Below are 124035 nucleotides of genomic sequence, written 5' to 3' on the forward strand. Positions count from 1 at the left end.
GGGAGGTAGAGGATGTCAAATGACGCCTTGCCTCCCTTCCAGGTACACTCCAAGGATGGTGCTGTCTACTACCAGTGAAGAGCCAATTAACCTCTTCAGTGTCCAGGCTGAGTGGCGTCTTGTCTCCTGCCCCAGTCCTCTGGGAGGATCTGTTCCATTAGCCATTGCAAGCTCACCGCGGCATCTTGGCTGAACGACTCCTTGGGGGACTCTTCAGATGCTATGCAGGGATGTTGAAAATGCAAATTTATCATAAGCAAAGGGAAAGTGATCCAGTGATGTCCACTGACCTTGGATGCAGCATCTCTCCGCAGGCAGTCATGGAGAAAGGTCTCTCCTCACCTCTCCTCACATCTTGTCCCAGTTCCATCTCTTGGCCCATGTGGGATCATTTCAGCGTGGGTACCATGTGGAGCCTTTCACAGCAGTCTCTCCGAGTTGCCATGGTAACCTGGTGTCTGTTCTAGTTTGGGGTTCTGTTGCTGTGATAAACATCATGACCGAAACCAACCTGGTAGAGGAGTTTATCCTGTTTACAGGTTGAAGCCCATCACTGAAGGAATCCAAGGCAGGAACGGGCGCAGAGACGACATTGCTTACTGGCTTGTTCGGTTACCTTTTCTTCTCAGCCCAGGCCAACCAGGGGTTCGCATCATCTGTCTGGGGTGGGACCTCCTACATCAATGGGCAATGAAGAAAATACCCCATAGATATGCCCGCAGGCAAATTGAGAGAGACGATTCCTCGGGTGAGGTTCCTCTTCCCCAGGTGCATGAAGTTGGCAACCAAGGCTAGCCATTATAGAGTCTATCATTCTGTATCATAGACAGACAGATTGTCCCTTCTTGTGGGTGAATCTTCCCTCCTGTTTTACCTCTCTGTGACCACACTGTGTTCAAAGCCTGCATGGGGCTGTCTACGGGCTGGTCCAGTTCTCAGGCCCATCATGAGCAAGGCTCCTATGGCTTCTCTCATGGATTTCTTAGAGTCCTGTTGATAACTGTGAGGAAAAATACCCAGGAGGCCTCTAGGGTGAGTGGGGCTATTCCAGTATTCTAGAAAGTCAGGATAAGTGGATGAGTCTGTCAGCCAGCCAGCCTTACTGTCCCTCCTGGGCTCGAAATGGGCTCAGAGAAGCCAAACACGTTTCGTCCGAGCCAGGCCTACTCTTGGGTGCTGTCTATAGAAGCTTCAATCTCATCCTGGTCCCTGGCCTATTAGGGAAAGGAAGTGCCCCAGGCTTAACCCAGACCATGTCAGGTCAAGGCCATGTTTTGTGGACTGAGTATCCATCCCAGAGTCCCAGTTTTTCACTAGAGCAATGTCTTCTTAAACCCAAGTGCAGGGAGCTGTGGACTGGGACACACGGCTCTCGGGAACAGTACCTGTATGTGTGCAGCCCCAGGGTACTCCCCACCACCACATGCAGAGCTGAGCCTACCTAGAGGGAAAACTGTGGAGCATAGGAAACCCAAGAGACCCTCACTGCAGGGCCTGTCTCTTCGTGGGTGGCTGTCTGGTGACTTTGACTAAGGACTTGGGATAGTTCATCCCTTTTGTGCCTGTGCCTTCCCAGCTCCACATGCTGTTAGCCTCTCTGACCTCAGTGTCCCCTGAGTGAGCCTGATGCTCTGCAACAGTTCAGCTTGACTGAAGCCCTTGTACTCAGGCTGAGGTGTGGCCTCCAGTGCCGAAGTTCTTCCTACCTTTGTGGACTCTGTAGCTAAGTGACTAAGGGATTCATCCAAGGTCACTTAGTAAACAGTGGAGGTGACAAGTTCGCAATTCCATTACAGGTGCCTCAGGCTTTGTCAGGAGTTCAAGGTCAGGGAACCCATACACCAACTCACGGGAAGCTAACGACATAAAGGAGTGGGTCCTGGAAGGATGTCCCAGCAGCCCTAGCCAGACTTGACTGTTAGTTACAGAGGAGTGGCCTTAGGAATGCTGAGTATCCATGCCATTCACTCAAGGGCTCACAGCCTTTAGGAGCCAGACCACGTCTTTCTCCAAGCTGAAACCAGCCTTGGCCCCTGCCCCTGCAGCAGCCCCTGACACCTGACCCAGAGCCACAGAATTGTCTCCTGTGTTCTGAGATACCTAGACAACTTTGCCTGGGCACACTTCTGATCCCTGGCCTTTGTGGTATCTGGTATCTTCAGACAGAGATGAGAAGTTGTGGCCCAGCGTCCATTGGCAGGGATGGCAGGTGTGCGGATGGCCTCCATAGCTGGACACAGCCTGTCAGGAGGCAGGTATCGTCTCATGGCAGCTAATTGCACTTCAGGATAAACAGAGCCTTTTCTATCCCAGCTTGGTGAAGCTCTGGTCTCAGAGCTTTGGGTTGTTGGAAGCTGTTTGAATTGTAGGGTAATCCCAGGCACCCCCAATGAACTGTCCAAATGATTAGGGGGAGGGTTGGTATTGAGGGTGGAGGTTAGAGTTTGGGAGTTCTGTCTGCCAGCACTTCAAGACCTAAGCAAAACTGGCTGTGAGTGTGGGAGATGAAAGTGTTAAGGGTCAAAGATAAGATGTCATACCAGACACCCAGGAAGTGTTAGGAGGGTGTGTTGGGAAGTGTTATATAGGCCAGATGAGGGGCTTTTACTCAGTGGGTAGATAACCCTCTTCTGGTGCTGGGAGAGCTGGGGGTGTAAGGATTCCTGAGCTCTGTGGGCATCCTTTCTGGCCAAGTTCTACACTGTACCTAGTCTTCAGTAGGTAGCATGAAAGTCCCTCTGACCCCACTCTGGGTCAGGGACAAGTGGAGGTGGATCTGTGGAGCTGCCCAGGAGCTGTGGTTGTGTTTCATGCTTGGGTCTTAGAGTTGGGTAGGTATTGGGCTGAGAAGGAGATTCTGGGAAAAGATCAGATTTGGATCAGATGAGGGAACAGGAAGCAAAAGGAGTACTTCCTGTGTGGAGGACTCCAGGTCAAGTGCTTCATGCTGAAAGTGTTTCATGCTTCCTCCCTCTCCCTCCCAGTCCATGAGGCCCCAGACAAGGTTGTACCCAGTTTTTTCACACTCAGGCTTTATTGAAGCAGCAGGCACTAACAGATAAGTTACAGATGTGTAGTCTCAGGTATTCTCCACTATGGCTCACCTACAGTCTCGTCTCCCAGCCCAGCACCAGACTCCCATCCCTTCTCTACCCATTGCAAATAATTTCTGAGACCCCTCCAAGCCCATTTTCTTCAGCTCCAACCCCAGGAAAAGATGGAGCCCCAGAAGTTGCCCTTGGTCTTCTGACATGATTTCCATCCTTCTATGGAGATGACAACTCTTCTTTTTTTTTTTCTTTTTTCTTTTTTTGTTTTGTTTTTCAAGACAGGGTTTCTCTGTGTAGCTTTGTGCCTGTCCTAGAACTCACTCTATAGCCCAGGCTGCCTTGAACTCATAGAGATCCGCCTGGCTCTGCCTCCAGAGTGCTGGGATTAAAGGCGTGTGCCACCACCAACCACCACCACCACCACCACCACCACCTGGCTGACAACTCTTCTTAAGGCTTCCTTGAACTTTGAGAAATCACTTTGCTCAGTAGTACAGTCCTCTGGTGGATCTGAAGGCTGGAGAAACACATGATTAAAATCATCTTCACAGGGGAAAAAAAAAAAACAAAGGAAACTTGCCTTCCCAGCCACGGGGAAGTAACTCAGGGAGACACACACACACACACACACACACACACACACACACACACACACACACACACACACGCTCCCTCTGTCTGAGCAAGCGTAGGGAACCACCTATGACACTGAGATCTAGAGTCTGAGGACCAGAGCTGTGGGAAGGAAGCAAAGAATGTGATGCAGATCCCACGTGCTATCCCAAATAAGGTCACGAGGGTGAGCAAACAGGGATCTGTGGGACCATGCAAGCAAAGGGCAAAGAGAGCACAGCTCAGTCATGTCTCTACATGTTCCCCCACACTGCAGTCTCCTCACGGCTCCCCAAGGGGCTCTTCAGCCCAGAAGAGGCCTCAGGGTGTAGCAACCTGGAACGGGCTTGGTTTTCCTTTGTCCAGCTGAGTTATTGACCAACCTATTTGACCTGTCTCAGACCTGTCCCACATGGATCCTGGGTAGGACACAGGCAGAGGCCCCCCAGAAGTATCCTTGAATTGACCCCCTCCCCCAACTCCATACAGTTTTCCACTCACTCTTCAACCTGTCAATGAGGAGATTTCTTTTGGCTTTGAGATGATCCCAAAGGATACCTGTATGGCTTGACTCCCCCACCTTGGAAGAGGCAAGTAGTGTTCAAAGACCTCTGTCTCTCTGGATCCCGCGCTGTTGTGCAAGCAAACGGAGTCTTGGGTTCCCCTAAAAGCAAGCAGCAACTTCCAGCTTTATGCAGATTTCTGTGTGGAGTTTCATGTCCTTGCAAATTTTTGTTGAGTGTGGGTCCTGCTTGTCATATCTATCAGACAGCTCCTTCAGGGCAGAGGTAAAGTCCTTTGTAAACTTTCCATAGCAAAGCTCCCGAAACAGGTAGGGGCCCTGGGGTGGTGGGTCTGCACCGAAGAATACTAGCAGACACCCTCCTCACCCACCCCTGCTCACCCTGGACCAAAGACCTTACAGGAGACTTGTGGATCCTGCAGGCTGTGCAGTGGAGGCAATGGATACCTTCATCTTCCCTTGGAATGGCTATGTTGGGATGGTGTCTGGAGAGCCTGGCAAAGTTCAGCACTTGACACTGACTTGTCTATTGACCAAGCCAAAGGTTCTGTTCTCCAGTCCTCAGCATTTCTCATTTTTATCTCCACCCTGTTTGCTGATCAAGGCAATCCCTCTCTCCCCATTCAGCTGTGGTCATAAAGGTCAAAGGCATTAGATGCTTCTTACCTTACTGGTGTTCTGGGGTCTACTGAAGTAGCCCCACAAATAAGAGAAGTTGGTTGTGAAGGGTCACAGGCGTGAGTGTGTGGTGATAGATGGAAAGTCAGACCTACGTGGTAAGTCTTCTAGTCCTCAGGCAGTTCTTGCTCAATATCAGCACAGAGAGTCATGTGATTTTTCTGGAGAGCCAATGGCAGTTGCTCTGGAGAGCAATACCTTCTCGTTGGGGCACAATGGCTTTCTGACCCCCAAAGTACAAAAGTCAGGAACACACAGAGATGCATAGTCTCAGAGGTGACTCGCTGCCAACCTTTCAGTGGAAGGGCACCTTCAAATGCGCATATGAGTCTAAGGAAATGTAGATGCCACTTATCAGTTATCCATGGCTTCTGAAGAAGACAGAGGGGACCTTATTGCTCCATGGATTCTTCTCTTTGCTGAGATTTGGGATTGCTCTAAGGATTTTTATTTGCATTGCAAATGGTGCCATGGTCTTTTTGCCTGAAGCAGATGTCTGGCTGGAACGGAGCCATCATGCTGTATAGGCTGGAGCACAGGGATCGGTGGGTGATCACTGCATCCTAGCACCTGCAGGTCCCACTGCCCAATCCCCAGCTTTGGGCACACACTCACTTCCTGGTGGTCCTTAGAAGAAACACAGGGTAACAAATTGGGGATAAGATCTTCAGCCTGGTTGTCAAGCCAAGATAAGATAACTACATTTTTTTTTAGCCCCAAGGCTGTGGATTTTAGTAGGAAATACCAGTGAGAGGCAAAATTTAATGGCAAAATAAAAACCTATTAAGAAAAGTGTCACCTTATAGCTATGCCCCAACATACACCAAACTGACATTCTGACTGCTAAAGATTAAGATCACCCATTTGGGGGAAAGTTGGGTGAATATGCTGAGCTCTGACCCCTGTGGTTTGGTTTCTTTTCTCTGAACAGTTAGTCTATTTGCTGATTTACTTTAAGTGGTTGAGGCCCCAAGTGTGAGGACAGAATAGGGACACAGAGTCCATGGTCTCAAAGGGAGACAGTAGTTTTGCTGGATGCTAGGGTTGACTTGTTTAGATAGTGACCACCAGCCCCAGAAGCCCCTTATTTCCTAGAAAGGATGACACCCCTTCTCTGGGCCAGGTCTGTGAACCGGTTACTTCGACTTCCTGGTGAACCCTAAGTCCTTTCTCTGGAGCAGAAACTCTTGAGCACCCTAGAAGTTCTACCAAGGCATATGAGTACTGTTCCCAGGCCTTGATCTTACCTCCCTCTGACCATGACAGCATTGGCCCTCATCAATTCCCTACCTCAGGAGCCACCCTACCACCCCCTACCGCCCCAATTCCTCCCCTCTTAAAAATAAACCAGATAACCACACAAACACAAGTTTGAATAATTTATTATTAGGGTAATAGACATCCTGAATAAATACAGTTGTGAGCTTAAATAAATAAATAAATAAATATTTTTTTTAAAAAACGTATAAATATATAAATAAATATTACTGGTCCCTATCAATAGAAAATATCCCTCATTTGTCCCTGGCTGCTGTGACAGAGTCAGCATTTTCAGAGAAGGTCTGTACTGCCCCCCGATGTCGCTGTGGCCCGTCCTTGGTCCCTTCGAGGCAGAACTCCTGCTTTCCTGGCTCATGTTACAGGAGCAAAAGCTGCAATCTGAGAGGTTGGATCCGAGCTGCCCTGGGCCGCCTCATTTCTGGACTGGCTTCCAGCAGTCAAAGGGAATGGTGGCCAGAAAGTCTTTGAGGTTGTCTACGAAGTCGTCATATGTGGTGATGTGTGTCTTACAGTCACTTCTCTGAAGGGAATAAGGAAGAAGAAAAAAACAAAAGCACTTGAGTCCAGGTGAGTGGATGACACAGGAAGTAGCTGTGTAGTTCTTTGTACCACTGAGAACTCAGAGGATCAGGTGACTATACTGCTGCCTGGGGCATGCACAGATCTGCCAATGGCATCCAGGGACTGTGCCCTGACAGAAGGCCTGCCCCGTCTGTAGATTCATGGGGCGGCCTCTTTGGTTCCAGGTGAGAGGCAGGCGGCCAGCTGGAGGCATCTCCTTGCCTCTTAAGAAAGCACAGGACTTACTCTTCCATGAGGAAAAGAAAAGGGGAATATTTGGGGTGTCTGCCCATTCTAGGAGCCCCATCCCTGTATCCATGGAATATGGGCACCCCACAGGAAAGCCCTGTCAGGAAGTGGTGCCTAGGTGCTAGCTCTTCTGGGCTTGGACAGGCTCTGAGTTTCCTCGGGCTTGCCTCACCTCTGACCTCACGACTGATAATGACATGTATGACAAGGGCGGGTGGTTCCTGCTCCTGCCGGGAGCAGCAGGCTCTGCTGATCCTCCGCTTCGCCTCTGGGGATGAACGGGAGCCATGGCCTGTTCTTGAGGGGCTCCTGTGACCTGTCCAATGACACTTGTCAGGATCCCTCCTCACTGGCCTCACCCTCCCAGACTGAAACAGTCCTGCTTTGGGACCCTAATGCTGTGTACTCACCAGGATTGTGGAGCAGTTCTGGTAGTGGCTGGCTATCATTTTCAAGGTGCCCTTGAGTTTGGTGAGGTTGCCCCGTAGGCCCTTCTCATATAACTGCAGGCGTTCCTGCACACATTTCTGCGAGAAGTATCCATTCATTGATAAGCAAAGGCCAAGTGCTCACAGAATACAGGCTACTTTCTCTGCACTCCTTTATGTTCCCACCGAGTGGTACAGGGTCTAGTCATAACACTGACCACTGCCCTTCTCCCTGCCTGGCCCAGGCTACTCTCAGCTGTCCCAGCCACATTCTACAGCCTGTTACCTCAAGAGATTCCCAGTTCCAAGCCCCCTAACTTTGCAAGCGAAGGCTGCTTGATACTATTCTAGGAGAAGGGGCTGGACAGAGTGGGGAAATCCCCCAAGCCTCTTTGTGGGCAAGCCTTGTTCCACAAACCCCTCTGTACCCCTCTGTCGTCAATATCCTCTCTCCATGGCCAAAAGGCACAGTGAAGACTTCAAGGTAAACAAGACCATCTCATAAAGTGACTCTCACTTTCCCATCATCCCCTGCAGGTCCCCTGACCTTTGAATGTTAGTTCTGCCCAAACTTATTGCTCAGTTGATAAAAGACTGCACATGACTGCCCGCCACAGGGGCATGGCTATGGATGATAAAAGCGTGCACATGACTGCCGCAGAGGAATGGCTATGGACATCTTGACTACCCAGACTCTGCCCCCTCCGCCCAGCAGTCAGCTGATGGGAGTTAAGACAACCTTGCAAAGGGCTATTTAAAACAGCTCTGCAGGGACCCTGGGAAGCTCCATCAGAGAGAAGCAGCTTACCTGGACAGAGAACTCTTCAGAGACAATTTCTACATCTTCGTCCTGTAAAAGGAAAGTGCCATGTTACCAAGCTGACAGGCGGGGGCCAGCAGGTGGTCTGGGAACAGCCAAACTCTCTCTCCCTCACTCACCTCCATGTCAGGCGTGTTATCCAGGAGGACCAGGGCTTCTTGGATGGCATTGACATGATTCCAGGGCTGGGTGACAGGGGCGGGTGAGCGAGTGGGAGCAGAAAAGCTACAGACCACAATGCCAAGGAAAAGTAAGATCTTCAGCCACATCCTCCCCAGGACCTTAGCCTTTCTCTCTGAGTACTGGGCTCACTGCAGAAGAGCTCTTATATACACAGTTAGAGGAAATGATTAATGGTGACCACAGAACTCCAGGGGGGCGGGGGAACTACCTGAGTTGTGGAATCTCCTGGCCCTTATCAGCTACACATGGGGCCAGTGAGCCTTCCCTCAGGTTGTCAGGCTTGGGGGTTTTCATTAATGAACCCTTCCAAGAACTGGCAACCCACCTGCCGGCTTCCTTGGGGGGCTCTCCCACCCTGCCTGGGCAGTCTGACCCAGCCTCTGGCTAGCCTCTCCTTCTGAGAGGCCTCCAGGCAAATTTGGACTTCCTGGCCTGGAGTGCCTGGGGTGGGGCTTGGGAGACACGGAGTGGGGCTCCTGCTTGCACCCGCCTGCTCTCCCTGGAGGCCTCAAGGCAAGCCGTACCTTCGCTGGTAGCTCATTCCAGCCCCAGCCCTGTCCCATTCTCTCCCCAGCCTTCTTCTGAGATTTGGACCTCTCACAAGCCCATCCCATTATCTAATTAGATAAAGTCTAGCCAAATGGCACAGTTCTATGATGGTCTCCACAGACTCTCATTGAGGACACAGAGTCACGGGCCCAGCCGAGCCTCCCCGCCACCCCCAATCGCCCTGACCTTGAGAGCAGAGGGAATGGCATCGAAGGGTGTAGAAGCCAGCCCCCGACTACAGCACGTTCTCTCATGGTGCCATCCCAACCGACTTCTTACAATCCCAGTTTACAAAGGTATGTTCAATCCTAAAGGTTCACAGCGTGGCTGGAGCTCCTGGCTGGGGCAGGCCAGGCCCCCCAATCTGACCACTGATTCTGGCCCTCTGAGTTATGTGAGCCTCTTTTCCCTCTTCAGGTCAGCCTGCCCCTTCAAAGAGGGCATACCACTGCTATCGGTCCCACCTGGAGCCTCTGAGGCTGATTGCAAGATGGTAGCTGCCGGGTATCGGGCACAGGGGGCTCTGGCTTCTCCAGCAAGTTCTCCCGGGCTTAGTAGTTTCCTGAACAGCCCCTTGCTCCAGCCCACCTCCCCCTCAGGAGGCCTTTCTGTGGAAGCAGGAACTGCTTCTGGAAAAGCGGCAGGCTCTTGAGGGGCTAACAAGTGTTTGATTTTCACAATGGGTTCTGGAGAAGACAGCACGTGTTTCTGTTTGCACAAGGGATCCGGCCCACACCTCCCGTGCAGGAAGCCGGAGGGCATGGCGCTGCATAGGTCTCTCTGGGTTTGCTGGTGGGGCTAGATGTGCATGCACTCACAGGAACGTGTCAAGATAGAGGAGGTGCTACATAAGGGTGCCTCTAATGTGAGCCCCACTTATTTTGCCTGCTTTGTGAGAGCCTTTGGGTTTCTGGCAGTACCCTTTTGATAGGAGAGGAGGCCTCTGGGCTAAGCAATGTGTTTTCGGGCCCAAGAAGCTGATTCAGTGGACTGTTGAAATTGGACACAAGTGAGGACTTTCATGGCTCAGATAACAGGTGGAACTCAGGACAAGGCCACCAGAGTCATTCAGGAAGAAAGACCGAGCGAGGGTCAGAACGGCTGCTGAAGACATGTTCCCCCGGACCCAACACGTGGCAGGGTAGTGGCCAAAAGCCTTGGGGAATAGCAGAAAGGGAGAAAAGCCAAAGTCAGTGCATACGGGCAGAGCTCCAAGGGTTTGGGGATGCAGTTTGTGGGCAGATACGTATCTTTCTCCTAGAAAGATGACATCAGGGTGGAGGCGGTAACACGGGCAGGGATTCCTAGATTGCATGCGTGGAAAGAAGCGGCAATAACATCAGACAGCCTTGCTGACTCAAGGGCCTCGGTGGGGCCGTGGCGGGGCGGAGGTGGGGACCAGATGGGTGGAGTGACCCACAAGGCCAGGAGAGAACCCTCTGAAAGGAGTTTCCTGGGAGTGTCCCTTGACATGGGCCCTGGGGGAACCAGAATCAGTGGCTGCCCCGGGATCCTTATCACAAGAGGAAGTCTTCACTGGGGGAAGGAAATGGGCCCCAAAGTCCCTCACATCCCACAGGACAGATACATGAGCGTCTAAGATGGTCTGGCTCATCCTTGCAATGGACACTCCTTAGGGAGGTCTTTGTCCTCAATGGGGTCTGAGGTCCAGGAGACCACTTTCAGCTCGGTCCACAGGCAAGGCTGTCAGCAGAGCCAGGACCTGAACTCATGCTTATTCCTGCACCCCGATGCTTTCTACTACCCTGGGGTGGGGGTGGGGGGTAACTCAGGAAATTCTGGTCACCTGCCTGGTCCAGAAAATCATGGGCCTAGCACACTTGTCCATCAGAGAAGCTCTAAAGGGACACTTCTACACTGGCAAGAAGGCATGAGTAGCCTGTGACTGTCCCAAGGACATCTTGGAGCTGAAGGAGAATTTTCCCAGCAGATTCTGCCATCTATCTAGACATTGCTATGCCCCAGGCTTGGACTCTTGTCTCTCTACTCAGCCACCGTGAATTCTGGAATATCCCAGGAAAGTACCGCTCCCTGACTTCCATTGCATCATCCACTTGATGGATGCTGTGTCTGCCGCTGGAAAGTTTATAGGAAGACTTTCCTGGGTGGTGGTGTGGGGGGGGGGCAGCATTCTGATACCTTCCCCATCCTGGGGAAGTCCTAACCTGGCAGAAGACCCAGAATTTCTGGCATGTTCGAGGATTGTTGGGCCTTGTCCTGTCCTGGTCCCCAGGAGCATCTTTCTGGACAGATGTGGTGAAGGTGGTAGGGAGATGGCCTCCATCCAGGTCAAAGCTTATGAAGTTTTTGCCCTACTCTGAGACTGTGATACAACATCCTGGATGGCTTGTGCTTCCCTGGGAAGGTGGTCTTATCCCTCACTGCCACACCAGACACATAGACACCATAGAGCCACAACTCCAGCCTTTGGTGTCTCTGTTCCAAGATGACCCCTCCCACATTCTCTGACCCCTGCCTCCCCAAATACATTTTAAAAGGCCAAATTTCCCTCTAGTTCTGTCCCAGCTACCTGGGTATCCTCAGGCCCCTGACGCTGATGAATCCTGACAAATCCATTCAGCCAAGCCTCCAGGAGGGTGTACAATATGCTCTTGGCTCTCAGAGAGCTTGTGTCTGTGTCCCTATGGGACAGAGGACAGGGACCACCAGGCCTCGATTCACAGGCACGTGGCTGTGACTGCACAAAAATCAAACAGCCATGAAGAAAGCCGTGGTGGGAGTGATTGGGGCAGTCGGCGAAGGAGGTGTCTCTGAAGCTCAGGGTCCAGGTCGGCCAGCTGAGTTAGGGATCATTTGCTTCAGTGGGGTAATACAAACTAACAGTAAGGTTTGGGATGCCAGCCAGACTGGGCTGGATGCGACAAGGGGAAAGCCAATAATGTCCCAAAACACTTGGTCAATATTTTGGTCCAGCGCTTAAGGCCTAACCCTGGAAGGGCACTGGGGTGTCCCAGTGGGCTGCTGGCTTTTGAGGCTGAATCAAGGGTAAATAAGACCTCCTTATTGGTTTCATTTCTTGCTCTTAGGGCTCCTTGCTGCCTCCCCAGGACCTAGCAACTATGCCAGCCCCACACCGGCAGGTAAGTCCTGTGGGCACACAACCCATGAAAGCACCAGGTCTGCCTCCCACAATGCCCTGCCCTTTCGTGGCCTTCTCTTTACCCAGGATTCTCCCTCCAGGGTTAGGATCGTGCCTCACCCCTGAATCTCTACCCCAAGCCTTATCGCCAACTGAGAGATCAATGGGCACCTAGAGGGGACACTACCTTTATTTGCCCTCCTTGAAAGAATCACTGAGAATACATGTTAGAAAAAAAAAAAATAAAGGAGGAGAAATGAGGCTAGAAGCCGTTACAGCATCCCGGAGAGCTGAGGGCCCTTCTTCCCGCTCTAGGTGCAGCGGGAGTCACAGACCCTGGATTGGCTCTGGCACTTGCCAGCTTCAGGAACTGAGGGGTCACAACCGAAGCGGCAATTGCTGCTTTATTTTCAGCAGGACAGGGTCCCGGAAGGAGCCACTCATAGGAGTGTTTGGGTCTTCCAGGCTCCCTCACTCTCCCCAAGCCCCTGTCTGGTCCAGCATGTCAATCGCCTCTCAGGATTTCAGGTCCCAGAAGGCTCTGACCTTTTGTTCACAGGGTCCTTGTTTCTGGGTACCCACCCCCATCCCAGCTGCTGTCAATGTCCCTTCAGCAACCCCCCCTCCCCGAGTCTCTATGGTCCCTCACATGGGCAAGGCCCAGCTGAAGGCCGACAGAGGTCATCAAAGGTAACCATAAATTGGGAGTGCCTGCTGGAGGCAGGAAGGCGTCCTTGGGGACCTCCCATCCCTAGGGCCACAGCTTCCTAACTACTCCCCTCTAAACACACACCGGTTCCCACACTCCTAGACGATGTGTGTCCTGGGAGGGGGGTGCCAAGTCCCTGATGCACCCCCTAGCAAGCAGCAGTCTGGACAGCCATGGATGCAGAGCTGCAGGTGTAGACCTTCCTTCAGCCCAGCCACTGTGCTTCCGAACCACTGTCCTTCTCTGGGCCCACTCTTCATCTTCACAGGGGGATGGAGACCTCTGCAGGCCACTGCGGAGATGCCTGCAGATTGGCACCAAAGGTACTTCCTAAATGTTGCCAAGAGCTTAGTGGATGAAGATTTTTCTGATTAGGTTTTCTGTTTGGGCTAGTTGGCAGGACTCCATTCCAGCCTCCGTTCCCCAGACTGTCAAAGAGAGGAAATCATCACCGGGATCTGGGCAGGTCGGCATTCTGCATGAAGGACAAATAGATTAAATTGTCCCCGATGGAGAAATATAATCCCCATGCAGCCTGCTCTAAGATGTCCCCATGCATACCCTCAAGAGGCCAAGGCAGCCTGTGCAGTGCTGTGCAGGAATCTGGGCAGGCTGCAAAGTGGCTGGGCTGCACCCATTTTCCTGTAAAGAGCCAATTAGGAAACAAGACCGTCTCCCCTATTCCTCTCCCCTATCCTGGCTAGGAGGAGGCGGTTTTAGGCGATCAGACACTCAGGGTCATGCCCTGTAGGAATAAGCAGCCTAACTCTGTTTGCTTGAGGAGGGCAGGGATATCAAACTTAGCGATATTGCTCGACCCAGGTGCCTGTCCGCCCCTCTGTATTTGAAGCACATAGTCCTGCCGAAGGCTAGCAGTGGCTGTCTATTTATTAATTTTTTCCAATAGTCACTTATTTATTGGTGTGGTGCATGCATGCCATGGCTTGTGTGTAGGGATCAGAGGACAGCTCTCTCCTTCCGCCATGAGTGCCCAGGATAGACCTCAGGTCATCAGGTGTGGTAGCAAGTGCTTTTCCCCACTGTTTCGAGTCCTGGAGATCAAACTCGGATGGCAGGTGCCACCAAGCCATCTCATTTGGCTGAGCTGTTCAATATTTTTATTACCGCACTCACCCCAGCACATGGGGACAGGACACAAAGTACGTCACAGCGTATGCTCCTAGAAGAAGAAAAGAAGGGAGACCCATGTCCTGCTGCCAGACATGAACCCCTAGCATCCAGCCTTTTCTCTAACATGTCCCGAGCTCCCTGCTCATAGAGGCACCCTGTCTCCACATCAGCCATCTGTGCTGCCCAGACTAGTCTCCAGGACAGCCCTGGGCACTCCTAGCAAGGTTCAACCGGAGAATCTACTAAAGGAAGTCCCAAGAGCCAAGGTTGAAGCCTCCCATCTGAGGGGGACAGTAAGAAGTCCCGAGACTAGAACTCTACACACCCTGGGGATCATGGAGTGCCCAGGGAGGTGGAAATGTCGGCATGACCCAGGTTGGAAGTGGAAGGTGACCCTGGGGTCTTCAGAGGCCGTGAGAAATAGAGGAAGCCATGACCACCAGTGACAGTGGGGACTGCGAGGAGCTAATGAACATTGTCTCTCTGAGGCGCGAAGCGGGATTTGAGGACACAGAGGCAGTCACAGAGGGATCTCAACTCTGGTGGTGTAAGGGGAGGCAGGGAACTAGAAAAAGGGGATCAAAAACCACGTTAAAGTGTATATGGGGGTTGTTCGGCAAATGCAGACAGAGCTGAGTGACAGGTGCACACTCAGGCTGCATCTTGGAGAATTGATACATCACAAGCTATCAGTGGAAGCCCATGTCCAGACAGGGGGAGACCCCAGGAGGGCCCTGGGTCAGGTGAAAGGCTCTTATTATATTCTTATACCAGCAGACACACTGTGGCTTAGGGCTTCAGCAGCCTGTGAGTCCCATTGTCTGAATTACATCCTGCCTCGGTCTCTCCACCATGATAGTAGGGGTGATCCTAGACTTCTTCAGTCCTTGTGGGGATTGTCTGCATCCCTTTTCACTCCAGGAAGACAGCATCTTTGCCCAGTACACATCCACATCCACCAGCCCAACTTCAAGGTTTCAAAGGAGAAAGGTCACCCTATTCACCCCATGAGAACTCCATCCCCTCAGCCCACATGTCGCTTTCTGCCATGTGCCCTCATCATCGCAGGAAGACCTCCCCCTCCCTTCTGCAGGACTGGTCTCTGCTTCTGCCTGCAGCTCCCTTCCTCTGCCCTGGCTCTTTCCTGTTGGTGTGAGCTCAGTATCTTCAAGGTCCCATCCTAACTCTCTGCACCTCTACACCTACCACACCCCAGGCCTTAGTCATCCGGTTTTCTCCTCTCCATGGTTGTCATGCTGGCTGGACCATCCTGGGAGTGGGGAAGCATGAATGAGGTGAAGGGACCAGTTGAGGCCAAAAGGGGTTCGACCTCCACCTTGGTCACCTGGTACTCAGTCACACTGAATGGTCCAGTGTGATTAGACGCCCCCTGTGCCTAATTCATCCTACGCTGTTAGATGCCCATGCCTGTGATGCTCAGTGCCATCTGCCTGACTCCTCCCTACAGCTTGCCCATCCTCTCGTGCCTGGTGGAGTCCTGCCGCTTGGGTGAGCTCCTGGACATCCCTTCCAGTGGGAAGCACCTGAGATCAGCATCCATCCATCCCTTTTGTCCTGCACTGACCCCCGTCCCTGGATCATGCCGGCTGACTGGAGGCCCCCAAAGGTTCTAGCCTGTATCTCATTAACCCCGTCTCCGCTTGGGGAAGCCTCAGCAACTGATTCAAGTGGGAATTCAAAGCCAGGGAGGGAAGAACTTTTCCTAGTCTAGGAGGGTTCGAATTGTGGGGTGAGTTTAACCAGGTTCTCTATTTCTGCCTTCCTTAGATACTTGCCTTTCTGGAAATTTCCCTTTGATTCATTTTTCTGGGTTCCCATATTTTTTTTCGGTGAAGAAAAGATATGCTTTCCATCTGGTTCCCCCCCCCCCCCAGTGAAAAGCTGTACTTGTAAAGTTAAGATGAAAGTGAAACTCGTGATTAGCTGGTGTGACTTACTCCCCAGAAGGGGCACCTCAGATACAGGAAGGTGGCCCGCTCTAGGATTTGTCATGGACTGTTGCTGCCCTCTGCTGTCCTTTGGACTTATTGACCTAGCACAGAGAACAGTCTGGGTACCATGACAGCTGCAGAGAGGATGCAAGGCAGCCCTGCCTCCTGTTGGATCAGGGGGTCAGCACCTTTCTTGCCAGTGGCTGGGCATGACAAAGGCCTGTCTGTCTAGGCCTTATAAAGGATTGGCACAACAGGGATTTTTCTTTTTCTTTTCTTTTCTTGTCTTGTCTTCCTCCCTCCTTCCCTCCCTCCCTCCCTCCCTCCCTCCTTCTCTCTCTCTTTCTTCTTTCTTTCTTTCTTTCTCTCTCTCTCTCTCTCTCTCTCTCTCTCTCTCTCTCTCTCTCTCTCTCTTTCTTTCTTCTTTCTTCCTTTCATAGCTCTGGAGGCTGGAAAGTCCACAGAGTAGGAACTAACAGCTCTGTGCTCTTTAGCCTGCCTCCAGGTTCACAGGCAGCTGTCACACTGTCATCACATGAAAGGGGGGACTTGAGGAACTTCCAGGGGTACTTTTTCAAGATTTGTTTTTAATTATGTGGGGGGGAGGGGGGTTCTGTGCATATTACCTCAGGGTGCAAGTACCCTCAGGGGCCAGAAGAAGGCGCTAGATTCCTTGGAGCTGGCATCACGGGCAGTTGTGAGCCACCCGACATAGGAGTTAGGACATGAACTCCACAAGAGCAGTCCATACTCCTAACTGCTGAGGCGTCTCTCTAGCCCAGACATCCTTTATTTAAGACATCATTCCCACTATGTAAGACGTAATTCCCATTACGAGCCCCTATGCACTTGATCTCTTTCTCAAAACCCCACTAGCAAATACCGTTACACTAGTACTTAGGAGTACACATTCAATCTAAATCCAAAGCATATAGACACTCCCCAAATCCTACCAAGAACCGACCACAACTTGATTCTGGACTCCAACCCAGGGCTATGTTTGGGTCAGGCTGTGCTGTCCCCAGATAGGGTCTGAGGTTTGCGGCCAAAGGTAAACTTAAGTGAGACATCGAGTCATTCCTGACTCAAGGCTGCAGACTGGACAATTCCAGAAGGACATTAATGTGTCCACAGGATGTCTGCGAAGGCTCATTCCCACTTCAGGAACATCACCTCCATCTGCCACTCCATGCCTGCAGTGGGCCTTGTGCTTCTGACCTCTCTCCTCACACCTGCGCATCCTCCTGCGCTGGGTCTGTGTCTGACCTAGCCACTAACTTCTGCTCATTAGTTTCCTCAGCAATACAGACATGGAGCACCCCAGTGCCCAGCCCAGAACTGGGGACAGAAGCAGAGAGGCTGGGGGGATGGCAGACATCCCAGGCCCTTCTGCACATTGTGGTACCAGGGTGTTCCCTCTGCCCATAGCTCCCCCCGCCCCATAGTCACACAGCTGGCACATTCTTGTCACTCAGGTCTCCACTTATATGCCAGCTTCCTCACAGAGACTTTCACAAACCAATCTAAAGTAATCCCCCAGAGGTCCCTCTATTTAGTTCACTGACAGGTCCACAAGGCTAGAACAGAGCCTCCCACACGGGTGCTTAGCCAGCGTGCACCATGAACTGCAAGGCACTGTGGGAACATAGTGCCCTTCAGCTGGAGAGAATTCACAGCCATGGGACAGGAGCTTCACAAAGTGGGTCCTTCAGTGAGATACTGGGCAAGAGTAAAATGATGGATGGACTGCTGCCCCACTCTCAGTGAGGGAGGCTCTGGCAGCTGGCAAAAGGGAAGCAGAATTCCAGGAAGGAGTCTCTGGGAAGGTGTGCTAATTAGCTTTTTGTCAAGTTGACAGTCACCTGGGAAAAGGAAACCTCAGTTGAAGAAATGCCTCCATCAGATTGGCTGTGGGCGGGTCTGAGGGGGAGTTCCTTGATTAATGATTGATGTGGGAGGACCCAGCCCACTGTAGGTGGGCAGATGGCCACGGTCCTATAAGAAGGCAGATGGTCAGTGTCCTATAAGAAGGCAGACTGAGCGAGCCGGTAAGCATCATTCCTTCTTGGTCTCTGCTTCAGTTCCTGCCTCCAGGTTTCTGCCTCAAGTTCCTGCTTGGGCTTGCTTGGTGACAGCTGGATGAAGAGACCCTTTCCTCCTCCGCAAGTTGCTTTTGGTCAGTGTGTTACCACAGCAGAGAAGTAAACTAATACAGGAAACCTTTCCCAGTCCGCACGGTTGTAGATTCTATCACTGAGACTAATGGCTGTCATGCGACAGATCACTGATTGTTGTCTGGCAATTATGTCTTTTTTAGAGGTTAAAAAATTAACACACAAGGTAGTGGATTTCATTATGCGATTTCAAGCACACTTTCTTTGAAACCCCATCCCCGCCCTCAGCCTCCCCCATGCTGCTCCTGTTGGTCCCCTTCCCTTCCCCGATTCTGCTTTGGAAGTTATTCTATTACCCACTGTCCCCTCTCACCTCTCGGAAGACCTCTGTGTCCCTCATATGGTCCCCTTTCTAGTTTCATGACCTATAACCACACCTACATATAGACACGTGTATAAAGATTAAAATACAGGTCTTTCATTAGGGAGAAAATAAGTGATATTTGTCTTTCTAAGTCTCGATTACTTCTCTTAATATAGTAATTTCCAATTCTATGCTTTTGCCCCCCTGGAGATCTCATGATTTCATTTTTCTTTATGGCTGCACAAAACTCCACTATGTAAACCACATCTGCTTTGTCTACTCCTCTGTTGATGGACATCTAGGCCTGCTCCATTTCCTGGCTAATGTAAATAACAAGGATGTGCAAGTGTCTCTGCGGTAGGACTTAGAGTCTTTTAGATATGGACATGGTCACATGGTAGTTCCACTTTTTTTTTTGGTTTTTTTTTTTTTTTTTTTTTTTGAAAGGCTTCCATATCGTCAATTTCCATAGTGGCTGTGCCAATTTTTACTCCCAATAAGTAAGAGTTTCTCTTTCTCCACATACAGACCTGTGTGTGTGTGTGTGTGTGTGTGTGTGGTGTGTGTGTGTGTGTGTGTGTGTGTTTGTGTGTGTGTGTGTGCTATTCTGACTGGAGTGAGATGGAATCTCAAAGTAGTTTTGAGTAGCCTTGATGGCTAAGAACTTTTCCAAAAATTTATTGACCTTTTGTTTCTTTTCTTGAGATCTGTCTATTCAACTCAGCATTCCATTTATTGCTTGGAAGATGTGGAGGTTTGTTGTTTAATTTTTGCAGTTCTTTGTATATGGTAGATATTAACCCTCTGTCAGTTGTATGGCTAGTTAAAGTGTTCTGTCTCTTCACTTTGCTGGTAGTTTCTTTGGCTGTGTAGAAACTTCATTTCACTGATACTATTGTCAGTTCCTAGGGTGAGTTCCTCTGCTGCTGGAGTCCTTCTAAGGGTTTTTGCTCATGTCTGTGCTTTGAGTGTTTTCTCTCCAGCAGTTTTAGGGCTTTCTATTCAGGTCTTAGATTAGTTTTTAATTGACATTTATGCTGTGTGGGAGATAGAGGCCTACTTTCACTATTCTGCATGTGGATAGCCAGTTTCCCGAGCACCAGTTTGAAGAGGCTGCCTTTTGTTTTCCAAGTGTGTGTTTTAATGCCTTTGTCAAATATTAGGTGACTATAGCTGTGTTCTGTCCCATTGGTGTATCTGTTCTCTCTGTGCTTGTCACTATGGCTTTGTAGTATAATTTGAGGTTAGATGTCACGGTAATTCTAGCATTATTCTTTCTGCCTAGGATTCTCTCAGCTACTTGGGGTAGAACAATTTCAGAATTTTTTTTCTGGTTCTATAAAAAATGTCACTGGGATTTTAATGAAAATCACATTGAAATCATGGACTATTTTTTGATAATGTAGCCATTTTCACAATATTTATTCTGACCATAATTTCTATTTTCAGTGTCTTAAAGTTTTTATTGTGGATTTCTGTCATCTCATTGGCTAGGTTTAATATCCTCCTGTCTAGGTATTTTAAATTTTGGAGCTATTGTGAATGATGTGGTTTTTTTTAGTTTCTTTCTCAGAAAATTTTTTATTAATATATAGAAAAGGTACTGATTTTTTGTATGTAGATTTTGTGTTCTGAAACTTTGCTGTGAATATTTGTCAAACCTAAGGATTTTCTGTTGGAAACTCTATTTTTTTTTTTGTTTTTGTTTTTTTTGTTGTTGTTGTTGTTTTTTTGAGACAGGGTTTCTCTGTGTAGCTTTGCACCTTTCCTGGAACTCACTTGGTAGTCCAGGCTGGCCTCGAACTCACAGAGATCTGCCTGGCTCTGCCTCCCGAGTGCTGGGATTAAAGGCGTGCGCCACCACCGCCCGGAAACTCTAAATAAGGTCTTTTAAGCATATTCATGCTATCTGCAGATAAGGCTAATTTGATTTCTTTATTCTCTATTTATAGCTGTTTTTATTTTTTTCCTTTGCCTATTGGCTAGGACTTTAATAATATTATTATGTTTATTATGCTTTATATATATTATAATTGTATATTATATATTTTATTCAGTATAATAATTAATAAAAATAATAAACAGTGTAATAATTATTATACTGAATAAGAGTGGAGAAAGTGGACATGCTTATCCTGTTCTAGGTTTTGAAAAAAATGCTCTCAGTTTTGTAGTTCATTGTTGACTACAGGTTTGCTACACGTAATATTTGTTATGTTGAGGTATGCTCCTTCTGAATGACTTTGGAACTTTCATCATGAAGACATGTTGAACTCTGTCAAACACCTTTTCTGGACCTATAGAGATGATAGTATTATTTCTGTCTTTAAGTCTATTTGTGTGGTGTACTGTACGTATTGATTTGTGTATGTTGACCCAAACTTGAATCTTTGATGTGAAACCAATCTGGTCATGGTATATGATCTTCTTAATGTGTTCTTGAATTCAGTTTGCAAATACTTTATTGGAAATTGTGTGTGTGTGTGTGTGTGTGTGTGTGTGTGTGTGTGTGTGTGTGTGTTCACTAGGGAAACTGGCCAGTGAACTGTTTGTTGTATCCTTATCTGGCTTTGATGTCAGGGCAATCCTGGGTTTGTAGTGAATTTCGTAGTGCTGTTATTCTCTGTTAACTGTTCCTTTCTGTTTTATGGACAGTTTGTAGGAGATTGGAGTTAGCGCTTCTTCAAGGGTCTGGGAGAATTTGACAGTGAGCCCTTGAAGTTCGGGACTTTCTTTCCTGGGAGAGTTTTTACTGCCCCTTCAGTCTTTGCTCTCTTGAATGTATACCTGAGTTCTGGGAAGTTTGGGCCATGTCTTCTCATGTCATCTTTATGTATATCTGCATGTGTTATCATGACCTGTTCTCTCTCCCTGAAATTCATTCTTCAGCTTGTTCTTGTCCACTCTGATTTTTAAAGTGTGTGTGTGTGTGTGTGTGTGTGTGTGTGTGTGTGTGTGTGTGTGTGTGAATGCAGCCGCATGTGTGCCACAGTGCAAGTGTGGAGGTCAGAGAACAACTCTTGGGAGTTGGATCTCTCCTGTCACCTTGTGGGTGGGTTCCAGGGATCAAACCTGGGTTCTTAGACCCTCACACAAGCACCTCTGTCCACTGAGCCATCTCGCCACCCCATCCACTGTCTTTTTAATTTGATTTATTGATTCTTTCGTTTCTAAACTTTTCTGTTTGGTTCTTTTTCAGTCTTGCAATGTCCTTGCTGGATTTTTGTTTCTCCATGGTTTTGAGTTTCTCCTCCAAGTTACTGATCATTTTGTTTCAGTCCTGCATTGATTTCTTCACTGCTTTGGGCGGTGGGAGCCGGGGAGAGCTTTATGTAGTTATTTATCCGAGGTGAGGTTGGACTCTGTGATCTTCTAGCATTTCAGCTGTTTCATTTTCTTCAGACAGAGGAGTTGTGAGCTAGCGACTGTGCTGGAACGGGTGTAGTCTCATCGTTTGGGTGATTCTTGGTTGTCTTTTATGCGTCTGCCAGGATAGATATGTCCTTCAGTTTTTACCTTCCCCTACTCCTCTTGTTCCTGGTTTTATTTAATGAGAGTCTTCCTGGTGAGCTGGCGACACCTGCTGTTATTAAGAAGGGAGGCAACATTGGTAACATACATGAGTTAACAGCTGTCCTGGTGTTGGCATGCAGAAGACATTTGTGCACTTGAGGGTGGGGGGGTGTCCCTAATAAATTTTGGATACCACATTCCCAGGCACCGGCTGGGGAAAGTGTGTTTTATCATTTCTTTTATTGCTAAGGGGATCAAGGTGTAACTGGTGAAATGGGGAAGAAATGGAGAAAGGAGAAAAGAGATAGTGAGAGGTAGGAATGAGAAGGAGAGCCTCAGGCTTGAGTTGTGAGGAGCAGAGAAACTCCTGCAGAAAAAGGACTGTGGGTGTATCGGTCTCCACAAGTGGGGAGGGGCTGCTAGTCTCAACAAGTCAAGTCAGTGTGTCCTTCCAAGTGAGGAAGATCTCAGCCACTAAAATCCACCCTCTGCCGGCATCCCCTGCTCTGAGGCCTGCTGCTTGCAAGCTCCAATCTTGCTTCTGGTGTGTTTTAAGGCCCCGGGGCTTTGGGTGGCAGGTTCCAGAGGGTGTGAGGCCTGCACACATGAACTTACCTTTGTGTGCCATCAAGGTCCCACAGCACTCTCATAGTCCAGTGCAGCTCACAGGCAGTGGTGGGGGAGGGGATGTTGTCTCTTCCGGTGGACATCTCCTGGTCTCAGCCTCTGGTCTCTGAGTTGTACCAGCCACAATCTACGCATGCTTTATCCAACCTCTGGTTATGTTTCCAGAGCCTGGGCCCCCTCTCTCTAGCTCTTGGGGTTTCCACCTACCCTCAATTTGCAGCTGGCCAGCAGGAGCGGAGTTATGGCTGACGTGGCTCCTTCTTTGTGAAGAAACTCCTAGTCAGCTTATTTCTGTTTTCTTTAGCTCCTTTTCATATGTGAATAGATCTATTGTGGTTTTATCTAGTTTTCATCTCTGCACACACATGCTGCTTCTAATCTACCACCTTACCCTGAAGTTCTAGAATTTCCTTTTTAAACATTTAACACTTGGCTCCATGAGCCAGTATGAGCTGGTCTCAGATCACCACTGACTCTGGCCCTGTGGACTAGTTATGGGAGAAACAGCAGGTAGCAGACCACAGAGGAAAGCAAGCTATGACTCATCAGAGGGACATGGAGGGGAGCACAGATACCATCTCAGGTTGAAAATAGAACCAGACCCCCTCCCCCCCAAAAAAAATCTGTGAGTGAAGGCAAGTGTGTAAAAGTGGACACTCAGGAGGATTGGGGAATCCGGTCTAGATTCCAAGTTAACTGGACGCCTCCGACCCCATCTTCCCCATAGTTCTTAGGTGCACCCTAAGACTAGGGGCATATCTCCACCTAGTGGTCATTTCAAGAACTGCAGTAATGTCTCTTCTCTGCCCTCTGAGCACTGGAGTATGTCAGGATGAGGAGGAGGGAGGGAGAAGAGGTTTATTTCTTTGGGAATTTAAAAGTGTACTTGGGAGGAGGGATGTAGAAGAATACATTTCTGAGCTGGTAGCAGATAAATTGCCCACATCCTCATACATCTTCAAGCAACTGGGCTATTCCTCACTTGGAACTTAAGGAGATAAAGATAGAAAAGAAAAATAAAATAAAGCGGAATGAGCTCCAGAGTCTGGTGTCAGTCCCCAAAGCTGCCTTTAGGGGACTCTTCAGGAATCAGGGAGGCTACTACTTCCTAGTAAGGTGACAGAGGAGGAAGGCTTATCTGGCCTCTTGTCCTGTTGCCCTCCTCCCGCCCCCATCCCAGCCCATTTCCTAGGCTTGAGGATTCACCAGGCAGGGTTCAGGGAGCCAGACAGGGAGATACACAGGACCAAAAAGTCAGGCGGCAGACTGAATCCCAAGTCTCCACCATCCAGGCTGGTTTCTGGAACCGGATATCATAAGCTGTCTGCCCTTCCCTTTCAGAGAAGAGCCCCTCACGAGTCAACTTGGACAATTCAGAAGTTGCAGTGTTGGTCCTACAGTAGGACTGAGCTAAGGTGGGTGAGGGGTTTGAGGTAGGGGGAAGGTCTGGGAAGCCACATTTGTTGGCGCTCCCAAGAGGTTCATAAACATGGGGAAGTATAAGAGATGAAGGAGGGTCGTACCTGACAGACTTAGGATACAGACTGGTGGACAAGCCCATGAAGGCCCCAAAGATTTGGGGTTAATGGTTAAAGATGCATTTTAAAAGCTCAGTCTGGCTCAATAGGCCATGTATCCCAGGGTCAGTCTGGAGTCAGGCACGGAGGTAGGAAAACTAAATCAGCCAAGAGAAGCCGGAAGCCCAGGTAGGCATGGAAACTTCTGGAAAGAGTACAGTTTATGAGTCTGAGTCAGAGGGCACCACCATGTGGGAAATTCAGAGACTGGTACCAGGTTTCCATTAGGGAAGGAGTTGCGGGTACTGTTGCAGTTTTAAACGTGACCACTAGGGGTGGCATTCCATGGGATTTCAGTCCTCAGCATAATGATCCAGAGGAGCCAAGCCTGAGTCCTAGAGTTGGGGCGCTTCTTAGAAGCTGTGTTTACTGGGCCATTGCTTTGCCACACTGGACTTCAGTATTCCCATAAAACAGAAATCGCACACTCTGGTTTAGGAGGAGGGAAGTATTCAATAGCACAGGTTAAATGTCCAGACCAAGATCTGGCACACGTTGCATGCTGTGTGGCTGCTTGTGATGTGGGAGTTGAGGTCATTCCTCTGTGCAGGGGATGGCAGGAATGTGATAGGAGAAGGAGCTCAGGGGGCAGGCTCTATCCTGCACCCAAAGATCATGACCCACAAGTCTCACCCAGACTGTCACAGAGACGAAGCCAAACTAAGACACTGGACCAAAAAAAGCTCATTTGTTCAAAATTATTTATTATAATTTATTATTTATATAATAATTTATTATTCATTTCCACAAGTGTTTAAAAGCCTGTTAAAACACAAGGAACAAAGGGACATGTCCCCATCTCCCTTGGAGTCATTTTTTTCTTTCAAAACATGGAGAAACCACTCCTTGGCTAAAATAGATATACTTCACATTGCAGAAGGTAATAAATAAATAAATACATAAATACATAAATAAATAGCCTCGATGGAATAAACTGGGAACATAATTCAGAGAGTAGATAAGTTGATCATACATCTGATGCTATGGGGCAAAATGAAATCTCCCTCCTGGCATGGACCAAGAGGGACATTCAGATTCCAGTCGATCTGTTGTTTTATCATTCCTTGGACTCGGGGCAGAAAGCAGAGTCAGATGTTGGACGAGGTGTTAGCTGCAGATTCTTAAGTTGGCTCACATAGTACTTTAGTTTCGTCTGGAAGTCATCCGGATTATTTTCAAGGAAGATGCCTGTCTTCTGTGAAGGACCGGAGAAAATGGCATTAGAGGTAAACAGGCTGCTGAGGGCCATAGCAAGCTATAAGTCTGGTTATGGGTAAAGACACTAGCTACAGGGTATGTAGAGAGAAGAGCAGCTTACGTTGGAGGTATTCACAACCGGCAGGCAACGCTCAAGGTTCTGTGGAGAGACACCAAGACACAGTCAGATCCCTCAAAAAAGGATCAGGCCATGCTTCCCTCCGCACCAAATGCTGGGAAGAATGAAGGCAGGGATCCCCTAAGACCTTAGCAGTTCCACACACCTCAAGATTGGTCTTGATATCCTTTATATTCAATTGATTTCTCATTTTCAGGAATTCGCACAGGTTTGCTCTCTGCGAGTCGTTATTCTGAGAGGGCAAAGAATCCTCCATGTAAGAGCTGCGGGGGCGGGCTGGGGAGGTAAAAGCTGGGGAATGTGAGAGCTAAGGAGTGTGAGAGCTAGGGAGCGGAGCCTGCTGTTAGAGGTTTCTTTGAACAGCCTCATTCCTGGTCCCTTCTTGGGACCCAAGAGCAAGTGCATGTCCCAGGCAAGGACCTGCCCCTCCCAAGCACCAAGTCCTAACCCCTGGCTGTCTGTGGGCTGTGTGAAGGGCCTGGGCAGATTTGTCTGTACTTGAGGAAAACACACCTCCCCAGACAAGCTCTGGAATAGGCAGAGAATTGGCCAGGGGAAATACTTATGCCGAAGATGCCAGATGCCACGGTTAACGCTTCAACCCAAACAAGAATTTCTAGACACCTAGAAGAAAACCCTTGTGGACCCTAGCATGCCCCCAAGGAGGGGACAGGTAGACATCCAGCAGGCTTGGAAAGGACTTCATGTTAGGTCCAAGCAAACGAAGACAAGCCAGAGCCATTGCATCTGGCTGGAACTGGGAACATAACGTCTGGAGCTGGTGGAAGTGGAAAACACGAACAGCTTTAAGGAGGGCGAAGGACACAAGACGCGGTCACAGAGGACAGCCCATTTGCCAGTCCATGGCTTCCCACTGAACGTGGAGCCAGAGGCCTGTGACAGGTTCACCCATAGCTGTCATTTCATCGTATATCCTAAAATACAACTTTCCTTTTTCCAGCCAAGACTGTGGCATGTTCTGAACCCCAGCTAAGTAAGGGTAAGGCCTAGAGAGTCATTTGGTGGTTCCCTTGACAGCCCCACTGAGACAGATGCAAACACTGAACAAGGCAGAGTGGAGTGTGACATGGCTGAAGTCACCCAGGCAGGAGATGGATGCGACCCAAGTATGCCCCAAAGCCGGGCCAAGCTCTTACCCTGAGTTGATCTCTGGCGTCCACGTCATCGAGTCGGGATGCCTGTGGAGACACAGAGAGAAAGAAACAAGGAGCTTGTGGACCTGAGGCACCCGTCGGAGGCAGCCTTCACCAGGCCAACCTCAGCCAGATACTCACGTTGAGCTTCTTCATAATCTCCTTGGCAATTGAGGAGCAACTCATTGTGCTGGCTGTGCCCGAGGGAGCTGAGGGACTGACTGGAATCTGGAGTGCCCCGTGGAACAGCATCGTGAGCAGGAGCAGCATGGAGAGGACTCTGGTGGTGGTGGAGCTGGCAAGAACCATTGTGTCTCGTTCGGGTCCTTCAAGCGGATTCTGAAGAAGCCACAGTGGCCTCCACCTTATATGCGCTTACAACTTGTAGGGGCGGGGCGGTGGGGGGAGGGGGTAGGCATCGGAAGGAACTTTATCTGACATGGAACCTCCATAGCAAACCACAGACTTATTCATCACTTTCTAGTACTCGAGATCATCGACATGGGAAGCAAGACTGCTTATTCAAAGGCCATCGTCTTCCTTTGTCATGGAGATGGATGGAGTGGAAAAGAGTGGTGGCAGTGGCCTGGCTCCGAGCCAGCTCGGGCCCTCTGTGCAGTGGGACCTCACCCTACCATCCCTTGTACAAACCCGATCCTTACTGAATTCCACCTGGTGGAGGTGGTGGCCACCGGAGTCACTGCAGAAGACTTGAGCTTGGTGGGTGTTCTGACCCACAGTCAAGCACTCGGGCAGGTGGTAGCTAGAGCTAGTTAGGTCTTTAGGCAGCTTCTCCCTTGACCCTTATTCCTGGCAGGTGGCAGATGGAGCTCAGCCTTCTCTTAAATTAATCTAATGTCGGGACAGTGCAGTGGGACAATATGCTGAGGCCCATGTCTAGAGGAGAAAGCCCTTGATGGAGATATGGCTACAAGTCCTGGGTCTTCTTTCTAATAGCACACATAATTGGGCTTGGAGACTTAAGGACGAAGGTGGCCCTCGGGAACAATGTCACTGGGAGTTGGAGGAAGCATGGTGCTGGAAGGCTGAGCAGGTGGCGTTGACAAGTTTGAGCGAGGAGGGTACATGGAGAGAGGAGAGAGGAGAGAGGAGAGAGGAGAGAGGAGAGCAGCTCCCTGAAGGAAAGCTCTAGTGAGGGGTTTACATTCCAGTCCACCCTGGAGCATGAATGCAGAGGTGCTGGCCTGCAGAGGTGGGAAGCGAACAGGGACGGTTATGGGGGAGTCCGCAAAGGACCTGAGAAACCACATCCAGAAAGAAAGTGGGAAAGCCAGCAGGGTAGAGAGCCAGGGGACAGTCCCTGAAGGATGAGGTGGCTCCCTTGCCCATGAGGCATGTCAACAGGCCATGACACATGGGGAGCTGGAGTTTTGCTAAGAAGATGTATGTGATGGAGCTAGAAAAATGTTTCTTCAAGATAACCGGGCTGGGCTACGGGGAATCCGGTGGAGAAACGAGGCCTCGGGTTGGGATGTGGTATGATGTGATCAGCATGGGGAGATGAAGATGAAGACTAGCACGTTGTGCTGAGGCAGGGGAAATTGAGTGCTTCTGTCTTCAGAGCAGAAGCAACTATGGTGAAAGATAAGCGTGTAGCGGCAAGGGAAGTAAAGGCTTCGATTGAGGGGACGAGTGTCTATGGCCCGTGAACTCCCGGCCCAGCCAAGCAGAGCTTGTGCTAGGGGCCTTGACTCCCGGATGCGGATAAGAGCATGCTCCATAACTAAGGGAAATCTCAGTAGGCAGCATGGGGGAGTCTTGGGACTAGTCTGAGAGCCCAGGAGGCATTACCCAGCCAAATGACTTGCAACTGCTGTGTGCAGGCGCCCTAGATAAAACAGACCCCAGCCTTGAGGAAAGGTGGACTAACGCCTCATTCCTCTTTCCGGGGTCCTCAGGACTGCAATGTCAGCATGGCACCTTCGGCTTTCAGAACCAAAGGTTTTCATTCTGGTGAGACCCTGGGTGGCATTTGAGGAGCTCTGATTCACACCTACCAGTGACTTTAACTCAGACGAGGTCCCCAGCGCTCCAGGGCCGGGCTTTGTTCCCTGAGTTCCCTATCATTGCTTGCTCTTACTTTTGGTATAAGCGCTTTGGAGACTGGAGCATGCAGAGCGTGATTCCTCACTGAGGAAAACCTCTGTTTTTATGTAAGTAAGATTTTTTTTTTTTTGAGAGAATTCAAAACAAAAACAATGAACTTTTTTTGTGGTTTTTCAAGACAGGGTTTCTCTGTTTAGTCTTGGCTGTCCTGGAACTCACTCTGTAGACCAGACTGGCCTTGAACTCACAGAGATCTGCCTGCCTCCGCCTCCTGAGTGTTGGGATTAAAGGCATGCACCACCATGCCCAGCTCCAAAACTAAGAGTTTTAAAGCTGTGGTGGCAAAGCATTCTTCCGTCTGTTGTTTGCCTGCTTAAAAGTCCTGGTTTTGTGTTGTAGCGATGAAGACCTGCCAGCAGCACTGGTGGACGTGTAGAGACGGTGGGGGCGGTAGGGTACGAGCAAGGTTTATGAAAATGCCATAATGAGACCTTCCCTTTTGTACAACGAATCCGCACTGGTGTTTAGAAAAAAAAAATGGCAGGGACCAGGAAGATGCCTAGCGCGTAAGAGCACTTGAATCTCCAACGCCCACATAAAAAGCCAGGCACAGCCACGTGTGCCACCAGGCATAGCCAGCCATGTGTGCCTGTAATCCAAGCACGGCAAACCACAGACAGGATTGCAGGGCTTGCTGGCTGCCAGCCCAGCTCCAGGTATAGTGGGAGATATCCTCTTAAGGTGGAGAGGAGAGAGCAGGGCACCAGAGGTCTTCCTCTGGCCTCACGTGTGTGTACTGGCATAGGTACCCTCTGCACACACGTACGCAGTTGCACAGGCACACATATGCACACACACAGGTGCACACACATGCATGTACACACATATGCATGCACCACTTAGGTTCACATACAATACACGTCATACACATATACACATGCATATATACATGTACACATCTAGCGTACACACACAAAGAAAGAAACCGGGTTTTTTTGTTTTTTGTTTTTAAAGAGAAAAGGGAAAGGAGGGAACGTTGGCATTAGTAGGGTTTATTTCTTGTTGGAAATATGATACTAAGCTGGATATGGTAGCTGACCTGTAGTCCCAGCTGCTCAGAGGCAGGAGGATCATCTGAGCACAGGAGTTTGAAGCCACTTGGGCAATGTGACAAGAAGCTATCTCAAATACTAATAACGACACTTTCAATCAATAAAAGTAATTATAAAGTTTATCGAAAGGGAATGATTCTTCATGCTATAGCATTAAAACATGTTGGTGGCCAGCAAGAGGATACAGTCAAGTGTCCCAGGAAGCCTTGTCTAGTTTGAGATGGCTGAGACATTGGGAAGCAGTCAGAGGAGGGCTCGGGGGATCCCTCTGGGCCTAAAGAGTGGAGAGGCTGGACTCGGTTCTGATAGGGATGGGGAGATCTAGATGGTGCTCAGGGCTGGTGCTCAGGGCTGTCGCAGCTAAGCCTATCAAGCGGCACTGAGGAGGTGTCACGAGCGAAGTCCTTGTCATGGTGAAGTGACAGCGACAGGCCTATCAGGCAGGGCTATCATTACCTCCATTTTACAGATGAGGACACTGAGGTTCAGAGAGTCTGGCCTGAGGTGACATCACCAGGACTGAATGTGAATAGGTCAGTCTGGCCCCAGAGGCCAGGTGTCCCCTCCACAGCACAGAAAGGGGCGGATTTAGGAGATGATTCGGCATGGCTGGAGGGGCCAGTAGCACGAGGAGGACGTGTCTTATTTCGATGAGAAAGTCTTGAAGCTTCTGGAAACAGCCACACTGGGATGCTGGGTGGAAGCCAGTGGCCTTGGGCTGAGGAATGAGCAAGAAAACAGAAGACTCTCCAAATGTGTCCTTTTTAAAATTTGTTCTCACTTTGTATATTTACTCTGTGCATGTGATGTTTTGCCTGCATGTATGGATGCGTGCCATGTGCCTGCCCAGTACCTGCAGAAACCAGAAGAGGGTGTTGGTCCCCCTGGAACTGGAGTTACAGATAGTTGTGAGCCGCCATGTGGGTGTGGAGAACTGAACCCAGGTCCTCTACAAGAGTCTCTGAAGCATGGCAGCAGCTAGCGGAGTCATAGATTTAGAGAAGGACCTTTCCAGACAGGGACAAACCGGCTGGTGGTGTACAAGATACGCCTGTTCACCTGGGTGCCGGGTGAACACATGCCTCATGGGACTTACACAGGAAGGGCCCCCTCACCAGAGGTCACAGCATCCCCTCGACAGAGACCTTAGGACAAGGCTGCCTGTGAGGGTCCCACCTGTCTGGTGCAGAAGGTATAGCGTGTTGGGGTCCCAGGTTTAATGTGAAGAGGGGAAAAATGGCTTCTGTGTCCTCTCTGAGATAGGTCAGACCCTGAAGGAGATGGGGTCAGAGGTGGAGGAACAGTAGGGTTGAGTGGCCCGGAGTTTGTTTTCTGGGGTGACCTTGAGGGGTTTTGACAGCCTAGTGTCAGAGAGTGAGTTAGATGGGAAGACCCACACCTCTGATGGTCAGAGGAATGGGACACCCCTGAGGCAGGGGCCTGGGCCCAAGAGAGCAGGCCACCAAAGCTTGAAAGAAGTAAAAGGCCTGATCAAAGGAGGCAGATGTGGTCCCAGGAGAGACCCTTTGTATGCAACTTGATACCTGCTGCTGCCCAGGGAACCAGGGACAATGAAAAATCCCAGTCCTATACATCCAACGTGATTGTCAGGGGGCCACCTAGCTACCCCCACTGCAGGTAACTGGGTACTTGTCACCTCTATGATGTCATTTTAGCAAGAAGAGGAACTTGTGCCTCCCTAGGAGTCTTCTTTGAGGTCTTAATCTACAGAAACAGCTTTGGTAAAATCACAGAAACCCACTTCCTCCCTTCCCCTGGGCCTTGCTGGTGTCTAACCCCTGGAAGACAGTGATTATTCCACCCCTGATACTTGCGTCAGCCCAACCGGGAAGCCTTTTCCACAGGCGGGCTGATTAATATCTCCCAGAGGCTGCAGTTTCTCGCGCTTTCTCTCTCAGCTAAGGCATGCCTGACAGACTGCCTGGCTAGGCTAAGGCCAGCAATGTGGCACAGAGGCCCTGGAGGTTTTGTGGTCTCTGGGCCTCATCTGAACGATCTACTCTGGCCTCACTGGGTCCATTATGAGGTACGGGGTCAGGGTAATCACCCTAGGGGCCCATGGTGGCTAGAGAGTCACACCTGCTTCTTGTCATCCCCCGCCCCCATAGCCCAGTGGAATTTTCTGAGGTATCCACCGCTGGCAGGGACTCACAGGCCTCAGTGGCTATGACAAGCTCCCCTGCCACTCTCTCCATGGCATCACATGACAGATATTGTCTGCCCATGACCTCAGTTGTGCTTCCGTTGGTGGCCCTGACCACATAGCCTGGTTTTGTCTCTACAGTAGGCAGCTTGGGGCCCCTGGATGGCTCAGCGGTGTTATCAGGTAGGTATCCTGTGCCCACTTGAGTGAGAGGCTCAGGAAACGGCCCATTGGGTGGTCCAGACAGGAAGGCCTAGATTGCTGCCCCACAAGGCTCTGCAGCCTTCCCCCAGAGACTTCCCCCATCTTCCCTCGGCTTTCCATCCCATGCTCTAGAGACACAGGCTTCACAGGCCCCAGGTTAATCCTAGTACTTGACCACTGGTAGTGAAGACAGGTACATAATCTCTATTTGGAATGATGCGCTTAGACAACTTGACTTACACCCAGGCCAGGGCATAGCTGAGTTCTTCTCTGGCCCTACAGAAAGTGGAGTCTAAGAACAAAAGCCTCTCTGGCAGGAGAGCCCAAAATTCTAATACTGGGGCTCAGCGCCTTCCTGCTGGCCACTGTCGTTGTGTCTCAAGTATGGAGCAGAGCCTCGACTGTTAAGAGGACAGGTAGAAGAGACCACTGACCCCCGAAGGATGGCTGGAGCAAGGCAGAGGACATGCTCCCTAGCAGAGGTGGGGTTAGGGCTGCAGGTGTTTCTAAGATTTGGGTAACTGGGAGTGGCCACCTTGTTCCTATTGTCCGTAATGACCGATGGACCTGACACTCTCTTGACAGTGACTGTCATTCTCTTGGTGCCTACCTGGGATATGAACATTGGGAACATGCGTTCTGTTTGGGTTTGTCATATTTATCTTGCACAAAACCAAGAGCTGAGGAAGGAGCAAAGATGCAGAGTCCTCAGCTCTGTGTTCTCCAATCTCAAAGGGTGAAAAAGTTGAGGCTTACAAGCTAATGACTCATAATTTCAGGCCCTCAGCAAATGCTCGTCCAGGTAGCTGTGTAGATGACGTTGCCAGGCAAACTTCTTTCTGCCTCTCGGGCAGAGACGGAAGAAGCAGCTTGCGGGTCAAGATGGCAGAACCAGAACTTGGCTGAGTCTGGGCAAAGACAGGCCTGTGTGAACATAGACACTGGCTGCCCTTCACCAGTGCCCACTCTCCCTGGAAATAGCCAGCTCTCCCTTTCCTTGGTGAGGAAACCTTTCCAAACACCTTTTCAAATTTTACCCATGGAGAGACTGTTTCACAGCAGACTTCTCCTGTGCTGGCTCTTACAGACTTTCCATCTGCCTTCCGTGATGTTCCCTGAGCCACAGATACGGGAGCTGTGGCGTGAATGTATCCTTTTGGGGCCGGGCTACCCACAATCTCCGCATTGTGCCCAGTTGTGGTTTTTCTATGATGACCTCTATTTTCTGTAAAGAGCAGTTTCCTTGATGAGGGCTCATGGCTACACTTTTCTGTAGGGTTAAGGATACGATTTAGAATATAGTAAGGAGAGAGGCTTGTCTAGCCAAGTGACCATGGTAGATTCTTTTCTAAGGTCCAAGACCTCACTAGCCCTGCAAAGCTGCCTCGGTTTCCAGTGGCCGCACAAACAAGGCTGGAAAAACTGGAGTATCACTGGGCATGAGAATGTGAAAGGGGGGAAATTTTGTGGGGTTCAACTCTAGACAAGGATCTATAGGCAACTGATGACTTCTAGGAGAAGAATTAACCTCTTCCAGGGCCCCTTTTTAGTTATTCAATGCAGAGTAGTCAGCCATGAAATCATATATATTCAAGCAACAAAAACAGATTCAGCAAGTGTTATATATATATATATATATATATATATATATATATATATATATATATATATATATTTCTATAAGCAAATATATGTAACAATAATAATCAAAGAAAAAGGCTATCACCTTGCAGAGAAACATGAGGCTGGAAGGAGGAAAAGGAGAAACTGATGCCATTCTATTTCAATAATAATAGTAATAATAATAATAAATTTTTACCCATGGTAAGTTTCAGAAAATGATACATACACCAATGTCCTTGTCAGAAAAATTACACACCAAGAAAAGATGTCAGTTCCTTCTTCTGAATTTTCTCCTCAAGCTTCACCATCCCCCCATGTCCCCATACCCCCATACTGGACTTATTGGGGAAGATGTGAGCCGGGACCACCCCCCAGATCCCTACATGGTACCCCTTGTCATGCGCTTGGACTTGGTTATATTTGGGTCAGCTATGGCATGAACGCCTCTGATAGGCTGCCAGCTGGGCTCTGCCCGGCACCTGCCCTTCCCCCTTCTCCACACCTTGTCTGGCTTCCTAGTGTACTCAGCTTACTCAGGAAACCTAGTATTTCTCTGAAAACTCCGTATTATCTCCCAGTCTTGTTAAAGCACTGAGCAACTCTCCCAGGACTTTGTCCTCTGAGGTCCCCTAGCTTGGAGCCCGGTATAGAATGTGGGCACTAGTCTTCCTCCTTGCCATCCTGGATCACACGTGCCCGTGACTGACCCCCTGGCTTCAGAGGCCTCAAGTGCAGTCTCAGTGTTTGTAGTAGTTTGTTTATTGTGAACCACCACCACCACCACCACCACCCCCCCCACCCCCCCCACCCCCCCCCCCACCCCCGCATTGTGCTCATACTTGTTCTAGTGGTGTTGCCGTTGGGGAGGCTCTGAACTCTCAGAGGAAGCACATAGCCATTTTAATTTGCATTTCAGATAGCTAAAGTGTACCTTCACAAGCTTTGTAAGGAATAATTTCGTCTTCAGTGTTGACTTTCCAGAAGTTGTCTCGCATTGACTCAGCCAAGGTCATGCTTTCTGCTCCACAGTTAATTTCTTTGATTCCTTCTGGGACTTTCTCGTCCAGTATTTCCTGGTATTGCTGTCTTGTCTCCTCAATGGGCTCACTCAGGCCCTGTCCCAGGCTCCATTACCACCATCAGCCCCACCCTGCCTTATGCCTCTCCTCACGGCCATACCAGCCTCCTAGTGCCCCTCTGCTCCGCTTCCCGTGGTTCCTTCAGTCACCCGGTATTGTGGATGGAGGCTACCCACCCAAATTCCTATCACACCTCTCAGGCCCTGCCTCTTTCAGCCATCCCGGCAGCTTTCTAGATTCTTATGTTCTGTTCTTTCCTTTTCAGTGACTTACAGCTGGTCCACCAGGACCAGGCCAGGCCCCAAGAGCTTAGCCGAGTCTTTCTTCCTATGAACATCCCACTGAGGACTCATAGGGCTGCTTGTGGTCTAGGGAACAATTGGTCCCTTTCATTGTGTAATCTTGCTCTCCGAACTCCCTTAGCTCCGATGAAGAGTTTCTCCAGTTCTGGGAGCCAGAGTCTGGAGCCACACCTCTAATTCCTAGGAGCCTGCATCACAAAGCGTGAACCATGCTCCCATTTTTTCATGTTCTGAAGCTGTCCCGTGAAGCTCCATATAAAACAGCTCTGATGGACAGATACTGGGTGACCTCAGTGATGTCTTCTCTCAAGGTTGCTGTCAGCCCGAGGCTGCCTGCTGGTGCTAACCCATTCCCTCAAGACTAGATAAGAATTTAACAGGATGCTGAGTGAGACCTGATCTATTGCTCTGGGAGACACAAAAGGCAGTCAGCCATTAGCAGACGTTTAATGTTCTGCACACAGTGGGGGAGCCATAAATGGCAGGCAGTAGTATCTTTTTTCAGCCAATAAAGAGGATTTTTAATAACCCATCTAAGAAGTGATAGATATTTAAGTTCATGGATAAGCTAGTGGCCCTGATTTAACCATAACACATTGTGTCGGTAGAAACATTACACTGTACCCCCACATGTATGTATAATTATAAGATGTCAATTTAATAGGAGAGCATCAAGATGGAAGATCCCAGGCTGTCCCCATCTTCTCAGAGAAAGCCCTTCTTTCAGACCCCCTCTTCTGTCAGACTCTGTTCAAGAAGTTGCCAGAATCTCTACCTTTACAGGAGCTGAACCTACCCCTAGGAAGGACTCAAGCTTAGCTCAGGTCTGCTGATCTAGCTCAGGTGTTTTGAGGGTCAGGAGTGGCCTCCACTCATGACCCTTAGGTTCCAGGGCAGACGGTGGGTAGCTGTGAATTGCAGCAGCTGGGGATGTGTGATGAGCAGTCCGGAACCTGGAGGCTTCAGCCCCGGGGCCGGGCATCCTATAGTCAGTTGTCTGCATTTGACCGGTTGTGGATTTCTGTGATTATATCCCACTCTGCTGCAGAACGACGCTGCCTTGGTGAGGGATGAGAGCTGCACTCACCAGGCTGGGCAGGTACACAGGATCGACTTTCAATTTTAGAAAATGAAGAGCATCCCAGGTGAACCAGAATGAGCCGGTCACAGTCAGGGAAGGGCTCAGGTGACCTCTTCTAGGGCTCACCTGCGGTTTGCAGGAGTCCAGTGTTAAAACATCTGCCTAACTGCCATGCACTAATGTGGCCCAGGCACTGCCTCGTGTGCTGGGTCTCACAGGCTTACAATGGGCCTTTTCAGCAATGAGAACTTTTTTAGATTGAACTACTGAGTTATATTCAATTCAATAAATGTCAAGCACTCTAATGAGGCTGGGGTGAGGTTCCAGCTATGTTTAGTAAGAGTCCATGGTCTGGAAAGACCACACTTTGTTTCTGCCTGGATGTCCATGTCAGCAGAGTCATGAAGTCACCAATAGCAAATGGGAAGTGGCTTTGGAGGCCAGGAGTCTCTTGTGGTTTGGATCATCGTCTTCAACCTGGGGACCCTCAGCTGCTTTCTAGTCTGACAAGCTCCTCCATGTCTTGAGTCTCAGCTGGTATTCCCTCTTCTGCATCACCTCTGGCCTCTCACCTGCCTGGAGTGCAATGCCTGTCCTCCCCTGTGCCAGTCTCCACCCTTGCAGTCCTCTCTCTGTGTGTAAGATTCTTCCTAAATAATGCAGCTCCGCCAATACCTTGACCTTAGGGTTCCTCACCTCTAAGACTGGAAGGCAAAGCCTTTGTTTATTATATATTTTAATATGTTATATTATGTGTCATATATTATTTGACCTTATATGTCACATAATATGTTCAGTGTTACTGTGTGATGTTAAACAGTCTGGCCAACTTGTATAATTTATACTCTGCTCAGTGGTATTTAAGAACCCCTCTTGCCTAACATCCCTTGTCAGTGTGTAAAACTGTCTGAAGTTATCAAATTATTTTTATTTATACTGGTCATAGATGATATCTCATGATGGCCTGCATATGTTTTGTGCTGATTACCAACAATGTTGAGAGCCTTTTCCAAGATTTTTGTTTTTCTTTTTAAAGTTTTTTTGATTGGTTGGGTTTTTTGTTGTTGTTGTTGTTGTTGTTGTTTTTAGGTTTTTCCAGACAGGGTTTCTCTGTGTAGTTTTGGTGCCTGTCCTGGATCTCGCTCTGTAGACCAGGCTGGCCTTGAACTTACAGTGGTCCGCCTGGCTCTGCCCCCTGAGTGCTGGGATTAAAGGCGTGCACTACCACCCACCAGGCCTTACATTTTTTTTGAAGGATGTTTATCCTGTATGTCTGTAAATGGGTATGTGTGCATGGGTCCAGGTGCCTGAGGAGAACAGAAGGGGGTGTCGGGTCTCCTGCAGCTGGAGTTACAGATGGTTACGAGAGCCTGGCATAGGCTGGGAACCAAACTCCAGTTGCTCCTAGCAGCTAAGCCATTTGGTTTTGTCAACTTGCCACAAACATCCCCACAAACCTGGGATGAGGGAACCTCAGGTGAGGAGTTGCCTCCGTCATATTGACCCGTCCCATGGCTGTGGATCATTCTAGAGTAATGGCTGAGGGAGGGTGCCCAGTCTACTGTGGGCAGTGCCACACCTGGGCAGGTGTTCCGAATTGTACAAAAAAACAAGGGGAGCAAGCCATGGGGAGCAAGCTGGTAAGCAGCACTCCTCCATGGTCTCCGCTTCAGTTCCTGCCTCCAGCTCCTGCTCTGGCTTCCCTCATCATGGACTGTGATCTACAAGCCCTGTCTTCCCCTAGTTGTTTTATCGCAGCCTCAGAAAATCAAACTAGGCCATCTTCCCAGCCTCTTCACACACTGACCGACCAGTTGAACTTCCACGGTGCTCAGGGGTTTGGCCGGCTTGCTGGGAACTCGTCATCTCCTTTCTTGGAATACTCTAAACACCCTGGATGCTAAAACTGTGAATTATCTCCGTCACCAGCATCTTCCCCCTCCCCCCCCCCCCGCCCCCACTCAGCTCCTCTTTTCACTCTGTGCATCTTTTAAGGAACCGAAGTTCTGAATTTAAAGGTAGTTCAAACTCTATGGGCCCCTTTATCTTGTGAAGGAGTTCCATCTGAACCTCGGAGTCCTGAGGCCTTTTTCTTCTGAACTGTCTGAAAGCTCTGTGGTTTTGCCTTTCATAGTGACACCTTTAATCACTCGGGGCTGTGTGAACCAGGCTTTGATTGAATTGTTTCCATAGTAATGCTCATTTGTTCCACCTTTACTTTCTCAAAGGCCGCCTTTTCTCTGCTGATTTGCCTTGCTGCCTCTGTCATATTTCAAAGGTTCAAGGGTGTGGGTGTGGGTCTTTCCTTGCTCTCTAGTCTGTTAGCACTGTTCCAGGCATCCCTCCTTGAACTAACATTACAGCATCACAGATGTCTTTATAATACATCTTGGTGTATGGTAGAGAAAATTATCCCATTTTTGTCTTTTTCCTTCAAGGTTTTCATTCTCTGTGCATGTGTGCGTGTGTGCGTGTGTGTGTGCGCGCGTGCGTGCGTGCGTGCGTGCGTGCGTGCGTGCGTGTGTGTGTGTGTGTGTGTGTAGACCAGGGGTCAAAGTTGGGCATCCTTCTCTATCACTCTCATTTTTATCTTTTGAGACAAGGTCTCTCATTGACGCCAAAGCTCACCACCTGTCTAGACTGGCTGACCAACAGCTGCAAAAATCGGCCCACCTCTGCACCCCTCCCCCACCAGCTCTGGGGTGACCGGTTTGTGACTCCACAGCTGTCTTTCTTTTCTTTCTTACATGCATTGCAGAGTCTCCAAACTCAGGCCCTCATCCATGTTCAGCGAACACTTCACCCACTGAATTGTCTGCCCAGATGAGATTCTCAGTGAGTAAAGGTGCTCACCACCAAGCCTGATGGCCGAAATTCAACCCCAGGCAACCACATGGTGGAAGAAGGGAGCTGAATCACACAAATAATTGTCTGACTACCACTAGTACATAGTGACAGGCACATTTGTGCATGCACATGTGGGGCGGGGAGGTGCTCCTATGCACACATGTGTGAACACATGCACTAGATAACTGCAATTAAAAAAACTAAAAAGAAAGAAAATGCTCTATCTTTTTAGAAAGAAAGTACGGAAAGAGATGTCTTTCTGTACTCTGTGGATATGCGTTGCTCTGATTGGTTGATAAATAAAGCTGCATTGGCCTATGGCAGGGCAGGATAAGGTTAGGCGGTACATTCAAACTAAAGATGAAACAAATGAAGTAAGGTGGAGCGGGGAGGCACCAGCCCGCCGCCCAAAGAGCAACAAGATGGCAGCAGACCAGTAATATCACGGCCACATGGCAACATACAGATTAATAGAGATGAGTTAAGTTATAAGAGCTAGCTAGCAAGAAGCCTGACCCATAGGCCATACAACTTGTAAATAATATAAGTCTCTGTGTGTTTACTTGGGACCACGCAGCTGCCAGACACGGATGGGAGATATTCATCTGGACCACCGGGCCAGGAAGGACTAAAGAAACTTCCAGCTACACATCTGTTTTTATTTCTTTAATATCTCTCAATTGGAACTGGAGAGCTGGCTCAGTAATTAAGCATATTTGTTCTTGCAGAGGACCCGCATTTGATTCCCAATACTCACATGGCAGCTCACAACCACCTATAACTCCAGTTCCAGGAAATCTGACACCTTCTTCTGGCCTCTGTGATGTGCACATAGTGTACATACATATAAGCAGGCAAAGCAGCTATACACCTAAGATAAAAATAAATAGATATTAAATTACATCAGGGTTGGGGATTTAGCTCAGTGGCAGAGCGCTTGCCAGACCAAGCGCAAGGCCCTGGGTTCAGTCCTCAGCTCTGAAAAAAAAAAACAAAAAACAAAAAAAAAAAACTCTTAGTAAAGCTGTTTTTTTTTGTTGTTGTTGTTGTTGTTTGTTTTGTTTTTTTTTTTTTTCAGCACAAGGCTTTTACAACGTTCATCGGATTTAAATCTTGGCATTTAGGAATATTACTGAAAACAACATTCATAGATCATCCATCCATCTATGACGATTTCTGTCGACGTTTCCTGTTTTCATACATTTTACTTCTCTGTCTTTCCTCACTGCACGGGTCAGGACCCTGCATTTTGCCGCGTGAAGTCATGTGTTCAGGAATCCTTGTCTCATTACAGACTTCAGAGTAAAACATCTCATCGTTTTACCATTAAGCATGATGTTTCCTCTCAGGCGATGGCAGATACGTTTTATCAGATTAAGGAAGTTCCCCTTGATTCCTAGGTTTGCTAAGAATTTTTAGGGTGAACACATGTTGATTGTTCCACATATAGTGAGACCATCACAGATATTTTCTTCTTTTATCTTCTAATGTAATGGATCACACAAATCCTAATTATTCAATAATCCATAGTCCAGATAAATCCACTGTGACCACTTTTATGTACTGCTAGTTTTTATATCTTATTTTTTAGGTTTTGTTTGGACTTCACATGTGAGGTTTGGGGAGCTGTATATCTTGGTTTGCCTGGGAAAACTTCAGTTTACACATGTTATCCTGGTATCATCCATCCATTTATCCATCCATCCATCCATTCGTTCGTTCATTCATTCATTCATTCATACAAGGAAGAATCGTTTGCTGAGTGAGGGAGCTGTGCTGGGCAGTGCAGCATCACCTGCCTTGAACCATTCTTCAGTCATAGCTCTTCCATTCCGGACGTGCCTTGGGTGGGACAGTACAGTCTCCGGTCTCTCTGGTTGCAGTGTCCTGTTCTCTCTTCCCAGTTTTGGTGTCACGGCTTCATTTCCTCATGCTGTAGTTTCCAGAAGAGTCTGTCTGAACAGGAACCATATCTTTCTGATGTATTTGATAGCATGTGGCGCTGGAGTCATCTGGGGGTGAGAGCACTCTTACTGGATACAATGTTTATATAGGTTATACAATTATTCGTCTATTTTCATTTCTTCTTATACCAATTTGAGGTTGTACTTTTCCATTACTTTGACATCCTATTTCTCGGTTTTGCTAGTATATGACTTTTGAAATAGGAGCTTCTCAGGCCAGAGAGATGGCTCAGTGGAAAAAGGCACTTGCTACCAAGCCTGATGAACTGAGTTTTATCCCCAGGGTACACATGGTAGAAAGAAAGATCTAATTCCCATAATGTCTTCTGATCACCACATATGTGCCATAGCATGCCCATGTATGTGTGTGCACATGCATGTGTGCACTTGTACACACACACACACACACACACACACACACACACATTGCACATACAAATGAATGAATGTAATAAAAATTTTAAATATGAGTTTTGCCAGGTGGTGGTGGCAACATGCCTTTAATCCTAGAACTCTGAGGCAGAGGCAGGCAGATCTCTGTGAGTTCGAGACCAGCTTGGTCTATAGAGCGAGTTCTTGGACAGCCAGGACTGTTACACAGAAAAACCCTGTCTTGAAAGACCAAAACCGAGAGGGAAAGAAAACAGGAGCTTCTCTGTTTAGTCTGTGTCGCCCGTGTAGTAATGCTTGAAGGCCCTGTTAGTTCCGTCTCTCCACTGGAGACGTACGTGGTCATTGTTTTCGTTTCTTCAACAAAACGTTGAGCTTTGTCATTCCTCTATTACACGATATTTTCCCTCATTCCCTCCCTTATTTACTATTTTCTTTGGGTTTGATTTGCTGTTTTTTGTCAAATTTCTTAACATGGATTCTTAATGTTTTAACTTCCATCCTTTATTATTTTTCATATCTCTATACATGTGTGTATATAGATATCTATCATGCCATATATATGGTATCGAGCCAACTTTGTTCTGTAAAGGGCAGATGTGAATATATCTGGCATGTCAGGCCTCCCACAGCTAGAGTACACAATCCTGTCGGTGCAGAACATAAGCAGTGGTAGGCAACAAATCAATGAAAATGTGTGTGTCTTTCCAGAATTGGTGACTTATGCTTGTAATCTCCATGCTTGGGTGGCTGAAGCAAGAAGATCATAGCAAGTTCAAGACTTGTCTGAGCTACATAGTGAGTTAAAGGGCCACCTGGGCTAGAGTGAGAGCTTGTCTCAAGAAACAAGACAGAACGTGTCTTAGTAAAACTTTATTTACAAACTAAATGTGTGATCTCGATTTGGCCACTGGGGTGGAGTTTGTAGCCCTTGCTGTGAATGGTGTTCTATGCAGTAGCATCCCACAAAATGTGATGTTATATGTTATATGCTATTATTCAATTCTAGTATTTTCTGAGCTTCAATTTTATTTCTTCTTTGATATCAGACAAACTTTTGAAGTATGTTTCTCATTAACAATGTTTGGATGTTCTTAGTTTTCTTGTTTTTGAGTCGTGTGTTTCACTACTGAGTCCTACTTAATTGCATTAAGGTCAAAGAATGTGCCCCATGTCAGTGTTATTCAATGGAAAACACAATGTAAACCCATGTGTCATTTTAAATTTGTTAATAGCTGTGTTTTTTAAATGAAAAAGGATGGGGTCAATGAGATAGCTCAGCAGATAAAAATGCCTGGAAACAAGCCTGAGGACCCAAGTTCAAGTCCCAGAAACCACATGATGAAAGGAGGGATTAGACTACCCTCCTGCATGCTGTCCACTGATCTCCACACATGCACTGGTGTGTGTGGGTGTGGGCGTGTATGTATGTGAATGCATACACACACGCTTAGTTTTTAAAAAAAAGTAAGAAGGAGCAAGAAGAAATTAATTTCATAATCTATTCAGTTTAATGTAACAGATCTAAAATATGTGTGTTGTGTATTTACAACTATTTACATCCCCCTTCCTTGGACAAAGCCTTCAAAATACAGTGTATATATTCCACATGCACCACCATCCTAGGACAAGTCATATTCCAAGTGTCTGGTATATGCCTAATAGTTACCATATTGAAGAATGAAAGATAATGCCATGCTTTCAAGTTTTCTAAGGATTGTGGTGTATGGTCAATTTTTATAAATGTCCTACGTATATTTATAAATAGCCTACAATCTTTTGTTGCTGGATGCAGCATTTTATACACATTCATTGACCAGGTGATCTTGGTGTGTTATTCAAACCTTATTCACACCTTTGTGTATATCTTAGCTACCTTTCTAGTTGTGATAAAATACCTCGACAAGAATTGACTCAAGGAGGAAAGGTCTTATTTTGGCTCACAATTCAAGAGTACAGTCCCCATGGCAGAGAAATCCGGGTAGCAGGAGCTTCAGGCATTTGGTCACATTGACTCCACAGTCTGGAAACGAGTGACGAATGCCTCTGCACATGTCACTTTCTCCTTTTTATACAGTCCAAGACTGTAGCCCAAGGGATAGTGACACCCACAGTGGGTGGGTCTTCTCACCTCAATTAATCTAGACAGTCCCCCATAGACATGACCCAGGCCTGTCTCCTGGGTCATTCTAGATCTCATCAAATTAACAAGATTAAGGATCACAGTATCTGTGGTGTTTTGAATAGGAAATGTGTTTGAGCCAGGCATGGTGGTGCACACCTTTAGTCCCAGCACTCAGGAGGCAGAGGCAGGCAGATCGATGTAAGTTTGAGGCCAGCCTGGTCTACAGAGTGAGTTCCAGGACAGCCAGGACTGTTTCACAGTGAAACCCTGTCTCATAAAAGAAAGAAAGAAAGAAAGAAAGAAAGAAAGAAAGAAAGAAAGAAAGAAAGAAAGAAAGAAAGAAAGAAAGAAAGAAAGAAAGAAAGAAAGAAAGAAAAAGAGAGAGAGAGAGAGAGAGAGAGAGAGAGAGAGAAAGAAATGTGTTTGAACTCTTGGTCCCCAGTTGGTGGCACAGTTTGGGGAGATAATGAAACCTTTAGAAGGTGGAGCCTTGCTGGAGGGAGTTTGTCCCTAGGGGAGGACTTTGAGATTTTCTAGTTCCACTGTACTCCTGCTGTCCTTCTTTGCTTCTTGGATGTGGATAAAAATGTGATCAGCCAGCTTCCTGGTCCTGCCGCCATGTGTCCTGGCCTGTTACCATGCCTTCTCTACTGTTATGGAGCCTGTCCTTCTGGAACCCTAAGCCAAAAGAAATGCTGTTCTCCCTTTTGTTGCTTTCGCTGAGGCCATTTTATCACGGCAGCAGAGAAGTAACTGATCCGGCATCCTTACTGAATTTTCAGTCTGCTTGTTTGTCCAGTCAGAATAATGTGTGGAAAAATCTTATACTGAGACTGTGGATTTTCTTATCTTTGTACTTCTGCCCATCTTCTTCATACTTTTGAAATATGCACACAAATCTTAAATTACTGTCTTTTAAGTTTAACAATTCTTTGTGATAAAAGCAGCTTTCTTGTTCTGGAAAGGCTATTTGCTTCAAGTCCGGTCTGTCCTCCATTTTGCACGGCTCTGGCCATTTTCTCTCAGCTGTTGTTCATGGTGTGTGTCTTCTCTGCTCCTTCACTTTCAACTGCCACATCTCAGGCTTGTCTCACAGAGAGTACATAACCAAGTTTCGCTTTTCAGTTTGTTTTACTGTACTGTTTAATTTTTTTTTTTCTTAACACAGTGTTCTATTTTGGTTGAATTCATCACCTTGCACGGTGACTTCCATTTGACTAGCTTATTTTATTCTTTCTCTCAGTTGGGTATTTTACTGTCGTCTCCCCCTGTACTAGTTTGGAAGTTCTAGTCTCTGCTCCTATTCTTTTAACAGTTTCCCTAGGAATGTTAAAACTCTTTACTTATTAATGTCTAAAATCAGCTGTTACTTTCCTCTCAGAAAACACAAGGAGTCAGAAACTCCTGGGTTCCGTTCACCTCTTTCCTGACGAATTCTCCCCTTAAAAGTTTTAGGTCCACCGGAGACTGTTTCTGTTTTTCAAATTTCTGTTTGTCCAACTCTAGCTCCCCGTGTTCTTGGCTCTTCCCTCATCTCGTTTTGTTTTTAAACCATGTGTGTGTGTAAGAGAGATGTTTATGTGAGTTCCACGTACAACTGTGGAAGTCGGAAGACAGCTCTCAGGATTACGCCTTCCCCTTCTGCCATGTGGGTTCTGGGGCTCGAACTCTGGTCTCCAGGCTTGCACGACCAGTGCTTTTACCCACTGAGCTGTCTCCCTGGCCCTGCACTTCCAATTCTCCATTTGGGATCAATTGTTTAGTGCCACAAATTCATTTTGTAAATGTCTTTAGTCAGAAGTCAATGATTGCAAAATCTCTTGGCTGCTACTTATAAAAATATACTATTTTTTGTGGCTATAAGTCTATCTCAATTTTTATTTATTGCTTAAAGACCAAAACATCTCTCAAATACATTTTATTTATTTGTATACTTATATGTATTTGTACATATTATTTTGTTTGTAAACATTATTGTTAGTGAATATTTAGCTAAAACATGCTAGTCTAAATGTTAAAATAGAAGTACTATTTTATTTCTTTATTTATTAGTTTATTTATTTTGGTTTCTTGAGACAGGGTTTCTCTGTGTAATAGCCCTGGCTGTCCTGGAACTCGCTCTGTAGATCAGGCTGGCCTTGAACTCACAGAGCTGCCTCTGCCTCCTGAGTTCTGGGATTAAAGGTGTGCTCCACCACCACTCAGCACACTATTTTTTTTTAACTTTTTCTGGGGGTATGACGTACTAGAGTTGATATGATTTATCATGTGGTGGTCAGAAGAACTCAAGGAATTCAGTTCTTTCCTTCCATCCTGTGAGTCTCTGGGACTGGACTCTGGTCATCAGTCTTGGTGACAAGTACCTTTATCCACTTAGCCAACTCACCAGCCCGGAGGCACTGTTTTTAGAAGCTGCAGTCGTCTGCGGGCCTGTTTCTTCTCTCTGGTGCTTGCTGATTCATGGTATTCTATCAGACCTACTGGTCTCTTGGCCTTCTGGGGGAGTAGGAGGGATATGAATCTCCTAGGACACTGGCAATATTCAAAGTCCTGCTTCTACAAGTGTGTGTGTGTGTGTGTGTGTGTGTGTGTGTGTGTGTGTGTGTGTGTGTATAAAGTTCAGAGTCAGGTACATACCTGTGCATATCATCATATATAAGATGGCTCTCAATTAAAAGTTTTTATTTCTTTTATTAATTTTTCAAGACCTGGGTGACTCCATAATCGGCAAGCTGGGCAGCCAACAGTGACCCACAATGAGAAAGGCAAAACCACCCAGCTGGCCACTCTCTCAGCTGAACCTCTTCCCATGCCATTTTGCTGGTGAGGCCAGAAGTTAAGCTTAGTCATAGATGACAAGATCCTTGAATGCTAGGCAAGGTCTTTATTGATGCCTGCTCTGTGTTCAATCCTGCACCAAGTACTGAGTCCAAGTGATGACTTAGCTTTGGATCTGGCCTTCAAAGAGCAGCACATCCTAGCAGGATGCATCCCTAACACTCACTGATTGTCTGCTGCTGTCCATGATACCAGGGCTATGGCTCAGCAGTAAAGCCTAGTGTGTTCAAGGCCCTGGACTCAATCCTCAACACCAAACAAAGACCTACTAATTTCCAAAGACAGTTAAAAGGACTTAAGGTACATAAATGAACACATCAGCCAAATGTCCCCACTCTCCCATCATTATGAAACTCAGCATAAAAGAGATACTACAACATTTATGGTCCTGGGGTAGAACGATGGCTCAGTGGATAAAGTCACTAGATGACAAGTGTGATGACCTGGGTTCAGTCTCCATCCCAGGGACCCTCATAAGGGTGGACAGAGAGAAAAGACTTCTGAGAGTTGTCTTCCAAACCTCACACACCTATTGTGGCATGTGTGCCCATACACATACATACATACGTACATACATACATACTAAAACTAAAAATACATACACTCCTAATGTAAAGCTTAAGTGATGTGTTAGAAGGTGACAAATGCCTTAGAAGAAGTATAGACAAATATAGGAACAAGGTTTATCGAAGAGAGGAGGAGACAGAGTGATGTTGAATACAGTGGTAAGGGCGGCTCTAGGTTAGATCTATGGCAGCCTCCTGGAGAATCTCAATGTTCAGGGGCTGAGGACAGATGGAGAAGTGTACTTTATGACAGTGGGATATTAAGGAGGCTCCTGGGGAGAGCCCCATGACATGACTCTGGGAGGAAAAGAAGTCAAGGGGAAAATGTCAGCAGAAGATTCAGTCTGGAGGAGGGCGAGACTGGGACCCAGGGAGAGCCGTAGATGGAAGGTAGGGGCCATGAGTAGCAGGTACTCCTTCTGAGGCCAGTGAGAGCTATGCTAATGGTCACAGGCCAGGGATATTGGGCCACAATCCACGAACCCCTTGGTCAGTGTCTTAGGTTTCTACTGCTGTGATAAATATGATCAAAAGCAACTTGGGGAGGGAAGAGTTTATTTTATCTTCTACTTCTAGGTAATAGTCTGAGGGAAGTCAGGGCAGGAACTCAAGCAAGACAGAAACCTGAAGGTAGGAACTGACACAGAGGCCATGGCAGAATGCTGCTTACGGGCTTTGTTCCATGGCTTGTTTAGCCTGCTTTCTTATAGCACCCACAACCACAAGCCTAGTGTGGTACTGCCCGATGCGAACTAGGTCCTCCAACATCAATCATTAATCAAGACGACACCATAGACTTGCCCACAGGCCAGTCATATGGGGATATTTTCCTAATTAAGATTCCTTCTTCCCAGATATGTCTAGATTTGTGTCAAGTTGACAAAAGCCAACCAGCACAATCAGCAAATTGTGGAAAAGTCCTAAAACCAGAACTGTGCTGGGAGCGAGTCCGCCCAGAGTTGCCATCCCCAAATTATCAGACTTGCCTCTGAGTATACCTCCAAGTCATGGGATTCCCACCATGGAATGGATCGGTGAGGGCAGTGTGGCCATCATCGCATGTCTACTCTGTCTTCTGGAGATTCTGCCCCTGTCCTGGTGTAGCATTAGCTGGTAGGGCAGTGCTGACACTGTGTCTTGTGCTCTCAGGAGACAGGAAACTGTGGCCAAGGCCCCAGCAACATTTGCCCATCAGACAGGAGAAAGGAAGTTGTGCCAGGAAATATGTGTAGCAACCCCTCACTAGCCTGGGCCTCAGTGGCCCAGTCCAGCAACATCTCAGATCTCATCTGAGACCTGTAATGGCTGCAGTGACCACTCCTTCACAGATGGCATCATCCACCCCCAGAGTGGTCAAGGTAGTCAATAGGGCTCCGAGTTCCAAAGACATGGAATCTGTGACTAAAGGCCTCAGAGTGAGTTGAGAGCTCTTCACACATACCCTTGCCCCATGGCCTCTGTGAGTTGGGACTTCCCACAACTACAGGCACAGTAGTTTCTCAGGACCTTTTCTTTGATATTTTTCCATAGACCCTGGGTACCGCTGTAAACCAACTTCTGGAACTCTGGTCTCTCAAAGCTTCACAGATTCTCCCCAGAAACCTCTCACTTGCCTCCACACTTTCACTCTACCAGGAAGCCTGGCAGAGAACTTGTGCCCATTGCAGTGGGGGCAGAGATTCCTATGTTAGCAGCCACAGTCATTTTCTGCTTCTATAATGATCACAGACGTAGATGGAAATTGCAGTTGGTCCAAAACACAGTGTTAGGACCTGAAATATTACAGTGGATGAGACGGAGCCTCTCACCAGGGGGTTCTGGCAGGAGAGAGAGACTACCAAGAACAGATGAGAATTTCAGACAATGGCTGTGTTATCAATAAAATAGGACAATAGACTAGGGCAGTGTGTGACTGGATGGGTCCTGTGAGATCGGGTCATCAGCAAGACCTGCCTCAGAAGGTGACATCTGAGTTCAGAGCGACATGGGAAGAATGGGGGAGGGATATACAAAGGCAGTGTGGAAAGCCAGGGAGTCTGAGGAGGAACAGGCTGGTATAGCCAGGAGGCAGGCAGGGAAGGGGATGAACCTAGACAGGAGACCAGGTGAGGCCACAGGACTTGGTTTTCTACTCCCCGTCAGGTGTTTTTAGGCAGGCTAGTGACATGATCTAATTTGTGTTCTCCAAAGAGTGATCTGGCTGCCATGACAGAGTGGCCAGCAGTGGACCAGGAGTGAGAGCAGGGTTACCAGTGAGGAACTTCTTCAGGCGGAGACCTCAGGGACTGAGACAGGGTTAAGTTGAGTTGGTGATGGTTCCCTGGTGAGAAGTGGATGGTCTCCCCTTGCATTATTTTAAGATTTATTGTTGTTTTAGAGTGTGTGTGTGTGTGTGTGTGTGTGTGTGTGTGTGTGTGTGTATGTGCACACGCACACTTGTATGCCACATGTATGCGGGTGCCCATGGAGGCCAGAGGAGGGTGTCAGATCCCCCGGAACTGCAGTCACAGGTGGTTGTAAGATGAACTCAGGTCTTCTGGAAGAGCAACAAGTGCTCCTCACTGCCGAGTCCTCTCTCCTTCCTCATCCTCACTCATGGCTTGTGTTGGTGGTGGTGGTTTTGTGGTTTTTTGTTTTGTTTGTTTGTTTTTCAAGACAAGGTCACTCTGTGTATCTCTGGCTGCCCTATAACTAGCTCTGTAGACCAGGCTGGCTTCAAACTCAGAGATCCACCTGCCTCTGCCTCCCGGGTGCTGGAATTAAAGGTGTGAGCCACCACCACCCAACCCCACTCATGTTTTGAATAGAGCTGTACTAATTAAAGGAGTCAAGGATGTATCCAAGGACCAGCTGTGTCCCTTCAGAGACATGTTTGATGAGCTGAAATGAGGGGACCACAGAAGAGTTTGATGGGGCAACAAGAGCCCATGAGTCCCATTTGCACAATCCCATGGGTCAGGGTGTCAACATCAGTGAATAACAGAAAACACAGCACAACTGGCCTGGCCATCAGAGAAATATCTTGACACTAGTAATTGCAGAGTCCACTTGCAGGATCTTGGCCCAGTTTCTGTCTGCTTCCCCATGAATGCATCCGTCCTCATCCTTCCTTCTCTCAGTCGGGAAAAGGTTACTTTGGTTCAAGTCATGACACCCACCAGTAGAAGCTTCTATTGATGAACTCTGTACTAGAATCCATGAACCTCTGTTCAGTTTTACTGCATTCATTCATATCACCTGTCACTATGGCAACGAGGATGGGCTACACCATTTTCATAGAAGAATGTCTGGTTACCAAAGAGGAAAGAGAGGAATGGAGTCTAGAAAAGTATGCTAGTACTAACATCCACAAGACCACAGTTCACTGCAACAGCTGTTTACGTGTCCCATGGGAGTTACCAAGGGGCAGGAGGACGTAGGGCTGAAGTTCCAGAGAGAGGCCCGGATGGGATATAGTGCAGTAGCTTTCACTGGCATACAGATAGTTCTTACTCACACAAGCCTGGGAAGACCACCCTGATGGTGGCCCAGTGGGCTCTGGCAGGTTCTGAGGAGAAGGCGTGAGAACACAAAGGAGCAGCCAGAGGGCTAGGTGGAGAGCCTGGGAGTATGGTGTTAAGTTCAAAATTAAGAAAGGAAAGCAATTCCCATTGGCTGAGCAAAAAAAAAAAAAAAAAAGTGCCTTGGATGTGGCTGCACAGTGGCCATCAGTGACAAGTGGCATGTCAGCAACACGAAGTAAGGAGCAGAGATGGGGAGTACAGATGACTCCTCCAGAGTGTGAATCGGGAAGAGAAAAGAGGTGTTTGGAGAGTTCCTGGAGCCAAGGAAGGTTTGTGTCCTAAGGCCAGAACCATAGTGAGACCTTGTCTGAAATAAAGGAAAGAGAAAGTAAAAGAGAAGGCCCTGTGAGGAAGAGCTGAGTCAAGCCAATCAACAGTCCTGTCCCTCTGTTCCGGGGATTCCAGGCCTGGGTCAGCCTGGGGATGAGCTGGCCGTGACTCACGGGAAAGCTTCTGTGATCGGGATCAGGCAGTGCTGGGGGAAAGGTGTTAAAATGAGATCTCTAAGATGTTCCTCTGCCTGGAGTTTTCTTTCCTCCCACCTCTCACTCTGTTATCAGGATCCTACACCCACTCCTCTGCCAGGTCCTCCCTTCCCAGATACCCCCTCACCTCTACTCCCAGAACGGCAGGTGCCCCCCGCCATCCTGACCTTCTTCACAGTGGAGGATGATGGATGTCGTGCTCAGGAAAACAAGTCCTAGATTTGGAAAAAGGTCTTAGCTTGTATTCTTTATTTAAAAAAAAAAAGTTGAGATTTACTTATTTTACTTTTACATGTATGTTTTGCCTGAATGTCTGTATGGGCACCATGTCTGCCTGGTGTCCACAGAGGTCAGAAGGTGTGGGATCCCCCGGAACTGAAATTACAGATGGTTGTGAACCACACATAGGCTCTGAGAGTCAAACCCGGGTCCTCTGTGAGAGTGAGAAGTGCTCTTTACCACGGAGCCAGCCCAGCTTAGGTCCTTTTACATTTTTATTTTAATTATAGTCATGTATGTCTGTTAGGATGTGTGGAGGGGTGTAGTGTGGGTGCAAGGGTGCCGCTGTGCATGTGTGGGGGTGGGAGGACAACTCGTAAGATTCAGTCCTCTCCTGAGGATTAAACTCAGGCCATCAGGCCTAGAAGTATTTTTGTACTCCGCCTCCCTCAAGCATCTCCCAAGCCCTTAGCTTGCATTCTTTTAAAGCTTCTAGCCTTTTCCTTTGTAGTCACAAATATGAGTTATGTTCGTGACAAAAATAGTTTGTTGGCTGGGGTTGTAGTTTGGTGGCAGAGTGACTTTGCCTAGACAAGGTCCTGAGTTTAACACCCAGTATCACAAAAAATAAAATAAAAAGTTTGAAGACCCCAGAAAAGCATTGAAAAGGATGCAAAACCTACCCTCAACCCCCAGCTCAGAGACATTGACTTCTTTGTGTGTGCGCGCCAGTGTGTTTGGAGCACAGCACGAAGGTCCCTTGCAACCACAAAAAAGAAAGTCGATCCTGTGTGCCTAACATTCCTGGTTGTTCTGGAGATCTGTGGGAAAGATGAAAAATCTGTTCTTCCATCTAGAAAGCTGAGAATTGGGAGTGATTAACTGTCTGGTGATCTGTGTTAAATGTCCGGCCAGGCCCTATCAAGCTCCTACAGCCAGGACTCGAGGTGGCTAGTAATCTAAATGACCCTGATAGCCCACAAGCTCCCCCGAGCATCCACAACCAGGACCAAAGGTGACTAATAACCCAAACGACCTCTATGCTCTCTGTATGACCGAGACCAGGCTAGACCCTTAGGCCCTTAAACTAGACCAGGTAGCCTATCTCTAGAGCCCATCCTCTTGGAAGACATGACATGTGTCTTGAGTTGAGTTTCAACATAATTATGCTTCCTTGTGCATCAGGATTACACCAGGAAACTTCTTTCCAAATTGCACTGGGCTTAAATATATTGGTAACACTCTGCCTGTCAGTAGACTCCCCGAGTCCAATCCAGGTTGATGAATTCCATCTGCACCAGGATTTCATTCTTATCTCTTCGAGCAGTTCGCTTCCTTGTCTGACACCTGCCGGAACCTCCTCACCTATGGATCCTTGTGCACAGGCATGTGTAGGTGGAGGCCAGAGAATAAGATCGATGACATTACTCGGGAGCTGTTCGCTCTGCTTTTGAAGACAGCCTCTGGTTGGTCTGAAACACCCCAGGAGCAGGCTGGGTTGGCTTGCCGGTGAGTGAGCCCCAGGGACCCTCCCATCTTCACCTCCCTAGTGCTGGAAATTCAGGCACTCACCACCACACCCAGCTCCTTTCACACCGGTTCTGGGGACGGTGGTGAGCTTGGGTCCTCATGCTCATTCAGCAAAGCCCCAGGTATTTCCTTCCGATACACTGGCTTGGGTCTTCACTGACTCCCTTCCGAACTCATCTTCTTTTTATTCACTGGAGCTGTGCTTAGTGTTGTGGCCGATACGTTTTGCGATGGAATATAAGCTCCATGAGAAAAAGGGCTTTTATCTCCCACCATTACTTTTAATGGTTACATAGTATTTTATCTCATGGGCACACAAATATTTATTTTTCTAACCTACTATTGTTAGATACTGTGCCTGTTGTACAGTTGTTAGGGGTAACAGTATGCAGAATATCCTTGAATGTTCATCGCAGCATTCATATTTCTGCACACCACTCTCTGAAGATTTATTTATACAGTGAATCTGTTGGGTCTACTGTGTTTATTTAATTTTTTTTTTTTTTTGAGAATGGGATCTCATGTAGCCCAGACTGGCCTTAAATTCACTATGTATCCAAGGATGACCTTGAACTCCTGATCCTCCTGCTTCCTCCTCCCAGGTCACCATGCCCAGCAAAGATGTAGCCCAGGCTGGCCTTGAACTAGAGACTCTCTTGCCTCATTCTCTTTACCATCTACCTACTGGCATGTGCCCCACAGCTGGCTTAAAATGTCTATATTTTGCCAAATTGCCATCCTCTTTGATTTCAACCCATGTCTTTGATCCCTTTCCATGGAACCCATGGGCCTTACTTTGATAACTGAGGAAAGATACGAATTCTAATGTTATTGTTTTCTGTAAGACAGGGACTCATGTAGCTCAGACTGGACTTGAACTTGTTTTGCAGCTGAAGATGACCTTGAACTCCCAATTTTCTTGTCTCTAGCTCCCAAGTGCTGGGGTTGCACATGTGAATTACTACATCTAGTTTTCTTATTTTTGATTTTATTGATATTTTCTTTCACTGCTTGTGGGGCTAACTAATATTTACTAGCCATTTGCAATTTGTCTTTTCTATTTTACTTAGTCAATTCTTTTTTCAATTGTTTTATTTTATTTTTGTTTCTGCTTAAAATGGGATCTCTTATAGTTCAGGCTGCTCTGGAATTTTTCTCCATAGCAAATGATAACCTTGGACTTCTGATTCTCCTGTCTCTACCTCCCAAAATCTGCAATTACAAGCATGAGCCAGCCACCACAAGCTAGTTTCCAGAGGGCTTCGTGCACGCTAGGTGAGCCAGCTTGGTTCCTTTTACTGAATGTCTGTGTACTACTGCCTGTGTGCCTGTTGCCCAAGGAGGCCAGCAGAGGGCATCAGATCCCCTGGAACTAAAACTTAGAGACAGTTTGAGCCAATGTGTGTGCAGTGTGTAGTGTGTGTGTGTGTGTGTGTGTGTGTGTGTGTGTGTGTGTGTGTGTGTGTGCTGGGAAACAAGCTCAGGTTCTCTGCAAGAGCAGCCAATACTCTTAACTGCTGAGCCATCTTTCCAGTCCCTGGTGCATGCGCGCGCACGCACAAACACACACACACACACACACACACACACACACACACACACACACATACACACACACACACACATACACACACACAAAATCTAAAATCACTTTTGTTAAACTAGAAAAAAAAAGAAAGAAAACAAATTAAATATGCATGTGACTTTGGAGAGGAATTGGCACTCTGTAATTTTCTGCATATACAGAGTACAGAGATAGATAGGTTCCTGGGGGCGTTTTTGAGACAGAGTCTTGCTATGTATAGCCCAGGCTAGCTCAGATTCTCTGTCCTCTGCCTCTGCTTCCCACATGCTGGGATGGCAGACACGAACTGCAATGACCAGGTTACAAAGCTTAGTATTTTAATTGGTCTGTACCCCATTCACTAACATCACCTTCCTGGTCTTTCCTGGGGATTTAAATCGATGCTTAGCCTCTGTTGATTCTGACATAGGAAGACTGCCTCAAGGGAATCATTCCCAGGGCCTTCAGAGGTTCACATCTGCCTTGTGATTTCTCCTTCCTTGAGCAGTTCTAGAGCACCAACTTTTGCTTTACCTATTCCTGATGGCGGAGTTACGTGTGGGCCTGCACAGTCAGTGACCAGTGACAGAGGGGATTGACAGAGTTACGTGCGGGCCTGCACAGTGAGTGGCAGAGGTGATTGACAGAAAGACATGCGGGCCTGCACAGTGACAGGGGTGATCCAGTGTCAGGGGAGGGTGGCCCTGTGGTTTTCAGTTTGACTCTCCACAGGTGTTGTTGACCTAGTCATGTCTTACACCCCTCACCCTGCTGCCGCTGGGAATTTACCTTGCAAAGTCACCACCTCTAACCACATACTTCTACTGGAGGTTTACCCCATCTGGTTAGTGTTCCATCCCCACTTTCCTGTTTGGGAGGTTTCACAATGTAGATTGTGATTTTTGTTGCCTTTTTTGGAAATTATTTTGTGTGGGGCTGACATGAAGAATGCGCTAGTATTTCGGATGGATTCCCTCCTGTTGTATCAGAGCTGAGCACTTGTGGTTGGTCCTGGTGTTTCTACAGATACGGGGAACCTTCTCTTTCATCTTTTCTGGGGATTGCCCCCTCCCCAAACCACAAAGACACTAAAATAGCTTCAGAGATGAGCTGGCTGAGGTTCTGTTTATGCTTGCTACTAAAACACAGAGTGGCTCTTGAAGTCCACGTGCCTTTTGGCAAAGAATTAGCTCTTGCTTTCTCCTTTTCCCCATAAAAATTTCTCTATTCCTCACTTTAGGAGGAGAGAGAGAGAGTTTAACCCCTGGGCAGCTTTCCAGCCCAGGCATTCTGATATTTTTCCTCCCTCTTGGACAGACTGTTCTGGGCTCCTTCCTCTTCCTCCCCTGGCCAGCAGCCAGGAAACCGAGTGCACCTGTTTTCTCTCAGTTCCTCAAGAGCTCTGAGAATGGGGTGCATCCTTCCGGTTCCAGGGGATGCACCACCTCTTACGGTCCTTATGGCCATCTTCAGTCCTGTCTCCAACCAAAGTTCACTGTCGTCCTTTAACCACACACCAAAACGGGGTCTTGGGCAAATTCCCAGAGTCCACAGGGTCAGAGGTGGTGGTGGCAATGATATGTTATGCACATAGAATCTTAATTTTTCTTGCTTTATGTTAACTCCTAAGTAAAACCATTGACAGTCATCCATAGGTAAGAACTTTGTGGCACAGTCTGCCAAAAGACCTTTAGGATGTCAAATCCTCAGACACCCATGTTATCTTACAATCTCTGATTTATTGCTGAAAATCATCCGGCCTGACTTGGGGTGAGGTTGATGCCTCACTGGCTACTGAGGAAAATAACCTGCGTTTTGAGTAGATGGAAAAAGTGATAGTGTGGCTGGAGTTTTACACAAAAAGTTTCAGTTCTGGGAATCCCAACGGACTAAGCTTAGCTCCCCATCCCAACACAGCAATTAAAGAGATGGCTACAACCCAGGGTATATAGTTCAAATGGCAGAGCGCTCATCCATCAAACAGGAAGCCCTGGGTCTCCTCGTAGTGCCGCAGACTGGGTGTGGTGGTGGATGACTGTCATCCCAGCACTGGAAAGTAGAGACAGGAGGATCCAAAATTCAAGGTCATCCTCAGCTACATACCAAGTTTGAGGCCAACCTAGAACATTTTGTGCCACACACACACACACACACACACACACACACACACACACACACACACAAAAAATAGTTTGAGAGAGAGAGAGAGAGAGAGAGAGAGAGAGAGATTAGTAACGGTGAAGGATAGAGAAAGGAAGTCTAATCCAAGTGGCTGTGTTGGGAAGAATGACAGATAAAGGGATTCAGTGACTCAAGTTTTGTCTCCGGGGGACTCGTGTGAGCCTAAGTTTAAATAGAGGATGAGTGGGTTAAGGTCAAGTTGTATGCATAATTATGCGATCCTGGAAAGGCCATTATCTCAGTTCTGGTTCTTTGAGGTGGTCTGAAGTTGGTGTCACTGTCGTCACTGAAGATGTCTGCTCCCGCTCCAGGGCAGGGCCAAGCCATCATAGATAACTGCTGCCATTGGCTGGGTCCTCTGTCCTAACCTTGCTGTTGTTGAAGGATGACTTCCATCCCTTGTCATAGACATGTCCACCAACCAGCCTTGTCATCCCCAGAATCCAAGTCAGATAAAGGAAAGAGGGACTCAGGAGGGAGAGGTGAAGGAGGCAGAAATTGAACCATAAAAGGACAAAATAGAGTGAGTTAGGTTTGTGACTAGTATCCTCCTTCAGTGGGGCTTCAGGATCAGAGATGTGGCCACGAGGGTTGAAGGGAAGAGAGTTCTATGCTTTATTTCCTGGAGGGAGGAGACAAGGCTACCCTGACAGCTGCCTCCTGTCTCCCCTCCATGGACAGTCAGGAAGTCCCAAACATGGCAAAAGAGAGCACCATTTCTTCTTCCTTGAAGTGTCCATCTAAATCTGCAGCTCCCCTGCCTCCAGCATGTGTGTGTGTGTCTGTCTGTCTGTTTCTGTCTGTCTATCTCTGTGTGTGTCTGTCTCTGTCTCCATCTATCTCTGTCTCTGTGTGTCTCTCTGTTTCTATCTCTTTTTTATTGGTTTGGGTGACATATCAAATCCTTTATTGCCAAGTGGCATAAAGATTTTTTTTACAGTCTATTCATCTTTTAGACTTTTTAATGGTGGTTTTAGCATACAGACCTTTGAGATTTGCATGTTTCAGAACTTCAAATCTACCAACCTTTTCCTTTGTGGTTTCTTCATAGAAAGACCTTCCCCATCCCTAGCCAATACGACATTCGTCTATATTTTCTGTTACTTCCTTTTCCATGTCTTTACACTGGAGTTGGTTTTGCAACAGACTCCAACATTGCACAGCCAGAGACACATGTAGAGTAGCCTTCTTGGGATCCTATGGGAGCCAGCATTTAGACCACCTCTCATCCCTGGGGTGGTAGACACAAGTTTGAGGCCTAACCAGGCTTTGATTTGTCTTCCTGTGACTCTGAAAAAATTCTCATGAACTCCTCAGTCATTTAATTGGCTTTTTAAAGGAAAACAGTCTCTTCAGTTGTGTTTGTCTGGTAAGCTCATCCAAGAGTTTCCAACTAAAAGAACCCTTTCCAAGTAAATGGCTTAATTCTCGTGTGATGCTAGCAATGGCAGTTCCCTAAAGCAGAGAGCTCCTCAAGCTGATTCTACTATGACTCCTTTTCCCCCAAGGAAAATGGTGGGTTTTTTATTAAAAAAAAAAAATTACATTTACTTATTTATGTGTGTATGGGGGAGGGGGTATCTTGTGCCATGGTGCACATATGGAGGTCGGAGGGCAACTTGTGGGAGTCCATCCACCCATGTGAGTCCAGGGCCTTAAACTAAAGTCATCAGGTTCGGCAGCAAGCATTTTTAACTGCTGATCCATCTCACCAGCCCACAGGTAATCCTAAGGCATACTTCTCCGCATTTCCAAAAACGTCTACATTAGACAAGTTCTAATTTTTTTAATTTACTTTTACTTTAGATTTTAGGGGTGGGGTGGGGTGGTGGAAGATTGTATGTGTGAATACAATGCCTGCAGAAGCCGGAAGAGAGTGTCAGGGTCCCTGGAGCAGGAGTTACAGGCAGCTGTGAGCTGTCTGACATGGGTGCTGGGAACTGAACTCAGGTCTCCTGCAAGAGCAGTGTGTGCTCCTAAGCACTGACTCACCTCTCCAGCCTTCCCTGAGCAACTTCATTAATTGAGAGGAAACCCACCGCTATTCACTGGAGGTGAGGAGCTGGACGTGACATTTTCCTAGCTGTTGCTTTTTGTCTGCACCGTCTTTGCGGTAGATGGGGTGGCTCTTCTGAGGGCGTTATTTCTTCTGAGTGCATTCTTTGCTGAGTTTCAAGGGTTTAGCCCAGAGCCAAGCATGGCAGTGCACACATTTGCACTATCAGCACTGGGGAGGCAGAGGCAGGTGAGTCTCTGTGAGTTTGAGAGCAGCCTGCTCGGCACAGTGAGTTTCAAGCCAGTCAAGGCTACATAGTGAGACCCTGTTTCATCAAGCCTTACCAGCCAGAGCCTCCACGTCCACAGTATAGGCAGGACATGAGGGACAAGGTATGTGTCCCGCTGTATGCTTAGCTCCATAGCCACAGGCTTTCAAGGGCTGAAAAGACCTTGAGCAATGGGTCGGCAAGGGAGACAATCTGAGTTCTTGGCTGTACACACCACCACCACATCCATATAGACTCTTTTTAGCATAAAAAAGAGCATCCTAAAAATTGTTACATAACTCATAGCATTTATGGGAGGTCGAAAAAAGTCTTAAATTTCCAAGAACAGCTCCCACAGTCACCCACCATCCATTGCTTCTGCCACTTTTCTGATGCCAGCAAGATGGATGGCATGGGCAGGATTTTCTCCCACTCGTTCCCGACTCTTGGATCAGAGACTCATGAAGACACAGCTCATTGGCACAGCCTATTTCACTTACCCATTCCTAGACTCAAGGAAGGTTTGGAAAGTGAGTTTTCTGGGTACCCTCAGAAAGAGGTACAGACCATGTAGGCAATTATCAAAGTACGTTCAAAACGGATAGGAACGACTGTGGGTGTTTCGTAGTAATAGAACATTTGGCCTAGCACATGTGAATCCCTGGGTTCCATGCCCAGAGCTGAAAACATGGTTCCGATTTACAAATACCAAAGGGCTATGGCTCAGACATTCTACACGCAGGGTCATCTGAAGCCAGCCATCTTAGGCTGTTTCTCATGGCCATTGGCAGACCAGACAAGGAGTAGGCAGAGGCTGGTGTAGACAGAGAGTCTGTGATGATGGAAGGGCAACAAGTTGTTACTTGGTACCAGAAGCCTCTAGGCCAGTGTCTGCTTGCATCGATGGAGTCAGAAAGGGGCAGAGGTCACCACCCCCCCAGGTATCAACACCATGACAGAATCAGAGCCATTGCTGTAACTAGTATCCTTTTCTCGACTTCGATGGCTGGTATGTTAGTCAAGGTTCTGCCACCCTGACAAAAGGCCTGAGAAATATCAACTTCAAGTTTTATCTGAATCATGGCCTCACAGGTCTCAGTCCACTGTTGCTTGGCTGCCTCCAGGCCTGCAGAGAGGAAGAGCTTTGTGGTGGAGAGGAAGCAGAGCTGCTCTTCTGTGGCAGCTAGAAAGAGAGGAAGGAGAGGAAGGAATGAGGGATAAGACACACCCTTCAAAGACATGCCTTCGACGCCTACTTCCTTCATCCGGGTCTCACTTCCCCCATAGGCCACTCAGCTATTAAGAGATTATTCCCCTGATGGAGTTAGCACACTTACTATCTCTCAGGAGCAGCACCACCTAGGGATCAAGCCTTCAGCATCTGAGCCTTTTCAGGGGACCCCTCCTATCTTAGCATTTACACTAAGGTTGAAGGTCCAGTACGAATGCTCCTCCCTCTAGACCTCCCCAGGGTTAGGTTAGAACCATCCTTCTGTTTCCAGGCTTACCGTGCTACACTGCTGTTCCTGCCACTCCGGACTCGCCTGCCTACACCCTAACTCCTACCAGGAGATGGCACAGAACGCACAGCAGCTTTAAAGAGTGAATGAATACATGAATGAATGGAAGGCTACAGCTACCGTACGACTTGATGCAAAAGCCCCCTGTACCGGCTTTTCTCTTGCCGTGTTTTGTGGTTGCTGGACCCATGAACTCTAGAGGTCTCAGAGTCACAGCCGCCTGGTTCATGATGGAGATCTGTAGGAGGGGGTCCTTGGTAACGCAGCACGGAAGGGAACAAGTCGTGCCCAGTAGAGGGGACAGGCCTAGCATGAAGAGAGACCTGGCCATGATCCCACAGACAGCTCTGAGCCTTCCCATCTATGTCCCTCAGGAGGAGCCAATTGCCTGAGGGGAAACAGAGTCCCACTCAATTAAGCTGTAATCAGCTCAGCTCCAGCATAGGCTTTTGAACTGTAATACTCACAAGAAGCAGAGGCATCTGTAGGAAGAGAAACTGAATGCGACATTCTGCAGGAGGCCAGGCTAAATGTGTCCCATGACATCACTCTGGAGAAGAGGCTGCCAGAAGCCACCCAAGGGCCTAAATGCTCCTGCATCTTGGTGCTGCAGGAGACTGAGTCCCGGAGGCTGTGGCTAGGCTCCTAGGACCCCTGCTCTGTTCAGACCTAATCATTTATTCCCTTAGCCTATGGGGACATTTTCTGGTCAACTCCCTAGGCCAGTATGACTTGAAAAGATCCATTCCTTCTGCCCAACCTAGAAGTTCCCCTGCCTGGATCTCCTCCTGAGCAGGCTTTCCAATAGTTTGTCGCTGGTGGGAACACAGAGGGATTTCTGACTGCTGTGTCACCTATTGGGAAAAATCCTGCCACATCGCCTCTGCAATCCTCTCATGGAGGTGCATGCCAAGTTTTGAATTTCAGCAAAACCCTTGCCAGGAAGAGTCTGACATCAAGCAAGAGCAGCCCTCCTGGGACCCGGTTCCTGTAATGGGATAGAATGGTCTATTGTAGAGACTTACTGTAGATGTATCTGTAGACTGTACATCTCTAAGGCTCACACAGATAGTCCTGGACACACATGCCAAAACTAAAGATGACAGATGACCCCCTCCCCCCAACACACACACACACACACACACACACACACACACACACACACACACACACACACACACAGTTGCAGCCCAGCTGTGAGTTCAAGTGCACAGAGAGCAACTGATCTCACCTACCCACCCCTTGCTTCCTGGTCTCTGTTGTCTGGTTTCTCATCCTCTTCCTCCTGGTCCTGGTCCTAGTCTCAACTAGAGCCCAGCCATGTGTGTAGAGGGCTGGACTGCCTGAGCGCTGTCCTCGGTGCTGGAGGCCTAGTGGGTTCTGAAGGCTTGAAGAACCGCAGGAGTTTGGAGGGGGAACTTCATGAAATCTACCTGAAGATGTTGATGGAGCCTCCCCATCAGAATACCTACCTTTATTGTTTTGGAAAATCGCAGAACCAGGCTTCCTCCTTTTGTTCCCAGACAGAGGGATTCCAACGCCATCAGCAACTTGGTGGCTGTATAGCCATTTAGGATACAGCTAAGCAATTTGAGCTCTCATGTACCACACACATAACCATCACTGCCTGTGTCCTCAGGAGGCATCTGTGATTCCATGTGGCTGCCTGCGGCTTCAGGTGACATGCCTAGGGACTGGTGACTGACTACATGGCAGCTGGTGAGTCTTCCTGTGACCTTGTGTGGCCTCCAACCTGACCTTGCGCATTCTCATTAAGTCTGGGCATTATCCAATTTAGCCTCACCTAGATAGCCCCCCGTCGCTCCCTCCTCTCTCGGGCTTGCAGATGTGACTCCGAGTGTCTACAAAACCATGTCCCAGGGGGCGTCCGAGTCAGCCGGGAACTGGTCCATCAGCATGTGCACTTCCTGGGACAGAAGTAAGGGACCCCGCTGCCACTTGAGCCTGCCTAGCCATAAAGCCCTGGCGGCGGATCGTGCGGAGGTAAGGGTCGTTCGTGGGTGGTTCGAGGGGTGAGTGGCAGCGGCAGTGCGCCCGTGAGTCCCCCCAACCCCCAGCCCGTTTCGCCCGGAACGTTGCGGGGCGGGCGGCCCGGCCCCTCCCCCAGCCGGGCTCGGCGGTTCGGACGGACGCAGCTGTCTCTTCGCCCAGGAGTCCCGGCCGCGCTGCTGCGGGGCTGGGAGTCGGGTTCCGTGAGGAGCGCGCGCCGCGCCCTCCCCCTCCCGCCGGGTCTCCGCAGCGGCGCGGGGAGGCGGGGGCTAAAAATACCCGGCGGCGGCGGCAGCGGCGGCAGCGGCGGCTCTGGGGCTGCGGGGCTGTGGGCCCGGGAAGCAGTGCGGGGCGGACTAGGCCCACTCGCCGACATGCTGACCTTCTTCCTGGTGTCGGGGGGCTCCCTATGGCTGTTTGCCGGTAAGTCCGGGTCCGATCCCGACCTCCGTCTCCGCGGAAGCTGTAGTATCTTGGCCCAGGATGCGGGTGTGACATCCCCACCTTGCGGAGCCCTCCGCTGCGGCTGCTGAGCAGTCCCTTCAAGGTCCCCGAGCCGCCCCCCAATTCTGGCGGTGGCCCCAGGCTGCGTTGGGGAAGCAGCTGTGTCAGCTCAGAGGAAGGGCCTTGCTCACGGAGACCCTCCCCACAACCTCCCTTCAGTCCTCAAGCCCCTCTCCCCTTGTGGTGAGGACCGGTGATCAGATTAGGCCCCAAGCCAAGGGAAGGGCAGACTCCATGTCCGTGTCCATCTCCAGAGATCAAAACCCATTGATCCCTGTTGTTGCCCCCAGATTCTGCGGTGGCTGAAGCCCAGAACTGACCGGGGCTTCCCGAATCTAGCCGGAGCCTTCTCACTGCCGATCCCTGCTGCCCTTTAGCCAGAGGACAAGACTGGCTGGTTACTTGTCCCTAAGCTCTGCCCGGGGCTGTGTCCTGGCTTCCCCTATTCCTTACAGGAGTCAGCTTTCATCCCTGCACCCTCTGAGGAGGCTCTAGGACCCCTGATGGATCCCTGCTTAGCACTCTCCCCAAATCCCTACACCCACACCTGGACTCTCTCCACAGGCCCACCCCTTCAATACTACTTCCCTGTACTGGCCTCTCCCCTCTCCCAGTCTCCAGCTAGTACCTCTAAAGGGTCTCTGTCCCAACCCTGGCCCCAACCCTGTGCAGAATAAGCCTGGTAATTTATGTGAAAATGCTTGGCCTTTAACTTGGTTACACCTGCCTAGCCCAGGGCAAATGCTCTATGCATGCTAGTATTTCTTATTTGGTATTCAGACAGTCCACCAGAGTGGTGCCAAAGTTGTTTCTGAGCTAAAGAAAGGGCCGAGGTTGATCGCTTCATGAGGCATGTGCTTTGTTTTTTAATATTCATAGCAAAACCTAGTAGGTTGGTGGTACTTCTTTTATTGTTGAGATTCAAAGACTGACTTACCCAATGCCATATGGATAATACCTGGAAGACTGGAGTTTGAGCTGAAGTTTTAGCTGATCAGCCCATGCCAAGTGCTTGATGATATCAGGCCTGAACCTGGGGGAATGATGGACCAGGTAATTATTTTCCCCCACCCCCACAATTGTCCTAAGTTAGGCCACAGGGACATTTTCCCTGAGCTGGGGAGAGTAAGGCCTCTCTAATCCCCTCGGCTCCCTAAGCTCCTTCTGTCTGCTAGTGTCTAGTGACAGGCTGCTCAGGGCCACGCTGGTCTTGCTGTGTGTCCAACAGGCAAGGACGGGCTAGAGCTGGGGTCATGTATAATCAAAATAACTGGTGGGGGTTGGTGGTGGTGGGGTGGTGGGATGGTGGGGTGGTGGTGGGGGGTGGTAGGGGTGGTGGTGGTGATGGTGGTGGTGGTGGTGGTGGGGTGGTGGTGGTGGGGTGGTGGTAGTGGTGGTGGTGGTGGTGTGGTGGTGGTGGTGGTGGTGGTGGTGATGGTGGTGGTGGTGGTGGTGGTGGTGGTGGTGGTGGTGGTGGTGGTGTGGTGGTGGTGGTGGTGGTGGTGGTGGTGGTGGTGGTGGTGGTGGTGGTAGCAGACACTATTTATTGCCTCCATGATGAACAGCCTATGAGCACACACACACCCCAGTACTCGGTCCTCTTTGTCCTATTCCAGGAAGAACCCCACCCAGCATGTATTCAGAGTTTTGGTCTTTGGTCTTCTGTGCTTTGGGGAAGGTGTCGGAGGCTACAGGGCCACACTTGTGATAGGGGTCATTACTAGTCCATGAAAGACACTCCTAACCATGAGGGCTTCTTGTCTATAGCTGGCATGCAACTGTCCCCGAAACAGGCTGGCCTTCTGTCACGCCTCCTCACTGAGGGGCTCTACAAGGGCCTCGGAGAGCCAAGTGGAGCTTTTGCTGTGATAGGTGGCAGCGGCTTCCACACAGGCAAAGCTGCTCTGTTTGCTAGAAGGCTGAGTCTGATGTGCAGTTTTTCTTGGATACTATACCCCAGACACATTGTGGGGGCTTTATAGATCGTGTGTCTGTCCTCCTTGGAACTAGATCTCGGGCTTTCTCTGGGGATGGAAGGGTCTGAGAAATGCATGTTAACACATACACACACACCCCTGAGGATGAATTCTGCTTTGTAATCCAGGATCCCAGTGTAGCTACCAAGTTCCTGCCACTCAATCAAACAGGAGAGTACTCCTGAGTCAACGTCACTCTTTACGTGCTTTTTGCTACTTATTGGATCCCAAAGGAAACAAAGCTTGATCTGGCAAAAGTTGACCTCAAGGGCTGTCAGGGAAAGTTGGGGGAGAGAGCAACCTGGAAGAGGGTCAGCCATGCGTTCTGGGTTGCACAGCACTTGACCATTCCAGACCTAACCTGAATGTTGAGATGTAAACAAAGAGACAATGATATAGGTCCAGCATGAGACAGGTGCTCAGTCTGGTAAGAAATGTGCCCTCCATGTACCCAAGTACTCAGAGGACAATGGGATGAGTTTATTGAGACGCCTGCCTACCTCTATGATACCTGTGTGCAGACTGGAAAAGAGGTGCCACTCCTGATGGACACATTTCTAGAAGGGCACCCCTTCCTTTAGGCTGATGTAGCCCTATACTCTTATATAAGGCCCAACCTGCTTAACCTCAGACCTGACCCATCTATGTGGGCTTCTGCAGGACACAGGGCATTTGTCAAAGAGAGGTAGTCCAAATGTCAAATAAAGGAAGTCAGAGCTGTGAAAGGCATGCAGAGAGAACCATGATGGGATTGAGTCCTTCAGGGTTGTTGGATGGGGTCTTAGAGAAGAGGATTTTATCAGGGGACATAGAAGAGCCCTCTGTTTAAACACCATGGCCAGGTTGAGTCAAGAGGAAAAGACTGGAGGCCAGGAGTGTTGTGAAGGACTGTTATGTTATGAGAACAGACGTAGCCCAGGTTGGCCTGAGTTGGGTCTGGGCTCCATAACAAGGCAGGGATGAGCCTCCAGTCCTGATCCCTGCTCTGGGGATATAGACCTGGTCCTACTGGAGTGAGCCATGGCAACAGGAGGCTGAAGTGACGGGTATCTGGCCAAACAGGTGCAAACATGCACAGCCTGGCTCAGAGCCCCATCAGAGCCCACCCTTAGCCCCAGGGTCCACTAGGAAATGACAGGCTTAAGGCCTGGGGCAATTGAAGGAAGCCCCAAAAGGCAGCTAAGAATTGGGATTGGTGGTGGTACGATGGGAAAATTAGGCATTTGGGGCATGGTTCCCAAAGGAAGCAAGTTTGAATGTGCACTCAATCCTTTGCCTTGTGGGAAGATTCTGATCTTTTAGCTGCTCCGCACCCTGCATGGGAATGGTAAGGCAGCGCGTGAGAGAGCAGGAGCTCACTGACACCAGGGGGCAGCATCACCTGCCATCCCGCTCTTCGCTGATTTGCTGGGGTTTGTGGTTCTAAGGGCTCTAGGTTGACCTTCCTGAAGTTGAACCTGGCTCGGCTACAGCTGTGATAGACCTCAGGGCTGTTCCATACATGAGGTAGTAGGGAGGGGGATTGTCTTGTTTGCAAAAAGGAACAAAACTTTTCTATAGTAGAAGGCGCGCTGTTTATCTACCACCAGACACACGGTAGGCACTCAGACATTCGTTGATTTGGAGAGGGGTTGTAAACGTATAGTCTGCATTTCTGTTTCACCTTGCACACACTGTATGTCAGTCACCACGTTTCTATGATTCTGCAAGCTTCCCCCAGTCTCCCCACAATGCTGTCTTGCTGTTATCGCCACTTACCCCATGAAGCGCTGAGACCCAGAGAAATTTCAGTGGGAAGCAACTTGCAGAAGCTGAGGGTCAGAACATATTCTCGGACTTGCAGCCCGGAGGAGAGCCAGGATTCCAACAAGTGAAAGTGAAGTAGAAAAAGAAAAGGCACTCTAGGCAAGAGGGACCTGAGGAGGAAAGACTGGCAACGGCAGTGTCTGAAGCAAAAGCTGAGTGTGGTGGCCTGTAACATCAGCACCCGGGATGCAGGTGCAAGAGCGTCAGGAGTTCAAGGATAGCTTTGACTACATAGCAAGCGCCAAGTCAGCCTGGGGTTCATGAGATTGTCTCTCAAAAACAACAGACAAACTGGAAGGAGTGCTGACTGCTCTGCCCAGAATAGCTGAGAGGAATCGCCAGTTGATGGCCTAACCTTGCAGGGGCAAATTCTGCTTGATCATCGACATAGTCAAGACTGGGATGTTCAGGGGCTCCAGAAGGGAGAGAGGAATAATGGATAGATGGATGTATGGATGTATGGATGGATGGATTGTGGGTGGGTGGATGGATGGATGGGTAGGTGGATGGATGGATGAGTGAGTGGATGGATGAATGGATGGATGGATGGGCAGGTGGATGGATGGATGGGTGGGTGGGTGAATGGATGAATGGGTGTATGGATGGGTGGGTGGGTAGATGGATGGATGGATGGATGGATGGATGGATGGATGGATGAATGGATGGATGGATGGGTGTATGTATGGGTGGGTGGGTAGAGGGATGGATGGGTGGATGGATGGGCAGGTGGATGGATGGATGGATGGATGGGTGGGTAGGTGGGTGAATGGATGAATGGGTGTATGGATGGGTGGGTGGGTAGATGGATGGATGGGTGGATGGATGGGCAGGTGGATGGATGGATGGGTGTATGTATGGGTGGGTGGGTAGAGGGATGGATGGGTGGATGGATGGGCAGGTGGATGGATGGATGGATGGGTGGGTGGGTGAATGGATGAATGGGTGTATGGATGGGTGGGTGGGTAGATGGATGGATGGATGGATGGGTGGATGGATGGATGGATGGATGGATGGATGGATGGATGGATGGATGGATGGAAGGAAGGAATGATGAGAGGATGGCCCACAGCTGTAGGATGGATGGTTTTGTAGAAGGGAGATTTCTCTGGGGGCTCTTGCTTCCTTGGAACTCCAAGGTCTGGTCTCCCTCTGACAGGCATCTCTGAGTACATTGTCCAGCACAAGTGAGAAGGAGCCCCAGTCAAGGTCCCTGCCTTTAGCCTGGTGTGACCATCTCAGCCCCTTACCTTGAATACTGGGCCATACTTCTCATTCACTATTCGCTGGACCTCAGAATTTGTAGAGGAAGGAGTACTGTGGGAAGAAGCTGCTTTGGGCCTGGATGTTGTCTTAGGTTGCCTGGGGATGGCTTCCTGTCACTCACTCACCCATCAGGTGTGGTCATAGCCAAATATTCTCCAGACTCATGGGAGACTCAGGGTCTGTGACAAACAGAAGTGAGAACAGGAAACACACGTTGGGACAGAAATTCTGAACTGAACTCCCCTATCTATTCCGAGGTTTAATCAATAATCTCAGATCCCACATCATTTCATTCTGACTAGTCCTTCCTAGCCACCTGCTCTTCCCAGAAATGCCCTTCATCTCCCCACCCTGGACTAGGCATTCAGCTAGAGGGCATCTGTGGAAGGTTGGGAGTGCCTAGCTTCTGGCTTGGGTCCTGTCCAGTCCGGCCTGCATTCCAAGCTGGCTGCCTCTTAAGGTTTTGGAGCAATAACAATCAAAAGCTCAGTTTCCAGACCCTGGGATAAGCAAATCCAGATTGGTACAAGTTGGAGCCAGGAATCAACCCAGTGATTGGTGGCCACTGGGGGAGGGGAGAAAGAAGGCAACCCTGGTTAAATGGATAGCTCTGAGACAAACCGAATTAACTCACTCCCAGAGCCCTGTCCCACTGATGCCGATGGATCTGGAAGGAAGAAGCGGGACTGGGCCTATTATCAGCCCTATTTCTCCCTCTAACATTGGACTGTTGGGACTTTGACCCTCATGAGAGATCTACCTGCCAACCTATTCCTGCCCTAGCTCTAGTGGCAGACCATTGTGAACTTGGAGGCATGAGCAGAAAGGCTGATCGGCATTTAGGTCAGGCAGAACCTGGACAGCAAGGTCAGCCAGAGGCTATATGGCAGGATGGTCAGAGCCGAGACACAGAGAGAGTAGCAAGGTAGGATGTGGGCCAGCCTGTGAGATCAGATGGGGAAGCGGCTACAGGCTGGGCAGCATGTTCTCAGGCCAATGGAAGGAAGATACTTACCAACGTGGAGATGGGGGTGTCAGGTAGGAACCGTCCAGGCTGCCTTGGCTTCAGAAGTAGCTGCCCCTCTGTTCTGTTTCCAGAGCTGGGGCCACGTGAAGGCACCTAGACTCTAGCACTCTGCTTAGCAGACAGTGGTGGTGGTGGCGACTGTACCTCCCAGCTGATAGGATGTGGTTTTCTGGGGTACACCTTCAACTCACCCCTACTCGACTGCCACTCTGCCATCTTCTAGGCCTGGCCATGTCTGGGGACAACAGTCCTTTCCTTGGCCAGTAGACTAGTTGGGGATTTGGGTAGATGCGTTCTTGGCATCCCTGCTGTAGCCCAGGCAGCAGGATAGGTGTGACTTGTGAAGTTCCCATTTTCTGGGCCCACAGTGCCCTCTCTCTTCCTTTCCCTCTGCCTCTCGATTCTCCTTCCTGGAGGGTTCTCTGAACCTTCATGGAGACGCATTTGGCATCTTGGTTTCATAAATATGCTGTGTGACCACAACCTAAAGTAGGAGGCAGGCGGTTGGTGGCAGGTAGCCCATCACCTACCAAGGCTGGGCCTTTTCTTAAGGCTGCAAAGCCAGCAAGGTCATATGCCTTGGATTGTAGGAGGTCCTTGCAGGTCTCTCACCTCTTGTGTGATTCCAGAACAAACTGTTAAGTCCTCTCAGGCTAAAGGATGCCTGCCTGTTGCATCACTGGTTCCTGAGAGCAGGATTCTGAGCCTCACATGGATGCTTGTGGGATTCAAGATTTACTCTGTGGACGATGGACAGGTCTTGGTGACCCTGGGGTGTTAGAGGTGAGGGGTCAGAGAGACGGTGACCCACTGTCACCCTCATCAACCTGAGGAGTTCCTCCAGACCTTTTAAGGACCCCTACTCGGACCAAACCAGGATTCCTGGCTTCAGCACAGAAAAGAATTCCAGGACCAGCCAGTCAATGGCGCACCGTTGAGACTTAATAAAGATACTTTAATACAGGCATAAACCGCGAGGTTAAGAGAAAGCGAGGCTCCCAGAAAGTGGGACACAGCCGAAAACATGAGCTCCAGCTTTTCAGAGAAGAGTCATGGTGCACTGTCCGCATTATCTACACATGCCATCGCTCTCGAGTTATAACGCAGCAGGCTGTTCAGAAACCTTCACCCCCTTTGGATAAGTGAGATGCGTCTGAGATGTCTTGGATGACGTTATACTCTGATCACATGAAACCGGGCGTCACTGGAGGTGCACAAGGGCATTGGTACATGTCCTTTCTATGCAAATGGAGTTTCTGGTGAGAGTTCTAGAAAATTACAGGTTTACAGCTGGGAAAGGCAAAAAGCCGTAAGCGGTTGTTGGTTGTGCTGGAAACCTTGCCTGTGTTGTTTCCCAGCACAAGGCTCTGACTGTATTCCAGAGTCGGGGGCCCTGAGCCTCTCCTCGTGTCCACCCAAATTTCCCTGCCTTTCTACCCTGCCTCGTGAGAAGCAACATGGGCACCAGCTGGAGGATGCGCATGGCCTCCGTCCTTAAAGGTCTTCTCCTCCGCACTGCAAGTTCTTGTTGTTGAGAGCCCTGCTCTCCTCTGTCCCTCCCTTGGCATCCATCATGAATGCCACGAGAGCTATCCAGGTCTCCTTATAAAAAAGAAAAGGAAAACAAAACAAAAGCAAAAAACAAAACAAAAACAAAAAACCAACGAAACAAAACAACCTTTGTTATTTCCATCTCAGCCATCGCTGCTTTCGAAAAGGACAAAAATCAACGCCTTCAGAAGGGATGATCCTTGTGTTGTGGCCCTGACCCCTCACCCTTGTGCTTTCCTCAGGGGCCACAGAAGTTTCTAGTGCCCTTTGCAAAGACGTCGGGCTCTTTTCTTTGGATGGGAAGTCAGGATTCAGGGATGGGTACCCTCAGTAGGTCAGCATGAACAGCCTCCAACAGCATTCCCTGGGCCGGCTGGGGCCTCGCTTTGCCCCGGTCTGAAAGAGATTTTTGTTTTCTGGTGAGAACAGCCCCAGCCTGACCTGGCCGCAGGAGCCGGCAGCAGGAGTGCAAACCCTTTCATGTGACAGGCCCAGAGTGGAGTGAGGCAGGCAGGCCTGGCAGCCAGCGGGCAGGCCCTCCCCGGCAGCCTGGGAGGCAGGGCGGCCATTTGCATATTCCCCCATTCATCCTGCCCTTGAAAAGGAGGCCTGAGTTCCCAGTCCCTGGCTCGGCCAACGACCCGGAGCTTGAGCACCAAGTTAACCCTGTGGGCCTTCGCTGCTAAGGGGCCAGGGGCGGAGGCAGGGCTAGCCAGCCCTGAGGATGCAGAAGGTAGCAGACTTCCATTGATCAGCAAGCAGCCTTCTGCTGCAGTGGAGAAAATTCCCTTTTACTTCTTCCTGCAGCGGCCAGAAATGATAGCTAGCAATTTATCTTTGTCAGAAAATGTACCTTGAACCCAGGGGAAGATTGAGTCATTGCTTCATGTGTAAGGTGTGTGTGTGTGTGTGTGTGTGTGTGTGCGCGCGCGCACACGCGCACTCGTACGTATGTGGAAGTGTGGGTAAAGAAGCCAGGTGGGTTCCAGGCTACAGCAGTGGCACTCTCAGCCAAGACAGAGAGACACAGCTTGCCTGGGACACTTTTGTATCCCTAGGCCTCAGGATACTAGATAGTAGTCAGGTGACCTACAGGCTGTGCCTCGGAAGGCATGGCATACAGTGCCAGGCGTATTCTCTTACCTTCTGTGGTAAAGAGCCTCTCGCCAGCCACCAGCTTCGTGTCCTGGTCCTTGGTACAGCCAGGCTTGCGATTCCTTCCCCACACTAAGGGATCTTGTCGGGTGCCAACACCTTACAGGCTCTTCCTGTGACGTACCATCCCGTTGTGTCACTCGGTCCTAGCCTAGCTGTCCTCTACGTCCCACACTGCAACCCACCCTTGCTCTTATTCTGTAAGGGAGGACGTGTCTCCGGCATTTCTCTCTGAGCGGGTGTCCCCAAGAGAACAATGGCGTCCTTAAATGACAAGCAGACAAGCAAGCTGCCCTTCAGCTTCTCCCTCCCACCTTAGGAACCCCAAGTGTGTCTTGCCAGGACCCTTTTCTACCTCGAGGAGCACGGTCCTAGCTAGAGGAAGCTGTCCCATCTCGGCCTTGACCATCTGCAGTTGGACTCTTGAGCATGTGTTTCTGCCAGGAGAGCAGATGTGTCTGTCCTTCACTGAGCTTGAACTTGCAGCATTTATGGGGTGTCCCCCAGTCCAGGCTAGCAATGAAACGGATCCCTGGCCCTAAGGCCAAGGCATTAGCAATCCTACCGTGGACTTATCTGGAAGGGAAAGGATCATGATGCCACCTAGGACTTGCCTTCCTGTACAATGAGACCTGGCCAGGAGCGTCCCTCTGCCTGTGTGGAGACCATGGCCCTCACCAGTATCCCTGGAGTTCTGCCTGCTGTCCCAGAGTACAGCGTGGAAGGAGGAACAATGGAGCTTCAGTCATCCACAAACCCTTAGCCCATCACAGCCATCATTCCTGACCATTCTACCCTGTAGATATCGCCAGAGGGGCGGCTGCCATTCTTTCTATCTCTCTGGTCTGTGATTTTGCTGTGCCTGACTTATGGTGAGGCCCAGGCTTATCTAGGTGCCCCTAAAAAGACACTGTGTTTCTCTTTGCTACTCTGGTCTCAAGGCTGCTTCTATTTCTGAGTCTCTAGAAGTGCAGTCTGAGCCTGGCTCCCTGGTCTGATCCTCACAAGTGTGTGGCCATGGTCTCTGGCAGGAGTTTGGGGTGAGTGAAAATTTTGAGAGATGCTGGCTTGAGGATGGGCGTGAAGGTTGGTGAAGGCAGGCGATGGAGACGTGGTCACGGTGAGTCCGGGTAGCCAGGGAAGTGGCTCTGTAAACCTCAGTTGGGCCTTTCATGTAAGGCACTTCCATCACCCTTAAGAGAGAGCTATAATTGGGCTCCCCAGAGAGATCAGGCGGGGAGTCACTTGGTAACACAGCAACCCTATCTCACAAGGGATACACAAGGGGCCTCTCCTGGCAATGCCGGAGTTGGGAAGGCCTGTGTCTCAGTCATCTGTGGCTCCGTGAATCTAATTAAAACCCAAGAGGAAAATGGAGTAGAAGCCCCTCTGTCGTGCAGACTTGAGCTTGAACCCCTGTGCCAAGGAGACAGTTGCTAGGCCCAGCGGGGGCTGCTGCACAGCCCTGCAGGTTGGGGTTACTCAGATGTGACAGTGAGGCAGGAGTTTTTCTTACCCTGGCAACTCTCCCTCAGCTCCTTGCCCCTTGGCAGGCGGCACTTTCCACCCACCAGAGCCCTGGTTGTGGCCACTGGATTTCCTGCCCCTTAAGCTTCCCTGAGAATCACTATAGGAGGTGTCTGTCCTTCTGAAAGACATGTCTCAAGCTGTCCAGGGAAAGTAGAGGAGGGATGGCGGGATGGTTCAGCGGATAAGGACACTTGCTGCCAAGCCTGATGGACTGAGTTTGATCCTAGGAACCCATGTGGTGGAAGGAGAGAATTGACTCCTGCAAGCTGTTCTCTGACCACCCATGCTGTGGTACTCTTGTAAACACACACACACACACACACACACACACACACACACACACACACTGAGCAAATTTAATTAAAAAAAAGAAGTAGAGGATCCACTAAAGAAGAAGTGAAATCCAGCAGATTGGGGGATGCTAAGACCAAGTTCTCTGGCCTCCAATCAATGTCTCAGGAGTGTGTGTGTGTGTGTGTGTGTGTGTGTGTGTGTGTGTGTGTGTGTCTGTCTGTCTGTCTGTCTGTCAGTCTGTCTGTGTTTGTGTGTAAAGAGACCTTGTCCTCTGAAAACTCATGGCCAACTTCCCTCCCAGACTAAAAACAATGTGGGGTCAGGAAAGGCAGAAGGGCTTGAGTTGAGGCCCTGGCAGGCTGGCAGAGTGAGGGTTAAGGCAGAGTTGCTTGGCTTTGAGCTGGCCTGAGCTAGTACCGCCCCATGTGCAGATGAAGGGGGGGGCAGTGGAGGCCTTGAGGGGCCAACAACTCCTCACAGAGCTGCTCTGTGCCTTGGTCCCTGCAGGACTTGCTCCCACAGCCACCGGGGAGCCACTGTTCCCACAGTTAATGCCTACTACCACCCAGCTTCTCAGGGCAGGCGGCTGTTGCCATCAGCTGTCCCCAGGGGCAGGGCCTTCGCAACTTTTGTACTTTGATCAAGATGTGGTAACCTCTTTCCCTGGGCTCCATAAGCCCTAGAAAGGGAGGCTGGTTCTAGCAGGACCAGCTCAACCACCTCCTCAGTGTCCGGAGCCTGCTGGAAAGGTAGGATGTGAATGCATCATCTTTTGCGAGTTGTCCTTGAGCCCTTTTGGCTGGAAAAGACATGAAGTAACCGATTGAGCTAACTGCTCTCCACAAGTGCCTCCTTTATCATGTGGCTGGCATCTGCTCCCTGCCCACGATTTTATTTGGGAAGAGGCCCTGAGGGGTTTGGTGACTTGCCCATGGCCACACAGGCATCAAGAGTCTAAGTCAGGATTTGAGTCTGGTCAGACCAGCACTGAAATCCACCTTCTGGCTCTTTCCCTAACTTGTTTACTAGAGTGCTGCACCCTGGGGTCTAGTGAGGTTGTGATTTGAGCTCTACAGTGCAGGTGAGGTGGTTCTTTGGTGATTTCATGGCTTGGTTCCGGTTGCTGTCTATTACCGAAGGCCGTCTCGGTTTGCAAAGGTCCAGGACCCCACTGGACCAGGCTCTGCTGATGCTGAGAGTAGCAGTGATTCTAGGGAAGTCCAAAAGAAGACTCAGAGGCTAGTGGACATCCTCGGGGCCAGCTTGCTGAGTTTGGACTTCGGGTCCTAAGGCAGTAGGGAACCAGATGAGGTTTTTGAGCGGTGGCACGAGAGAGTCTCATCTGTGTAACAGGAAATTAACTTTGGTGCAAGCGTAAACACAGGTTAGAGAAAAGAGATGAATGAAGAGGCTAGCCTGAGCATCTGGGCTGCACTAGGTAGTGGTTGGCCTGGGGCTCTGGGGTGGGGGAATGGTGAGGTTTGGGAGCTTTATAGGGGCAGTGGTTCCACACTCAAGCATAGAGGTAGCCTAGGAAGACCTGGAGTGCTGGGGTGGGAGGCTGCAACAGCAGAGGAGTCTCTCGAAGCCGACTCGCCCTCTCCCAGGGCCATTTCTACAGGGTTTGTGCTTGATACCTTGCTACCTTCCTACTTTAGCACCTTGGGGTTGATGGATAGCCCATCGTGGCTCCCTTGGTTCTGTCCTCCCCCCTCCTTGATCACAAGGGGCATGGGCTTGTGCCACCCACCCTCCAGGGTGGGCTTGTTGGGGGACGTCTCAGGGTCTCCAGCCTGGGCCACCACTTGGTATTCCTAATGGGTCCGTGCTGGAGGGAAAAGCTTGGGAGGAAGTTAGTTTCTGCTGAGGGCTGGGTCCTCCTGCCAGGTGAATAGTTATAAACACCCACAGCAGCTCGCTTGGCAACAGCAGCACCAATGGTCCCCGGGGGTATTGTCTGTAAACCCCCACCCGCCACGGCTGCCACAACCAATAAAGCCTCCTGGGGCATGGAAAGAGGCAGCTGGGCTTGGACCTCAGGGACCACCCCAGGTAAGAGGAGGTCAGAGAAGGCCAAGGTCGTGTAAAATAACCAGAGACCAGACTCCCAGAACCAGTCTCTGCTCTCCCCTCCCACATGCCAAGGGCTCGGTGGTGCACACTGGCTCCGAAGGCAGTGTCCTCAGAGGACCTGGACTCACAGCCCTGCCCTGCAGTGTCTCCCAGTTCCGAAGGGAATCTCAGAGCAGAAGCAAGCGCCTCTGGCTCAGGAGGTAAAGCTGGAAAAAATGGAACACCCTGGTTGCCAAGGAGGGGTGCAGGCTGAACTTGGGACCAAAGGAGCTGTAGCCACTGTAGATGGCTGCTTAGGTGGACAGCCACCTGAGGAGCTGTGGGCTGTCCTTCATTGCTCCAGGTGGGAGGAGACTCACTGTGTGTGTGTGTGTGTGTGTGTGTGTGTGTGTGTGTGTGTGTGTGTGTGTGTGTGTGTGTAAGACGATGAGCACGTGACTGATCCCATGCTAGACTCTAATGGCTCTTCATGTCCCCACCACCTCCCGGGACCTGAACCTGGATCCTTCTTACCAGGCAAGAGCTAGTTTTTCTGTCTGTTCAACATTCCTGTAAAGGACAGAATTGTGGGAATGGGTCTGTGCTGGCAGGGGTGGGGTGGCCACATAAGACAAGGGGATGCGTACTGTGTCCCCGACTCACTGAAAGAGTCTGTGTTCCGCATCCTTACAGTGAGCGTAGGGGCTGCTGTGAGGACCAGACAGTGTGGTGGAGAGGACAGGTTTTTCTAGGAATCAGGAATCCAGGCAGTTTAGAAAAGTCCTCCTTTTCCTGAAGCTCAGAGACTACCCTCACAGGCTTGTGATAGTGACCTTCGGACAGGACTTCAGGGGCTCAAAGTCTGTATTACCCGGATAGAATGCTCAGTTCCCGTGCGTTCCAGGCACTCTCCGCCTTTGAGTGTCAGCTTCCCTCTGCCTGGGACACCCTTTTCTCTTCAGCCTCCACAACTGTGTCACTTCCTGCCAGCAGCCTGCTCCGCCTCGTCAGAGCTGAGTCAGGCACCTCCTCTGCCTTCTGCTGTCTGATGGCAGCCTAGACTCTACTGTACAACACTCCCTCAGGCAGCTCCGAGCTGGTGAGAACAGAGGCCATGTGGAAGCTGTGGGATACAGGGGTGGGAGGATGGATGGGTGGCCTGGACGTTCCACATTGTGTGCTCTCTGTGATGATGCCAGCATCACGTCCTCTGGCCCGGATGCCTGGCTTGTGCTACAGTCTGGGGTCTGTCTATGAGCAACTCCCAAGCACCAAGGGATTGGTAGTCCCGAGATATTCTTTCAGCCTCTTTAATACCGTTTAAAACTGTATAGTGGAGTCCTTGGGGGCTAGGTAGGGGCCCACTGAGTCAGTCCGTTTCATTAAAGGAAACAGCCCTCGGCTCAGAGCCCACCCCCAAGAAGAGCTGGTGGAGGCGTCTAGTAGTGAGTCACTCATCTGGTAGGTCTAACTGCAACTTGGTCTTCCCATATACATTTTAGGTAAGTGGATGTCCCGAGAGGAGAAGGCCAGCTGGCCACCTGCCCAGAGCCCTCCCTCCCTCCCTAGAGAGGTTTTCCTTGGTGAAGGCATTGCAGTCCCTAGCTGTGCCTCCGCTCTGATGACGGGGTGTGTGTGTGTGTGTGTGTGTGTGTGTGTGTGTGTGTGTGTGTGTGTGTGTGTGTGTGTGTTTCCTCTGGGATGTTTGTCCTCATCACGGGTCTCATTTAAGACTGCTGGTGGGAGCCAGAGAGACGGCTCCACAATTGAGAACATTTACTGCTCTTCCAGAGACCCAGACTCAATTCCTAGCACCTGCAGGGTGGCTCACAGCTGCCTATTACTCCAGTGTCAGGGGATCTGATGTTCTCTCCTGACCTCCACGGGCTCCAGGCATGTACATGGTGCATAGACATACGTGTAGGCAAAGCACTCACATACATTTAAGCAACAAAAAAAGATTACTGGTAAAATTGAGCTTCAAGCTCCACAGAGCCGGGATGATGCCCTTGACAGACCAGGGGCCACTTTCACGGCTTCCAGGAGCACCCCTAGCTGGAGGTTGGTAAGTGTCCCTGTAACTCAGAGGCCCTGCTGTGTGTCTGCAAAACTACCCTCCCATGGAAGCACAGGGTCTGGGCCACTGTCCAGTGTTTGGACCACCTGGGCCAGACCTGCCTCTGCTTCTCTTTCCAAGGCTAAGCAGCCTCCTCCATCTGACAAGCATGTCTTCAAATTATGTCTGTAGTTCTGTGACTCTACTATGCCCAGTGGTAACATGCCCATTTCAAAGATGGGAAAGTGAAGGTTCGCAAAGGTTGGGTTTGCTTAACCATGTGTAGTTTACAAATAAACCAGAGACTTGAACCGAAGAACTGTCTTTCCTCTGTCTATGATGTTTTCTTGCATATTGCCGACCTCGTGCCGTGTTATGGTAACATTACAGTTTAACACAGATACCAGTTATTGGAATTTAAGCTGCTTCCTCCTTCTCCCTCAAAGGTCAAACAAATGTTTGGCTCCTATCCCGTGGCTCCGGAGTCACCATGGTTGGCATTTGTTTTTGTTTCCCAAGAAGAAAAACCATAGCCACTGCTTCCATGATGCCCAGGGCCCATGAGGAGGCAGCCTGCAGGTGGTGTGGGCTGGTCAAGAGCCTGCCCCGTGATCACTGGGGTGGCAGACCTATGCATATCCCAGGAGCTTCTAGCTCCAGGTCTTTCTGGGTAGTGACACTAAGGGGTCCCAGTGTGAATGCCAGCATCTGACCCCTGAACAAGTCCTCTGTACCCTATCAGTCCTGACAAGGTGAGGAACCCATGGCCCAGCAACCTGTACCTGCTCTGCCAGTGTGTCATTACCCAGCAGCTAACAGGAAGACACAAGAGATCTCTGGGAGATGCCCTGCTCACCTCCAGGGCATCTTCTGTGTCTCCCGGAGAGGTTCTCTGCATTCCCTTAGACTTCAGTGGATGGAGGTGTACCCTAACCACCACCTGCAACACCAAAGCAGGTGCTGGTACCACTAGACCCATCTCGTACTTTGAGTCCTTCCTGTCTTAGCCTTGTTTATTTTCCTCTCCCCATCGGTTTAATTCTTAAACATCTCCCTCTGCTCCATTAATGCTCTTGGTGTCCTGTGTTTAGGGTGCAGAGCCACAGCGGTGATATAGTCATATAGGCCATCGGCTTCCAGGCATGAAGCCTGGAGGCATCTATCTGGGCTACTCCATGGGCTGTACCAGCTTCCCCTGGCCTCTCTCCTTCAGAGGCAAAGCCTAGGGTTGGGAGGGCAGAGGGCAGAGCCTGCATCCCTCCACCCCACTCATCCTGTACCCAGTGATGAGTGCATCTGCTCTCTGTCCATCTTCTCCATATCCTAGGAGCGAACATAAGCAAAGACCTGCAACCAGGGTCACAAAGGACCCTGAGGCCTGAGAGACTCTCTGCCGAGAACTGCCAGTGCATAGTGGCCCCTGGAATCTGTGAAATAGCTGTCAGCCATGTCCCTAGGCCTAGGCATGTGGTTCTCAGGAAAGCTGGCCAGAAGCTGTTAAATGTCGATACTGAGGGCTCCAGTCTCTCACTGAAAAGGCATCTCCAAGGTGTCCAGCGTCTGGGCTGTACTGTGCTGCACCAGGAGACTGCATATCTGACTACCCCAGGGCCTGACTCATCTATTAGGACCCCTCTATAACCTGCCTATCTGGTCTCCTCCCTCATCTGTCTCTTATTTCCTACAGAGATTATCCTCTCACTTCTGGAGAAGATGCAGACCCAGGAGATCCTGAGGATCCTGCGACTGCCCGAGCTAGGGGACTTGGGCCAGTTTTTCCGCAGCCTCTCAGCCACCACCCTCGTGAGCATGGGTGCTCTGGCTGCCATCCTCGCCTACTGGCTCACTCACCGGCCGAAGGCTTTGCAGCCGCCATGCAACCTCCTGATGCAGTCAGAAGAAGTGGAGGTGAGCAGGGCACGAACTGGCCCATCATGCAAAGTAGCTCCAGAGGGTAGCAGTCAGACCTGTAGCTTGTTTGACCCCAAGTGGCCCAAAGAATCCTGGTGTCCCCTGGCAACCAGCCAACATGCTCTGCAGCAGCCTTGGGCAAGGTCTCCAGCAAGATGGTCCTCGAACCCCTGCAACATCAAAGGAGGTACTGGTACCACCAGACCCAACTAGTTGAGTCCTTCCTATCTTAGCCTTGTTTATTTTTCTCTTCCCAGAAGTTTAATGCTTAAACAATTCCCTCTGCTCCATTAACTGTATGGGCCCTAGGCAGAGCCTGGCCAACCACTGGGTGGGCGAGGCAGGTCCTCAGGGACTGCGGGGTAAATTCACTCCCACATTCTGTCCCCAGTCCTGGATGACAGGGACCAGAGCTGAGCTCATCCCAGGGCCCCGCCCCCTCACAGAACCTGGGCTCACAAGGAGGCTAGAAGCAAGGAAGATCCACCGGCTTGTCAATGTGGGGCTGATGAGTTTGCTTCTCCAAACTTACGGAACTTACAGATTTTGTTTTTTATTTTGTTTTTAAAGATTTATTTATTTTTACATGCATTGGTGTTTTGCTTGCATGTATGTCTGTGTGGAGGTGCCAGATCCCCTGGAACTGGAGTTGAAGATAATTGTGAGCTGCCATGTGGGTGCTGGGAATTGAATCCAGGTCCTCTAGAAGAGCAACCAGTGCTCTTAACCATGGAGCCATCTCTCCAGCCCCCCACCTTTTTTGGTTCTTGTTTGTTTGTTTTAATTCTGCCTGTGTTCTAAACTCTGGTGTGCATTTTCCATGGATAATATATTCACATTATTCATAAGAAACCAAAGGCCACAAAGGTGAGAAACTTCTGCTTCCACTGCTGGGCTTGGTTCTGTTAGCAGTTCTGTCCCATCTGGGAGCAAATGGAGAGATATCCCCGACTCCTAGCCCTTCTGTTGGTTGGTTGGTTGGTTGGTTGGTTGGTTGGTTGGTTGGTTGGTTGGTTGGTTTTCTCTAGACATGGTCTCATGTAACCTAGACTGGATTCAAACCCCTAATCCTCCTGCCTCTGCTTCCCCCAGTGCTAGGATTACAGGTCTACATCACCAGAACCAGATCCCCAGTTTTAAATGAGATCATGCTACACAAACTTGTGTACCTCCCTTTGTTCTTGATCATATGTGTTGGTGACCACCAACCTGGTGATGTTTTGCCAGCTGGGAAGGGCACGGATCCTTGTCTAATGGGGATCTGAATTCTCAGGCCATCTTCCTAGTAGTGGGGGTGATGTGTGCAAAGGCCCAGGTATGCTTGAAAGTGTGGGGCGCTGGAAAGTGCTGGTTTGTGTTTGGTGCTGGGCAGTTGGAGGGGCGCTGGCAAAGACCAGCAGGATGGCGATGAGCATGGAGAACATCCTAGGCTGGCAGCTGGCAAGTGCCTTCCTGAGCTGTGTGGTTCTTGGCTCGGAGCCACCGTGTCACTGGGTTCTCAATTTTAAAGTAGGTACTCAAAAGAGCACCAAAGCGTTGGTAGGGTAATGCAGAGAAACCATTAAGAATGGTTGGACTTTGGTTCAGCTTATAATTACAACTCACCTGGACAGAACCTAGAGACTCTCAGGATGAGCATCATGGATTTATTGGGGGTTTTCCGTAGAGGGATTGGCTTGTTTGTGCTTTAGAAGGGTGGCAGTTGCAGAGTAGGGATGAGGAGGCAGCTTTGGGCACCTGGGTTGGGCGATGGTGGCCTGGTGCTGCTCAGGGTAGTGGGAGGGTTGACTCCAGTTCAGTCTGTAAACATACAGAATGAGTGAAAACCCTTCTCTGGTTGGCTACGGCCCTCACCCAAAGTCCATCCCCCACTCCTGGGTCTGTGACCCTTTCTAGACTGCTCTCCCCTCATATTCATCTAGAGTTCCACAGATTACCCACAGTTCCCCAGCACCCTGTGCTCCTGTACCATAAGTGTGTGCTTGCTACTGCCTGCTCTGTATTCTGCTGGCCAACTCCTATGCATCCATCAAACTCCAGCCAAGTGTCCCCTGCCCAACACATAAGCACTGCCCCCTCCCCCGTCCCTGGCACAGTCTCTTGCAGAGTCACATCTGCTGCCTGGGTATGAAGTGGGTCTGACGGCATGTACCCCTAACTTCCCACGTTGGTCTTTCTCGAGCAGAGCTGGCCAAGAAGAACTTTCCACTCCAAACAGCTGAGAGCTGCCTGTGGTTTTGCTTTTGGCTGCTTGCTCTATGGTGCTAATTTTTTTCTCTAGACTCAATGTTCCAAGAATTAGCAGGCTCTGGGCCATCCCAGGATAACCCAAATAGCACTGAGCGATCAGGCAGAGCTGTGGTACAGAAGAGCTCTGGCCTTGGGGCCCCTGGGGAGAAGGAAGGCACAGACGCCCAACTCCTGTTCCCGGCACCATCACGGAGGGCCTTCGCCTTGTTCCTCTCTGGATCAGCATTGTTGAAGGCCCAGGATGCTGCTGCCTGGTCTGTCCTTCCTTCACACACTCTTAGGCTTCAGTCCTGGGGAAGTACCTTAAAGCACAACCCTCAGCAACCCGTGCTAGCATGCCAGGATGGATGCCAACCTTCTTAGCTCAAGGCTATACACAGCTGGCCTAGGGGCACAGCAATGGATGGCCAGGTACAGGGTACCTTTGGCTGGTTGATCCTGAATCTAAGTGATAACAGACTCCCCTTCTATTGTGGAGCCACCATCTCAAGTGTTCCTGAAAACTGTGAACATTCTGTGTGTGCTGATCTGGTACACAAAGGTAGCGTGATTGTCGGGTATGTATGTGAGTGAGACACTGTTAAACTGGGCCTGTATGCAGTAACTAATTACGTTGAGTGTGGATGCATAACAGAGTGGGTGGGTGTGCTCTGGTGTGAACAGGCCACAAATATGAGCACTTCCAAGCCCCAACTATGTGAAGCAGGAATGTATCCAAGCTGTGTACACACCAGGGCCCATTCCTGATGTCCATGCTTGCCTCAGCCAACTCCTGTGGTGTGTTTGGCTCCTAGGACAGCGGTGGAGCTCGGCGATCTGTGATTGGGGGCAGCACTCAGTTGCTTACCCACTACTACGATGATGCCCGGACAATGTACCAGGTGTTCCGCCGTGGGCTTAGCATCTCAGGTGAGGAGGAGAATATGGAGAATTGTATCAAGCATTGAACAGGTCTCTAGCTGTGGTATTAGGGACACGGAAGTGCCCAGGTCAGCAGAGAGACCCTGGTCTTTCCACCAGCTAGAGAGGCAGCTGACTTATATGGCTCAGGGCTGCCTTCAGCTTACTTCAACCTTTCACACTGGTTGCCTGATGTTGGACCGACTCTGTACAACCCTATGGGCAGCCCCTGGGGAGCCTACTGTCATACCACACGGTCAACCACGGTTTGAAACCTGTACCCCTGAGATGCCTCAATCGTCCCAGGGTATGAGTCAAAGGGAGGTGGTCACAGAAGGCCATCCTGCGACCTTCTGCCACTGGCCTCCCCAAATGTAAGTGCCCTTTTAGATCTCCCATAGGAACTATCACATAATCATGGCAGGAACTGGGTGCCACGTTATCGCACCCCTAGCCTCCCAGATCCTGGAGAGAAGCTGTTCTTGCATTCTTATGACCTTCTTGGGCCACAACAGGTGAGACAAACTGCTCGAGGGAAGTTTCCTGGACCCAGAGGCGCCCACAGCACATGATTTCCACCCTGTGCTTGGTGGGCAGGGGCAGGAACGAGTCTCCCCACTCCCCTCCCTGACACAAGCCCACTTGTCTCTCTGCAGGGAATGGGCCCTGTCTTGGCTTCCGGAAGCCACATCAGCCTTACCAGTGGCTTTCCTACCAAGAGGTGAGTGAGAACACAGGCCCCACCTGTCCAGCCCTGCAGGCCTGGTACCCTGCTGGGTTGGGGAAGGCTTAGGAGTTTATGTATTTTTATAGAACACGATATGAAAAGAAAACAATATGAATTCAATGTCTGGTTTATCTGAACAGGTACGAGACACTGTCTAGAAAGCATGCATAGTGACAGTCAGTTCAGATGTTATGGTAAAAAGAAATCTTTCAAATGTGGCTAAAAAAAAAAGAATTAAATGAAGCCATAAAGTTAACCTAAAACATACAAATGCACGTGTGATATTAAAGAGTCTTCTTCAGGATCCTTGGAGAAATTTATTACACTGAAAAATGTCCCTCCCCATTTGAAGCCTGATGTATAATGTCTGTAAGATTATTTTTTTATTCTTATAGTTATTTTTAACTCTTTGACAGTGTCGTGATGTATATAATGTGTCTGAGTTGCTTTTGCCTCCCATCACCCCCTCTCATCCCACTGAACTCCTTCCTGACAAGCCCCCCTCCTACCCTCCCGTCTGGTTTTTGTGACCCACGGAGTTTCAGCAGGCTTGCTCACATGGGAATGGTAGGGGGTTAGTCACAGGAACATGAACAACTTATCAGTGACTATGCCACTAAAGAATATGACCCATCCCCACCCCCACCATTGACCTTGGACATCTCCCAGGGGATAGGTGGGGCTTCATGAGCCCCTCCCACATCTGTGATGGAATGTTGACAAGCCAGAGGGGTCGCTTTTTATCCCCTCCCCCCACCTCCCCACCCCAACCTCTCCTCTGCCTCCAGAGGCTTTCTGCATGCCTGGGTGGGGAGCCCAGAAGCTCAGACAGACTTGTATGAAAGCTGTGTGCACAAGCCCCATTGAAGTCTCCTCCTTTCTCCATCACCCCACCCGACCTCCACCCATCTGTGTGCAGGTGGCCAACAGGGCTGAATTTCTGGGGTCAGGACTCCTCCAGCATGAATGTAAAGTGGGCACAGAGCAGTTCATTGGTGTTTTTGCACAGAATCGGCCAGAGGTGAGCATCAGTCTGACTGCTTTCAGAGGTATCAATAGACTAGGGAATCAGAAGTCTTGTTTCCACTCTTGGTAGGGCCTGGGGTCTGACAAAAAGTAGAGACCTGGGGCCATGGTGCTGCCACCTGCATCCCCAGCTCTTCCCTGCAGCAGGCATGGACGCCCTACCCAAGCCCCATTCACGTTGTACTTAGAGCCACAGGGAAGGAAAAGCCATGATGAAGAGACCCATGCAGGGCCAGACAGTGGGTTTGGTCTGTTTGGACATGAAATCTAGAGGTTACACACTAGCGTAGCGAGCATGTCTAGAGGTCTTTGGGCTAGCCCCGGCACACTGACTCACTGTATCTATCGTATCTCCTTTCCCCCCAACCCCAACTTTGCATTTCTGTAGTGGATCATTGCAGAGCTGGCCTGCTACACGTATTCCATGGTGGTGGTCCCGCTCTATGACACCCTGGGCCCAGGGGCTATTCGCTACATCATCAATACAGGTGAGCCCCAACTTCCATTCCCTCCCGAAGAAGCAACCGGCCCTCATCCTCCAGCCTCTTAGATCATGCTGATTGTTGGGTATTCCTAAAAGTCATTTTACTTCAGTTCTCAGAAAATACTAAGATATTAGCCAGACACAGTGGAAAATGTCTGAAATAACAGCACTTGAAAAGTTGGAGAGAGGATCAGAAATTCAAAGCCACCCTCAATTGCATAGCCAGTTGGCCAGCCTGGGCTATGTGAGACTCTATCTCACAATCTAAAACACAAAACAAAACACTGGGGGTTTGCATGATGACCCCTGACTTGGCCTCTGGAGTCTAAACTATCCTTATTCAGGCTTCATCTAAAGCCTCTTTTCATAGTTCTGTGATGCCATGAGGGAGCTTCTAGGAGGCTGTGGCCACATAAGGTTCCTGCAGCCTGGCAGCATCATTGCCATGGTGGTAAATGTCCCAGGCAGACCTGGGCTGATGGGAGCTGCCTGAAGAAAAGCTGAACTGTCTGCTTCAGGACGCTTTTGCCTTAAAAGGCCTTTGTCCTTGACTCCTCTTAGTACTCATGGCATACATGATGCATGACACCCCCATAGCCTGTTTTACACATATTATTTACAAGCTGGTATAGTGGCCTGTTGTGACCTGCTCAGCCCGACTCTCCCCTTTGGCCTCTGCAGCGGACATCTGCACGGTGATCGTGGATAAACCTCAGAAGGCCATACTTCTGCTGGAGCACGTGGAGAGGAAGGAGACTCCGGGGCTCAAGCTGATCATCCTCATGGAGCCATTTGATGATGCCCTGAAAGAGAGAGGACAGAAGTGTGGGGTGAACATCAAGTCTATACAGGCCGTAGAGGTGAGACTCTGCATCGAGGATGTTTGCTGGGTTAGAGCTGGCTGGCTGCCAAGTCACAGCATTGGCCACCCACCCCTCTCGTGCCTTGGGGCGGCTGTTCTGGGCCCTTCAGATACATCAGTGGCAAGGCAAGGCAGACTTGCAAGGAATAGGGGAGGGAGACCTGGAGTCGGTGCTTACAGGCACCCTCTTGATTGAGACTCTGAGACTGGCCCAGCCAGTGGCACCAGGGCACCAACAGATGGATGACGGCACCAGCCTGAGAGGCACTCACATGGTCTCTCAAGCTTCCTTGCTTGCAGAAGGTCTAAACTTGTGTGTACCACAGGACTAGGTAGACCAGGAACCTGGGAAGGATTTTGTCAATAGGTCCCTCCCAGCAGCCAATGGAATTAATTTTCTGTACATGGCCACTCCAGGGGCATCAGAATGGTGGCAGTGAGTGGGCTAGAAGAGTGATGCGAAGCATCCTGGCCTCCTGGGCCTCCGGTTTGCTCAACGACTATTGACTCTACCATGGGATGTAGACCCACCCCCAAGCCCTCCAGGGGTCTTCATACCTCTGTCTGTCCTTCACGGCACCCACGACCCTGTGCACTAGTAACCCTTTTGTGACATTAGCCACACCTGCCCTGGCAGCCCCTCCCCACTGTCCCCCCAGCACTGGCTGTTCATCTAGTAGCCTAGGTCATTCAGCCATTCTCTCGTGTATGTTCACCAATATGTCCAAAACGAAGTGGCATGTGTATGGTGCCTGGCTTCTCCCTGAGTATCAGGCTCCTGTCTGTAGCATATGGGGCAGGCCTGTGTCCCCTCAGCATCCTCCCTTTTCCCCAGGAGCCTCAGGCTAGAATATGTCTGAGGAGGGACCACTCAAGTGGCATTTGTCACCACAGCCCATGTCCAGTCAGGGATCCTAAACTCTGGGCTTGGTGTAAGAGCGAGGCCTACTGTGGTGAGTGATTTTTGACTTTTTAAATTTTATAATCATCTTTGGGCGTTTTAAAAACAGCATTTTCTTTTTTCAGGACTGTGGCCAAGAGAATCACAAGGCCCCCGTGGTAAGCTAATCTCCCAGCAGGCATTGGTGAGCAAGATAGTGAATGAGACCGCTTCTCTTGGAGCCCCCTCCCTGCACAGGGCTGGGTGGAGAGGCCAGCGAGTACCTCCATGTCAATGAGCAGCCCCTGTGTGCAGCCTAGGCGCGCCTGTCCAGCTGTCCACCACGGCTGTGGACTCAGAGCCCAGGGAAGGACTGAGCGCAGGAGTCAGATGTTGGGAGAGAGACAAAGGACATCCCGTCCTGGCCACTGTGCCTCCCTTGTAACTCTTTTATGGGGAGGTCTTGTCTTCCCTTACTTTGAATGTTACGAACCCCACAGAGCATAAGGTGGACAGAAGCATCCAAGATCTAGATGTGAACCTCATGGCCCAGGCAGAGGCTTTGTTGTCTTTGGTTTCGTTTGTTTTGTTTTGTGTGTGTGTGTGTAAACATGCACACATATTCATGTTTGTATACATACAAGTGTTTATGCAGGTGTATGTGGAGGCCCAATATCAGCCTCAACTCATTTTCTTCAGGCACCATTCTTTAAGACAGGGCCTTGCAACTGGCTGAGACCTTGCCAAGTAGTCAAGGCTGGCTGGCCAAGGAGCCCCATCAGTCTGACGGTCTCTGCCTCTAGGCGTTGAGATCACAGGCATGAGCTACCACTCTGGACTTTCTTCTGTTCTTTTCATTCTTTGAATTTTTTCTGGGCGTCATCCCAAGTGATCCCACCCAAGGTCAGGTAGCAATGACAGTCTCTGCCTTCTGAACTGGGCCTTGAAGGAAGAAGCTCAGGTTTCTTGCAAGGCTTCTGGCTTCTAGACCCCCTCCAGCTCAGTCTTTCCCACTCCCTCGTCACCACTGGTGAGCTTTCTCACATCCAGGCTAGAGCAGGTCGTAGCTCTGCTTCCCAGAGCCCTCCGTGAGTACCCTGGGTATTTTCACACCTTCCCTGCGCCAGCCTCAGCCTCGGAGAGCAGCTCCATGATTCCTCAGCATGCCCCATGGGCTACACCACAGTTTCTGTGCCCAGACAAGTCCCCTCCTGAAGCTCCCTTCATCTGGGTGAATCTCGCTTGTTTTTACATACCGCTTTACATGCTACCTCTTTAGGAAGCTGTGCCCTGTGTGCACACGGACTAGGTGGGCTCCTCCTAGTGACCTAGGACCATGGGCCCAGTAATGTAGCTAGAGCCTGATACAGAGCTTGGGGTACTTTAAACAGCTCAACAGCAAGCCACGCCTACTAAAAAGGAAAGGCCTTTGGCTTCTATAACCCAACCCCACATAGAACTCTGCTCAGGCTGGAGTAAGGAAAACGGGACCAGGTGTGAGGTTGGTAGGACACACACGTATCCACGTACTATGCTTCTTTCCTCTTTCCCGGGAGCCTACCTGACCATCTTTCCAACTGTAGCACACAGATGTGTGTGACATGTCCAGCACACCTTTCACTATAGCACACTCATGGGGCTGGGTGGTAAAGGGGTCCCATTGGCTCTCCCCAACGTAAGTCTCTCCTCCCTCCTGCAGCCCCCACGGCCTGATGACCTCTCTATCGTGTGTTTCACGAGTGGTACAACAGGTAAGTGGAGGTCCAGATCGCTAGCCATGACTGCCTGTCTCTGTTCCTGACTTCCTGGCTGGAGACTTTGGGAGTCTCTTACGCCCTCTGTGGTTTTGGACTGAGTCTGGTCCTGATCCTGTTCAGCTACTGTTGTTGGCTCCCTGCTGCTTCTTCCATTGGCCATTCTGGGCAAGGCAGGGCTGGCCAGAGGTAGACCGAGGATGAGGGGACTCAGCACCTTCTAGATCGAGGACAGTGGTCACAAGCTGTAGGCTGGCCTCTGCCCATGGAGTCATTTCTTTATGAGAAATGGTTCTCTCATCTGTTTTTATCTCCTGCCTGGCCTTTGTGTCAGAGACCAGGGAAGGAGTATGGGCTTAAAACCCCATCTCTGCCACTGGATAGAGTACCATAAGTCGGCCACTTAAACCCTCTGCTGTCACTGTCCCCAAGTCCCTACCTGGGAGGAGACGGTTAAAGTTGCCAAAGAAGATGTGGGGTGGGATGTGCAAGGACAGCCATGAGCAAGATTGCCAGGAAGAAGACATGAGCAGAAATGACTGTCTGTGCCTGGTGCTGGCAAGGGGTATACCAGCAAGAATAATACTGAAACACTTCCTGGAGACGGTACAGAGACAGCACTTTGCAGTCTACAGACCAATGTCCTGCTTTCACTGAGTCTCTCAGCACTTCTGTGAGACTGGCGGGCTTGACAGCAAACCGGCTCCAAGAGACACCAACCACCACGCGGAGGCCCCGGGACCTCTTTGAAGCACCGGAAGGGGCCTTTCTCACTGCTGCCTCCCTCGGCTGGTGACCTTTCGGTCGCTCTGATAAAACACCATGACCAAGGCAACTTACAGAAGGAAGGGCTAAAGGTTTGTGGTTCCAGAGGGTTAGAGTCCTCGATGGTGGAGACAACCAGGCAACCAGTGGCAGACATGGTGGGCTGGAGCTGGAAGCTGAGTTCTGGGAGCTCACACCTCAAACTGCAAGCAAGAAGCAGACAAAGCCAACTAGAGATGGCAGGAGTCTGTAAACTCTCAAAGCCTGCCCCCCGCCACATACTTCCCCCAGCAAGAATACACCTCCCAAACCACCCCCAACAGTGCCACCAATTGGGAAACAAGTATTCAAATGCCTGAGACTATAGGAGGCATTCTCATCCACCAGATGCCTGAGACTATAGGAGGCATTCTCATCCATCAGATGCCTGAGACTGCAGGAGGCATTCTCATCCAAACCATCACAGGAAGTTACTTGCTTCACCTTGAATGGACAAGAAGTTCCCAGCATTCACTTCCAGACCAAGGCCTGGCCAGCCTGATAGTTCTCAGTGGGCAGTGACCTGGGATCCCTGAATCTTCTACACGAACAGCCTCCACAGCATTTGGGAGGCTACATACACTGAATTATGCATGCTAATAGATCTTGGTGGGTGACTTTATTAGACATGGGAGGGGGATGGAGTCTTGCCATTAACGCAAGCGGGTTTAAAGATTTTTCTAAACTATATTCTACTAAATCCTTTAGAAAATTGACATAGCCACCCCCACCCCCCATACACACACACACACACACACTCTCCAGAGCCAGCCCAGCAGTGAAAAAGTGCCCTTCAGGCTTAGGTTGCTTTTAACATAGCATTTCCTGAAGTCTTGTTGGTGTTGAGTTTCACAGCATAATTTTTTTGGTGACATGGTTTTGGCGAACAAGTCACTGCTGTGGCTTTTAGCTTTGGGCCTCCTTGCCCTCCAAGAGTAACTTCAGGTGTTCAGTGGCTCACTTGGTCAATGCTGCTGCTCTTTTATCTGGAGAGGTATTCCATGCTGTTGAAATAAGCTGCTGGCCGGCTGTAAAGCACCGTTATCATAGCCAGCGCCTTCCCAACTGTGGATTGACATCGGAAGCCAAGCCGTCCTTCCCTGTCTGTGCAGAGGGGCAGCATGCATGGAGCTGGAACACCGGTCGGCCTTCTGCTTTCCAGCCGGGGCCGGGGCCAGGCCGGTCTGAGATAGCAAGCAGGCCTTTGGCCTGAAATCATCCCGCTGGACCACATACTCGGACTTCCTTGGATTTAGGCTAAGCCTATGTTGTGCCTCTTGTCAGCATGTCAGCCACACTTGTCCTCCATGTCCCAGGATAGCCACGTGCTTTCTTTGCCTGAAGAATGCCTGGCCATCAGCCTCGATGAAAGTTATGCTATTCTTCCAGTGGGGAAATGTGAAAAATATGACCTGACACTGACATTTGGCAGGATCTTCCAGGGAAAGGTCCTTCTAGCCTGTGGTGGGAGCGTCCTGGAACCAGTCAGTTCTTTGGAGTCCCTAGTCAGGCCAGAGGAGAACAGAATCCGTCAGTACTGTCTGGAGCCAGGTTGTACCCAGTCACTCTAAAGACACCTGCTGGTGCTCTGGGAGACCACCTCAGCACTCTTCCCACAGTAGCCTTGGAGTCACGTGACCGCTCTTCAGCCTTGGTTTTCATGGGTATTAAATGAATACACTTTGTGCAACGAGGGTTAGTTTCTGAGTAGGAACCGAGAAATAGACAGCTGGTATCACTGAGATGTTGACCTGGGTGTCAGAGCCTCTCACTGTCCGTACCAGCAACAAAGAAAGGAAAATCTACAGTTTGATTCTGCAAACTGGATTGCTTGTAGGTCTGTCTAAGATGATTTTTATTCCCCATATGAGCAATTGGAAAACTTTCTACATTCAGTTTAAAAGACATGCTGCTGGAGGTGTAGACTCGTCCTGAATCTGGGCAGCAGGCAGAATCTTCTCAAAGGCTCATGCTTCTTAAGTCGTCAGCTTCCAGACTCTGTGATCAACATTCACATCTCCTTTGTCCTTTGGAGAGTCACGTGTAGAGGTGACTTGTGGAAATAATCTGAACATTTCTGGGAATATTTTAAGAGTCCTGTAGGTCATTTATAAAGTGGCATTTGGATCTGCAAGAAAATTTGTGTTTCTAGAAGGTCTGAACTTTGGCATTATGCTGGAGAAGAAAAGGGCACAGATCTGAAGACCTGCCAGCTGTCAGTGTGGGGCCTCAGCTGAGAAGGCTGTGGAGAGTGCTTGTCTGTAAAGACAACTTTCTCTCCTGATCCTGAGATCTTCTGTCCTGGGTTGGGTTGGTCATGCACATGTCAGCCAGCCCCACAGACACACAACTCTGTGGCACAAGGACCCATTTTGTGACAGTTCTGTTCTGTGACTGGAATCTGGAGAATGATCCTTAGAAACTTCCAGAACCTGAAGGCGAAAATTGCCAGGTGACTCTTGGAGTACTTTAAGTGCTCTGCTATTCTGTAGGATTTGAGTCTTGACAGTCAACAAGGGGAAGTAACACAGGCTCAGGCCTGAGGGAGCACTGGGATAAAGAGCCACACGCAGGTGAGGCAGATCCTGTGGGTCTTTCTCTTTTCAAAAGGAAAACATTTTGACAACTACCTATTAGGGGGAAAAAGTCAATTTTCAAATAACACAAACTTCTCTGTCCCCCAGAACCCTCTCTGTGGTTGACATCATGAGCGAAAGCGCCAGCGTACAGGTTGAGACCTCACCCGTCACACATCCTAAGCAGAGGAACACCTCTGTCACTGAATTAAAAGATGAGGATTTGGCTGATGCCAAATGGGTCACCTGCAGGATGAGCAAGCAGGCCTCGGGGAATATAATTATGAGAAAGAATTTATTTTTATCTCCGTTACTAAATTCCACTTGATCAGGGAGGGAAGCGCTCTCTCTCTCTCTCTCTCTCTCTCTCTCTCTCTCTCTCTCTCTCTCTCTCTCTCTCTCTCTGCCCCTGGATAAATGTCTTCCTGGTCACTACTGGTTTATAAAGTATCCATGGTCACTGCAAGTCACAGAGGCTGAATTCAGAAACACGGTGGCAGTCTAAACTAGGGGTTTGGTGTGAAGGGAGGGTACAATCCCCCACTCTCCTCCCCTGTCTGCCTCTTCTTCTCCCCAACCTTGTGAGTGGGGAATTCTGTCTCCTCCCACCAGGTTTGACCTGGGGCAGGGGATCAAGAATGAGGAAGTTTGTTATGGAAGTTGGGAGGTGGTTGAGGGAAATGTTTAAAACCTACACTTTCATTGATAGATACTTTTCTGAGTTCTTCTGATGTAGGCAGTGCATCTCCTGGGCCACCTGAGCCCTCCCCCACCACAGCTCCTGACTCTGTGTGCACAAACTCTCTCCTGGGTTTTATGGGGAAGGAGCGTTTCTCATTGACTGACAAAATGCCCGGCAGACCAGCCTGGTGAACAGGTTCCTTCTAACACAGCATCCTCTCCGCAACCTCAGGCTGGCTCCGGACTGTAGACTGCCTCCTGCCTCGGGGTTCGTTACTTGTTTGCAGTCGCTGGGGCCTCACTGGGTTCCCTACATCCTGTTAGTGCTGGCGTGAGCTCAGGTTTCAGATTAGGATTGAGATTTGTGACTCTGTGTAACCCTCTCCAAAGAAATCCTCCTCACAAATCTTGCTTCTTTCTCTCCGTTTCTTTCCCCTTGGAGGCAAAATTCACATATCATGTAAAATAAGCAGCCTCTTTTTATGACAGTGTCTCAGTCTATAGTCCAGGCTGGCCTTAATTCACAGAAATTCTCCTGCCTCAGCCTTCAGAGAACTGAGAGTATGGATGTGAGCCCCCATGCCTAGCTTACGTTAGCCATTTAAAAATTGTTGTTAAGTCTTTTAACATTTATTTATTTTGTGCAGGGGTTGGGTGGGTACACCCACGTCATGATGTGCCATGTGGTGCATATGTGGTGGTCAAAGGGTAACTTTCAGGCTCCTAACTAACAGCCCTTCTTGCCTTCTGTTTCCAGGGAACCCCAAAGGTGCGATGCTCACCCATGGGAACGTGGTGGCTGATTTCTCGGGCTTTCTGAAAGTGACAGAGGTGAATAAAGTGAACTTCCTATGCAGGTGTTTCTTGAGGGGACACTTCCAGTTTTCCTAGCAGGGGTGTCCAACCTTTTGATGTTACCATGTGACGCTCTCGTCTCCAAAGGTGTTAGGCCCTATTCAGAGCTATGCTGAGATGAATGTAGAGAGAGGGCCACAGGTCGGATGTGCATAGAGTTGTGTGTTGTTGTCCTTGTTCTAGGGTTTTGTAGTTTGGGCAGCCGCTCGCAGGCCGGAGTTTCTGTCCTCAATGGCGCAACCCCACTTTTACAGCCGCTTTTAGCCCCTAATGCTGTTTTTTGGTTGGGGCTCTCATTTGGTCGGGCCGGCCTCAAATACCTGATCCCCCTGCCTCAGTCTCCCAGATGCTGAGATTACAGGCAGCAGCCATCAGACCAGCTTTCAACCCCAATGCCAAAATGACCCTTCCCCCAACTTCACTTCATATCTAAAAGCGCTAAGAGCCCAGGGTGGGGGCGGGGAGCGTGTAAACTTGCTTTTCATTTTTCACCTCAAAAAAAAAACAAAAACAAAAACAAAAAAAACCGAGCTCCCTGAGCTCCTGTGTGTGCCGTTGTCTCAAGAGTAAGCCTCCATGACTTGTTTCTCAAGCAGGCCGGGGTTTAATTTGGTCGTTTTGTGTTTAAGGACTACTAGAGTCTGAGAAACAGCGGCAGCTGCTAATTGTAAGGCTGTGCTTAAAGGTAACTGTAAAGTCCAAAAAGCTTGCTTTCTTGGCCTGACAAAAGCATGTTAGTGTTTATAAGCAGCTAAGAAAGGAGGACTGTCCCAAGCGTGGTGAGTATGTGCTACAGCTTCCTTCCAGAGAAAGAGGGCCAGGCCCTTCCTCCACTGGGAAAACAATCGCTCTCCGAGTGTGTGCTACACGATACTGTGGAGCGTAGACTCCAAACCCGGAGATGCTTTGGTGGGAAACTGAGGCATGGTTGCTGGTAGAGACCGGGGTCCTAAGCCATGACTCAGGATCCCCAAGTTTGTCCACGCTGGTTCAGAAGGCGAAAAGGGAGTGAAGACGTCTATGACAAGACAGAGCAGTTAGGTCCCACTTAGGAAATCCCCCACCTTTTGCTGGCCGGAACAGTTTGTGTCTCGGGGATCAGTCCCATCTGGGAGACAGATGTGGGCCAGTGCCCAGCTTGTGCCTTCTCCTTTAAGGAAGGCCCTGCTTCCCAGCTGTGGCTTGGGAGGCTGTGTCTGGCCACCTGTTTGTGGCTTGGCCTCTTCTCCTCTGTCACCACCCATAACTCAGTCCAGCTGGCACAGATGAGGCCAAGGACTCTCTGAGGCCTAGAAAATGCCATCGAAGCAAGACCAGTCTCTACCCGGGTGGCCCAGGGAGGCTGCGGCAGATGGTTCAGGAAGGATGGGGAGGGGAGAGAGTCAGGCTGGCGCCAACCCCAACAGGCAGACTACAAGTGAGGTGCAGGCCGTCCTGAGAGGAGACTTCCCTGCGGAGCCTGGCTCTGCTGGTTTATGTGTGCTTCATGTGGCTCTTTGCTTCTGCAGATAACCTACACCCACTGGCGCTGCGACCTAACACTTCGCTTCCTATGCTGCTTCTCTCTCTCTCTCTCTCTCTCTCTCTCTCTCTCTCTCTCTCTCTCTCTCTCTCCCTCCCTCCCTCCTCCTCCCCTCCCTCCCTCCCTCCCTCTCTCCCTTCTCCACCTTTTCCTCCTCACCTCCTCCTCCTCTCTCATCATTTTTTCCTCTCACCTCACCTCTCTCTGTCCTCCCCCCTCCCCCGCTCCCTGCCCACCCCTCCCCCCCATGACCATTTTTCTCTTTATTGTTTTATGACTCTCTCGTTGTCTTCCTGTCAGTGTTTCTTTCCTTTCTGTCTCCCATGCCCGTCACCTGCAGAAAGTGATCTTTCCGAGACAGGACGATGTGCTCATCTCCTTCCTGCCTCTGGCTCACATGTTTGAGAGAGTGATCCAGGTAAGACGCCCGGCTGGCTGACCGGGACCTGCCTGGGCTCCTTGTGTTTTCTTGCAGAGTCAGTGGGCCCCCACTCGTGCGGATGTGCACTTTTCCTATTTGCCTTTAGCCCACATGTTTGAGCGAATGGTGCAGGTAAGGCCCTGGCATCAGGGAGGCGCCCTCCGTGCCCCAGACTCGCCACTTAGGGCAGGGCTGTCTCTTTGTCACTGCTGGTGTGAGGCAGAACCAACTATTCCATCCTTCGAAGGAAGCGCAAGGGGCCAGAGGGGTCGGAGGACCTCGGCCACCCCTGCCTCCCCTCCCTAGGAGCCGTGCTTCAGGAAACACCCAGACCCACCCGCCCACTTCACCTTGCTCATAGGCACACCTCAGCTGGGCCAGCGCCTGGTTGGTGGCGTCCGCTCCGAGAGCATTATGGGTTTGCAGAAGTGCTCTGTGACAGACAGCATGCTTCTGTTCCGTAACTTACAAACTCCTAAAAGACGAACGAAAGCAGTAACAATGTGGTATTGAGCTGTCATGGCTCCTAGGACTGTGGACCTGGGCTGTGTAGGACTGGTCCTCAGACAGATCTTGTGAGGACAGAGAGAGAGCAAAGGCAGGAATCCATGTAGGAAGGTGGAGTCCAGGACTTTGCCACGCGCACGTCACTCAGAGGATCAGCCTGCGAATACAATAGATCTTTCAAATATATTTCTACTTTGTCTAGAGGGGAGATCTGTTATCATGGGCCTTGCTTTCCACCTCTCTGGGCCTGGATTAGACTGCCAGCCATGATTGTCAACTAGTTTTCTTGATCTGGGCAAGTCGCTTTGCCTCTCTGAGCTTTGCATTCTTCTCCCACAAATGGTCATGCTGGAAATACTGCCTTTCTTAAAAGGCTGTCCTGGGTGCTAAAGAACAGGGCGAATATAAGGCCCCTCCTGTGCTTCTGGCCCCATAGGGACCAGCCAGGAGCCCCAGGTCTCCCACCAGCTCTAGTACCTGATGAAAATGGTGCATCATGCCACAGTTGCAGAGATGTCACTGGGAAATCTGCAGCCCCTCTAGGGACCTGAGCAGACACATTTACAGAGTGTGGATAATAGAACATTCCATGGACCTGAGTTTCCAGGGTGGGAGCAGGGTGGCTCGTGTCTAGGGTGGAGAGTGGCTGTGAGGGGAGCAGGCACCAACAGGAACAGGTACTTCAGCATCATTCCACTTGGCCTTCTCCTTAGGCCTGGCGGGGACTCAATGCAAAGGTTGTAGGTGGGTGGGTCACTCACTCGGCACTCTTGAGTGTCTTACAGCAGCAGCCAGGGCTGGGTGGGGTCTGGGGTGTTCTCGGGCCTGCAGCCAGGAGTACCCACCCTAAATGACTCCCACATTCTATCCTCTCCTTTCAGTCTGTTGTCTACTGCCATGGAGGCCGCGTGGGCTTTTTCCAGGGAGACATCCGCCTCCTCTCAGAGGACATGAAGGCTCTCCACCCCACCATCTTTCCTGTGGTCCCACGGCTGCTGAATCGGATGTATGACAAGGTGAGTCCCACAGACTGGAAGGCTTCATATCTGCTGGTGTGGACAGAATCTGGGGCCCCAGGGAGGCTTTCCTTCCCTCCAACCCAGGTCTAAAAGGAAGCCTCCTTTCTTATGTCTCCTGACTCTTCCTTGTACTTCCTTCTCCTTTTTTTTTTCCCAGCCTACAAAACTCTGGTTAAAGAGACCTGACCTTCTGTCCCCTCCCTCCCCTCCTTCCCCTCTCCTACTCTGCCCTCCCCTCCCCTCCCCATCTCCAGAATGTTCCTGGCCCTTGATAGTGCTAACCTTCAGCTTCATGCCACAAATCCAGTGACCTCTCACAAGGGTACTCGGGAGCATGGCTCCTCGGCTGGCTAGTCTGGGTCCTCTTCCTGGAGGATGCGTCTAGAAGCAAGCTAGTCAGGCCCTGAGAGCCGTCTCCTGCTTGTGCTCCTCAGATCTTCCACCAGGCAGACACTTCACTAAAGCGGTGGCTCCTGGAGTTCGCAGCGAAGAGAAAGCAGGCCGAGGTCCGGAGTGGAATCATCAGGAACAACAGCATCTGGGATGAACTCTTCTTCAGTAAGATCCAGGTAAGGAAACGGGGCTGTGAGTCTAGAGTGACGCTGTGCCTGGTGGGTGATCCCACAGGAGAAATGGAGAAGATGGTGCCGGTGACCCATAATAAGGAGAGAAAAATAACTCCTGTGCTCAGGAAGTCAGAGCTTAAGCTGCTGCTGGATTTTTTTTGTTTGTTTGATTGTTTGTTTGGTTGGTTTTTGAGACAGGGTATCTCTGTGTAGCTTTGGTGCTTTTCCTGGAACTTACTCTGTAGTCCAGGCTGGCCTCAAACTCACAGAGATCCGCCTGCCTCTGCCTCCCAAGTACTGGGATTAAAGGCGTGAGCCACCACTGCCTGGCTGCAGCTGGAATTTTAGAGCCATGATTTTTTTTTTTTAATTTTTGGAGATGTGTTGTATTTGCTAAAAAGCAACCAGCATGAAGGACCCCTAGGTTGTCCATGCCCCAGTGGATGGCCTCACACCCGTGCATATGTGGGCAGCACAAGCTGAACCCCATAGGATGTTAAAGCCAAAGAGAGGACAGGGAGTTGGGGGAGGTGAGGGGTCAGGGATGGACCCCGGTAGAGTTAACAGGAAAAGTGGGGAGTGAATGTCGTATGAGATTCTCCAAAAATTAATTAAAAATATTACATGTACATGCATCCGTACACACATATATACGTATTTAAAAGGCCCCTAGAAAGGAGGCCCTTTGGCCTCCACCTTCCTGGGTGGTCAAGCCATTGCTCCACTAAGACACTCCTGGGACCCGAAGGCCTGGGCTTCCTCGTGCCATCCCCAGGAAACTAGCTATGGTGGCTTTTCAATAGCACCAGCTCCTCGCCAGACGACCAGGAGTCCTCTCTCCCTTTTCTGGTGTCCCATCCCTTCAGCCTCTCCCAAATCAGGCCGGTCCAGAAGTGCTCCCTTGCTGTATCACCGCCACAGCCTCCTGCTCTGCACCACCCAAGGAATCTAGTTCATTAGTACTATCGGCTCACTCTTTTTCTTGCTGTTCTATTTTTAGCCATGGAAATTAATATTTAAACTCTCTTGGCTCAACTTACAGAAACAAAGTGTTTCAGGTATCCTTTGTCCTCTGCAGAACGTAGTAAATAAAGCATGGTATTGATTTATACATGAGAAAAAGGCACTGCCATTAAAATGGGAGTTGGAGAAAATTGTCCTAAGTAATTGCTTTGGAGGCCTGTGAATAATGAGAGAGTGAGGAAGCAGCTGAATCCTTTAAGGAGGGAGAAGGGTAGTATTTTTTAAAAAATGCCACATGGAATAATGGCACTTATCTCAAACCAGCTACAGGACTGGACATGCTGTGGGTTAGGTTGTCGACTGATCAAGCTTACTATTTGGAAGGGGAGGGGGCTTCCTCAGCACAGAGCTTTACTGCCTCAGCATGTAGCTTCCTTCCTGACCTGAGCCCCAGCATCCAGGGTAGTTGTTGAAAGCTGGTATGGAATGAGGACCATCTCGGGTGTCACAAGCATTGGCAGCTTCTCTCTTCCCACAGGCCAGTCTTGGTGGGCACGTGAGGATGATTGTTACTGGAGCAGCCCCCGCATCGCCAACAGTCCTGGGGTTCCTACGAGCAGCTCTGGGGTGCCAGGTATTATCATCCAGGGCCTTCCTCGGGGGCACTGGGATGTGTGCCAGGGTACAGCTGTTATACGCTTATACACTCTACTGTACAAAGGGAGATCCCGGGGTGGGATTTCATTGTGTGGATAAGAAAAACCCACAGCCACAGAGAGCTAGAATGGCCATGCCATCTTTTGGGAACCCCCAGGTATATCCATGCTAGGAGGGCCCTTTACCTGGACTTTGGGAGTTGTAGCAAAAGGAAAAGGAATCAGATGAACTATAACTGTATCCTTAGGGGCTGGAGAGATGGCTCAGTGGTTAAGAACACTTGTGCTCTTCCAGAGGACCTGAGTTTGGTTTCCAACAACCACATAGTGGTTCACAACTGTCTGTAACTCTAGTTCCAGGGGATCCAATGGCCTCTTCTGACCCGTACCTGAACACATGGTGCATATACATATGCTCACACACATACATACACATAAAATAAATATTGTTTAAAAAAATAAAAATATAAAAGCATCCATGGTGGGCTGGAGACTCTGTATCATACTGTCCTGCCTCTCTGCACTCTACAGCCTTCAAAACATCTCCCATCTCAAAGCAAGAGCATCAGGGAGGAAGAGCCCATTCCTGTGCTGATATTTTATTATCTCTAAGAAAGACAAAACAGACAAGCAAAAGTATCCCTTTGTTTATCCATTCAGGGAACATCTGTCAAGTTCCTGCAGAAGCAGGGTATGGTGTCATGGTTGTAGCAGGGATCCAGGGGAAGTTAAACATGTCTGTTTCCTAAGTACAATGCTTCAATTTTTATGCTTTATATGCCTTGAACTCTCGAGAGGAATGTCAAAGATAAAATCAGACCTGTAGTAGGTCCAGAATATTTATCTTGAGTATGCATTATCCAAGTGAAAACAGAGCCTACAGTTGAAATGTGGCCAGAAACCTTTATTTCAAGCTGCCCAACCTAAGTGTTCACGGCAAAAGGCTGCAGCACAGCCTTGCTGTATTCGGTTCCACTGGAGTGAGCTGCCCAGAGCTCCATGCCTCCCACCTTCCTCAGCTGGGAGCAGCAGACAGTCAGTGGGAGGCAAGCTGGCCAAGAAGGGCCCGCAGACAGCTCTGGAACAGTGTGGCCCACATCATGGTTTCTGTGTTTTGCTTGAAGGTCTATGAAGGTTATGGGCAAACTGAATGCACAGCTGGATGTACCTTCACAACGCCAGGAGACTGGACCTCAGGTAGAGCAGTGTGTGTGAAGAGACGGGGGGTGGGGGGGGTAGTGGGTGGGGGACAGTCCGTGGTCCACTCCATATCAAGACTCCAGCCCACAAACTCCCTTCTGGAAATTAAATTTGCACAGGAACTTAGGGAAAAAAGCAAAAGAAACAGAAAAAATAAGTTAACAGTGGTTAGGTCTGGGTTGTGATACTGTGGATCTGATTTCTTTGTTGCAAATTTTTGCACCTTCCTTTTTATATTTTCCGCACTTTAAAATTTTTATTTGTAATTTAAAATTGCATTGATTTGCTTACTTTGTTTACATGTGTGTGCGTGTGTGTGTGCGCGCGCGTGCGCACACTGTGACACACATGTAGAAGTCAGGGGACAACTTGCATGGGTTTGTTTTATCCTTCTGTCATATAGATTTCTGGATCAAACTCAGATTTGTCGGACTTGGCAGCAAGTATCTTTGCCCACTGATCTATCTCAAGAACCAGTCCTGGTTTTTGTCTAAATAAATAGAAGTTGTGCAAAATATAGATCACAGGATATAACTCCATGTGGTAACTGCTTATAATACCAGCACATTGAATTTTGTAGATTCTAGATAACCACACTGCCTGCTTCCAGTTATTTTAGAACTGTTTTTTAATAGCATGAAAGAAGCAGGCTATGAGTTGAATGTGACTTATAATAGACAACACTCTCTTTAAAAAATATGTACGAGTGTTTTGCCTACACATACATATGTGCACAGTGGGTGTGTCTGGTGCCTGTAGGGGCCAGAAGAGAATGTTGGATCCCCTGGAACTAGAGCTATAAGCTACTATGTGGGTTCTAGGAATCAAGCCCCAGTCCTTTTGGAAGAACAGTGAGTGGTTAACTGCTGAGCCATCTCTCCAGCTCCTCTGAGGATGATTTCCTAAAGACAGGGCTTCTGCGATGTATCTAGAGGCCGGTGGCAATCTCAAAAGGAGGTCCATGCACACTCTCACTACGAGGAGAGTTCTCCTCCTAAGCAGACAGAAGTAGGTCTGTAGTAGTGTAGTTAGCCCTTGGGTCATCCATCACTGGATTCAGAGTAGGCATTGGACAAACTTGGAAAGCACTCAGCAAGAGAATTCTTTCAGACTCTTTTCCCTGGGGCCACTGTTTGTGCTTACATTTGCTCAAATAAAAACTGGAAAATTTAGAATGATGTGTATGCAAAAAAAGATGCTAAGTAATGCAATAGTCTTTCACATCATCTTGAAACATGATAGGTAGACTCAAAATGCAAACTGCATTTGACTGAGCAGACAAGGAATGTTTTTTATGAACTCTGACTCATTACACTCCAGCTGAGTAAAGACTGCTCCATATAGAAGCTCCTTGGTCACTTTTCTGCTGCCAGATATTCTTCAGGAACCATCTTTGGAAGTCATGCTCAATAATTTTAAAAAGTATTCAAATATTTGTTTTTAATTATGTATATGTGGGAGGTGGGGGTATGTGCGTGTGAGTGCACATGCCCATGGGGGCCAGAAGAGGACAGCAGATCCCCTGAAGAAAAAATTTCAGTTGGTTGTGAGCTAACCCAACATGAATGCTGGAAACCAAATTCTTCTCTGTAGGAACAGCAAGCCCTCTTAACTGCCGAGCCAGCTCTCCAGCACCTAGCTTTTTTTCTCATTGTTTCCATCATACTGAGCCATCATTCCACAAATTCCATTCCTTTTAGACACTTTCATTCTACCTTTAAAAAAATATATTTATTTATTTGTGTAGGAGAGTGTATATATCTCATGGTGCACATGTGGATGTCAGAAGAAAGCTTACAAGAGTCTATTCTCTCTGTCCACCATGAGCTTCTGGGGATCAAACTTCAGACATCTGGCTTAGTGGCAGGCCCCTCTCCCCACTGAGCCCACTCTGAACTCACGTACCTTGAAAGCTGTCCTTAACATTTTCCTATGTAAAACTGTTGACTTTCTATTCATGCTTACTAGAAAACCTAAGGTGCTGGGTGTGAGAAGACTGATGTCTCTTTGTAGAGTACCATAACAGGTTTGGCAATGTATCTTCTGAAAGAGAAACCCAAGTGCCATAGCCTTCTTTTTTATCCCCATGGCCAAGGTTTCAGGACCTTGGCCAGCACCCATTCAACACTCTGATCAAAGTGTAAAGACCACAAAGGCTAGTGAATGACTAGATAGAATCTTGTGGCTAGATTGTGTAAGAACAACAAAATTTGGAATTTGATTTTTTTTTTTTTGAGGATGAGTAACTTCACCCTGTTTTCTTGTTCCTTGCTCACCTAAGTGTAGTGTTTAGTTCAACAGCATCAATACTGCCTAGGTGTCTGTGAGAAACAGGCCCTCATGCCTCATCCCAGACCTGAGTCCAAATCTGCAGTGTAACAAGAGTTGTAGGTTATTCCTGTATGCACCAATCAATAGCCTTACTAGGAAAAAAGAAACGATGACTGTATTTTATGACGCACAAACAAGATTTATGATCTGACATTGGGGAAGACATTTTGTTTGGGGATAAAGTCTCATAGAGCACATGCTGGCCTCAGTCTCCTGATCCTCCAACATCCATCTCCTGGATGATGCTATTGTAGGTGTGTACCACCATGCCTAGCTGGAAAAAAATGTTTTGATGTAGGCACCGTTGTAAAACCTCCTAACCATCTGGACAGTGGACACGAGACACCCACTTACTCAGGGACCCCATGTAGGTTTGTGCTAGGCAAATTATGCCTGTTTCACTCTGTAAGGATCAAATATAAGGGCCAGTGAGATAGTTCAGCTGGTGAAGATATGTGCTGCCAAGCCTGATAACCTCAGAATCCACTGACTCCTCCAAGCTGTCCTCTGACCTCCACACAAGTGCCTTGGTGTACTACATGTATGTACACACACACACACACACACACACACACACACACACACACACACACACACACAATACTAACAAATGTGGAAAAATTAAAAATTAAGAACCAAATGTAAGCCTGGCATGGTGGTGCCCTCCTATAATTGCAAGTCTGGTAAGGTTGACACAGGATCACAAGTGTGAGGCCAGCCTGGGCACTATAGTACATTCCAAAACAACCCGGGGTTACACAGAGAACAGTCCTTGTAATAATCAGTAATCAAGTGTAAAGGGAAGGTCAGCCTCTGCTTTCTCTGGAGCTTAGTTTTGTCCTCGGTTTCTCCCTTTACACCTGACCAGCACCTGTGTGAAGGACTCAGGTCCCAAAGCTCCCTGCTTTAACCCGCTGGGAGTTTTGTTTCCATTTTTGCTTTGTCCATGTTTTGTTTTGTTTTGTTAGAGGCAAGGTCTCATGTAGCTCAGGCTAGCCTCAAACTACTCACCATGCAGCCAAGGATGGCCTTGAGCTCCTGGTAGTTTTCCCTCCACCTCTCAAGTTGTGGAATCATGGGCATGCTCCACCACGCCAGGATGCTTGGGGATCTCCTGGGGTGCTGAGCACCGTCCGTGCTGAAACACTGACAAGTGTCATCTCGTTCCGCTGTCCTAGGGCACGTAGGGGCACCTCTGCCTTGCAATCACATCAAGCTGGTTGATGCAGAGGAACTCAACTACTGGACCAGCAAAGGAGAGGGAGAGGTGAGCTTAAGATGTCATCTTTTGCTTCTCTGGGTGTCACATGCAGCCAGTTGAAAGCAAGAGCAGTGTGCATGGAGCCATTTTCTCCTTGCTTGCATGTAAAGCCATTTAAAGTTATCCATATACTTGATTCAACCAAAACCCAACGCTGGGCCTGAGTGGACTACATCAAGATTTTTTTACATTTCTGACCCTTAAAAGAAGCTTCCCTCCCCCACACACACATACATGCCCAGTTGTGGCCTGGGTCGCTGCAGTACAACGTGTCTCATCAGAAACATGGCCATATTCAAGTAGGCCAAATGAGGTGGGCTGAACTGGGCTGTTCTTGCTCAGCCCTAGGGAGTGGGTGGAGAAACAGATTGTCCGCCAATGAAGCAGGGAGCCCAAGCAGCTCTGGTGGGACTGGCCAGTCATCAGTATCTGTGGTGAGTGTCACAGAACAGCATGAGCCTAGGATCAGGGACTCCTGAGGCAGAAGAGGTAGCAAATGAAGAAAGGGTGGCCAGGGCAGGGGAAGGCTGCTTCAGAGAAGGCAAGGGGCAGGTCATGGGCAGAGACTGCAGAAGGGTACTTCATGCCCTCTGGTCTGTCACAGTCTCCACAGTGGCCTTCCGATAGATGGATAGCACACTTGTGCTCATGCCTGGTGATAGGCCGGTGGTGTTGGATTCCTGATGTCATGAGTGAGCAAAGCCATGGTGTTTGCCCCCACAGATATGTGTGAAAGGCCCAAATGTGTTCAAAGGCTACTTAAAAGATGAGGACAGGACAAAGGAGGCCCTGGACAGCGACGGCTGGCTTCACACTGGGGACATCGGGAAATGGCTGCCGGTATGTACATTTGGAGGCTGGTGCTCCACGTGCCAGTAATGAGTGGGCGGGAGATTCAAGGCACTAAGGGGGGCACCTCTCCATACGCACCCCAAACTTGTCCCAAGCTTCCTGCTCCTATTGTTCCAATGAAAGTGACAGAGGGCAGAACTTGGGCCTCAGAACCGACTTACTATACTTTGTGGGTTCCAGGAAAGGGTTTGCTGGTGTATGGAGCCTGGTAGTTAAGTAGAAGGAGGTACATTTCTTGAGCAGATCTGAGAAAACCAGTGTCTTAGTTAGGGTTTTATGGCTGTAAAGAGTCACCATGATCATGGCAACTCTTATAAAGGAAAACATTTAATTGGGGCTGGCTTATAGTTCAGAGGTTTAGTCCATTATTGTCATGGCAGGAAGCATGGCAGTGTGCAGGAAGACATGGTGCTGGAGAGGAACTGAGAGTCCTGCATCCAGATTGGCAGGCAGCAGGAAGAGAGAGAGCCACTGGGCCTGGCTTGGGCTTCTAAAACCCCAAAGCTCACCCTCAGGGACACACTTTCTCCAACAAGGCTACACCTCCTCCAACAAGGCCCCAACTCCCAACAGTACCACTCCCTATGAGTCTATGGGGGCCATTTTCATTCAGACTGGCCCCAGCTGAGAGGCTGGCATCTGGAGAAGGGAAAATCTTGGAGTCAGTAGATAAGGGATGCCTCAGTTCTTTCGGCTCTGCTGGGAGTTGTTTTTGTCACCTTGAGCAAAGCCACACTCCTCTTTTGGGGCACACCCTGGCCCATCTGTAGAAACTGAATCTTCAGAGCATTCTTTGGCTATGGCTCCCAACGTTGATCCCAAACCAATTTGCCTCATCGTCTCATTTAAAAATGACATCATTTATATGTTCTGTGTACCTGTGTGCTTGTGTATGTGGGTGTGACCATGGTGATTGTGAGGTCAGAGGACAACTTGCATGCTTTGATTCTCCTTCTACCATGAGAGTCTTGGGGCTCAAACTCAGGTCAGAGCCTTGGCAGAGAGTGTCTTTACCCACTGAGCCGTCTTTCTGGCCCACATTCCTTTATTTCAAAAGCGAGGATAGTAGCATCGTTTGCCTCTGCAGTCGTTGTCACGAGGAACAAATGAGATCATGGCTACAAAGCACTTAAGCACAGTGCCTGCCATGTATCAGACAACTGTGCAAATCCTTCAAGGAAAGAAAATACTGTGGCCAACACCCAGAGCCCTTGCCTGGTGTCGCTCATCCAGGGGACCTCTTCTGTATGTCTGGAAAGTTGCTGCTGTTTGGTCAGAATCTGAGGCGTTGAGCTTATCAGACACATGAATGATGCTGAGCCCTCCCATGGGCTCTGGGGCCACGTGAGCCAACTGGCCTCTGCTTGGGCCTGTGCACTTGCCTTTGAGAAACCTTCGTGCCTGTGGCAGACAAGGACGAGTCCCCAGCGTGTTCCCTGGAACAGGGACTCTGCTCAGGGAAGGCATACATTTTTATTTTTATTTTTAGTGTGAGTAGGGTTGAGGGTACAAGCATCAGGGAAGAAGCAGAGGACAGGCACTCACCGGACCCGACTCTAGGCCAAGAGAACAAGAGTGAGAAGGGACAGTCAGGCCAGGATCAGTAGACGATCAGCTCCAACAGAAGGCCCACAGGTGTGTAGGGGAGGGGCAGGAGAGGCCTGTGGAACATGGACACCTGTGGAGGGACAGATGTCCCATAAGCCAAGGAAGATTGAGACTCGAGGCCCCGCACTTACAAGCGTCCCTTTCAAAGTCCTGCAGTCAATTGGATTATTTCTTGTTTTTTGTTTTTGTATTGATGATGACGGAGGTGGTGACAGGTTTTTTTGAGGTCTTTCTGTATAGTCTTATATGTATAGTCCTGGCTGGACTCAAACGTGCTGCCATCCTCTTGCCTCAACCTCCCAAGTGTTGGGGTTATAGACACATACCGTAATGCCCGGTTTCTGTGTTATTTTTTTTTCCATAAAGAAAGGGTCTCAGAACCGTAAACACTCAGAGCTGAAGCACTGAACTTGAATGAAGCCTCCCACCCTTCAGGGCGAGGCGAGAAGCGAGTAAATAAATTCTTGTGGAGTAGCTGGTGTGCTCAGACACAAGAAATCAAAAAGCTGTCAACAGCCCATGGAGTCAGTCTCGAAAGTTATCATCATTTCTAAATAAGGGCTGAATTTGAATTGACATTGTTCTTCCATTTGAAACAAATGTTTATGCTTTCTCTGTCTCTCATGCCAGGCCCATTGTGTGTTCATGGCTTAACTTCCTCTTAGCTGTGATGTGATTTTCCTGGTCACTGTTTCCCTACACATTGTGTTTGGCCTTTTTGTTTCTACTCATAAACAAGATCAATCTGCAATTTTTCTTTTAAAATACGACTCTGGCTTTGGTGTCAGCTTATTCGAATGAATGGATGAGTGATATTTTTGTCATGTTTTTTCCCATTTTCTGGAAGACCATGTGCAAGGCTTCAATGGTTATGTTTAAGAGATATTTGTGCTTAGAAGGTTATTATTTTATAGTACTAGATGAAGGAGAAGGCATAGACCTCTAAACCAGAAAGTCCTGGTTCTCAACCCTGAGTCCTCTGTTCTCAAGCCTTGTGGCTGTTGGAGGAGTTAACTCATGTGTCTGACCCTCATTTTCCTCATTAGAGGAACAGAGGTGACCACATCTGGCTGTTGCTATGAAGATCAAAGGAGCTAGTGTAAGGGAAACGTAGGAGATGCAGCCCCAGTGCTGGGGAAAGCACGCCTGCTTCCTTCTTCTCTCCTGGAGAGCTTGCTCTGGCCCTGGAGGACCAAACAGATGGAGTGGGGATGGAGGGTGTGCAGGGCTCTTTCTGCTCAAGACCTGGTTCCCATGGGAGGAGGAAGAGGTGGGTGCGAAAGGGGTCTGGGAGTGAGGATTGATGGGCCTGAGCCAAGAGAGGTGAGGCAAACAGGAGTGACCCCAGGCTGGGTCAGACTTGAGGAGAGTGATCTTCAGGAGCCTCATTCTGGGTGAACTGTATTCTGGGTGGACAGATTTTCACAGCCTGATGGGAGCAACTGACCCGTGGTGAGATCTGGGAGCCAATGAAGAGATCTGAGAACTTGGGTGTGTAGCTCAAGTTTTCTCCAGTCCTGCCTGGCCCACGGTCAGGACAAATCTCTCTCACCCACCAGTCCCACAGCCGCTCAGACCCAACCGAGTAAAGACACAGAGACTTACATTCCTTACAAACTGTATGGCCATGGCAGGCTTCTTGTTATCTAGTTCTCCTATCTTAAATTAACCCATTTCTATTAATCTATACCTTTCCACGTGGCTTGTGGCTTACCGGTATTTTACATCCTGCTCCTCATCGTGGTGGCTGGCAGTGTCTCCTTCACTCCGACTTCCTGTTCCCCCAATTCTCCTCTCTGCTAGTCCCGCCTATACTTCCTGCCTGGCTACTGGCCAATCAGTGTTTTATTTATCGATAAATCGTAGCAACATTTATTCACAACGTACAGGACATCGCACAGCATAGGTGTATGGAAATGATTGTCCCTGCTGTGCTGTTCTCGGAGATGATGAAAGTACAACAGTCACTCAAGCCCCCCAGAACTCAAACAGGTCTTGGGTCAGTGAAGTGAATAGGGTCCCAGAGGCCCCCTGGCACCAGCACTCACTCCCTGTCCTCCCTGCCACTGGATACTGGAGAGGCTGGGGCTTCTGACACCATCTGGTGGTTGGGTGGAAGCCACAGGCTCTCTCTGAGGAGTCTGCTGTCCACCAGGAGACGGCAAGGGCACTCTGGGGTGGAGGCAGTAGCTGGAGCCGTAGACCCTAGTGAGGTCAAAGAGAGTGGACCTGGAGATGTCGGTGAGAAAAGGGGCAGCTGAGGGTGGGCCTAGCCAAGAGGAGCCCCGATGGGGCAGAGATGGAGCTGCGCAGAAGTAGATGAATGCCTGTTTCTGGGGTGAGGGTGGCTGGGGAAGCAGAGGGACCTGGTGAGGCTGATCCAGAAGAAAGGATGGCGGATGCTCAGGGCCCAGCAGAACTGGCATGTCACCCACCTGTGGTGGGCAATGGCCTCCCTCAAGCCCCATGCAGCATCTCTGTAGACACAGAGCAGAGCAGCTTGTGCTGGGGTGTACAGGGTAAGTCTGTACTGAGGAGGTGGGGTTCCAGCTTGGAAATGGGGGTGCTGTCTGAGGACGCTGTCTGTTCGACTCCACAGGAGGGAACGCTTAAAATCATCGATCGAAAAAAGCACATATTTAAACTTGCTCAGGGGGAGTACGTTGCACCAGAGAAGATTGAGAACATCTACATCCGGAGTGAGCCTGTGGCACAAATCTATGTCCATGGGGACAGCTTAAAGGTGAGCTATGGTACCCCAGCCCTCCAGCACAGACTGGCCAGCCGAAAACTGCAGAGCAGATTGTGATTTCTAGTCAAGTACCAGGATTTACCCATACATTACCCATCCTTTCTTAAAGAGAAATTGTGGGGCTTGGGAATCTAGCTCACTGGGTAGAGAGCTTGCCTGGCATGCAGAGAGTCCTGGGTGCTGTGCCCAGCACCACATAAAACCAGGCATGGTAGTACATTCAGGGACAGAGACATGGATCATGAGTTTGATGCCAGCCTCAGCCTCAAAGTGAAACTACAGAAGAAACCCTAACTACTTGGGGCTTGATTAATTGCAGTAAGGCAAATGAGTGGCTTGAACGTGTAGAAATAAACATTTCTACTAATTTTAATGTATGTTCACTAACTTCCAAGGGGGAAATTTCTTGAGGCACAATATTAAATAACAATTCCATATTTTTGCTTTTCTGATTGGGTGTGTGTATCTCTCTCTCTCTCTCTCTCTCTCTCTCTCTCTCTCTCTCTCTCTCTCTCTCTCTCTGAGTGTGTGTGTGTGTGTGTGTGTGTGTGTGTGTGTGTGTGTGTGTTGCTGTGGGTTGAACTCAGGGCCTTCCTGCATGCTAACCAGGCTAACCACTTAGATACACTGCCATCTAAGCCCTGCTATGCAAATAAATCGTATGGGTAAATGGGTATAGTAATACAAGGAATGGTACCAATGATAATATCACTATCAGAATTAAAATGTTTCCTGTCAATATCATTTAGATTACAGTCAGAAAGACCAAAAATATATTCTGTGGTATCAGAGTTATTGACTCTGTTCTATCCTATGCATTTATGTATATAAAATTAAACCTTAAATCACTTTTAAAGAATAACCAAAAAACTTAAAATAGTTCTTCATAAGTAATTTTGAAGTAGTTTGGAAGTTCTGGGAAATGTATTTTAACTCACAGACTTTGGATCAATAAAGTTGTCTGATTAATGTCCTCCAAGATGTGCAGATCTGAGATTGACATGAAAATCAGAGAGATATATCAAAAATTGTATGTGTGTGAATGTGTGTCTTTGTGTGTCTGTGTGTCCATGTGTGTCTTTGTGTGTGTGTGCGCGTGCGTGCGTGCGTGCGTGCGTGCGTGCGTGTGTGTGTGTGTGTGTGTGTGTGTGTGTGTTTAATTTCTGGCTTTTGGTACTTGGATTTGAACCCAGGCCTCAGGCATGCTAATCAAATGCTTAGCCACTGAGCAGCCCTGTGTCAGAAGCAATCAGTCAGGACTGTGTGGCACCCTTGGTGGAAGTGTTTTATAACCTCTGAACAAATGTTTCATAACGGAAGACTTATTTTTAGGAAAGGGTGGAGTCTGAGAATACCAAGAGATTATTTTTTAATACCAGACCACAAATGAGAACTCTAAAAGCTTGTGTCGTGACTGTGTTTTCTGGTGGACTTTATAGGCCTTTTTGGTTGGCATTGTCGTGCCTGACCCTGAAGTCATGCCTGCCTGGGCTCATAAGAAAGGAATCAGAGGGACCTATCAGGAGCTTTGCGCAAATCAGGTCTGTACCCCCTGTGCTTCCTGACGGGTTGCCGAGCACTTCATGAGTCACATAACCAGGGGACAGGAGAGCTGACAGCAGTGAGGTCTAACTGCATACTGAGTGTCTGCTGTTACTTTCCACGTGCTAGGAACCCTAAACCAGAGGTTTGTCGTCTTGTAGTTGCTGAAGTTATTCCTGTTGACTTCCTAGAAATTGAGTAAGCCATCGAATTCTTAGGTCCAGAACCATCACACAAAGTTTATCTAGCCTATTGTCCCATAGCTTGAAAGGAGAGGAGGTGGCGTGTCCCAGGCCACACAGATGGTCCATAGCAGAGTCGGATGTCAACACAGGCTTTCTGCCAAGACAAGGTGGATCTCTGGGTTGAGAGGTAGTGATAGAATGGAAATAGCAACACGGCTCTTCCGCCTTAGAGCATCCACCATGCCTACCTTCACGGCACTGTCTTAGGCACATGTCTCGGGAGGACTGTTGTTCTGTGCTTCAGCAGCGGACATAGGCTGGCATCTCTGGGTCCACTTTCCCTCACTGAGCCCTGAGCTCGCATAGGAGTGGGAGCCCTTCGGGCTGACCAACAGAACACTTCAGGTATGCCCTGACTCATTCACAGTGACCTCTGTGGCCGTCTGCATCCCTTTCTCTCCTGATGAGAGATAGTAATCGGCATGGCACCAGGTCACCCTCAACAGGGAAGGGGCTGAGAGAACATATGTCTGCTCGGCCACTGGTCAACCTTACTTCAAAGCCTTATTCCTGCTATCCCCATTGAAATGTGTTCTTACTGGTTTGCTCCCATGGTTCAATTCAGGAGCTGAAGAAAGCCATTCTGGACGACATGGTGGCGCTGGGGAAGAAAAGTGGACTCCATTCCTTTGAACAGGTAACTGTGCCCTTTCCCACACCCATGACATCACTTTGCATAGGAGCCTGGTGACCCTGACCTCTATAGACTCTTGCCTCCGTGGTGTGGCCATCTGGAAGGCTCTACACGACAGACCCCCGAAGGCCTGTTTCGAGCAGACTGCAACTGCCTGCTCCTGAACTAAAATAGGTCACTGGACAAGTAAGACTGTGCTTGCTGCCCTTCTAACCGCGGGCGATCATAAGGCTGAAATAGAAGCCTTGCTGTCACTGGCAGATCACGTGGGCCTGCTTGGGCTCCCGAGTGCCCTACCTTATTTTTACTTTTATGGGCACGGCCTTCTTGGCAGCTTACTTGCTAGGAGGACAATATCGGCCCAGTGGCCTTCTGCAAAGGAGGAGGAAACAAAGTACCCACAGAGAAAGGACACTCAGTTCCTCTGAGACCTACTGTAGCTGGGCTCAGGACTGAGCATGCTCAGTCCTACTTCATGTATCATCTATGCGCTTGAGTAAAAGCCAAAGAGAAAAAGTTCCAAGCAGAAAATAGTAATACACTGATAGAAATTTTTATCCTTTGGATTTTGAAATAATTGTCTTTCATAAAATCAGCATTTCATAATTTTATAGTAGGGGGGAGACGACAGTGAGATGGCCCAGCAAGTAAAGATGCTTGCTGCCACACCAAATGACCTGAGTTCAGTCCTGGGTCCCATATAATGGAAGGAGAGGACTAACTCCTCAAAGTTGACCTCTGAACTCCACATGCATGTGCAAATTCACTCATACAGAGAGACAGAGAGAGACACACACAGAGAATTGTAACAGAAATTTTTCACCAATCATGGTGGCACACGCCTTTAATCACAGCATGTGGGAGGCAGAGGCAAGCAGATCTCTGTGAGTTCAAAGCCAGCCTGGTCTACACAGCAAGTTCCAGGACAGTCAGGGCTCTGTAGAGAGATCCTGTCTCAAAAACAAACAAACAAACAAATGTTTTCGCATAAAAAATGTTCCCAAAATATAGTATAAGGAATCTACAAGGCTTATAAGAATTTTAAATTTTTGTATATTTGTTTGATGATGGCTTAGAACTAGTTTTAAATTGGTTTTAAATGAAAATTCTTATGTTTAATCTGAAATTAAAATGTGTCTATGTACAAAGATTTCTTTTTAATTTTTTTTTTATTGTTGTTTTGCTTTGGTTTTGGACAGGGTGTCATGTTATAGTAGTTTCTGGGCAGGGCAGGCTGGCCTGCTACTTATCGCATAGACCAGGATGGTCTTGAGCTCATTGCAATCCTCCTGTCTCAGCCTCCCAAGTATTCAGATTACAGGCCCAATCTACCTACCACATCCAGCTACAGTTTTAATTTCTTAACTTCAAGCTAAAGAAACCTAAAATAGTTTCAGTGTTTGAGATTATTTTTCTCTTGAAACAGATGTTTAAATTAAGCCAGTTTGAGAAATAAACTTTCATTTGTCAGTAACTATTTTAGGACAGCTACAGCTTGAATTTGAAGGGTCCCGGCTGCTTACTTTATTTTTCAGAGTAGAAGGTCCATTTTTGTCACTATGATTATTTCAATCTCCAAATTTGGTAGAACTTATTTTGTTGTCTTTCCTTAATGGGGATCTGTGTCACTGGACCACATGTGACCGTGTGGTCCAGGAGCTACCCCTGAGTGGTCCCAGACCCTGCAGTCTGGGGTGATTTGAAGGACAGACTGGGGACTCCACCTGGGTACAACCTTGTGGATTCGTAAGCCCTGCACGCCCTCTGTTGGTGATAGAATGCATAACCTGCACCAAGACAATGGTAAAACCCGCACACAGGGGGAGGGAGTGAAAGGGGTTGAGAGGATGGTGTGTGTGTGTGTGTGTGTGTGTGTGTGTGTGTGTGTGTGTGTGTGTGTGTGTGTGTGTGTGATATTCTTTTTATAAGAAACCTTCAATTAAAATTCCTCCGTTCTCCATTGCCTTTGGTTAGAGCGTTAATGAGAGGAGAGTGATCTTGACTTTCTGGATGCCCTGTACTGTTTCTGCTCTAATAATCTGCCCTCACCATGGTAACCTCAGATGCAGGAAAGTCATGTGGCATCCCAGAGGTCTTTAGTTTTATTGCCAAAGTTGTTAACCTCTTGGTTTTCTCTGTTCTCGTTCTCCTCACCGCTCTGTGGCTTCTTCTTAGCACAGTTAACATGTAACCTCAGCTGACCAGAGCAGACCAAGCCGCAGGGCTCCTGCTCAGAGGGAGGTGTGCTCCAGCCATGGCTCTTCACGACAGCTGTTCCAGTTGATCCACAATCCATTTTTGTCTTGATCTTTTCCCTTTTCAAAAATAAACAGGCAGAGGCTCGGGATGTGCTTGCCTGGCAAAGTACCTGTCTAGTATGTAGCCCTGGGTTTGATCCCAGCACCACATACACTAGGCGCCAACCGAGGCCGCATGAGACCTTGTTTCAAACAAACAAAAACAAAAACAAAAAATAGGTCAGTCAGGGATGGTGGGGGTTAAGGCAGGAAGATCATAAATTCAAGGCCAGCCTGGGCTATGTAGTGAGACTCTATCTCAAGGTGGGGGGGAAGGGGCAATTGAGGATTAACTGAAAACACAAAGAACGGCATAACTAAGTCCAGAACTTAAGTCATCCGATATAAACTTTAGGAGTTCGGATTTACTGAGCTGGGTCGATTGCACTAAACTTTGAATTAGAAAAAAAAAAAAATAGATTCACTGTGGCATCATTTCCAGAAACATGCAATTCTAAGAACTAGGTCAGCCATTAGTAATTTACAGAGGTCTTTGAAAGATATGTATTTTACTAAGTAGATAAGTTATAGTTAAAAATTCTATCAACAATTAAATGATGTGGATGACTAACAGATATTTGAGCACACTTAATTGCGATTTAATAATGTTCTTTGTATTTGTGTGCCTCATTAATTTGCATAGACAATACAAAATGAAATTTGACACAATAGATTTTTTTCAACTTCTAACCAGTGGACCTCTCCTTAGACATACTGTATTCGGGAATGGATTTATCATTTGCCTGACTCATAGAAATGTTTTATTTTTTTTATTTCTATCTTTCATCTTAAATTATTTATTTTTGTCTTTATTATCTACAAGCAAACTTGAGTTAATACCTTTGAAGAACTGAAAGTACTATGGTTCTTCAAATATACAAATGCTTATGGTTTTTGTTGTTGCTTTTTAAAAAAGGTTTTTGAGATTTTATGTATTTTTATTTTATGTGTATGGGTGTTTTGCCTGTATATATGCCCACACACTATGTATATGCAGTGCCCTCAGAGGCCAGAAGAGGGCAACAGACCCTAGGGAACTGGAATTACAGGTAGTTAATTGTGAGCTACCATGTAGGTGCTAGTAATGGAACCTGGGTCCTCTGGAAGAGCAGCCAGTGCTCTTACCCATGGAATTATTTCTCCAGCCCCTGGAAAGTTCATGTTCTTATGAGATGAAATAAATGGAGAATTTGGAGATACTTCATTCCAATGCAATGTTTAAATGTTACAGTTTTTTTTTTTTTTTAATGAAAGTTCTATAAATCTCATTTCAGTGACAAGTTTCAAGAAAGAAAGCGACTGTTAGGTATTTTCTTTCTTATTTCTTCTATAAAATGTATTTAAAGTTAGAAAGAGCCAGGCATGGTAGTGCACTCAGGAGGCAGAGGCAAGTGGATCCCTGTGAGTCTATGTAGAGAGCTCCAAGCCAACCAGAACTGCACAGTGGGAGACAGTGTCTCAAAAGTAAACATAATACATACATACATACATACATACATACATACATACATACATACATACATACATACATACTCACACACCTATATACGTATGGGGCTGGAGAGACAGCTCGGTGGTTAAGAGAAGTCGTTGCTCTTCCAGAGGACCTGAGCTTGATTCCCAGCACCCACATGGAGGCTCACAACTGTCTGCAACTCCATTTCCAAGGGATCTGATACCCTCTTCTGGTCTCCACAGGCACTGCATGCACATGGCTCACAGACATACCCACAGGCAAAACACTCATACACACATAAAAATAATTACATAAATAAAATTGGAAAGCCAGTTTTATGGACATAAATGAAGATTAAGAATCCTCCTCTTTAGTACACTCATAGACAACTTTCTAGAAAGCATATAATTAGTGCACAAAACAAATTCATGCCTTATCATTGACCTCCCTCCTGAAAACAGCTCAAAGTTTGGTGCCCACAGTTAAAGTCATCATTAACAATGGATCTGATTTCTTTTTTTCTTCTTTTTCCATCCACTGCCCAGACTTTGAGTCACTCAAGTTGATTGTATAAGTATTTTCTGGAAGAATGTAAATGGACCCAAGGCAGCTCTTGACAGCCTGAAGGTGGTGTTGCTCTGATCTGCTTACTGAGGGGCTAAATTGTGAGCTGGATTCAGGCCTCGGGCCTGTTTGGCATTCTTTGCAGGGCTGGATCTGGTGGTGCAAGCTCAGGCAGGACAGTCCCGCAGACAGCTGTGTGGAGGGGCTGCATGCTCAGCTGCGCTCTGGGAGCTGATTTGACAGACACCCCAAATCTGCCTGTTTTAAGCCCTTCCCCTTGAGACCCTGTCCCTTCAGTGTCCACACCACCGAAATAGTGTCATGGAGCTCTCTCTGTGAAAGTTACTGTTCCTATGCTGCACTTTCTATGGCTTCTGTCATCACAGCTACATTTCCAGACTCTCTCTCCGGGACTGAATGTAGAGTCTTGCCCAAGTAAACCAAATGCTCCCCATGTCCCACTAGGAAATCAGAAGAGCTGGTAGCCAGGCTGCAGACGTTGTATCCTGGCCTTTGCCTCTCCTTGGAAAAAATCATAATAACTTCATAAAAAAAAAAAAAGAGGGTAGGAGAAGGGTGTGGTCGTGTAGCCCTGCTATCCCAAGAGGGGGAAGCAGGGAGATAAAAGAGTTCAAGGCCATCCTAAGCTATATAGGGAGTTGAAAACCATCCCAAACTACCCAAGACCATGTTTAAAAAAAAAAAAAAAAACCCAAACGAATAAATCCAAAAAAATTTCACCACAAAATGGTGATATCTAAACTTTTAAAAAGTTTTTTAAAGTTGTTATTCATGTTTATTTTATGTAAGTGTTCTCCCTGTGAATATGCAAGGTCCACAGAGGCCAGAAGAGGGCGTCAGAAGCCCCGGAACTGGCAGAGATTGTTGTGAGCATCCATGCAGGTACTGGGAACCAAACCCTGGTCCTGGTAAGAGCAGTGAACACCTTTAACGCCCCCATCCACCACTCTAGCCCTGTAATTCCCAATTTTAAAAAAGTAGACCTTCCGTGACATTTTACATAAAATGTGCTGTCTTGTTGGTTTGGGGCCAGAGCTCAAATCTCTCTAACTTCCCCATCTCTAACCATCTGACCTTCCTACCTACCCCTCTTTCACCCCACCTCCACAAACCTCTTCGTCTCTCCCTACCCCAGCCTTCCTGTCCCTGACTCTCATACCCACCTACACTCCATGTCACACCACCTGAGAAGTGGCCTGTGTGTGTTTCGTGCTTCTCAGTAGCCTAAGCTTCCTCCTTGGGACCTGTTTCAAAGAACTTCAAGTGTCTTAGGATGGTTTATGTGTGATAACACCACACTGGGGGGAAACTGCATTTTACAAAGACTTGCAGTCCTAGTCCTAAGAAATCTTTCCTATTTTGAGTAGCAAGCATATGGAGAAAATTTCCAATATTTTATATGTATGGGTGTTTTGCCTGTATGGATATATGCCCACGCACTACGTACAGGCAGTGCCCGCAGAGGCCAGAAGAGGGCAACAGATCCTAGGGAACTGGAATTACAGGCAGTTAATTGTGAGCTGCCACGTAGATGCTAGTAATGGAACCTGGGTCCTCTGGAAGAGCAGCCAGTGCTCTTAACCATGGAATTATTTCTCCAGCCCCTGGAAAGCTCATGCTCTTATGGGATGAAATAATAGAGAATTTGGAGCTACTGCACTCCAATGCATTGTCTTTCTCCACGAGGGACTCAGTCCCTCTGACACCTTGAACCCGAAGACACTGGCCTTCCTTTAAATTGTTTCTGTCAGGTGTTTTGGTCATAACGATGAAAAGAAACATAAAAATGAAACACGGCCCCAATACTGCCAAGCCCGGGGGTGTGGCTTATCAGAAAGAAATGCAGTCAACTCACACAGACGCTCACACTGGCTCACAGTCTGCTGGGTTTTGCTTCTTGGCATCAGTGGAAAGATGGATGATCCCAGGTGGGCTCGGGTCCTCAAAGACACAGGCTCTTCCTGTCTCTCCACTTCTCTCTGATCTTAGTATGCTGTCTTTTCACCCCGTGGTGAAAGGTGGCTGCAACAGCTCTCAGCACCACTCACATTCAAGTCAGGAAGAGGAGAGGAGACAGAGGTAGCCAGGTCTGAATTTATTAGGGAAGCAAATTTTTTCTTTCTTAGTAACCAAATATGGATCTCATGGCTATCCTCTAGCCACAATGCAGAGCTGAGAAGTGGACTGTCATGGTATGTCCTGAACCCAAACTAAATCCGGGTTCATTAGCATGGGGGAGTGGGGATGGATAGCAGAGAACTGGTATTCCTCACCCTACAGTAGTTATGTCCAGCTCTAGCATCTCTTACTGAATTGTAGGTTCCATGTGAGCAAGAGCTATTTGTGTGTCTTTGTATTCCTGACACACAGTACCTGACACACTGTATATGCTCAGTGAACATTGATTATCTAAAGCTATTCCTGAATCTGTGTTTGTATTTTAACATACACACTTTGACACAATTTTAAAGTATATATTACAATGATCTTTAGGCCAGTTCATGCTTTAATAATAGGAGTTATTAAACTCATTAAACAACAAAAATCACCTACCTTGGTCCCAGTTAGCAGGAGACAATATCTTAGAGATTGTGCCACTCCAGTGTTCATCCCCAGTTCAGATATAATATTCTCAGAGAACTGCCTGGGAGCCTTCCCGCTGGAGCCCAGTACGACAGAAGCACTTTGAGACACTCCTAGGCCATCCCTCCATCCTCCCGTGTACTCACTCTGCCTTGCAAAGAGCTTTTGTCTGAGAAGCCTGGGCTCTGCCTTATAGAAGGCAGTAGTGAGAGCTAGATCAGATCCTTCTGTGCCCCCTCTAAAAGACTCAACAAAAGTTCATGGCATGGGCTGGGGATGTAGCTCAATTGTAGCGTGCTTGCCCAGCACACACAGAACCCTGGGTCCCGCCCTCGGTGATACAGAAACTCGTGTAGTGATGTCTACCTATTACCTCAGCACTGGGGAGGTGGAGAAAGAAAGGGGGGGTCGTATGTTTTAGAGCATGCTCAGCTGCATAGTGAATAAGGCCAGCCTGGGCTACTTGAGATCCTGTCTCAAAAACCAAAACTGTCCACAGTAGAATGTTGTTCCACCTCATTGTCTCTTTCTGTCTCTTTGCGCTCAGTACAGATTACAGTGTCTCTAGGCAGCCATCTAAAGCAGACACTGAAGCGTCCTCACGGCAGCCTCCCTCCATATCACATCTTGTCACTGTGTCTCTGATTCATTCTGAACTGCTTACCTATCTCTGTCTGCCTCCACCCTATGTGTAGAACAGCGTTTTTCAACCTGTGGGTGCAAGGCCTTCGGGGGTCAAATGACCTTCCACGGGGGTTGCATATCAGATAGCCTACATATCAGATACATACAATTCATAAGAGTAGCAAAATTATAGTTATAAGTAACAATGAAAAAATTTTTCTGGTTGGGGGTCACCATAACATAAGGAACTATATTAAAAGGTGGCAGCATTAGGAAGCTGAGAACTACTGATGTAGATTATTATCTTGTTTTCAACAAATGGAACATATACTTCCATTCTTAACTCTTCCCAAAGCCATCTTCCAATTTCTCCTGGAGACCTCTTTCTACAATGCATGTGCTGTTGCACTCTTTAAAAATCTCCAGTCCATCTGGACAGTGGTGGCGCACACCTTTAATCCCAGCACTCAGGAGGCAGAGCCAGGCAGATCTCTGTGAGTTCGAGGCCAGCCTGGTCTACAGAGAGAGCTCTAGTCAGGATAGGCACCAAAACTACACAGAGAAACTCCGTCTCAAAAAAAAAATCCAGTCCTTTCCTCTTATGCTTGGGATAAAGTTTGACCTTCTCAGCCACTGGACCATCTAGATCTTCAGCCTCATACCTCCCACACCTGACTTGCTTATATAATGACAAGAAACCACTTAGCCATCCCTTTGGACACCTGCTTCTTCTCAACTTCTGGTTTTGTTCTTGAGGGCTGTGCCTGTGGTATCCTCCTTTCACCCACATTTCCCTGTTTGCTGTTTGACTATTTGTTTATTTAAGACAGGGTCTCGTGTATCTTAAGCTGAACTTGAACTTGACATATATCCAAGGGTGACTTTGAACTTCTTGTCCTCCTGCCTCTACCTCATGAGTGCTGCTTATGTGACACCACACCCTGTTTTTATAAGACACTAGGGATTGAACCCATACCTCATACTTGGCAGCACTGCACCAGCTAAGAGCCATCCCCAGTCTCAACTGTTGCTTTTTTTTTTTTTTAACACTCACTTGACTGTGAAACCTTCCCTAACTACACCTCTCTCTTCCCTAACTCAGGTCTGTGCTCTTCATTCTCGGCACATCATGTTAAAAATTGCCCAGCATCCTTCAGTCTGCTCTGTAAACACTAACTTATACCACTTTGGGGGTTGGTATTTAAGACTCCTCCTTGTATTCTCAGTGCCTAGCAGAGCAAGCAACCTGTTAATGTCTATTGAGTTGCTGAGTGAATGAATGAGTGAGTGAGTGAGTGACAAGAGGAAAGGGTGGCTTTCAGAAATATCAAATGGGCTGAAACATGTTTGAATATAAGTTTGACTTAGCATGGTATGCTAAAGTCAAGATGCCTATTCCTTTATGCCTGTTTATTTTGACCATGCATGCTATAAATGCTGTGGTGGTTTTTTTTTTTCCTATTAAAGATATATTCTGCATTTGGTTTTCAGGTTAAAGCCATTTACATCCATTGTGACATGTTCTCAGTTCAAAACGGTTTGCTGACACCAACACTAAAGGCTAAGAGACCCGAGCTGAGAGAGTACTTCAAAAAACAAATAGAAGAGCTTTACTCGGTCTCCATGTGAAGCCCCAGGGGGGCTCTTCTCAGTCCAGTGAACTTTGCAGCAATAGTATGGTCATTCTTGAAAGAGAGGAATCGGAGTGACAGAGCCGATAAGGAACGAGCATCCGATCTTGCGACTGAGCCTTTCCTGACCCGTGAAGTCTCTAACAATATTTTCTCTACCATCACCAAGTATACTTTATTTTTATTAAATGATATTGTAGCAAGCTGCTAAAAAATATCGCAAATGGCAATGTAAAAACAAATCAAGACACTTTCTCAAGAACTGTGTACCACTAAAAGTAATATATTCGCAATGTTCACAGAATTCCATTAAACATAAAGGAAAAAAACGTAACTGATATATTGTACTTAATTATTTGTGGAATAATAACCAGATACAGCGAATGTCTAGGCAATGTGGACTACCTCATTAAATAACCATCAAAGGTCGCAGTGAGGCCAGACTCAAAACTTAAAGCAAGATGTGGGAAGTCACGCCCAAACAAAACATGGTAGTTTGCATGTGACCTGACTCCCATCCTTTAACATGACCATCCTTGTTGATGCAAAAGCCTTCTGTCTGATTTTTACTTTTATATGGAAAATGGAAATGTAGATGTTCTTTTTAAAAGTATTATATTTATTTAATAACTCCCAAAGTTCTTTCAGTACATTTTCTCATTGATTAAACTCACTGAAATATTCAGAATCTACGTACAAAACTACATATAGGGTGTGTGTCTTTACGGAATTCTTACCATAACAAAGCTTAAAGGATAGCTTCTGACTGCAGCAAATGGAGCCGTGGCAAACACTCAGGGGAAGGAAGACGCTCAGTGATTTCTCGGGGTGGGTGACAGTCCGTGTACTTGTGTTCCTGCTAGAATCTTTACCCTTTCCATTTTCAGTACGTCTGTGCCAAGTCTGGGAAACACAGTATGGCTGAAATTCTGAACAACTTTGCTTTCCTTATTATAACTATTAAGGCAAATGTGAGGAGGAATAGATGCTATTTCCAAATAACTCTTCAATGACACGATATGGAAGCACTTCTTCAAAATTTTCCTAGAAAACTATTTAAATCCAACATAGAGCAAGATCTGCTAATGGTGTAATTCCATTCTTAGAATCTCTAGATGCTCCTAAGTTTGACCATTAAACCTTAATTGTACCACATATTTAGATGCATCCTGAATCTGGGTGCCATGATTCTAATGTCACTAAAAGCCTCGATACCATGGACAGCGCAATTCAGGCCGGCATTATACATTCTGTGCCTGAGGAGAGCAAGGTCCCTAGGGAAGTCTTTCTTTTCTGTTGGAACAGGACTCTGAAAGTATATGGAGAATTCATGCAGTTCACATGACCTTTACAAATACATATGTGATCAGTGTGGCAGGACAAGAACTCCTTAGACCTGGAGGAATTCCAACTTGGTTTGTAGGTGAATGTTGTCAGTCAGAACCTGCATCATCATGCAGGCCTGTTGGATGGTCCCAACCTGTTTGTAGGTGAATGTTATCAGTTAGAACCTGCATCACCATGCAGGCCTGTTGGATGATCTACATCATTGATCATACATGTGTTTCAATCATGCTGAGTCTTGACCTCAGCTTCAATTGATGTAGTTATTCGGGTACATTTTTTTTTTGATTCAGGTACATTCCTTGGGCATAATCTCTCTGAAGACTCATTGTTGCACTTATAAATTTGATTTTGAATAAATGAGCAAATTCTGTTCACATTAATTTGTTTCACAGGGTGGAAGATCAAAACCAGGGCCTCGCACATGCTAGGCAAGTGCTGTCCCACTGAGCTCCACTCCCAGTGTGCATTAAATTTGGAAGACATTTCTGACTAGACAAATAACACATCCAAAGCCACATGTGGGAAGCACTGGCTTTTTAGATACTTAATACATATTTGATAATTAAAGTTGAAGGTCATTACCTGAATTAGATACTCATATTATTTTAAGGGCAAGCAGTTCTGCACTTCAAATAAAAGAAGCTGTTTTCCATTGTCCTACTTGACTAAAATCTCATAACTGACTTTGATTCCAACAGAATTTTTGAACAGTGCAATTTAAGCAAATGATTTATCCATATTCTATTTATTCTTCATTGTTGTTAGATGTGATTAAATATGGACAACCTTTGTTTGTTGCTTGTCTCTCAAAAGATTTTGCATTTCTGTTGAACTTCCCCAATCTGGGTGGGAACTATCACACTCCATGGGAGGGTGCAGATGTGCTTAGAAAGCCAACGGCGGGCCCTGAATGCATTGTATGCTCTCTTGCTCCTCTGTGAAACACTACTTACGTTTGTAACAAGAAAGAAATGAAACAGCATGTCATCAGTGGAAAAATCCTTCTTGCTTCATATTTCCCAACCTTATCTCAGGTGATGAAAAATAAGTTTGTGTTTCTCTTTGACCAATATAGGATAAAAGCTAAGTGCTTAAGAACTTGTCATAATCCCAATGGGCACCACATACTGTTTCAAGTCTGGAGGTCGCAGAGACTAGATTCCTTAATCATAAATATGTTCTTAAATGTTTGGCATTTGTATCTATTTGCCATTCAAATGTGTTCTTAATTCTCACTTTTTTTTTTAACAAATCAACCCAATTTGGGCAAACACTACAAAACAAATATATGCATTGCCCCCATTAGCCACAAAAGATGTCTTTATACATAGTATTGAGACATCCCCTCCAGATGGTAGAGAAGACTGGTAGGGTGTGGTATGCAGGCCTAGCTCCATGTATTAGGATCTCAAACTCAGAGGTTCAAGGAGTAGCCATACCCTGTCTTCCTCACAAGCCTGAGGAGGGGGACCCTAAAAGTCTCCATTGAGAGTTTTACAGCCAGGTAATGTTTTAGCAATTTGAAATCAGCACTTAAAATTTGATTGTATTGTCCATGAGAGAACCAGTGGTTATTAATTATTCTGCCATAATAAATGAATTGTTCTGTATGTTTCACATGTATTAAGCACAAGTGTGATGCAGTTATTTTAAACGCAAAATACTAGAAAATGAATGTAAAGAATGGAAAATTATATTTTTTTTGCATGAAGATAAACTACTTACAAAATTGCTTAATATCTCAGGACAAAAGAATGAATAATCATATGTAAAACTGATAAATCATAAGTTGGCTGTATTTTCTTGACAGTTTTAATTTTAAGAAAACACTACAATGATAAAATGGATCCTGACAGTCTTAAGCTCTCTCTTAAGTATGCTGCCTAATTCTGCCTGTGAATCTACAAATAATCCTGTGAGAATGAGTGCAGCATCCATGAGGACCAGTCCCCCGAATGAGAATCTCTTCACTGAGAACACATTAATAGTTGTACTACAGAGGTGCTGTACATTTGAAAATGTAAGCAAGCATTTCTAAATCTAGTCCCAAACACAAAGGGTTTTCAGGAGGTAATAATGCCAGTTAAGCATTCATCTGACCGCTCAGTTTACTTTTCCTTGTTAAATCATCGCAATGATTGCATGGGGAGGGGGAAATGGCTATTTTTGGAGAATTGCATATTCTACTTTCAATTTTTGAAAATCAAGGAATTAAAATATTACTTTTTAAATATGCATAGATGTACCTTAACTGTAATTATATTTTAGTTTGCTTTGTT

General features: G+C 48.5%; 3 protein-coding genes and 1 long non-coding RNA gene across 11 annotated transcripts; 1 reads left to right on the forward strand and 3 right to left on the reverse strand.

The window, feature by feature from the left end:
* Positions 1-6235: 6235 nt before the first annotated feature.
* Positions 6236-9077, reverse strand: Csf2 (colony stimulating factor 2). Its single transcript, XM_006984856.3, has 4 exons — positions 8304-9077; positions 8191-8232; positions 7365-7481; positions 6236-6664 (listed from the first exon to the last, which is right to left on the reverse strand). The coding sequence occupies exons 1-4, from the start codon at positions 8469-8471 to the stop codon at positions 6557-6559; spliced, it is 435 nt and encodes a 144-aa protein (XP_006984918.1). The 5' UTR covers positions 8472-9077; the 3' UTR covers positions 6236-6556.
* Positions 9078-25099: 16022 nt separating this feature from the next.
* Positions 25100-26841, reverse strand: LOC102923645 (interleukin-3). Its single transcript, XM_076543983.1, has 5 exons — positions 26674-26841; positions 26536-26577; positions 25524-25685; positions 25361-25399; positions 25100-25237 (listed from the first exon to the last, which is right to left on the reverse strand). The coding sequence occupies exons 1-5, from the start codon at positions 26839-26841 to the stop codon at positions 25100-25102; spliced, it is 549 nt and encodes a 182-aa protein (XP_076400098.1).
* A 31370-nt stretch (positions 26842-58211) lies between these two features.
* LOC121831791 (uncharacterized) lies at positions 58212-62077 on the reverse strand. The gene is made up of 2 exons (XR_006075370.2): positions 61693-62077; positions 58212-59883 (listed from the first exon to the last, which is right to left on the reverse strand). It is a non-coding gene; the product is annotated as an uncharacterized LOC121831791 (long non-coding RNA).
* Positions 62078-62094: 17 nt separating this feature from the next.
* Acsl6 (acyl-CoA synthetase long chain family member 6) lies at positions 62095-120743 on the forward strand. 8 transcript variants are annotated; one of them, XM_076578390.1, is made up of 22 exons: positions 62487-62653; positions 79132-79352; positions 82400-82514; positions 83162-83226; positions 84152-84253; positions 84647-84746; positions 85424-85602; positions 86631-86663; positions 88184-88235; positions 93057-93130; positions 95017-95094; positions 95152-95229; positions 96486-96620; positions 97058-97192; positions 98691-98786; positions 99933-100005; positions 103518-103606; positions 104324-104440; positions 108660-108803; positions 110252-110353; positions 111165-111236; positions 120270-120743. In XM_076578390.1, the coding sequence occupies exons 1-22, from the start codon at positions 62605-62607 to the stop codon at positions 120405-120407; spliced, it is 2247 nt and encodes a 748-aa protein (XP_076434505.1). In that variant the 5' UTR covers positions 62487-62604; the 3' UTR covers positions 120408-120743. The 8 variants fall into 8 exon arrangements, with proteins under 8 accessions (XP_076434504.1, XP_006984919.1, XP_006984920.1 ...); XM_076578389.1 differs by lacking the exons at positions 62487-62653; positions 95152-95229 and adding an exon at positions 62095-62224; XM_006984857.4 differs by lacking the exon at positions 95152-95229 and having other exon boundaries at positions 62474-62653.
* The last annotated feature ends 3292 nt before the right edge of the window (positions 120744-124035 follow it).

Source organism: Peromyscus maniculatus, chromosome 8 (genome assembly GCF_049852395.1).
Source record: "Peromyscus maniculatus bairdii isolate BWxNUB_F1_BW_parent chromosome 8, HU_Pman_BW_mat_3.1, whole genome shotgun sequence".
In the NCBI taxonomy this organism is placed as follows: domain Eukaryota; kingdom Metazoa; phylum Chordata; class Mammalia; order Rodentia; family Cricetidae; genus Peromyscus; species Peromyscus maniculatus.

Bases quoted from the DNA above. Each gene is read 5' to 3' on its own strand.
- Acsl6 (XM_076578390.1), top strand. From the start codon at position 62,605: ATGCTGACCTTCTTCCTGGTGTCGGGGGGCTCCCTATGGCTGTTTGCC. The intron at 83,227-84,151 runs GTGAGTGAGAAC...ATCTGTGTGCAG, and splicing joins AGTGGCTTTCCTACCAAGAG to GTGGCCAACAGGGCTGAATT. The intron at 84,254-84,646 runs GTGAGCATCAGT...GCATTTCTGTAG, and splicing joins TTGCACAGAATCGGCCAGAG to TGGATCATTGCAGAGCTGGC.
- LOC102923645 (XM_076543983.1), bottom strand. From the start codon at position 26,841: ATGGTTCTTGCCAGCTCCACCACCACCAGAGTCCTCTCCATGCTGCTC. The intron at 26,578-26,673 runs GTGAGTATCTGG...GTGTCTCCACAG, and splicing joins AGATTATGAAGAAGCTCAAC to GCATCCCGACTCGATGACGT. The intron at 25,238-25,360 runs GTAAGCTGCTCT...GGTCCTTCACAG, and splicing joins CGGTTGTGAATACCTCCAAC to AAGACAGGCATCTTCCTTGA.
- Csf2 (XM_006984856.3), bottom strand. From the start codon at position 8,471: ATGTGGCTGAAGATCTTACTTTTCCTTGGCATTGTGGTCTGTAGCTTT. The intron at 7,482-8,190 runs GTAAGCTGCTTC...TACTTCTCGCAG, and splicing joins CTGAAGAGTTCTCTGTCCAG to AAATGTGTGCAGGAACGCCT. The intron at 6,665-7,364 runs GTGAGTACACAG...TATTCCCTTCAG, and splicing joins AGAACTGCTCCACAATCCTG to AGAAGTGACTGTAAGACACA.